The sequence below is a fragment of the Sphaerodactylus townsendi genome, linkage group LG04, assembly GCF_021028975.2.
Source record: "Sphaerodactylus townsendi isolate TG3544 linkage group LG04, MPM_Stown_v2.3, whole genome shotgun sequence".
NCBI classification, from domain to species: Eukaryota; Metazoa; Chordata; class Lepidosauria; order Squamata; family Sphaerodactylidae; genus Sphaerodactylus; species Sphaerodactylus townsendi.
In genome coordinates, this window is record NC_059428.1 from 71341528 (window position 1) to 71451998 (window position 110471).

The following is a 110471-nucleotide window of genomic DNA, read 5'->3' on the forward strand; positions in this document are numbered from 1 at the left end:
TTGTTTTGCTGCTGTTGAGGATGAAAAGATCAATAATATTTTAGAACAAATCCAACTGATCCAATACTAGAAGTTCAGCCATTGCATTTTGGCACTGTGTCTGAATTACGTTAATCAGCTGAATGAATGAATATTGGAGTTAAAAAGCCTAGGTGTATATCTGTTTTGAGTGATAAGCATACTTGTAATTTGTGCTTATGTATACAGGAAAACAATGTTCAAGTTAGAGGTGGATTCAATGCAGGCTTTAAAGATAATTTATCCATGATTCCAGGAGGCTGCATCTGCTTTCCCTGATCTTAGAATGGTATGAGGTGGGTTAACAAATGCTCTTGCAGTAAAGGAGTATTTTTCCTAGTAAGGAAAGCTCCCTATGTTAGAAAAGTACTTTTAGCTAAAAGGAACCCTTGAATCCAGTGCTATAGATAAATCACATTTTATTCCTGTCCCTTATTTTTACTGCTGTAGTCTCCGCTTATTGGCCATATGCCAAAGAGAAGTTTTGAAGTCATATTGGCCATTTTTCCTAATCACAGAAATGTCATAGAAGTGATTATATATTTTAACACTATAATCAGTCCAGTCCTATAGAGATTATTTATCCTTCCTGCAGGAAAAGAGATACAAAACACAGGTAATGGGGTTGAAGATTAAAACAGACAACATAAATTAATTTACCACATAACCCTGCAGCTCTAACTTACATGCAAATCTGTCCTGTATTGAACACAGCAGTGCTCTCAGGTTTCTAGTGCTCTATGTGCATATTCTGACAAGAATAAAATATGCAGAAATACAACCTGACAGGTAGATAACCCTGAGCAGTGGGGACTGAAAGAAGTGACTTGCAACTTATAATGCAAGCCACACACAGAAAGTTGACTGATGCAGTTTAGGACCAGGAGGGTTATCCGTCCTGTTTGCAAAAGTCTTGTTCTTTCTTTTGGCTCACTGGAACACATACTGTGTTCTCTTTTACCTCAACCTCAGTTTTACAGAGTAAATTATTTAGAAAGTTCATAAATATTTGTCCAAATAGTTACTGGAATTAACTGCTGAAATCCTGGTTTTCAAGCGTTCTTAGAATGAAGCCTTCTCTATTCAGAGGCCACGTGTAGCGGACTGCATTCCATTTCCTGCAACTGTAATTACACTTTCTATCGAGAGGACAAAGAAATGATTGCTACATGTTCTATCACTATCAGTTGGGTAATTGTAATTACCTTGTTACCTGAATGCTACAGGATAAGATCTTGAGTTGGATTCAACTACTTTTGTGCTAATGAAAAAAGAATGAGGGGGGTCTTCCTTTGATCACTAAAAAAGGTTAAGCTGATAATTATGTGACGTGTGTGTACAAAATGGATGTGGACAGGGCTATTATATGAAAAGCAATTGGTTGAGAGCCAAACTAAAAAAGTATTTGACACAAGTTGGGACAAGGTTTAGATGTCTCCACCTGCAGCCATACTTACTATTGGGGAGCTAAAATTCCTAAGCATGCCAGGGCCAAGTTCAAGTTGGGAGCATTTCCAGTAATCAGGAGGGGCTTGAGCTTTCCTCTGTGCCATTTTACCAAGCCCAAACATCGGAGGGAGTCTAGTTTACTCAGTTGCGGGGCTGAATGTGTATTCTCTGCAACACATGTGAAATGTTTCATCTGATTTCAGCCCTGAGCTTCTTTGACTTCTTAAGTTGAAAGGTTTGACAAATAGAATGATTTTCTGTTAACCACTTTGACCGATAACACAAAGTCTCTCACTAGGTTTGGCAGCTGATTACAACACCTTCAAATGAAACAAGCTATTGGCCCTCTGTTTCTCAGAGTAATTGTTGCCAAAATGAGGATTTCCTTCTCTTGGCTTATCCTATGCAGCAGCTGTTATCACCTCTTCTGTGAACACATTTCGCCACCCCCACCATTGTTTGCACACCTCCCCCACATTCCATCATGGTTTTGCCTGTTGCTGATACTATGCAACAGGCAACTGGTAATCTTCGTGGCTGACTAAAATATTTAAATTGGTATCTTCTAAGTTCAAACCTAGCATAACTATCCAGGGCATCAGTGGGTGTTTCATCTATCTACTGTATCTTCTTTTTTGGACTTGAGTTCTCATTATGTTGTGTTAAGAGCAGTACTGGGCTTCAACTCTGATTCCTGACAATCAGTTCCACATAGCAACTGCTGTGCCTACAAATGTCAAAAGAACTTTTGAACCCTTGGTGAATGAAAGAAGTTTGGAGCTGTGTCCCGCAACATTTGCATGAGTTAAGTCTCCTATTTTCAGTGCCAATATATTTTAAAAATTGTTCAGAACTTGTCACTGTTTTGAAAGAAGGCTGTAAATCCACAAACTACCATTTTAAATAAATTCCAGTTTGTCTTTCTTTTGGGCCTGGTATAATGGGATAGTTTGTAGTCAAGCTATTAAGAGATCTGTGACTCAAGACTTTGCAGCATGTGGCCTCGGAATCTATAATTATACGGCTATTTGCTTAGTTTATGTTTCATGGTTTCTTTTCTTCCGCATTTGAATGAATGAATCCATGAAGCCTTTTCAATGTGGTAATCATGACAATGGTAAGTCTACATTTCAGACAGATGATAAATCTCTAGACTGCTGTTTTTCTCAAGAAAGCTGGATGGCATTCCTTCTGTTTAAAATCTTTTTGAGAAATTGCATTGATTTCAGTCCTCTTTATATCACATTATTTGCAAGCAGAATAAAATTCCGTCAGGTCATGCAAATGGATTATAATAATTTCCACCAAAAGGTAATCTTGACGACAATATCAGTTTTCAATAACTTGCTTTCTGTTAGGAGTCAAAGACATTTTTCTCATTGACGGTTTCTTAGCAACATGGCCTAATTTAATACTGTTTGGAGAGGACATTTTGTTTGACAGTGAAGAACGGCTGTGTGACCTTCTCAACTAATATGTTGTTTGAATATTTTTACACTGTAAATGTTATTTTTTTATCAAATGGGTTAACTAACAATACAATCCTAAACAGCCACACCCTCTAAACCACATTTAGTGGACAGACGGAGAAGGATGTAACTTTGTTAAGGATTGCACTGTAAATTCTTCATTGAAATAACTCAAAACATTATTTAGTTGTTCTGAGAAACATGAACTTAACAAGAATGTCAACTTTAAATTTTACTGTTTAAATTTTGCACTCCTCCCTCCCGTATACAGATCATGGGAAGGTACTTCTACTGCTCCCTGTTTATCTTCTATTGCTCTCCCTAAATTTCACTTGGCCTTTTCTAGAGTCCATTTTGATGCCTCTCCCTTGACTATACTATCTTGAAGATTTCATAAAATACCATTTGAGTCACATCGCTGCCTCTGCAACATAGGGGGTATTGTGAACAATCACATATTTTTCATATTCTTCAGATTTCTTGAATTCTAATGCAATGACAGCTGTTTCATGCTGTCATGCATGAATTTTGCTAATTAAAAGTGCTAATACATAGTCAATGCAAATATATGTTTCAAAAACTATGTTTATTTGGATACCTGGTACAGAAAGCTCTCAATTTAGACTGAATTTTCATCAGTGTGTAATCAGATTGCAAATTTTCAGGTGATATAATCCAAATCTATTCTCATTTAGTTTTGTAATATTAAGCATGTTTGCCCAGACAACCTTTTGAGTTCAATGAGACATGATACCTAGCACATATATTTAGAATTTAGGCTGATCATAAGAAGAAATTCCTATTGATTTCAGGGTGACTTACTTCCAAGTAAATGGGCACAGAAATGTATCTTTAGTAATATTAGCCAAATTTCATTTCCCGCTTTTTCCATGTTCTCTGAACTGTGAACTATATTGTTTGTGTTTGTGTACATGCCATTAAGCCATTTCTGACTTACGGTGACCATATGGCGATCCACCACATGGTGAACACCTTGTATGTACTCAGTCATGGTAAAACAAAACTTGTCTAGAACTACTATTGTTACTTGAATTGATGGTCTGCCTTCCAATCATTAATTTGTGGAATGAGAAAAATAGAAGGTGGCTTAGCGAGAGGTGGACAAAAGCAGGATTCTCCACCAGTGTATACCTGAATCCTTCTTAGGAGATTAGACCCAGGGATTTTATTAAACTATAAAGAATGATTACAATCAACCAAAATGTTTCAACCATACAGAGCCTAAGAAAATAGAGTGGAGTGCTGAGAGGATTTGGTTCAGGTGGTATGTTGCCTATCTTAGAAGATCAATGAGAGGAGAGTAATGCAGTAATTCTGGCAGGAGACCCATTGTTCTACAGGTTACATTCCATTAAAGTTGTGGGGAGGAATTATGAGGTTAGTGTTGGAATCAGCCCTCTTAGCTGCCAGCTGTCTTCTGCTTGGACTCCAATTTGTCCCTGCTAGAGCTATTTTTTGAACCAAGCCTTTGCATTAAATATACATGGAGGGGCATTATAATCTTTGTAACTGCTTCTAAGGATCATGAGAATGTCTGACCACTAACACTACCGTCTAATATAATATATGGTGACAATGTGGCACACATGTTGAATGATATAGCAGCAGGTTTTCCTTTCATGCAAAAACTGGACCTTAGTTTGTTTTGGAGTACTGCCAAATAGTATTTCTTCTATTGTACATGGACAGTGATGAGTGTATTGAAGCAACCATTTTATATAGTGAGAAATACTTAGTTAGTTATTTCACTTAAAAATTGTTGATACTGTGAATTGTATAACTGCTACATAAGCAAGAAGTCTGTGTTGAAGAGCAACAGTTTTGAACATCCGCTGCAAGGTAGCTGCTTTTGCTGAGGTGTATACACACTAGTTATTGACATGTGTATCAGAGGAGAGCATATTATGAAGCAGCTTCTACTTGGAATCTATTCTTGTGGCTATTCTATGTGTATTGCATATGCTGTATTGGGGACTTTTTTAGACAGAGAGCTATTTGAGTATTTTTGTTAAAAAGCAGGTTATAAATTTAAAATAGAATGCATAATGTGTGCAAGATGCTTTTTAATAGAATAATGTGTGGACTATTTGTTAGAGCATATGAAACATCCAACTTGCCTAGTGCACTGTCTCCTCCTTGGAAGCTCATAAAAAGAGCAAGATGGAGAAAGTTACCCTCTTTGCCCCTATTTCCAGTAGAGAGAATGATTCTGCCTCTGAACATGGAAGTTCCCTTGCACACCACAGATAGTAGCCATTGATATTGTATGTCCATGCAACTGACATTCTAGTGAATGAATGCTGGTCTGTCACTAAAATCCAAAGAGTGGAAAGGAGCAAATGTAATCTAGTTGACTAAGGAAAACAGGATAATGGCCAAGACAGTCCTTTGTTCTTATCCAGAATGGCTTTCCCTGTTCCCATATCATTGTCTATCCAATGTGAGACTTCTTACTGCTCAACAGCCAATATGTATTGTTGGGTATGTGCTTTTGCAGAAGCCCCTTTGCACTGTACATATGTAGTGCCCAAATGTCTCATCGGTTTTGCATGTAGGAGTATTTCTGTTTCTTTGGACATGGAGCAGGGCAATCAGTGATGCTAGCCTCAAAGTGAGACCTAGGGATCCCATGAAATTACAACGCATCTCCAGACTACAGAGATCAGCTCCCCTGGAGAAAATGAACGCTTTGGAGGATAAAGTCTATACAGCATTGTATCCCAGTGAGATCTTGGTCCTCCCCAAACACAATCTCCAAATCTCCAGAAGTTTCCCATCCTGGATCTGGCAACCCTACCCTCCATTCCCCATGAGTGGGCGGGGGTTGGCAGGCAACCCTAAGGACAATGACTGTCTCAACAGAAAGATAATTTCCAGGTACCCTACATCTATGATCAACCCAGTGTTGGAAGCCCAAGCTTAGGAAGGAAAGAAGAGACATTAGCTTCGTTTTCTGGCCCTGGAAGTGCAGTTTTTAACTGCAAGGCCATGGCCATATGATCAATCCAAGACATAGCCTACCCGTGATAAGAGATTTGAGGTGGCATAATTCTGAAGTACAATGGACTGTACCACGTCAGGCTATAGTTGAAGAGGACAGCATTTCCATGCTTCCCTGCGAAAAAACTCCTGCAAATTAAAAACCTGACACATCAGGCAGGCAGATGATGGCTTCACCCCCTTCAAACGTTGGATTAGTGTCCCATTTACAGGACAATATAACAGTACTCCCTCCCCTCCAGGCTGAAGTGAAACCGTCCACTCAACCTTGTAACCACTCATTCCCATGTCGTGCAAGCTTTTTGCACTACAGAGCGAAAATGGCATTTTTCTTCCAAACTATTACACATCGATTGGGACGATAATACGCGCGGGGTGGTGGTGGTGGGGGACTGCATCTTGCAAGCGTGAGCCCGACCCCAGAAACGCTGCTTGGTCTGGTGTATTGTTACTCCTCACGGGTCGCTGGGCAGCGTGCGGCTCTGGCGGCGTTGTCGTGACTAAGCACTCTTGTACGTGCGGGGAGCCCCGCATTCTGGGTGTTCCAGCGTGAGACGCTTTTATTCCGTGGGCAACTGCGTGGGTGCCAATGCTGGGGGCGATTAGAGGAGATGCCATGAGGGCGGCTCGTTGGGCACGCCGGCAAGCAAGCACCGGGGGAGGAGCGGGGGGCTCACTTCGCCCTCCCTCCTCTGCTTCCTTCGCCGAGGGTAACTCGGGGACCGCCTGCCCGCCCCATGCGGGCGCCTCTCCCGCCTCCTGCTGGGCCTTGGGCGGCGTGTGCGGGTTCCTTTAAATGGCTTCAGCCAGAGCTGCCGCTGCCGCTGCTGCCTGCTCAGTCTCGGCTGTGATGTAAGAAGAGACTTTAGGTGTCTGCGCCGATCGCCTGACTTCCTCCAGCCCTTCTCCTCGGCTGCCGCTTTCCCTCGCCGTCCTTGGCTGCCCCGCTGCTGGGTGGAGGTGCTGAGCAGCCTCCGCAAGCCGGTCCCGACCTTCTTTCCCTGCCGAGCTCCGGCGGCTGCTGCAGGCGCCCTTGGCCAGGGCAAAGCGCGCGGCTCCTCTCTGCGCTCAGCCTTGGGGCGCGCAGGCATGGAGAAGAAGGAGGAGGAGTGCAGGGTGCTCTCGATCCAGAGCCATGTCGTGCGCGGCTACGTGGGCAACAGGGCGGCTGCCTTCCCCCTGCAGGTAGGTGGAGAGCAAGAGGACTGCTTAAGGGACGAACGAGGGCTCCGGGCGGCATTCTTGCCCACCTTCTTCCTCGCCACTTTGCAGCGCTTTCCCGCGCGCATCCTGGAGAGCGCCCGGGCAGGATGATAGTCGTAAGTGGCGGATTGCTCGCTGTGCCACTTCGCAAGCGGCCTGGCGACCCGCTTAACGGAAAGGCTGCTCTACCCCTGCCTAGAAGGAGCTGTGGGGTTTAGGCGCGCTGGCATTTTTTAACCCCCCCCCCCCTTTTAGGGCAAAGCTTTGCGAAGGTGAACTTGTACTTAGGAAGCGCTTACGTCGGACTGAGAGAGTTCAGGGCAAAGAAAGCTCTCGCCTCTTTACTGTGAATGGCATTTTTGTGCCTTCAGGCCGGTTCTGCTCCATAGCAGTGCCTGATGAGAAATGTACTTGGGGCCGAATGCAACAGCCCTTCTAAGTTCTGGAGGACATTGGAAGATGTCAGGGTCACGCTGACCGTAAGGACGATCTTTTTCAGCCTACTTTTAAACACAGCCTAAAAGCTTTCCAAGATTAACAGAACAGTTGCGTGAAGCTCAGTGGGTGATTCTTCAAAGAGCTGTAACATTAGAACAAATCTGGATAAAATATTTTAAAATTTGAAATCTGGTTATCTTCCTTCAGCAACTATTGTTTTATCTTGTTCTGTTCCTGTAGTTGTGCTGTTGATTAAGCAAAGAAACGGACTGGTGTGTTATTACGCTCAGGAAAAATTTATATATTTTTAAAATATATTATTAGAAAAATGTAAGAAACCACTTTTATGGCATGGGGAGGCAGTGAATGGATTTATGGGACATTATAGTCCCAGGTGGATCAGATTCTCCCCCAAGATACTGTCCAGCATGTTTCAGCATGTACCTTCAAAGCTTTTTGAAGGAACAAAATGAGTTACATATAACAAATGCTACATTGCACTTGGTATATTTTGTTCTTTATTCACAAAATATGGTGATAATAATAATCAAATCTAATAATCTAGCTCACAACCAATAATTTTCTAAACTAGAACTAAATTCACACTTGCCACAAACTTTTCAGCACCTTGTATAAACGGGAAAAACCCCAAAGCATTTTCTAGGGTATGTGTATAATGTTTCTACCATATGTGCTTTTTATTGATTGATGTTCAAGTAGCAAAGTTGGTTTACCTTCACATTCAAAATTTGGTTTCTCTTCAAAGCATATGTAATTTTGGTGTACTAGTTCAGCTGAGCACAAGTTCGTGGTGCCATTGCAGGTACTGAACACATGCCCAGTTGGGATATTTGGGTATCTTTCTACTGGTTACTTATGCTAATAGGGAGGGATAATATTTTCAGTGTGTCTGTTTTTCAAGATGCCTTGACCTGGATAGGCCAGGCTAGCCCAGTCTCATCAGATCTTGGAAGCTAAGCAAAGTTAGCCTTGGTTACTACTCGGATGGGAGACCATCAAGAAGTTTAAGGTTGCTATCAAAGAAAGGCAGTGGCAAACCACCTTTGATAGCTTCTGGCCTTGAAAATCTTATGGGGTTGCCATAAGTAGGCTGCAACATGATGGCACTTTTGATCACCCATTTTTCTTTAGATAAAAATAGCAATTTTAATAAATTTTAAAGTGTTTTTAGATCAGTAAGGTGAATGACCATGTAAAGCTTATCATGAAGCATTTATTTGATGTCGCAGGTCAGCACTGTTTATAGAAGTTGGAAATAGAATATATAGTTATCTTGAGTCAATTTTAGACAGGCACTGTTCAGTTGGAGCAGAGTGACAACAGAGGGTGGCAGCTTCTATTGCAAATAGCAGCAAAATATTCGTAATAGATTAATTTTTAAAAATCTATGGAAAGGTCTAACTCTGTCTAGGATTGCACTATTAGAGAGTTGCCACATCAGTATGCATTTTCTTGCCTTAACCTGTGTATATATCTCAGTTCTTTTGGTGAACTAGGATTTTTGACTGATAGGTTATGTGGGGGTCCCCAACTTTTTTGAGTCTATGGGAACATTTGGAACTCTGACATGGCGTAGTTGGTGGGGCAACAAGATGACTGCCACAAGATGGCTGCTGCAGGAGATGGAGCCGGCCACAGAATGATTTCCACAGTTTTACTTTGGTAACATAGCGTAGATCCTTGTGCTGTGGTGGCAGCTGCCTCCAAAGCAACATTTTTTTAAAAATCTGCACAGCCAAACAGAATCATTGCTAAACAGAGGCCCTTCCTGGATTCACCCACTTCCTAAAAAATTGATGGTGGGTGCCATGGCACCCATGGGCACCATATTGGGAACCTCTGGGTTAATCTTTGAGTTGAACATCATTGCACGTTATCTTCTTGCTGCTACTAGGGCTGATCTTCTGGAATTCATTCTAAGCTATCATTATGATGAAATGTCACCAGGAGAAAGTTGATATGGTGAAGATTAAGTATTTTACAGTAATTCTAGGGAGGGTTTTTAAAATATTTCTTGGTACTCTGGCAAGGCTGATAGGCATTTTGCATTTCTTGCCATAGATTATCCAATGAAATATGAGAGGTCTAAAAGTCCATTTGTACTAACAGAGTTTTAAAATGACTCAGGCATGAGATGAAAATAGTGTATTTCTGGTTATCAGTGACAGTGCTACCAAATAGTTGGCTGTGTCACTCTGACAAGCACTGCTCCCACGTTGATGATGGAACTGCAGGGGGAGCAGAGAGGGAATCACAAATTGAACAACAAATTGTAGCCTGTGACAATTGATTTATAGCTTATGTCCTCCTGATTTCACTTTGCCAACAGCCACTTGGCTTCAGCATTTTAACTGCAGAATAAGCCGTTGCTACTGATCAAAATGCACCCAATGTTCCTTTGTTTGCTTTTTCCATATGACCACTAAGGTCCCTGAGTATAAGAAAGACTAACCCAGATGTTCCCATGTAATCTGTAGTGTCTGTTACTTTAAACCAGGGGTCTTCAAACTACGGCCCTCCTGATGTTCATGGACTACAATTCCCATCAGCCCTGTCATTGGGCCATGCTGGCAGGGGCTGATGGGAATTGTAGTCCGTGAACATCTGGAGGGCTGTAGTTTGAAGACCCCTGCTTTAAACAAAGTAGTTTAAAAGATACAAAAATGTAGGCTATTGGAAAGCAAATTTCCCCTGATTTACGGTACTTTAAAATAGGAGACCATTCAAGGATTGCAAAGGCTACTAGACATGAGATTGAAAGTTGTACTTTAAATCCATTTTGGAGAGATCATAGCACAAAATAAGAATTACCATAGGAAATGATAATTATACGCATTGATATAACTGAATTTCAAGTTTATAGAGATGTTGCACAAGTTGTCTAGTTAATCCTTGTGACAAGAATATGGTAAAACAAGTCAATATTGTTATCTCTGTACTTCAGATATGGCTATGTAGCTGTTGTAGCTTGCCCAAGACCACTTACTTAGTTGCTGACTGAGATGATACTTTAGCCAGGAAACTCTCAGCCAACACTCCTTGTCATTATTGCATCAATTCCTTTTTCTAGAATCTTAATCTATCCCCTTTTCTACAATGTAAGTAGTTAACCCTATTCACAAATGTGTTACTGATTCAGATGTCTCTACTGATGGAATGAGTTCAACAATATTTCACTGAAGCCTTGACTATCAGTAATGTCCTCTCAAGCATCTTTCCAGATTCTTCTGGTTGCCATTTTGAACAATTGTGAATGAAATACAGGCAAAACTAGTTTCCCCTAAATAGTCTACACATTTCATTAAGATTTTGCTTTATTTATTTTCTCTGAATGACTTATAAGAATTTTGAGGGTTATTATTATTACTGATAGGAAGACACATGGGTTGAAAATTTGCTCTAGATGTTGCTGCTTTATAGGGGGAAGGAAGAAGAGTTTTTTTTTTCAACAGAGGGTAATCATCATGCAAGTCAGTGCTAAAGCAGACGTCAGAGCATGCCAGTATATGCTGTGATGCAATGTAGAAGCTGTGAAGCTAATCTGTGCTCTGTAGTGGCAGCTGTTTTTGATAGCTGAGGTAAGTAGTCTTTCTACACAGCGGAGGCTCTGCAGGCTAAATTGCCCTGAATCAGAAATGAGAGATGTTTCAGCGTTCTGACTCATGCTGACGTTTCACCTCTATTTATAGAAGGACATGAAAACTGTTTTGAAAATCAAAGTGAACTGTAGTAAAGAAGTTTTTAAAAAAATGTTAAGATATGAGAAGCTCATGTTTGTAGCCAACTGAAGGTGAAAAAGTATAAATTAAAACCAGTGTCTATGACTGAACAAACATATTGCTAAGATCAGAAATCAGTACTTTACGTAATCTAAGACTGTTTTCTTGCCCCCTATGTTGTATAGAATTTTGTATACACATACACACATTATCCCAAGCTTGGGTACTGGACAGTCTAGGAAGAATAAAAGGTGACATGAGGAAATAGCTTAAAGTTTAACATCTGACCTTGTTACAAAATGATATGTTTATTTACAATGCAGCAAAGAAGCTAAATATGATGGTGTTTGATCAGTAGCTTTGTAGTTTTCAAGACACAGAATCTTCACACAGTTTCTAAACTATGACAGTATTTGGTTATTATAAAACAGCATGCAGTTTACCATGATAATGCCTTATCATGCTTTATGGGTATTAGCAGTATGTGTCATAAATCTGCCAGCACAGGGAAGATCAAACTCTCTCTTTTTATTTTAGTTATTTTAGTTCACATCAGCACCTTAGGTTAAAAATGCAGTAACTGCCATCCCATGTTGAAAGTCAAATGGGAAAATACACCTTGGTTCTACTAATCAAGCAAAGGTGACCTAGGGAATTTGGCATCCAAAACTCTGAGCATGGCTACACAGCACTGATTCCTCATCTCATCTGCCTTTTTCCTCTTATCAGTGATGGAAATTGGGATTGCAAGTTATAATGCCCTCTGTTGCCCAATGAGAAAGTGTAGGAAAGTAAGCAAATGACAGGCATGTGCCTATTTGCTCACTTGTTGGCTCTCTGGGTGAACTACAGCAGTGGTGAGGAGCTGCCACTACCATGTGCTTATTTAGTCTCCTGCTTCCTCTCTGGGAAAGTGAGCAGATGGTAGGGAGGAGAAATTAGGGTTACCAACAGGCCAGGAGAAAAATGGCCTGGTCTTTAACAGATATGTTGTAATTTACAGGATTTGTTGTTTCCTTCCATGTAAGGAAAGCATTATTCACTCATTTCTACACAGTAGGCCTTACTAAAGGGATAGAATAGTCTTGTTCAGGCCTGTTAGTGACCCGAGGAGGAGGAGCCAAGGAAGGGTCTTCTCTTGAATGAGTCTTGCCAAAGATGCTGTAAAATTTATATCTTGCCTTATAGCAGGAGCCTGGTGGCTAACTAATTTGGAGGATAGTGGCTTTACTGAATTCAAAGGAAGGCACTTTCTTTACAAATCTTCAGTTTGAAAAAATGGCTTCATGGATGCTATCCTTTTGTAGCATCAAATGTTTATGCTTAATACAGTAATAGAGGTACTTCCATAAGGGTTCAGGCATTCAGAGAAAGAAACTTCAACCAATATTCCTAAGCAGTTTACAGATGTTATGCTTTTATTATCTGATATATATCTGAACAGTTGCTTTAAATATAGCTTCAGGTTTTCATTTTCTGTTTCGAATAAGGCGGTTGGCTCAGCTGATCTCCCAAGGTAACTTTGGCTGTGGGGTGAAACAAACAGGAAGTAGGGAAAAGCTCTTAGAAATTAAGACCAAACTAGGTAGGATATTGGCAGACCCTAATTGTGTCCCTCTTGTTCATATACAAGGTGGGTGGTAGAGCCCAATTTTAAAACCAGGTGCTGTTGCCCATATGCTTTTCTCATCTGCTGATTTCTGATATAACTGAGCTGAACCTGGAAGAAAAGCACCTGTCAGGAAAGGCTTTAGGGTAATAATGGCAGACACAAGGGGGGGGGGGCATGCTTTCTTCACCTGTGCACTCACTTTGTGGCTACAACTTAGACCACCTGCCCCACACCCTCTTGGGCCTCCAGGAAACCAGGTACTATCAAACAAAACACAACACTCTCCAATGGCCAATGTAGTAAATCAAATGCAGATAAATATAATCTGATAGGAAGTGCAACAGTGTAGTACAAACATACAAACTCCAGGAAACCAGTCCAGGACACCCCAGAACAGGAACCTCATCTGTGGTAGAAATCTAGAGGCAATTAGCACTATTCCTGTTCTAGTAGGATTGTGTAGCACAGTGATGGCGAACCTTTTCGAGACCGAGTGCCCAAATTGCAACCCAAACCCCACTTATTTATCGCAAAGTGCCAACACGGCAATTTAACCTGAATACTGAGGTTTTAGTTTAGAAAAAACGGTTGGCTCCGAGGCATGCGTTACTCAGGAGTAAGCTTGGTGGTAGTCGATGGGTTTGCTTTGAAGCAACCATGGAACTCTTCAAATCACAACCCTAGGAGCGTTTACTCAGAAGCAAGCCCCGTTGCCAGCAACCGAGCTTACTCCCAGGTAAAGGATCACGCTTTAGTTCTTCACATGAAAATCAGTGGGGTTTAACAGCGCTTAACAGGGTCACACTGCTTCCCCAAAACTAGGTCTTAGGTTTGATGCTAATAATCGAGCCCAGCGGCCCAGGCCAGCCTAAATGTGTGTGTGGGGGGGCAATTTCCCCCCCACATGATGAACTCTGCGCGTGCCCACAGAGAGGGCTCTGAGTGCCATCTCTGGCACCCGTGCCATAGGTTCGCCACCACTGGTGTAGCATAAGAACCAGTGCAGCAGATAAAATTGGAATTGGAATTGAGATACCACTCACAGCCTCTCAGAGGTCAAGTGAGAGGTCCAGGCCACTGTGCTAAGGTAGGTTAATAATAATATGCCCATGAGTCTGGTATTTCTATCTCATAAGTATGCTGGAATTAATTTCTTCTGGTCTTGCTAAATTCTGGTGGTTTCTTAATCATATGTAGACAAATCGTCTCTGTGTGTGGGAGCAGCCTAACATCAAAGTGATAATCCATGACAGAATTTGTGACACATTAATTTTTTTCTCAACATTTTTGATTGTCGTAGAAGGAACATCTGTTTAGTATTAACTGCATTCTTGGCCAAATGTGGATTAGAAATGTCCATAGTCCAGATATCCAAGTACACTGTAGCTTTGTTCTTAATATATGTCCCTAGACATAAGAACAGTACAATCTTTGGAATTTGTAATACAGACTATTATCCTTTAAATGCTGTGAGTTCTCCATGTATTAAAGATCACAAATATGTACCTTTGTGTTGCTTTTTCACTGTATGTCCCAATAAATACCGGTATCTTTTAAAACAAAAAGGGGGAGAGATAATTGTTTTATAAGCCCACACTCTGAGAACAGGATGAAGTGTGATGGATCAGGCTACACTGTCACCCAAAAGTCTTCCCGCAGGTCTCGTTGGCACAGCTACCACTTCCCTACACACATCCATCTGGATCAACTACTTAAGAGGGGCCATTGGTACTCATCAGAGGGTGACCCCCTCTCCTTGTTTCCGTCAGGCTTGGATTCTGGGGCAGAGGCTGCTTCCATAAGGGAGCTTAAAAAGTGTAAAAGCAACAGTAACGAGTGGATGAAGATGGCATCTTTACACCTTGTTGCTGTGCACTCACTCCTAATGCTGTTCCCCTGCTTCATCCTTCTCCCTGTTACTGTCTGTCCTCCTTGTACAGAAGTGGGGAGTTTAGCCTTTCCATCCTGGTGGCACAGCTAGCCTGCTCCCTGATCTAACGGTTGTGGGCAGAGCTTCCACACAGAAGTTTGGCCTCTGGCCACCCCTATTTTCCTTGTTTAAATCAGGTCGGAGGAGGTTTTTCTCAGGAAGCCTGACCCATGCTAAGAATGAAAGTGATGTTATACAGAAACTCCTAACAATGCATTGCATGCTACTCTCTGTCCAGGGGGGGAGGGGGGGATCTCTGTAGAAGCAAGTTTGAAGTTGACATTTACTATTAAGGAAAAGTTGTGGATGCACATACTTCTGCATAGTTTCATTTGTGTTTGCTAGAGTAACGTAGCAAGCAGTGTAGCTGAATCATTCTTAATATGAAGTTAAACTCCATTGCCAGGAAGCATAGGATTGGACCCTTGGATGTATTGGTTTTTCAAGAAGCAGATCAACATGCTGTTCACATATTGTTTTTGAAGCTGCACTGGATTTCAGAAGCAGTTTGCTGATGGGGTAGTGGGCTGCTGTTCCAGAAAAACAAGTGTAAAGTTCAGTTGAGTGGATGGAAGTGTTTGTATGTTTCTAACCAGTCCTAAAGCCAACAACTGTGTTTTCATGATGTTCACACTTTCAGATGTGATGTTTTCATTTGGGCCACATTTTACTTTCTGTTAACATATGCTGAGCAAGCCCCTGTTGAGACTCTTTGGACTATTATGATCCTCTGAAGGTCACAATGGAATATATGAATCAGCACTTGTTTCTACTACTAAGTTCTGAAATAACGAACACAATACCCGTTCCCACTGTGATGCATTATTGCTGCCTTGCTTGTATCTGTAAGACAATTGCCTATTCACTGTAATGCATTATTATCCAGGCAATATATCTCCAGAATCTTAATGAGTTTTCTGTGCATCACTGTATTCAATTCTCTCAAATAAGCCTGAACCATGTAGTTCCACTATATCAGTCTGATGCACTATGTTAAATAATGGAGAACAAAAGATATTAAATTACGTTGGACCAACTTGTGATTAGTTGACCTATGCTGCCCATTTATGTTCTGCTGTTCAGATTACTCTTATTTTAAAACAGTTTACCTGAGATGAAATTAGCATAGCATGGGTGAAAAGTTTGTCTGGCTCATTTTTCCTTCTCTTAGACCATTTGTGCACAGGGCTTCCCCTTGAGGCAAGCCCACCTTCACTTCGGGGAAGATTTTCAATTATGCAACAAGATTTGCGACATTTGCCCCCCCCCCCCCTTTAGCTCTTAACACCTGAGTCCTTCTACCTAATAGGACTCGCCACTCCCTCCCTCTTAGGGGAGGATTTAAAATTAGGGTATTTGGACGCCTCTTATTATTCTACTGCTGTTTTTTAAAGGTTTTAACCATATTTATTTGTACTGAGATTCATGTTGTACACCGCCCAGAGCCCCTTGGGATGGGGCGGTATAAAAGTTTAAATAATAAATAAATAAATAAATTATCTGAGTTTGATTTTCATTTACACAACTGTTACAACGTGACTGCACTTCTGATGAATGGAAGGATGGGTTTTCCCAATGTGGGCAAACTCCAACCTTTTCCTCTATTTCTCTGGGAATCTGAACTTGAATGAGTGCGCCATGCCTGCCTCGGGTTCCTTCCCCCACTTTCCCCTCCAACAGAGCAGTGTGTTCCTCCATTTCTCTGTCCACTCTCCACCTATTCTGCTGCCAGTTCCCTCATTTCCCTCCCAGCATTCCTCATTTGGTTGCTACTATTGTTGCATCCGTACAATGAGCAAATGCACAATCCCAAAATCTTCAATCTGTACCTTCTGTGGCCATTTGTATGTTCTTTTCTCTGTTTTCCCCATATCCATGGGCATCCCCTCCCATGTTTGCAAGACTGGATCCCCCCCCCTCATGCTTGATCTTGGTTTTGCAAAGGGGAGGGGAGAGAGAGCCAACAGGGTGCTTGTGAAGATGGATAGAGTTCTCTCCCCATTTGCAAGGCTGGATCCTGGCTTTGTAAATATTTGGAAGGCGGTGTTAGGGCTCAGCCTGGTCTGAATGGGAACCCCGGGAGGAAGACTCAGATAGAGAAGAGGGGACAGTGTTGGTTTCAGAATCTCAGGCACTACCTGTAGATGCAGAGACTGAGCAGCAAGAAGTTCCTGCAGGACCAGGTCCCCAGGCTCAGGCATCCCAGCCAGGTCCCAGCTCTGAGATTCCCCAGCAAGAGCTTAGCTCTGAGACTCTTCAGCCCCTTGATACAGAGCCAGAGGTGGCCCAGACCGCTCCTTCCCCTCCCCCCCTATCTCCAGAGTCCCAGAAGCTATGCAGGTGGAGACTACGTGCTAGCTTACAGCAAAGGAGATGCAGCAGCAGGTTAGCAGCTATGGGGCAAGCTAGAGTAGATGCAGTGTCTTTTCAGGAGCCAATTTGAGTAACCCAGCTGCAAGAGGTTATTGCACAAGGGAATGGTAGGCTGGCTATAAAAGAAGAAGAGTTTGGATTTATATCCCCCCTTTCTCTTCTGTAGGATACTCAAAGGGGTTTACAATCTCCTTGCCCTTCCCCCCTCACAACAAAAATCATGTGAGGTAGGTGGGGCTGAGAGAGCTCAGAAGAACTGTGACTAGCCCAAGATCACCCAGCTGGCGTGTGTGGGAGTGCACAGGCTAATCTGAATTCCCCAGATAAGCCTCCACAGCTCAGGCGGCAATCAAACTTGTCGAGTTTCCGCAGGGTCTGCAAAATGGACCTGTTCCGACAGGCATTTGACCAGCCAGGCTGAAATGTGCTTCCATCACCCCAGCTTCCGGTGGACGAGGGTGGGGGGTAGGGAGGGTTTTTATCGCCACCTGGGTTTTTTATAAATCTGGGACATGGTTTTATAATGAATTTTCTTGGTTTTAATGCTATATATATTGTTGTTATGCTTTTATTGTTGTGTGCCGCCCTGAGTCCTTTGGGGGAGCGTGGCTAATAAATCTAAAATATAAATAAATAAATATTAAAAAGGTGTCTTGTGCTACTTTAAAGGCTAGTCAATTTTATTATGACATACACTAGAGCCCACGTCATCAGATGCATCAGGTTAACCTGATCTGGTAAGATCTCAGAAACTAAGCAGGGTTGCCCTTCATTAAAGTTTTGACGATCAACCTCCAAGGAATGTCAGGTTTGTGACATGGAGGCAGGCAATGGCAAACCACATCTGAATATCTTTTGCCTTGAAAACCCTGCGGGGTCACCATAAGTCAGCTGTAACTTGATGGCAGCACATACACATAGCACAGAGAAAAAAATTATGAATATTTAGGTTGAAAACCAGTGAAATTCAAGAATTGCTGTTGGTTGAGTACAAAGTTCTGTTGTACACAAGATAAGCAAGTGACAATTCTTCAAAGTACTAGTAAGTGACAGCACCATCTTCAGACTTGTTTGCTAATTTAACAAAGCAAATTCATCAGAATTTCAGTTTCTTGAAACGTGTTTTGGGAATCAGGTGTTAAGTGACATTTTGAACTTGCTGATTTTTATTCTTAAATTCTCTTTTGCCCTTTTTTGTGTAAGGAGTCTTACTTTTAAAAAGTATTTTGAAAATGATAATTTTTCATTTTTTCCCTCTACCATCATTCCTAGACTTGTGACATAGACCAACTCTATTTGTATCCAAAATGAGTTGTTTTAGGATCAAAAGGATAAAAATATGGCATATTGATTTACAATTTGTATTCAAATATTTGCAGTAGCTGAACAAATTACTATCATGGCACACATTATTTATTTATGAAACCATGTCCTTGTGGGTCATATTGTTTCATTGACTTTAAGTAGTGGAGAGGTATAGTTTGAAATTATGCCCTACCTGTAGTGAAGCAGGCCTTGGATTATGTCACAATATATTTGTTCATTGTTGAAGGGCCTTAAGTTGCTGTGTTGGTGGTATTCTTTTCTTTTAAATTTGAATCTGAAAAGACAACTGGGATGAGATTTGATCCCAAGCAAGGTTTTCTAGATGGGTTTCTGCTTTTCCAACTATTAAAATTTTCTCTTCCCACTCATGTTGGACATACAAAGATACAACATATTAATAAATGTAGGTCCCTCTTGCTGCTTTTTATAGCCAGCAGTTTTCTATTTTTGGCATCCTTCAGAGTGATACCTAGTCATTTTTTAAAAGTGTCCCGATTTCATCATTTGAAAGTTTCTGTTCTGACTTCTGTGCTTAGAATGAAAATTTTTTAATGACCATGCATTTAAATGAAATAATGTTCAGGCGAGCAGTGACCATTTTCCCTACTCCAAATCTGGAGAGAGAGAGAGAGAAGAGAGAGAGAGACTGGCTGCAGATATGTCTTTAGATAAAGAATTTTACATTGCACTATTAATCTTGTTTGACAGTTTGACACTGAAAAAAAATACTTTGTCCCAAATACTAAGTTGTTGCTGTTTAATAAAAAAGAAGTGTGTGTCTCAGTAATTATTGTTGCTTCAAATTGCAGTAACTTACAAAAGGATCTGCATGCTTTACCCTAACATTGCTGGTTTCTCAGTAAACAAATATAGTGTTTTTTAGATGTATCCTCTTAAGCACATGGAGTAAAGTGCTGAGGTGGCTTTTAAAATTATGGAAATATCTAGCAGAAATGCTGTCAGGATCATGCAATGTATATCAAGCAGGAGAAAGCTGTAATGTATTACAGTTTTCTATATCCTGGAATCCAAGGTTAAAGTTTGTAATGAATTATAAAACAAGCCAGATGCTATTGATTTGATTTGGCAAACAAGGGGGAGCAAATGAAGAAGAAGAAGAGTTGGATTTGTATCCCCCCTTTCTCTCCTGCAGGAGACTCAAAGGGGCTGACAAACTCATTTCCCTCCCCTCCCCACAACAAACACCCTGTGAGGTAGGTGTGGCTAAGAAAGCTCAGAAGAACTGTGACTAGCCCAAGGTCACCCAGCTGGCATGTGCTGGAATGTACAGGCTAATCTGAATTCCCCAGACAAGCCTCCACAGCTCAGGTGGCAGAGCGGGGAATCAAACCTGGTTCCTCCAGATTAGAGTATACCTGTGCTTAACCACTACGCCACTGCCTTTTTGTTTTGAGCTGGCTTGCTATAGATATGCAAGTAGCAAGTATAGCCTAGCTAGACACCAAGGATTTGGACTTCCAACAATGATGCCCCTGAAAAAGCACAACTGTGCACAATTCGCCTCAGGCTTCTTTCGTTGCTCCCCAAGTATGAGCCAGAAATACTCCTATTTCTTTATGTGTCTGTTCATCAAGAAGACACGATAACACTGTATAACTGTGTGTGAAGGACAGCTACCTGGAAACTTATTCTGGCTGCTTCCAGCCCTGCTGACATCATCTATGAGTGATGTCACTGAACATTTATGAATGGGAAGCAAAGGCTTGAAAGACAGAAGTTGAGATAGATATGGTCTACCTGATTTCAATGGGATGTTAAATGTAAATGTTTGCTAGACTGTTAGCTAGGTGTGTTTATGCAGATATGGTACTTGCATGTACTCCCCACCCCAAACTGAAGATTGGAGACACTCATGAAACTAGCTCATGAAGGAGGGAGAAATATAACTATTCCCTTCTTCCTTATTTATGGTGCCATGTCACGTATGTTCTTTTGTGGAAAATCCACCTCCATGAGCCTTGTAGGATGCATTCCATCATCATTAGAAATCCTATACAATTTGGTGACTGTTACAGAGAAAGTTAATATCGTTTAAGTGTTAGAGTTTCTGGGAGTTAATGGTCAGTATTTAGCAGTAGTTTCTCTCCTGATAAGCCAGCATCTGTGGCTGGCATCTTCAGAGGATCCTCTGAAGATGCCAGCCACAGATGCAGGTGAAACGTCAGAAGAGAATGCTTCTAGAACACTGCCATACAGCCCGGAAACCACACAGCACCCAAGTGATTCCATGAAAGCCTTCGACAATACAAAGTTAATATCATTTAGATTCCACTGAAATTAAACAGTAAAGTCACTGGGGCTTGTGTGGCTTTTCATTAGAAGAAGTATTTAATAGGTACAATGGCCAGGATCCAAAGGTCTATGCAGAGAACCATCTGCATGCACCGAGGCTTTTCTGATTCCCTCTTCCCAGTGCAACTTTTCATGCCTCCCCAAAAGCTATTCCTTAAGGTTAGAGGACTCTCCTTAGCAGGATTTAGTGGGAGATGCGGCCTAGAGATGCGGCCTATCACCAACCTCACCAAGCTACCCGAATGGACTTTCTGCTTTCATATGAGACTGGAATGGACAGTAGGTCCTATCTAACAATATTTGAACTCACATATAGGCCCTCTTTCTACTTAAAAACTGTTTAGATTCACTCAGACACTGATAAATGAGGTAATTTAAACCTGCTGTTATACAGCCATTAAGTATTGTGGTTTACTTGTTTGCCTATCCGTATCTATTAGAAATTGCACTAATGAGTGCTTCTTGTTTCTAATGACTATTTAATCAAAGCAAACAATTCAGTGCAATGTACAGGTTTTTTTCTTCAATAGTTCCATTTTGTCTTTAAGAATACATGCTTCCATTTGGGGTTTGCTGATTTTAAACTGTTATATCTTCTATCAGTTCCTTCGTCATCCTTGCTGCTGTTGAAGATCTTGATACTTCTGCATTTTAAATGACTACTGCTTCTGCTTCTGCATTTTAAATGACTACTGAAGAAATACAACTTGCATGAAATTAAATAAAATGTATGCTTCTTTCAGTACTGCTCAGAGCACATTGACTTCAGAAGTGTATAAAGTCATGAGTGTGTGTGTGTGGCACACAGTATGTTCAGAATGTAGCTAAAGGGCATTCATCATATTTCAGAAACCTATGAAGCCCTCACTGGTGATATTCATGTGGCCTTTGCTGCCTTTATCAGGCAGTGACTATAGGAACTGTTTGCTTCAGTGAACCGTGACAAACGATTACCAGCTTGAATTCTTTCTTCTTCAATTAAACTGTGTGAAACGACCATATGGATCCAGTTTTATAATTATTTGGTAATTCCATTCAGGCTTTTAGCTGACGTACAGTATTTTAATTGCTCACAATTAGAGGTCACAAGCAAAGAAGTTATATCCAAAGTCACTAACACATGGAGCTTTTTGAAATATATTAATATCAACAAGTATTTCAAGAGTGCTTTTTTAAATAAAACAACTTTCAGGAAAACTTTAACCCTTTGGCAATGATTTATGTTGAAATATTATTGAAATCAATGGAGCTGGCATGATTTGAGACTGACTTGTCACATTGATTTCAATGGCACAATGGATTTCAATGGTTCATCTCTGCTGTCAATTTTTTTTAATAAGTTGGCAGGGAGGCCTTGCCCAATTTAGGTTAAAGTGCATTCTATTAGGGCTTAGGGCTCATCAGCACATTCCTGGGGAATGTTGATCCTCAAGACATCTCTAAGGTGGTTACTTGGTCAAATCCATTGATGTTCCTGAATAACTGCTCCATAGATATAAACTCCAGGAGTGATGCAACTGTGGGAAAAAGCAGTGTTACAATCATTGTTTCATTGACTGGCCCACACCCAACTCCAGAGTAAGTGAGTTTGCTAATCTCCCATGTGGGGCTGCACTGAAGACACAATGATGACAACAGTGTTGTAGTTACCTATAACTTGTTCATTGCGTGTCCTCTGTGCAGGCACACATCCCTCCCTCCTTTCCGTACTCTGGACATATTTGGCCTGAGATGTAAGCTCCATGCGGCAAAGGGAGAACTGAGGGAGAGGAGTGTTCCCTTCTCCATCACATGACTGTTTGGGCTGTAAAGCCTTATCTCAAAATGGAGAATGGGGGAGTGCTCCTCAAGAGTTAGAAACCTTCTAGATTGAAGCTTAATAGTCCATGGCTGGCCTGCACTTGCACAGTTCCCGTGTGTGTTTGCTCAGAAGATACTCAATGAACAACAGTTACAGGTAAGTGCATTACTGTTGTATGCTGCAGTTTGCTAATGTTTTATGAGTGAACCCATAGGCAGGAGTCTTACTTTGGCCCAGCCTGGTCACATGGCTTCAGTTTACATAAAAGAATTACCTTGTCATGCCAAAGGAAGAGACAATCTCCCCACCCCCTGCCCCAGTACAACACGACTAGCAAAAGCTTCAATTAACCTGCCAGAAAATTGCCTGAAAATGGATCATACACAATTATTTCTGCATCATTACTATTGTCTCCCTATGACTCACTGTGCTGTATATAGTAACTTTTCTTTTGAGGAGATCATTTTATTTCTACCAGGGGATATTTGAGAGCAAATATATTAAATGTCAGATTTTTCTGTCATATTCATGCAGACTTTCTTTAGCAATGGATGAAAATGTGGTATGAGTCAAACATCAAATATAATCCATTTACTGTTATCTCAGTTTATTAAAAGTCATGCTAAAATGCATAACCTCCTTTGCTACACACTGTTGTACTCTTTCCCGTCAGTTGTTTTCATGGACAGATCTTTTTGTGCTTTCAGCCTGTAGGATTTGGCAGTCGGATCATCCAGAGGAATGTTGTTTATTCCATTCTTTGCTTTTTATTTTTGCAAAATGTTAACATTGGAAACCAGACCTGGCTCTGATCTTTGTGATGCTCCAAAAGTGGATCTAGAAAATTGTGCAGTCACGTTGTTAGGGTTAAGTAACAGCCACAGTATTATTATAGGAAAATACATTATTTTTGCTGGAGTTCATACTGTTTTTTTTCATATAAAAAGCAAGTTTTCTATTTGCCACTTTATTATTTTCTCTGTCATCTTTTTTCTCTTCAGCAGAACTTTTTTTAAAGGTTTGATTTAATTATCCAACTTTTACTTTCAAAATATAGTATGGTACTAGTTGTACCACAGGTTATGTTCTTTCCTGAAGCATCAAGGAACATTTCTATTGATAGTTATTTCCCTTTTTATGTTTCAGGTTTTGGGGTTTGAAATTGATTCTGTGAACTCTGTCCAGTTTTCAAATCACACAGGTATGAATATATATTTGTAATATATTTAAATAAGTTTATGAATTATTTATGGATTATTTAACATGGCCAAACTGTATAGGATGCTGGAGATGTAGTATCAGATATTCAAACTGCAGAAAGTAGTAACAAGGGTATTATTGATCAAAGCCACAGGGAAGGGGCTATACCCCCAGATCAGGGGTCGGGAACCCGCGGCTCGCGAGCCGCATGAGGCTCTTTTGTGCTTGTACTGCGGCTCCCGGCGTGGCTGACCCTTCTTGGAGCCTCGCAAGCTCCTGTTGGCTCGCAACGCTTGACTCTGCGCCACGGCTTCTCTGATCCCTTCTCTGCCCTCCCGCCACGGCTAGGAGTACTGAAAATTCCCACTCTCCCGTTGTCCGCCTCCAGCCACCTCTTCCCTCCCCTTCTCTCCATTGCGGCCCCCTCCCTTCTGTTCTCCTCCTTACATGCTTTTCCTCCGGGCAGCTGCCATGCCCTCTCTTTCTGCCGTGCTCGCCCTGATTGTTTACATCAGGCCGTCCCCACAGTTGCGTGTTTCGCAGAGGGGCGGGGGTTGAAGAGCCGGGCGTCCTCGGCAGATCGGGAGAGTGCCCGCCCCCCTGCCTCACCGGCAGTCCTGTTGTGTGATTATGAGACCCCCTTCCCAGACTTGGGGAAGTCTGGAAAGGGGGTCTCATAATCACACAACAGGACTGCCGGTGAGGCAGGGGGGCGGGCACTCTCCCGATCTGCCGAGGAGCCCCGCAGACATGACCAGAGCCAGCCCCGCCCCCACCCGGCGCCAGGACAGACACCCGACAGGGAAGCGCCCTGTGGAGCTCACTGCCGGGATGGACAGCCGGCCGAGGAGTGCCCCATGGATGGGGGAGGATGCGGCGGGGGGACCGGGCTGGCACCGCTGCCCAGACGAACCACATGTCAGCCCGGCTGTAGAACAGCTGCAAAGCCTCGGCCGAGGGCAGGGCTGTGAGCAGCCGCTCGGGGCGAGAGGGATTACAGAAGGGATAAAAGGGGGTGGGCTGAGCAGGCAGAGAAGGTGGTGGTTGATGGTTGATAGTGGTTGATGGAAACGGGTGGGAGGAATGGTGGCGAAAGGTTGGGAGAAAGAGAGCGCGACGGACGGAGGAGGGAAGGAGGGTTTGGCAGGACAGGTGTTAAACCAGCCTACGGGAGGAGGAGAAGCAGGGAGGGTAGCCTTGAAGGACGGAGACAGAGGGAACAGTGGGGAGAGGGAGAGGGAGAGAACAAGGAGGCCGCCTGACAGGGTGCGGGGTGGGGTGGTCACCCAGACCCGGCGGTGCTCGGCTCTCTCTACCTGGTTCTTAGGCCAGCTGTGGCTGCAAAGACTGTCCCAGTTAGTCCACTCCCCAGAGAACGGGAGTGAGGCTGGGGTTTCCAACACCCAGGTAAGGGAATGTGGGTTGGCACCAGGGCATCCAGCAGGGACCCTGCAGGGGGACCAGCATAGAATGTGTGTGGTTATGAGAATGAATTCATACTTAATTTGTAGTATGTGTCTGTTGCAAAATATGTATCCCTTGCTAGACACGCACAAATCACTATTACAACTTACAGTCTTATGGAGAACTGAATCAGGGCCATAATGTATTTTAATGCTCCCAAAGATTTTAGAGAGTTTTAAGCACATCAAAGCAACACACTATAATTGTTTATACAAAGTGTAAAGGTAAAAAAAACAATATATACAGTGTTATCTTAATTTTAAATGTCAAAAAGTATTTGCGGCTCCAAGTGTTTTATTTTCCGTGGAAAATGGGTCCAAATGGCTCTTTGAGCGTTAAAGGTTCCCTACCCCTGCCCCAGATATTTTAAGCACTGGGAAGGAAAAGAGATGGGTACATTAAAGCATGGGCAACATTTAAAAATAAATAAAGATAATGGTATCCAGAGTAGAGGTAACCCCATCTTCTGGAGTCCAAGCATGTAGTTTAATTGCAAAAACCAATTGCACCCAGTCCTGATCTGTACTGGATCAGACCTTGCTCTGTATCAGGCCAAGATTTGTCATACAATGGAGCATCCTGTGTAGCGTTTTGTCTCTTGCAGTGGCCAGCCAAGATCCTTACAAGTTCACTAGCAGAGCATGGATAACTTTTTGATGTTTGTCCCCAGCATCAAACTGCAAAATATTGAAATAAGTTCTCAGTGTTGTATATTGCTAGGTGAAGAACAATTTCTCTTGGTGATTCTGTCTTAGAATAAATAGGCAGTGAGACATTTCAGTGCTTGGACATCCACAGGTGAAATCTGTGTTTGAAAATTTAAGGTGAAGTTAGTTTGCACCAAACTGTTAATGGAAGGCCTACCTGAGTTTGCCTGGAGACACTGTATGCAAGGTCAGGATTGCAGTAGTGCTTAAAAGTCTCAAGCTGGGTTATATAAGCAAAGCCTAAACAAAGTAATAATTGAACAGAGGCTGCAGTTCATTTGCTTAGGCTACTGTTAATTTGAGGGATCTGCCTTTGGAAGCTGAAAGCCTTAGGCTCATTCCACACATGCAGAATAATGCACTTTCAAACTGCTTTCAATGCTCTTTGAAGCTGTGCGGAATGGCAAAATCCACTTGCAAACAGTTGTGAAAGTGATTTGAAAACGCATTATTTTGCGTGTGTGGAAGGGGCCATAGATTAATTTTAATTACTCAAAGACTTCAGTTTTAATTTTGTTTATAAACTCTAGAAATGTGTTAGGAAATTTTTCTTTGAAATAGAATATTTCTGGTTAACACGATCAATGTACACAATAACAAATGTAAATCACTTTCCTAGGGCACTGAAAAAGGTTTGCAGCAGTTGTATTTCAACTACATACGTGAAACACTTTAATCTGAATGTAACCCTATGTCAGTGGGCAGCCCCTCTCCAAGATCAGGATGGCTAAAGAACAGTGGCGTATCCAGAGGCGTAGCTGGGCCAGAGTGCGCCTGGTGCACACTCTAGCTTTTTTGCCCCACCCCCACCCCCCTTTGCGGTGCCCCCCACACTTACTTTAGCAATCCGAGCAGACTGGAAAAGAGGCCTACCTGTTCTCTTTCAGGCTGCAAACAACCTGGTGGGAACTACATTTCCCAGGGTGTCCTCTCCAGCTTGCTCCGTTTGTTAAAGTAAGGGGGGGTGTCACGGGGGGCGGGGGTGAGCTGAGTGGCTGACCGACAAGGGGGAAGGGGGAGTGGTCAGGGAGAATTTTCTGCACCCCACATGACCCAAAGCTGTGCGCCCAGTGCGTGGCGCACCACACCCTGGTAGCCCCGCCGCTGGGCGTATCAGCCTGGGACAGGGGGTAACTTCTAATCCCGGGCGCAACTAATCTTGTCATGTGGGGGGTGGAAAATCGGCTCCCCACGTGACCAGATGCCATATGATGGCCAGGGGCAGGACTTGGGGAAGTGGCCCCGCCCCCATGCCCTGTCCCCTGCCTCTGTGACTATAAAAGCACATCTCCGGAGGCTGGCAGTTGCTTCTGCTCTCCCCAGGCTCTGGGAAGGGCAGAAGCTGGACTGCGGGGAGGGAGGGGGAGAAGGGAGGGAGTGGGGCTCCACCCCTGAGCCCCTGCCCCAGCCCCTCCCCCAGGCACGGGGGCCCCCAGAAAAGGTTTGTCTCCAGGTGCCATTTTCCCCCCAACACGCCTCTGCTAAAGAATATTGCTGTATGAACTACTGCACATGTTCAGCAGCGGCATTGCTCCAGGAACTGTCCTTTGTTTATAATATGCTGTATCAGGACCAGTTCTTTATTTTTAAGAGCTCTGCTATGGGCAGTGGCGTAACTAGGCAAACTGGAGCCCTGGGCAAAACCTGCATTTGATGCCCCCCAGGCGCGTGCCCAATGCAATGTGCACCCCCCCTTGTAGCTACGCCCAGTGGCGTATCCAGGCAAACTGGAGTTTGGCGCCCCCCATGGGCAGCCACCCTCCCCCACTGTGACCAAGCAATGATTTTTACACCAGGTTGTTTCAAAGTCACCATCACATTATAGAACATGCCCCAACTCACAAATCTGAGCACAGCAATAAGCCATGCCACACAGCAAAAATAATTTTTTGAAAACATTTTCAAAATGCTTTCAAAATGTTTTATTACTGCTATGAAAACATTTTATAGTGTTGTATCCAGTACCCCCAATTGGGGGAAACAGCATCACTTTCAATGTTTCAAAGGAGAATCTGGGCTCCCCAGTTTAAACAAGTGATGCTGGAATCCACCCCCAAACAGCATCATTTTCAATGGTGTTTAAACTAGGGAGCCAGATTCTCCTTTTAAATCTACCTTCAAGGGAGAATCTGGGGTTCCCAGTTTAAACAACATTGGAAGTAATGCTATTTTGGGGTTGATTCTCCCCCACCCTGAAACAGCATCACTTTCAATGTTTAAACTGGGGACCTCAGATTCTCCCTTTAAATCCATGTCAAAGGCGGGGGGATTTAAAAGGAAAATCTGGGGAAATTTGGGGTATGCCTGCTGGCAGGGGTGCAATTGTTAAGCGAGCAGCACCAAGCTTTCATGGTATCTTTAGGAGACTCCCCTAATGATACCACCAAGGTTTGGTGAAGTTTGGTTCAGGGGGTCCAAAGTTATGGACCCTCAAAGGTGTAGCCCCCATCTTCTGTTAGCTCCCATTGGAAACAATGGATGATGGGGCACCCCCTTTAGGAGTCCATAGCTTTGGACCCCCTGGACCAAACTTCACAAAACATGGGTGGTATCAGTAAAAGATTCTCCTGATGATACCTCCCAGGTTTGGTGAAGTTTGGTTCAGGGGGTCCAAAGTTATGGACCCTCAAAAGTGTAGCCCTCATCTCCTATTAGCTCCCATTGGAAACAATGGGGGCTGGGGCACCCTCTTTGGGAGTCCATAACTTTGGACTCCCTGAACCAAACCTCACCAAACCTGGGTAGTAGCATCAGGAGAGTCCCCCAAATAATCCCTGAAATTTTGGTGCTGCTAGCCTAAAAACTGCGCCCTCTGCAGGCCACAAATGGAAAAACACTGAAAATACAAAAAATCCCACAAACAAACCTGCGCCCCCCACAGGGCTGCGCCCAGGGCAACTGCCCACTTTGCCCAATGGGAGGAACACCTCTGGCTATGGGTCTTGAACATGTTTCCTGGGAATCTGTAGATGTCAAGCCGGAGTTCAGTCAGAGTGTCATAGCCATCCTTGAACTCTGGCTACAGAATGAATGTCAAGGATAGAATTTAATAGATTAGGTCAGGTTGCAAGGTATGGCTCCTATAAGAACTTCTCAGTCCAACTGACTTTGAGAAATGAAGCAGTTTACTGCCCAGCACAGATGTGAGCCACTCAGCCTCTTCACCTTTTACCTGCGCCGTCTCTTTTCAAACCCAGCATTTGGCAGAACCATGTCTTATCTGGCCCATCTTGGGCTTTCCAGAGTCCCTGGACCATGCTTCCCTTTTTGAATCAGCAAGAACAGATCTGATAGCTGTTAAGGATCTGGAATAGGACAAACATAGATTTAGCCACTGGGAACAAATGTTTTAAATTGAAAAATAAATAAATTTACATAATCAGAGATTAATTTAGAGCTGAATGTTAAGAAGTTAAATCAACTCCAATGAAACACACATAAATATGAAAATATATTGGTTTTAAATTGCTATTTTTTCATAGCCAAATAATACATGGAATAATGTATAGCAGTCCATAATCTTTCCAGCCAGTCAGGTTTATATCATGTGATGTCATGATTCTAAGGAGCCAATCAGATCTGGCTATGAATTAATGCTCTTGTGGATAAATACTGCTTGTGGTGGGTTGCCAAGGAAGGGATATGATGTTCTTATGTTTCCAATAAAATTAGACCTTTGCTCCCCAGGTTGCTGCATTGTGGCAAGTTCCTTGATTTCCCTGACTTCACAAAATGGTTGAACGTTTTTGCCACCACTCCCCAAAATGAAAGGTTATTTGGTAGTTACAAGTTTTTTCAAAAATTAGCCCTTCCTTTCTACCCCTTTTCAGCTGTACTCATGATGGATTTGGCATCTATGTTCCTATTTGTTTATTTATCACATTTATTTATCAAATAAACTTGTTTTATTCTTACAACAGTGTTGTGAAATAGGTTACCAGTGGTGGCGAACCTATGGCACTCCAGATGTTCATGGACTACAATTCCCATCAGCCCCATGCTGGTAGGGGCTGATGGGAATTGTAGTCCATGAACATCTGGAGTTCCATAGGTTCGCCACTGTGGGGTTAGACTGATAATGGTCTTTGCACAGAACACAAATAAACGCAAAAAAATTTCCTCCATGAGTTCCACATGGCTTTTAGTCCAAAATGTTTTATTTCCTGCCTGAAAATGTTTCATTGGCATGCTGTTCCCTAGCAATTCTTTTTTGAAAACATTTTGAAAATGTTTTCACTTGCTGTACAAGCTCTTTAAATCGTTTCCCGCGCCTCTCTGCAATCCCTGGACTTCCTCATTGGCACCATTTTCTGAGCTTGAGCCAGCTATCTTGCACTGTATTTTGGTCAATTTTTTTTAATTTGGGGGGTCATATCTACATAGCTACATGGACACAACCCCTAGAGAATCGCAGCATGAGGCTTTGAAGCTTTGTCGTTATGAATATAAGAAGTTTATTAAACTGAAATGACCTCAAAATGGTGACCAGGAAGCATGTTTGATGGGGTGAGTGCGGACAAATGGGGGATGTTGAAAATGTTTTGTGGATAGGACTAATAGCTTGCCTGAGGTGACTCAGTGAGTCTCATACCAGTGCAGGCCATTTTTTCTCTTTTTACTAAAACCAGCTGTCCATGTAAATGATGTAGGGCATATGCGAAGTTCAGACAACTTTCAAAGAAATTGGTTCATTCTGAATCCATTTATTTTCTTTTAATCTTCGCATGGCCCCCCCCCCCCCCCCGACCACCTACTAAATCACCTTCTGACTAACAAGGTGATTTTTTCCAGCAAGAATTTCTGTTCTTAAACTCATGAAAAGGAGAATTATTCTATACCATTTATAAGCTGAGAAACATGTTCTGTTTAATCATCCTGAAATACAGGGCCCATTCTAAGCTGAAGCCCCCAAGGAACCCTGTTGTTGCCTGGTAAAGAGTATTTACTTTGTGATTAGAGTGAGTGACTCACCTCTATACGACACTGTGCTTCATGCACAGAATAAAAGGAGCTGTCATACAGCCTACGTAGATGCTCTTTTTTTGAAAGGGGGGAAAGTGTTGCAATTTGTCACCCTCTCTAAAGTATAAGAAAGTACATGTTGCTGTTGGGGCTTCATCTGAGGGGAAGAGGGAAGTACCCTATAGCCTTTGTGCCTGATCTGAAGGATTTTTTGCATTTAACATGTACCGTATATACTCGCATATAAGCCGAGTTTTTCAGCCCTGTTTCAGCCTTGAGGAAGCCTAGCCAGCCGGAGGCAGAGGGAGCACCTTTTTTGGACAGTGACTCCCCCTGATGTCACTGCACAAATAAGGAGCTCCCTCTGCTTGCAGGCTGGCTGGGCTTCCTCAAGCCCCAGCTTCCCACCCTCGGCTTATACGCAAGTCAATAAGTTTTCCCAGGTTTTGGTGGTAAAATTAGGTGCCTCGGCTTACACACGGGTTGGCTTATACACGAGTATATACGGTATATAATATATTTGCTCCCTACACTTGAAATTGTTCAAAGCAAAGTCAGTTTGATGTTTTTAAGGCAAGTCATTTCTCAGTTTCACAGCAGAAGATAATATTGATCCAGATGTAGTGATTAAGAGCAGGAAGACGCTAATCTGGAGAACCAGGTTTGATTGCCACTCTTCCACGTGAGCTCAAACTCTTATCTGGTGAACTGGAATAGTTTCCCTGCTCCTACACATGAAGCCTGCCGGGTATCCTTGGCCTAGTCACAGTTCTTCAAAACTCTGTCAGCCCCACCTTCCTCACAAGGTGTCAGTTAATGGGGAGACAAAGGGAAAGAGTTTGTAAGCCACTTTGAGACTCCTTACAGTTGAGAAAAGTGGAGTATAAATCCAAACTCTCTTCTCCTTCCTCTTGAACTTCTCACTGCTGAATTTGTTGTCATCTGTGGCAGAATGGCCCTACTCTCCGTGACTCTCCAGGATGTCTAGGCAACAGCAGCCACCTGAATCTCTATCTGGCTGTGTCTTGGTTTCCTGGTTTGCTTGACCCTTGGAGCGGTTTTCTTTCCCTCTTTTGGTACCACCAATTGGTTATTTTAAGGAGATCTAAAATGAGAAGGCTAAACTTCTCCTTCCTGAAATAAGCGTCAGTATTTGAATCTTTGTTTCCCATCGTAAAAGGTTAGTGTGTTGACCCACTTACTGCTTGCCCAGAACCTCCTGCCATTCATTCTGGGATACTGTGTCCTTGAATGCTCTGTGGATGCTTTCCCCCCTTTTCTAAAGAACTCTGTGTTCCAGTGTTTATTCAGTAAGCATTCTTTGCACCAATTGCATGCATGTTCAAACTATTATACTATCAGATGTCAAAATGCAAATATAGTTATGGAATGTGTTGTCAAGGTAACAGCAGGAAGCTACACATTTGTGGCCTTTACACATTCCATTCCTGACTGGGAGGGCACCTTATGAGTACACAAATGCAGCATCCAGATTCAGGCAGGCATCTGGGGTGACAGGCAGCAAGCACAAGCCAAGGAGCAGTCCAGGGTCAGCAAACAAGTAGTCAAAAGTTTAAACACCAAAACAGAATGACAGATCCAGAAAACACAAGCCACGTCACAGTCCAAGGTCAGGGGTGAATCCAAGAAACAAAGCCCAAATCCAATCAAACACATAGTTCTAAGGGACAGAGCAACAGCAGGTATATAAAGGTCGTGACCAAGTTATTTACACTCTAGTTCACTGTTTCTGTCTGCTTTTTTCAGAGAAACCTTGATCAGGAGCTACTGCAACTCCTCAACCTGCTGAGTCATCCACTTACCTCTGGCAGGTGCCACTTATCACTGGCTGAGTAGCCTCTGTGGCTCTCAGCCCTGATCCTGTGGTGACTCAAGCTCTCAGGTAGAGGTTGATGGGTGCTGGGCTGCCAACCATGAGCTATGGCGCCATTCCTGCACCTCTCTACAAGGCTTTCTTTTCCAGTGTTCCAAAGCCTTGGAGGTGAGGCTGATGGCTGCAGTGCTTCTATTTTGGCCTTGGGAGTGGAACTGGGAGATTGAGCGTGTGTAGCACACACCCTGAGACTCCTCTTCTGCACCAGATGGGGCTTCTGTCTTGTGTGGAGGGTCTTCCTGCAGCTTCCAAGGCCTCGGGCGATTTCCTCTGTCTCTTCCCTATCTGAGGAAGCATTGGCAGGTAGACTTACGACATGCAGTCTTGCGGGGTGGGTGGGAGGGTGGGTAATGCTTCCAGAAGTGTGGGAGAGAGAAAGTCTACTTTGAATGAAACTAGCTTGGATCTTTACTGAAGACAGAAAAACAGAAAGGCAAGCAAGCAAGCAAAGAAAGGAGGACCCCACTTGCCATTACTAAATAAATAATGAATCTATTAATGTTGATTTATATTCTCTGGAAAATAAAAGTATTGAATAGAAGTATTTGTTTAATTTGCCTCTAGCTTGTTTAACTAGAGGACCTGCCACATCCAGCAGAAGCAGTTCTAATTGTGCTTGTGGCATTATGAGAGTTTATATGTTTTTGATACATCATCTGTCACAATCTACACTTTTTTAAACCTTTCATGTCATGAACACAGAACAAGAATTGAATGAAAATAATTTAACCCTTGAGTTTTTTTCAGTTTCACCAATGTGGTGTTGTGATGGAATGCATGGTGCGGGGAGAGGCGGGGGAGACCTGGGTTTAGATCCCTATTTTCCATGGAACTGGGTGGCCTTGTGCCAGTTGCTCTCTTTCAACCTAACTTACATCATAGGTTTGTTGCGATTGTAGAATATAGGATGAGACAGCCATATATCACCCTAACCTCACTGAAGGAGGTGGAGGATATTCAGTAAATATTGGGAAAATGTGGATGTGGTTGGTGCTTTCATAGCACTGGAAGAAAATATTTTAGATGAGTGACTGAAGATTTAGGGATGAGGCTTGGGGAGGGCTGGGACCTCATTAGAATATAATACCAAAGTCCAACATCCAAAGCAGCCATTTTCTCCAGAAGTCTGGATCAGTTGTAATTCTGCAAGAGCTCCAGGCCCCACCTGGAGCTTGGCAACCCTAGCAGAACTGGTAAAATTTTCCAGACTGCTTGGTTGGGTAGTGAAGATGGCCAAATGACCAAGTGCACTGAGGCAAATTACTGCTCAGTAGATGGTCTCTGTGTCAACTCCGATATTTGGGCTTCTTCTGAAAGATCCCGTAGTTTGTTGGTTGTAGACTTGTTGGTTGTAGAGGCAGTGCAAAGGCAGTTTTGAGTCTCAGGCACCTGCTAAAAGTTTGTAAATAATTTGTTCCTCAAATGTTCCATTTAGATCACTGCTTGCATCAGACTCAAATAATTTCTTACATTAGCATTATAGCAAGGGTTGGCTCAGCGTAAAGGAATAAACATACCAGTTGCAGAAGGTCACACCACCAGATTCAAATGTACTTAAGCTCATTCTGCCTCTCTGTAGATATCTTATAAAGAAGTACATGGGCACATATGTGAGAAAATGTGAGTGAGCTTGTATGTTATTTATTTGTTTATATTTATTTATTTAAATTTAAAACATTCGTATACCATCTTTCTTCCAGTTTAGGATTATCAAGGTATTCTAGTTAAGATGGTGGTGGCAATTTGTCTTTGGCTATCACCCCCTTTCATCACTCGACATTTGGCTTACTGGAACAGAAGAAGCAAGAATCTGTTTTTCTTCCCCCTCTTACGTACACATGGGTTCTCTTACATAGGATATGTTTCCAGCAAGCTGGATAGGAGATGTTCCTATAATGGAGACTTCTTTGCTGCTTTATTAGGTAGGGAAGGGGCTACAACAGAGTTTGTGGACCCCTGTTGATATTGGCTATTCAATGTCAGTCTTTGTCCCATGTCATTAGAGAAGGACAGTGATACTTAGCATGTACATAGTTCTTTTAGATTGTTCAAAATACTTTGCATGTATTATCTCAGTACTCATATATTATATTGTTTTCCCTGTAGTGCAGATGTGAGATGCTAAAGGATAACAGTTCGTCAAAAACCACCTAATAGCCTTGTGGCTAAGTCTGAACAGGGAATTTCTTAGATTTGTTAGCATATGTTCACATCACTCTGGGAAATCAGGCTTTCAGCAAAGTGATTGTCTGTGAATCTAGTGAGTCTGCTGGTGATACATGCAGAATTTTGGGTCTCAAAACTTGTGTGTGTTTCCTAGCTTTGCCATCATGGCCTGTGTGAGTATAGTAATTTCTAGCCGTTCATCATCCTTCCTAATGTCCATAGGAACATTTGCTTACTGATGATCCTTTCCCAATATTGTAATGTTTTTCTAGAAGTGAAACTACATATTATGCATAAGATCCTCAGCTGGGACTTTGACATTTTTAAGGAGCCATGATTGAAATTACCTCCTGAAGCAAAGAGGTATCTCCCCCCCACCCCCCCAGTGCTTGTGGTAGCTGCTTCAAGGAGTGACTGGTGTGAAGAGAAAGGGCTAACCTCCTCTTCCCCCAACATCATGGTCTCATTTCAGATGTGGACCCCCCACCCCCCGGTGGCTGTTTTGATGCCATAAAAATCCTGGAAGATCCAATCATGAATGATCTACATAATGTATAGTTTGATTCTAAATCAGTGGTTCCCAACCTTTTTTCACTTGCGTACCCCTTGGCAAACCATTTCCCTAAAATTATACCCCCATATTCATAGTTTGCTTGAGTTTAACAGCCCAAAGACCATATACCCATTAAAAAAATTACAACAAACTGCAGAATTTTGCCACATCTACTACACAGTTTTGATTTAGACCATTTAAAAACAACCTTCATTTCACAGCATCTGGGAAAGGGGCAAATTTAACTATCCATTTCGTTAGAAACTTTTGTCTTTCAAAAAACCGATGTACAGGTTACCGTAATCAAGTATGTTCATTTGACAGCCACAGAATATTTGATGGAAAGGAGTTTGTAAATTGTGGCCCTTCATCCGAGCTGTTGGAAGTGTATTGCAACATACAATCATACATGCTCGTCTCAATTTAGGGACTGTTAACCTACACAAATATACTCTAATATTAGCAAACCCATTATGTAATTTTTTTGCATGCCCCCAAATTCTCCGGTCTGTAGCCCTGGGGCTACATGCACCCCAGGTTGGGAACCATTGCTTTAAATGATAAGGCTGTTCACATTTTCTTCTTGTTGTTTCTACCCCCTTCAGGTTATGACCACTGGAAGGGACAGGTGCTAAATTCAGATGAGCTTCATGAACTATATGAGGGATTGAAGCTGAACAATGTCAATAAGTATGACTACGTACTTACAGGTAAGTGCTAAGTCTTTGTTTCTGTGAGAATGAGACTGTGAATGGTACTGGGCCTGAAATATTTAAGCTGAGGTAGAGTTAATTTCAGGTTAACACTTAATTGTGGAAGGACTGGGGAAATTAGCACTGGGACTGGTGAGGGAACATTATTTGCTTGATCAGCTACCTTCTGGTTTCTTAACCATGATAAAGTGATCACCCAATATTATGCTAACTCTTGCTGTGGAAGAAGCTCTTTTAAAAGGAAAATGTAGCATCAATTTTATGATGCACAGGTTTGTATCCAGCCAGTGCCCTATCTGACTTTTTAACAGATGATTAACAGGGTTCCACTTCATTGCATACAGTATATTTGATTTTAATTTCATTTTCTATGTTCCCTGCTGCAATGAATAAGCTGCTTCTAAAGCTTGCTGGATGAAATTGATTGCCATATTGATTTATATGACTTCCACAAGAAAGGGAGGGTTTTTAAAGCCAGAGATAGGGGGGCATGTAATGATACGGGCCCAGAATTATAACCCATAAAGGCAACTCTGGTATGAAGGGTATTGCACAGCTGAAAAATAATTTTTCCCCTTTGGTTTCCATGGAGTTCTTGGAGCTGAAGAAGCCATTTAATAACAAACGGAATGAGATTGCATTGGTGAAGCAATGAAATTTCAGCACAAACAGATTCTTGTTCTTCTTAAGATATTTCTAATTTTTTTCACCCTCAGGAAAATGTTTGCTTGCAAAAGGACAGAATAGCTTCACTAAAGCTTTCTTTTCACCCAGCATAGCCAGTTGAGAGGTTTTCTGTAATATGGTATCATTTTATTAATTCTTATGTTTTCAATTGTTGTCCTGCCTCTATACATTTGAGACTTCTCTTTTTGTTGTCCAACATTCCGTTTCTTTAGGAAATTTTGTATAATGATGGGCATAGACTCGGACTTTGGAGGGCAGACCTTCCCATTGAAAGCACTGGTCCTTTAAAGTTGAGGGGACTGATGTACTGTCAACTACATGATGAGCATTCCCTCCTACCCAACATACCAGCCACCCTAACAGGATTCCTGATTCCAGTATGATTGGGACTGGCATTATCAGGAATTGTGCTGGAGGTTAAAAAGGGGATTGAATATTGCTTTGGAGACGGGAGCTTTTATCAGGTTGGCAGTATGTGACTGCATACTCCCTCTAATTGTAACCACAGCACCATAGTCATTTAAAGCAGTGGTTCTCAACCTTCCTAATGCCACAACCCTTTAATACAGTTCCTCATGTTGTGGTGACCCTCAACCCTAACATTTATCCATTTTACAGATGGAGAACACTGATGCAGAGAGTCTTAGGCGACCCCTGTGAAAGGGTCGTTTGACCCCCAAAGGGGTCGCGACCCACAGGTTGAGAACCACTGATTTAAAGGATCTTGAATTATGTTAATTTCACAATGTTGTAATCAATATATTTGTGAGAAGAAACATGACAAGAATATTAATTTCATTTGTGACATGCACTGCCTTTTTTTGGGCACCTGGTTTTCAGTCATCTGTAAAAGCATGAAAAATCTGATCTGCCTCTACATAGAATATTTTGTGGCTTCCTTTTCTAAACATTTTTCTTTTAAAACTTTTGTAGTGACTTCCCAACACTAAATCAGCAAAGGCAACTATACATATAAAAACTATAATAACACACATATACATTCATACATAAGCTGGAGTGGCAATTTTAATTGAAAGCCAGAAGAATCTGAAAAGTCCTAAAAACTGTAAAATACTTATATGGAACACGATATAGAAACCACCAATCTAGATACTGTAAGACAGATGAAGCTGCTATTGCTCTGTATCCCCATGTTCTCCATCTCCACCCCAGTCTTAGCATGAGCTAAAGGCAGAGAGGCATGGAGGGCACTGCTGAGATATTACAGGTTGTTATTTGTTAGACTTTGCTAGGAAAAGGAACAGAGGAACAGATTGGCAGCCCCCCCCTCCCCCCCCCCCATATCTGTAATAACATTTAACTTGGGCCTCAGAGTAGTTTGGGAAATAATTCAATACAATTTTAGACTTTGAGAAATTGTTATCAGACCTGCCTGCCAGCCTGTGTATTTCTTATCCCTTCCTTAGTAGGGATCCAAAGCAACTTACAGAAAAAAGCGGATACAGTTTGAATAAGTGAAAGCTAGGTATAAAGAATGAGTGCAACAAACAAAAACAAAAGGTACATGAAAAGGCCTGGGCTGAGAACCACTAAGTTAGCCCATCAAGATCACAGGCTGTGAGGCCTGGGCCAAGAGTTCTTTGGCTTGCTCCCAAAGACTTGCATTCCTTCAGCCATTCCCAAGCTTTAAATGCTTGCAGCAGGAGAGAGAGGAACACTCAGGAGGATGTTACAAGCTGGCCACCATCTTTCCACATTCTCCCTCCTGTTGCATGTAAATGATTCACTAAAATAATCTAAAGTAATGAATAGTGTATAAAGGTCACTCTTCTATAGTAATATATGACAGGGCAAAGGTGTTTTTTTACTGATTAGAAGGCAGCACTGTTGCAGACCTTTGCTTCTTTTTTGCTAAGTTGAGGCAAAGCATCTGTTTTCCCACACCCAAATTTAAAGGGACATTCAGTGTATCTAATCAGTCTTTATGATTTACTGCTTAGTTGCCTGACAATAAGTCCCATAAAAGTGCTTATGTATCTTCAAGGGAGTATGCTGCTTCTTGCCAGCCTAGAGCTGTCCTGCATTGTACTCTTTGCAGGCAGCACCCCACATAAGACAGTGTGTGACTCAGTTCAGATGCAGAGGCGTAGCTAAGGAAAATGGAGCCCGGTGCGATATCTGAGGGGGCCCCCCCGGCAGCTGCTGTGATGCCGGAATTCACACCCAAACAGCATCACTTGCAATGGGGTTTAAGCTAGGGAGCTCAGATTCTCCTTTTAAATCCACCTTAAAGGGAAAATCTGGGGTCCCCAGTTAAAACAACATTGAAAGTGATGCTGTTTTGGGGTGTATTCTCCCCCACCCTGAAATAGCATCACTTTCAATGTTTAAACTGGAGACCTCAGATTCTCCCTTTAAATCCATGCCGAAGGGGAGGGATTTAAAAGGAGAATCTGGGGAAATTTGGAGGGTGCCTGCTGTCAGGGGTACAATTGTTAAGCTAGCAGCACCAAACTTTCAGGGTATCTTTAGGAAACTCTCCTGATGATACCACTCAGGTTTGGTGAATTTTGGTTCAGGGGGTCGAAAGTTATGGACCCTCAACCCATCTCCTATTAACTCCCATTGGAAACAGTGGGGGATGGGGGCATCCCCTTTGGGAGTCCATAACTTTGGACTCCCTGAACCAAACCTCACCTAACTTGGGTGGTATCATCAGAAGAGTCTCCCAAAATATCTCTGAAATGTTGATGCTGCTAGCCTAAAAACTGCGCCCCCTGCAGGCCAAAAACTGAAAAACCACTACAAACATTCCAAAAAACACACAAACGAACCTGCAATTTTTACACCCCCATAAGGGGGCGCCCGGTGCAATGCACGCCCCCTGTCCCCTGGTAGCTTCGCCTCTGTTCAGTTGTCTTGTGAAACCACAGATTAAATAAACAAGCTATAGTTAATGTGATAATCCAAATGCGGGCCACTCAACTAACTGTGGTTACCTAAGGAACATAAAACTAGGATCTGAAACCATATTTTGAAGTTGACTTATTAATTACAACTGAGCTTGGTTCAAATATTACATTAAACCATGTTTGTATATTTTTAAATATGATTAATTTCACAACCAACCATGCATTGGAATCTTGATTTGCCTTGACAGATGCTTGTTTCATCATCTTTGTTCTTCCCTCGTTTTGATAGGGCTGGGCACCTGGCCGGTTTTGTGGTAAGGGCAGTGCTGAGGAACAAAACGGGATTAAGGCAGCATGTCTATAGATTGCCTTCCATGGCATTTTGCTCTATTGCAAAAGTGTAGAGATAAGACATGGAATGTTGCCGGTGTTCATCTTATCTCGTTATGTTTACAATTTGATCTAATTAATGTATCTGGATTATCTAAATTTCAACAGGCAGGTGAATTTACCTACATCTCATCTTGGAGTAACAGCTCACCTGATCATATATTGGTTTCTCAGTCTCTTTTTAAATTTGTTACTAATTTCCCAATTGGTCACAAAGTATGGAGTGATCATTTACCTGCTTTTGGTTAACATCTCCACGGTCAGTTTATCACATGATACTCACGTGAAAAAACACAGTTTCAGCAAGAACTCCCCACACTTAAGTGACAAACACAGATTCATCCCGGTTCGGGCATTCTCCCCCCCCCCCAATTTATCCTGTGTTTTTTCACAACCTGCACTGAAGTGCATCTTTTTTCCCAATCACGCTCCAAAGCCGGATCAATGGGGAGAAACAGGGGAGAGATGTGGGCCTGCCCTTTGAACCTTCCAGCCAATCAGAGCACAGTGGGCTGTGCACAGAATGCGCACAGCCTTTTTTTTTTGTGCCACGCTGGGCATGCCTACGAAGGAACGTAAATAGGAAGCTACAGAACAACAATTTTGATACATTGTTTATGCATGAGTACATTCAAACGTAAAAACGAGAATAACATGAATTTTCAATCAGGGGTGGAATAGTGTTTCCGCTCCTGCACAATAGCCAGTCAGAAGGCAGGGGAAAAGTTTCCGCCACAACACAACAGCCAATCAGGACGAGGAAGAACAGACCCGTCGAGCAGATTGCCTGTTCGTGGGGAGTGTTACATTGCTTGAATCTGCGATAGACATCCATGTCTTCACTAGACACATGCTGCAGTGGGGAGGGAGAAACCGCAATGAAAAGATGCTGTTTCTTTTGAAACCTGGTTGTATCCGGCTTTAATTTCTCAGTGGGGAAATGGCTATTGTTAGCAATACATGTTTACAATCGGCATTGGCAAGTTTACGCTGGAACAAACTTAGTGCTTTTTTTTGCTACCCCAATTATGTCCAATCTTAAGCAGTTAGTTTTGACTACTCTGTTGAACTCCTGGGTAATTTTGAGACTTTGATGGGAATGATTGTGAATTTTGTGGCTGAGCAGAATACAGTATGTCTTTCTCATCAGAACACCTCTGGGAAGATAGTGTTTGATGGTGAATGTGGAAGAATCAAGGCCCAACTAAGGAGGATTTACTCTGAGTACGCTACCATTAGTGCACCCAATCTACTTTCTGATTACTTTAGCTTAAAAAATGCGTTGAGGCGTTGTATTAATCAAAACTGTATAAGGAATGTGCAATACGATTGGGAAGTTTTAATAAGGACTGTGAGGGGCAAGAATATTAGGAAATTCTGATGGATTGTCGCTAAAAGAACAAGCTCTCATATGCACCCATATAATATTATTGAGCCGCAACTGTGGTTTGAACAATTTAATCAACTTTTCCAGGACACATCTGCAAGTACTATCCTCCCTGAAACTTGTTGGTTGACTATTTCCTTACCTTGGCCTCCAGTCACAGAGGCTGAGATAAAAACTTTGATTGATCATTTGAAGCCCTATAAGTCTCCAGGCCCTAACCACGTTCCTCCAGAATTTTACAAAGAGTTTGCAGACTGGTGGTCTCCCCTACTTGCCAAACTTTTTACTGAGGCAAATAATACAGGCGTAATGCCGGGTTCATGGACCAATGCTACCATTATTCCAATTTTCAAAAAAGGTGAACCTAGTTTGCCCACCAATTATAGGTCAATTAGCCTGCTATCAGTTGCAGGGAAATTATATGCTAGATATTTGCTTAACTGGCTACTTAAATGGATCGAGCATAATAGGATTCTGGGGAGTGAACAAATTGGTTTCAGGAAAGGGTACTCTACACTAAATCACTGCGTGCTTCTGGATCTGATACTTTCCAAATATTTCAAAAAGTCTATATTTTTGTACTGAGTCCAGTAGCTTACTCTACAGGGCCTCACCAGATCTACAACACTCTGAATGGTGGAGGACAATCATTGGCAAACTTACCACTCTTGGTTTATCACTGGAGGCCCTTGTTATGCTCGAGCCTCAAGAAATATTAAGGGTAATTAAAACACGACTCCTTCAAGAACAACAACAACTCCTTCAAGAACAACATTTACTGAGTCAAGCAAGAACAACATGCTCCCCTTTATACCTTGGTATTACTTCAGAAGTTGGCAAGATGGCAGTGTACTTATTGCAGCTTTCTGATCCTAGGCATCGATAGTCCCTTACCAGAGCCAGATGTTTTTTCTCCAGCTCTTCTACAGGGCTGGTTTTGTAATTCCCCTTTATCGGATAGAGTGTGTCCACATTGTCCAACTCTTATTGAAACACTCAAATATATTTTGTTCAGCTGCCCAGAATATAAGCCTCTCAGGGGTGCTTTATTATTATCAGCTGCCCAGAATATAAGCCTCTCAGGGGTGCTTTATTATTACAGTTTATACGTAATCACTCTCCAAAAGCAAGCATTTTAAAACTACTGAATAGTAAAGATCCTTTGGTGTTGGGGAACACAGCTCAGTTTCTGTTGCAAGTTTTGATAGTAAGAGATACCTAACCTATTTTGTCTTGATCTGCTTGCTTTTTTTGCTGTGATTACACTGATTTGCTGTGATTAACCATGGGTGGGTTAATTAAAACCTGTTTTTGTCTGACCTCTGAACCAACTCTTAGTCTGACTGTTGAACTGCTGCTTCTCTGTTGTAGTCAACTTAACAGTTGTAGTCAACTTTCCCACCCACCATGTAGGACATTCCTGGGTATTGGTAGGAAATGTGTATTGCCTTCAGTCTGACATAGTTTGGAAGTTTGTAGGTAGCAGCTGGTTAGATTTTTTTTTCAGTTTGAACCAGCATTATTTTTCAGAAGAAACAGGGTATTTACTGCTCATAAATAACCTTTTTAAGAAACCCTGCCCAACCCCGATTCTCTCTCTCTTTTTTTGTCATCCATACATATACCAGTCAAGCTCAGAAACAGGAGAAAGATGAAATTGCCAACTGTTTAATTTGTGATATCTGATTCAGATATGGACATGAACGATTCTGTATTCAGCATGTGAACTGGCTGCAAGCTAGTCATGAAACTTGGAGGGCAGGAATTACTTGGCTTTTCACCAGAAAGAAATTTGATGAATAGGAGGTCAACTTGAAATCTTGCTTGGAGTACACTCTTAATTTGTTTTTTCAAAAGCTGTTGAAAACAACAGATTCACATGTCTGTGCAGATCAGCTCTAATGTTCCAGACTCCTCATAGCTTTCATACAGAACAACAAAGGGCCAGTGTGAAGAATCTCTGGTGCTGACCAGCCACTTATTTTCCATGGGTCATGGCAAGCTGGTCATCTGAAATGTTTAACACAGGCATGGAAAGAGATTTGGTATGTCATGGACATCTCTTTGTTGTGGGCTAAGTGGCAGCTTGTTGAAGAGTGCTTTGTGATCATGGCAAACCCTCAAATGTGCTAGTTTGGCATACGCAGAAACTGGGGCAAAAACACGTGAAGTTTACATGAGAATTTTTTTTCCAAATATAATTTTCTTTCTCATCTTTTCAAAGGCTACACAAGAGACAAATCATTTCTTGAAATGGTGGTTGATATTGTCAAAGAGCTAAAGCAACAGAACTCCAAACTGGTGTATGGTAAGTTTCTGAGGAATAATTGATTCAATTTATGTTATTTAATTGGTTGCCCTCCCAATCATTCTCTCAAGGTTGAGGGAGGGCAAAACTTTTTAAAATATGTATAGGAGTTGAAAGAAAATGGTTTGGATAAATCAGTGTGGTGTAGTGGTTAAGAGCAGGTGCACTCTAATCTGGAGAACCGGGTTTGATTCCCCACCCTGAGCTTTACCCTGAGCTCTTTCAGCCCTACTCACCTCACAGGGTGTTTGTTGTGGGGTGGGGTGGGGGCGAGAAAGGGAAAGGAGATTGTAAACCCCTTTGAGTCTCCTTACAGGAGAGAAAGGGGGGATATAAATCCAAACTCTTTTTCTTTTCTCTTCTAAAACCATTGTCATAATAGCAACCTGCCTTGAGTTCTTTTGGTGGGGAAAGACAAGTTAGAAAGATCTTAAGTAAATAAATAGCAAATACATGCATACACAGGTACTCCTGAAAAAATTGTATAAGGCAATAAAATGGTGCAAATAAGTTTCCAGCTCATGGATTACATTGTCTGACCACAAGAAGAGATTAATTTCTCTGATGTCTAAGTGGGACTTGGCAGTTATCCTCTCATTGCTTAGCTTCTCTGATGACAAGTTAGCAGTTAAGGGGAGGGGGTGATAAGGAGAATTTGTTTTCATTTAGTCCCTGTTGAACTATTGCCCAGTTGTCCAGGAGCTCCTGGATGAGATCTTGTTGATACAGCTAAGTTGAATATTAGTTTTTCAGGAAGTATCTGGTTTTCTCAAGTGATTTTTTAAAGAAAATCTTTTCAGGTTAGTGCTGATCATTAAGCATTTACCTGACATCATAGAGCAAATCCACATCAGTAATTTTGTTGCCTATTTACTATCGCTTTATAGAACTACTTCTTTCACAGATCAACATTAGGGCAAAAATTATTCACCGTAACCACTATAGAAGTTCCTGTTCATGGCCTTCTGTGCAGACCCACATGGAACTTCACATGTGCCGGGCCAGCCATGGTAGAAGATTTATAAACTTCAGTAAGATCCCTCTAGAAACTCTTCAAGTGTTCCCTCCTCCCTGTATTAGGTAGGAAGATCTCCTGCCCAATCAAAGGTGAAGCCTGGAGGGAGTACTTCCCTCAGTTCTCTTCTTGCTGCTGCTGGTTGAGTGTGGGATTGTGTTTTCTGTGGTAACTTTATTGGACTGTTCTGTTACTATGGAGCAGAAAGGTGCCTTGTTTAAGAAATGTTCTAAATGTGGAGGCAAGGTGGCAAAAACATGATGGTCTTACCGATTGCCTCCTGTGTTTTGGGGAAGGGCATATTCCTCCAGCATGTAAAGACTGTGCACAGTTAACACCTGAGGCTTTGACTGTGAGGACATCTCGTATCAAGACCGCTCTTTATTAATGTTCCCTTGGCCCAGATAAATCTGAAAAAAATTATCAAAGTTCATAAAAAATCGGCTTCACTGTCTTTGACGCTGACTGTTGCTTTGGGAGCTTCGACAGCTGCTTCGGTGCATACCTCCTTGCTCCCAGTGTTGAAGAAATCTGTCAAGAAAAGGTCTTTTCTTAGACGGTAGCCAAGATTAGGGAGGATTGGTTGTCCTGTATCTTATTGCACTTTACTGGAGCAGGCGGCTGGGGTTCCCTCTGCTACACAGAATGGCCAAGGGGAAGGTGTACTTCTTCCCAGAAGCAGACAATCTGCTTCTGAGCAGAAGGGCTCACCATCACAATATTCCTTCCCTCCACCTGGCAGCCTGGTTGATACATCACTGAGCAGTTCACCCGACAGGGTTGAGGAGGTTTTGGTCTCTGCTGGGAAAACTCCGCTTGTAGATTATATGAAGTGGAGGCGTTTTTGTGATTAGGCAGAGGCCAGGAATATTGATCCTGTGACTTGTTCCTTTCAATTGATATTTGAATATTTATTGTCATTAAAAGACTGTAATTTGACCAATTCAACTGTCAAGGTACATTTGGCCGCTATTTTAGCTTTTCACTTTAACTCTAATTCATTATTTTCTCACGCCTTCAGCGCTAAGCTTTTGAAGGGCCTTGGTAATCTTCTACCACAAGTTAAAGTACCTGTGCGACAATGGAGTCTATCACTGGTGCTATCCCACTGCCTGCTTGTTTAGCTTGCTACTCTCCCAAGTGGGTCTGCACAGAAGGCCACAAATAGGAAGAACAATGTTACACCTATCTGCAACTGTTGTTCATAGAGTGGTTTTCTGTGCAGGCACACATACCCTCCCACTGGCCCCATATTGCTGTGTTACACCAATGGTGGGATTGACTTTTGTTGGATGTATATATTTTGATGTGGCGGGTGGCAGAGAACTGAGGGGAGTTCTCCCTCCTCCCTCCTGGCCTTGCCTAAGATTGGGCAGAAGATTTTCCCTCCTAATGCAAGGGGGAGGGGAAGGGAGCACTTGGAGAGTTTTTTAGAAGGATCTTACTGAAGCTGACAGATCTACTGTGGCTGACCCTGCGCATGCGCAGTCCCATATATGCCTGCACAGAAGACCACTCTACGAACAACAATTACAGGTGAGTGCAACATTATTTGAAATGAGACTAGCGAAGTTTGTTGGCTGTTTGTTCCTTTTAAATGTTTTCTTGTAGCAATATTATTTTTCCACATTAATTTTCTCCTGCAGTGTGTGATCCTGTGATGGGTGACACGAAGGATGGAGAAGGCTATATGGTTAGTATTTCTGTTTTTATAACAATGTTGTTATGCCCAAGGAACCATATCAAATCATATTGGGCTCTGGATTTGGTGTCTATCTTAGGAAGAAGCAGGATATTTCTTAAGCTCTCCTTTCATGTTCAGCTCTCATTAAATTATTGCCAGTTTTCAATACAACCGACATTGGCTTTCCTTAATTATATGGAGGATGCTGAAGACTATCCTCAGCAACAATTGTGGCCTAAATAATTCTTCATGCTAAGAGATCCTGGCAATTTTGTCCACGCCTTTGCAAGGTCTTTTTCCTCCTCCTCTGGAATTTTGCAGGACGAATTTTCAGAAATTGGCCCTTTCAGCACAAATCTCCCCAAACGTTTGGAAAACATTTTCAGTCTCCCCCTTTACCACATTGTATGTCTGCACTCACCCCTTTGAAACAATGAAAGACTGTCATTACATGTTTTTTCCCCTTTTTTGAGTTCGTTGATGAATGGATGCTTCAAGGCGTCACAGCTTTGTTCTTTTGATTTTCCATACCTTTGTATAATTGATGCTCAAAGATTAACCTCTTCCCCAATGAAAAAATCTCAAATAAATAATTGGAAAAACAGACAGGGGGGAACGGGAGGTGAGCTCAGAAAATGGCACCGAGGAGGAAGTCCAGGGAAAGCAGAGAGGTATGGAAAACATTTTAAAGTGAACATACAGCAGTGAAGCTGTTTTGAAAATGTTTTAGCCTAAAGATCGTTTTTAAAGGGGATTCACTGAAAATGTTTTGAGGCTGGGAATAAAATGTTTTCAGAACCAAAGGGTGAGAAAATGCAGAACTTCATAGAGGAAATGTTTTATTTCCTGCCTCAAAGCTTTTTAAAAGGTTTGTGTGGAAAGAGCCATTGTAAGGGAGACCTAAATCATCTACTACCCTGTGAGTGAGCAGTGAGTTTCCATTCTTGTTCAAGTGGAGGGGTACTATTTCCTTCTGACAGCACTCCCTTGTGCTTTATGGAACATCTCCCAAGAAGGACTCGTTCTAGACCTTGGGGAAGGTTGCAATTTAAAAATCCTCATGTACAAGCAGAACAGTTACTTTTGCTTCTTTAGGTCTTATATGTTAACAGAAGCTCAAAACTATTACTAAATAGTTATATGAAATTTAACAATCCCAGATAAAACTGGTGAAGGTTCATAAAATCAGATACACTGGTAAATGGATGCTCAAAACTTGGAAATTTAGATTTGTTTGTGGGTAGCCATCTAGAGGTTGTCAGCATTCAATATTGGCATTCACTAAATTTGGATATTCCCTGATTCAGAGATCATTACGTATTTGGGAATCTCTCCCGGTCTTGTATGCTTATGTCTAGGCTGAGCTGAGAGGGAGAACTGCTCATGAAACACAGAATAAACATATTTAACTTTTTGAAATGATCCAGTCAATCACCTAAACTTTCTAAAGCCAATATCCATTTTCCTTATTTTATAGTATGTTCCAACAGATCTCCTTCCAGTTTACAGAGACAAGGTTGTGCCTGTAGCAGATATAATAACACCTAATCAAGTTGAGGCTGAGTAAGTACTGCTTTCTCATATATTTTGAAGATTTAAAGGATAAAGTCAACCTGTGTTTCATTCCTACTCAGTGAGATAAATTGTCTTTTGGTAAATAAAAAAGGAGTTGGAGATCTCTTGAATTCTAGAAACTGTACTAGGGTTTCATTTTAAAAAAACTACATTAAAATGTACGTTGTTTTAAAATAATATTGACTATGTACTTAAAGAGCATGGAAGATGTACAGTCTTTCTGTGGTTTTCACAGGTTCACGTTTAATCAGAAATTATCTCCAAGTGTCACAGATCGGTTCACCTGGAGAAATGGCTGCTTTGGAAGGTGGACGTTATAGCATTATGTACCCATTGAAGTCCCTTCCCTCCCCAAATCCCGTCATCCTCAGGCTCTATCCCTAAAATCTCCAGGTATTTTCCAATGCAAAGTTGGCAACACTACACATAATGCCAAACTAAGAGTGAAAATGTGATGTTCAGAGCCTGCTGAACGACCCAGCCATTTTTTAAAGTAGCACACTTGTAAAATGTTCTTTCCTCCTCTGTAGGTTACTCACTGGTAGAAAGATACGGACTGAAAAAGATGCTATAGAGGTAGGTGACGTGGAGCCCAGACGTTTGTATATCAGTAAATGTTTAGTGTTCTTAAACCCCATTTAAATGCTTTCATGGTCAAATGGGAACCTGTTTGATGAACTTGGGGCCCAGGAACTGCACAGAGCCAAATTTGCTATTGATGCAACCCCTACCATTTGCATTATTATGCTTAATTTTAAAAAGTGTTGTGCCTAATTAAAACAATCCAGTTTTAATTGCAAGATTGGCATGGGCACGTAGGCAAGATCCTACACAGTGCGGATAATTGAGTCTGCTGACTTGGCACAGTTTTTGCAGGTCATGAGCCAATCTGCAGTCTTGAAAACTGTGGTGAGTGATGGCTTTCAAACTGGGGCTGAAGCTTATGTAAATATTTATATTATCCATTAAAGATGGGGGAGAAGCATCCTACATTAGAAATGTTTACATTGTCTGTCAGGAAGGCACATACCTGCTGAAGAAAATAACTCAAAAGTGACTTCTACAGTGTAATACTACACAGTACTGCCCCCTCATGTCTGCATAGCAGCATTGTAATATTTCTCTTTTAGCATCTACCACAATGAACTTCCACTTTTCCATACGGTTACGTATATGGACCAGCCATTCTAATGCATTTCAGTAAGGAAATCTGGTAGTGCATTTATGTTTGTGTGAGGTTTCTGTTGGTTCTCACAGTGGACCTTTAGGTTCTTTTACTATTTCATATCCAAGATGAAATTCCTGACTCTCCTCTCAGGACATTTGTGCATTACCTGTAAGAACAGTTCACTCCTTGTGCCTTTGCCAGCTTCCACTATTTTTCACAGCACTGAAAAAATGGCATGCTCTGAGTCCACAGTTTCCAGTTCTTGTTTTAATATTCTCCCTTTCAGAGTAGATAATTTTGTCAGTGAATGAGTTGGAAAATTATGCCTTGAGGCTTCAATCCATGATGGAAAAAACATAATCCAAGACTGGGCGAATTGAGCTAGTGGCACACAGGTCGATGCTGCTACAATGATGTGGCAGTTGCAAAGTACTTCTTTACATTAAACGTGTTATATATTTTATCATAATAATTAAGTGCAGTTATTCCAGTTGCATAATAGCACACCGTTGTTATTTGAATGGTGTGACAGAAAACTACATTCATAGTTGTGTAGTATTAACATGGCACCATGTTGTGTTGAGTGGCCCGTGGTTGGAAGTCTCACTGGCCTCAGTTTTCTGCCATGGAGTTTTTAATGTGCACAAAGTCTAAAGATACAATTACTGGATACAGGGGTGTAGATACTCCAGCAATCCATTTAATCTACTGCAGTTGGTTTCTGGAGTACTTTTGCTGATATGTGACCTTACCTAATTGGTCTAATAAACATCCTCATGCCATGAATAACAGGAGCCCTGACCTCTGCTGCTCTATTTCTTGCAAAGCCAAGGTTTGTGCTTCTCCCCAACAGCAGGAAGAACTGACAATTTGTTACAGCTATCTTTCTTCCCCCCCCCCCCCTACTTTTTAAAATGCTCTGAGAGTCACTAGGGAATATCCCTGTTGTATTACATTGTTAATTATAGTGCCTTTGCCATTTTTAGTCACTAATGGAAAGAAGTCTAGGTTAAGTAGTCGTTTTATTTATTGATTTATTTACATACTTATTGATTGATTGATTGATTGATTGGATTTATATCCCACCCTATCCTCGTGGGCCTTGCTATCTGATGGCTTAATAAGCTGCTAAACTGCACTGACACTCATTCATAATAACTAGTTCTGTTTATTTCTTTTAATCCGTGGAAAGGTAATGGATATACTCCATAATATGGGACCAGAGACTGTAGTAATCACCAGCTCAGACCTTCAGTCACCTTCAGGAAATGATTACCTGATAGCATTAGGAAGCCACAGGAGAAGTAAGTCATGATTGTTTTTTTAAGGGAAAAGGCTTAACTTTAAACTTTAAGTCCACTAAAAATTACTGCATTCTTTCCAGTTTATCCGGTCTTAGTTTACATGCAAATTCTTTTTGATTGGACATCATGCAGCATCTGTGCTTGATGGTTTATGAGTAGATAATTTTTCTTTTCACCTGCAGCACACTCCCTTTTTCCTGTTGTTTCTTTTAAGATATTACTTAATACTCTTCCATTTTGCTATAAGTTATCACAGTTTAAAGGGTGCAGTTAAGGCAAAAGGGAAACAAATTAGAACATCTTTCATTATGCACTACCAATAAATCTCGAGGTGTCATGGCAGTTGAATTTTTTTATGGGACAAGATGTGACAGCTCACTCTGGCTTTTGTAGAATCCACTATCCAGCATCCAATCTCTTAATCACTGAATTCATGTCTCATTGTCACAGTTCTATGCACTTTCACTACTAAAAATTTAAGATTATTCTCTCAGGAAGTTCCAAATTTTGCACTGAATTCTGCAATATATTCTGCAATGTTAGTAACTTTGCATAATTTATTCTGGTTTTGCTTATTACAAGGAGGGGCAAGATACCCTTCAGGAAACTGGATTGGACATCTTATTGACTAAAGCTCTGGTTTTTGAGATCTTGTTAGATATGGCACAGAAACATGTTTTTGTAAAAAGAAAGAAAAAATTAAAATTTTAAGGAAGCTGAACTCTGTGCCTAATAGAGAGCTTTTTCTCTGCACTCACAGTATTCCAGTGTGCATGCTGCTGCCAATAATTCTCCAAGGGTGCTTCAGATTTTGGCCTGAAATCAATTTGGAGTGATGTATAAAATCATAGCACTGGGATGAGTTGGTAGTATCTGTCATGTGGGTGCTGTCTTATCTACCTGAGTCGACTGGGAAGGTAAAATTGTTCACACAGAAGGAAGCCCAGATGAATGGCTACAGTGGAGGTTTAAGCCAGCATTGCAGCAGCTGCATGGCTCAGACTGGCCATTGGTGCCATTGTTAAGTTTTGGCTCATGGTTATTTCCTCTTGCTCAGTGTCAGAGCAGAAGAGGCAGTGGGTGAGCCAATAAGACATCACTCACACTGCTGGCCAGATATGAACTGAGTGGCACCTGCAGGGCTAGTAGAGCTATTAGGCTTAACTGCTCCTGGCTGCCAATAATGTGCCATGGCAGTGACCCCCTCCAAGTTTTCCCTATAAGCTAAATGCCCAGTTTGTCCTTGAGTTAAAAGTTCCTGTTTTATGGCATGAGAAGAATAAATGTGTATCTCCCCGAACAGCTACAGCAAACGGCACTACAGTGACGCAGAGAATCCGAATGGAGTCTCCTAAGGTAGATGCTACCTTTGTTGGAACAGGGGACCTGTTTGCTGCCATGCTCCTGGCCTGGACACACAAACATCCAGACAACCTTAAGGTACAGATTCAATCCTCCTGGCATGTCAATGATGGCAGAAAAATATTCTTCCCTTTCTGTACTGAAAATTTTTACATCCCAGGTAGCTGGGAAATGAAAAGGAAAGGAGAAAATAGTACATGTGTCTGCAACCACTGCAAAAATAGGGCACTATTCTATCAGTTTTCATAGCCTGTTATTCTTTGACTCACTGTTAGTGGTTTACATATCAAAAGCAGAACCAGTTTTGCTACTACAGGACTGGTCACAAGAAAACTGTTACTTTCTCTCAAGACCCTTCCTGCCTCCCCGGAGGTTTTATCATGGGCACCCAGGGGAGTCCAGGAGACTGTTGCACCAAACAATTCCTGCTTATGCTTGCTTTGTTTAGAGATGGCTAATAACGCTTTATTTCCTTATCCAAACAGCACCTGACCCTTATCAGGGTTCCAACAGTAAAGAAACCGCACAGCCTGAGAACATTTTCGCTTTTGAAAAAGCTGTTAGAGGGAGGGGGTGCATCACGGGGGGATATAGACTGATGCTTAGTGTAAAAATGTTTGATTCAGCAAAAGCCCCATGGAATGTCCCTGTTTGTTTACTCTGATGCAATAAAGTGAACCTGATTATTGGCAGGAGGTCAAAGGGCATGACGCTTTCTTAGCGTCAGAGTCATTATCATTTGCAGAGTTGTCTCACTGCATGGCAATTTCAGCACTGCAATACTGCCTCAAACTTAAGGAAGCAAAAAACACTATAGAAGCAATTCAGTGTGGTTTTGTTTGTCACTTCATTTGTACCCCGCCTTCTTCTCTATTAGAGTGGTTTACATCACTCTCCATTCCTCCATTTTGTTCTTACAGTGACCTTATGGAGTAGGGTAGGGTGAGAGTGTGAGGTAGGCCTAAGGGTGCCCGGTGAGTTTCCGTGACAGCTTGTGATTTGAACCTGGATCTCCCAGGTCCTAGTCCAGCACTCTAACTGCTACACTACACTGGTAGAGATCTGATGTTCTAATCCAAAATGATGATCTTTCCCCTTACTATTCTGCTCCCTTTCTCTTTAGGCATAACTGAAAAACATATCCTAAATCAAAGGAAATTTACTTTTAATATCTGTTATCCAGAACTCGCTCCACAGCGTTCCTAGTGAAATGTCATTTAAATATGTCTGTCTGTCATAGGAATGTAATTTGTAGAGATCAGCTCTTTAACTTGCATTTTTCATCAGTGTCTTAAAGGTAAATAAAGTGATATTGTTAGTGGGCCAAGCAATAAAATGCAATGTAGAACTGAAAGCCTTTTCTGCCGATTACAGGTGGCTTGTGAAAAGACAGTATCAGCCATGCAGCATGTTTTGCAGAGGACCATCAAGAGTGCAAAAGGTAACCCATTTACATAATGTTTTGAAATTGCTGATTCCCTGTAACTGAGGTGTACGGTCGTTCATAGCTGCTGTGCTTACCATTAATAAGCCCAACTAAACTGCCTCTTCTCTTATCATGGTGGGGATATTTTATTTCCAGCAGCCTTGGAAAAGGCATTACACCTGACAAAATTGCTTTTATTTGACTACTAGCTCTTAAATTGTAGCCACTTGAACATTTTCCTGGCCTGTTTTCTTCTCTTTTAATTAAAGTTTTTTTCTAATTTTTTCTCCAAACTGCTGCTTTGGCAACCAGGACAGTCACAGCAATCACAGAATCTTCCAGCAGGGATTCTCAAGTCACGGTCCAACATCAAAGTCAGGGAACCAATAACACAATCCAAATGCAAGGCCAGAAGGGAGGCCAAGGTCTCAGTCCAGGGCCAAAGCACATGATCCCAAGGCAGGGTCCAAAAGCAGTCCCAAGGTCAGATAACAAGGTACCACAAGCAATCTCAAGCAGATCACACAATTAATGGGGCTGTCAGCAAGGCTGCAGGCACACTGATTGCACACTCCCTCTAGCCTCACTGAAGCCGTATATAGGATGTTTCCCTGCAAGTGAGTCTGATCCCATGTCAAGTTCCTTTCAACAAACTGAGTCAGCTCCTTTACTCATGAGAAGAAGTGGGCCAGATCCTGCAATGACCTGTTGGTATCTCTTGGCATTCTCTCAGCAGAGGGGAAATGTTAGGCTGTCGAGGGCATACTCCACCTGATCCAAGCCTCAGCCTTGTCCTTCACCTCATTACTCCTGCGGTCCTTTGGTGGGTCTGATGGTAGGTGGATCCATCTTGGAACCTTCTGGCATGAGGCCTTGCTGGCTCAGAGGGTGGAATTGGTACTGTTGAGGCTATGAGACACTAGGCCCACCAAGTTGGTCTGACAAGGCAGGGCCTCGGGTCTAATTGCCCTCCTCCTCCTCTGATGAGATTATATGAGACAGTAAAATGATGCAGCTAATCTTTACCCCAAAATAACCTGGAAATTCTTCATCTGAGAAAACTTATTGCTATTTTATTTTTAATTTTGAAGCATAATCATAACACTTGGCATTCTGTTTCATCTCTTTTTTTTTTTTGGATTTTGGCACAGCTGCCCTTTTTCCCCACATGGATTTTGCCAAAGGGTTGAAGTTACTGGGGTGGCTCCTCCCTTTCTCTCCCACTTTGCTGAAGAAAGGGGCTCTTCCTCCAGCCTAAGGAATCTTTTGTTGAAGGATGACCCACTTAAGCTGAAGGAAGGCTCCTTTGAAGACAATTTGATCCACACTTATTGTAACTGGAATGTTTTGAAGAATAAAAAGAACTCTTCACAATGTGTTTTGTTTTAATAATATCAGAACGTAGCCATGCTGTTCTACAGTAGAACATAGATTCAAGTCCAGTAGCACCATACAGAGACCAACGACCATTTCAGGGTATAAACTTTTGAGAGTCAAAACTCCTGTCTCTGACAAAGGGAGCTTTGACTCTTGAAAATTTATACTGTTGACCTCTTAAGGTGCTACCAGACTCAAATCTGGCTCATTTATTAGTGGAAACTCTTATCTGACCATGAGGTCCTTAAGTTTAATCATCTTACTTTTGTTCTTGAGCCTATAATAATTAGATCTGCTACATTTTATGACAAATACACAGGAAGATGTCTTGCCGATTTTTTACTGTATAAGACTGCTAAATTGAATCAGTATAATATTTTGTTATAGAATTCAGAATTAAAGAAATCATGTTGGCGGAGTTTTTTTTATTTTATGTATTATCAAAAATACCAATACAAGCTAAGGCTTTGGATCCAGCAGCCACACTGCAGATTAAGGAGTTCCTGGGAGCTGATGTTCTTGCAGAATCATTACATGTTTGAAATTGGAGTTTTGAAGTATTACTTTTCCTTCAGACCTTCTGATATTGCCCGTTTACAACCCTTTTTCTCAGCTGTGCATTTTTAAAAAATGTTCCACAGTTCTCTACCTGTAAAGACACCATACAAAAGGCATCTCACAATGCAAGGAAAAACTACATCAATTAATGAGCTGTTGGCTGTTGTGTTACTGTTTTCAAATTGTTGTGCATTGGTCTGTAATAATCCTGCGCCAGCACATTCCAAGGTCACTCTAGCCTGTCACACCTTTTTCCACATATTGTTCCTTTTTATTTCGATGTTTTCCGTTGCCAGCCTCTGAAATAGCCAACAGCATGCATGAAATGAATGTGTCTGCTTTCAGTAGAATGGGTCATGATAACCTAGTATAGATACAGAATTTCTGCCTGGACCTGCCAGAGCTGTGCAGCTGTTACCAGGCTGATGCAGGATGGAAGTCAATCTCCATGAAGTTCTCACCATTTGTATATTGAAAAGATGCCCATCCTGTGCAAACTCTGCATGGACATGACTAAGTTCTGATGGGGACTGAAGGTCTTTGATTGGTCTTTCAAAGGTCTTTTATATTGTTTAACCTTTAAACTGTTGAGGATTTACAGAGCTACCATTCTAGAGCTGAAATGCAGCTTGAACTCCTTACTGCAATCTATGAATAACAACAGATGGTGCAAAACATGAGAGTGGCACCAAAGTGAGAGGGTTACGCTTTTCTTCTACACTGTTCATGTTAAAAGTAAATGTCCATAGAATTTCAGTGTCTTTCTCCCCTCCCCCCCCCCTTTTTTATTTCAAAGAACAAGCTGGAGAAGGAAACAGGCCTAATTCAGCCCAGCTGGAACTGAGGATGGTCCAAAGCAAAAAGGACATAGAAAATCCAGAGATAATAATAACTGCTACTGTGTTATAAAGGTTGTGTATCTCCTAACAACGCACAATGTTATTGATGTCCTCATTTTCTTTCCTGTAAATTGTAATGTTTGCCTTAGATCTGTGACAGAAACCTGACTTCCATGAAATATTGCCCAGCATAGATGAGATCCACTACCAAGCACATGTGCTGGCCTTGCTTGGATTAAGAAGGAAAAAAATAAGTTAGGTGTATTATAACTCTCTCCCAGGTCTCAAAATGGCTGTCAGATTACTTCAGTCATGTTATGAACCCTGGACATGGGAGAACAAGGTTTCCTGCCTTGCCAAAGACTTTCAGACTGCATTTGTCAGTGGAATGACTGGCTGGAGTATATATACTGTGGTAAAGTATCAGGTGCCAACTCGGTTATCTTTTCCCTTACGCGAAGAGGTTTGGTAGCACACTGCAATGTTCAGTACCTCAACCACTCTGGAATACAATGTAGAGGAGATTCAGGGGAAGGACAGGGCAGGGTCTGAAGACAATTTGCTTTTAGCTACTTTGCATAGGCCTTATTTTTACACCACCATATTTCCAAGATCTGCTTCCATTTCTGTTCTGTGAATAAATGCAAGACTCCACTGCCCAGAGGTGCTAATCCTTTAATCTCAAACAACCAAAAGTATCCCATGTCACTTTTTTGTCGCACCCCCCCCCTTTTGATTTCTCCAGAAAGAAATGCAGCTGAGAAAAGGAAATGATTCTACCTCTGACAGAATGTTGCTTGTTTCCATTTTATCAAAAGACCTGTAAACTGTAAATTTCCTTAACTAGTACTTACTATAACACATAAATATTCCAGTATATCTGTTAAGATTATGAGATGAGTGAAAGTCGATTGTTAAGACCAATTTACTGTTTATGATCATAGATGAAGACGAACCCCTTGTGTTCTCTTGCATCATTCAGACAGTATAATAAAAAAAGAACCATATAATCAGTCGGTCCCACCAAAGGCACAATACATTAAACATTACTGTTGCACAATCTACATGCATTTTCAAGAACAGTTGAGCAGGAATCCCATGCAAATTACTAGAAATTAATGTTGGATATGCCACAGTTTTGAGGAATTGCATCCAAAGTTATCAGCCATCCCTGAGTAGATCAATTATCGAGATATAACATATCTCTCTCTGTGGATTTTAAACACTTACTTATAAAATGTCACTCTTTAAAAAGTTAATCAATGCACTTCTGTAAAGATTAAACATGCTCCGAATAAAAAGCCTTGGACTTTATAATGTGCAATAATCCCTTTAAAGTTATCAAAATAGCATCCATGCCTTTTAGTTGCCAATAGTTTCTCTCAGGACTCTGCATGTTCTATTTAGAAATTCAATCCTGATATTCCTAGCTTCCCATTCTGACTGTATTTTTCATGAACTGTTATGGACAAATTGATTTTTATGTTATTCCTCTTGACTTGTTTCTTGGGGTGTAACAGGGTATCAAAGGAATCCATGCTTGGAGTGCATAGCACTCTAAAACATGTGTAAACAATGTTCTTCCTTGACACGGAAGCCAGACTTCCTTATCATTCTTTTTCTGTTAGAATGTTTTAAAATAAGATTCCTGCCAATGTGTAATTCTGCCATTAAATGTTTATTACTTGTTTATTTAGAAAATGTATGTGCCATATCTCCAGAGACCTGCTCGAGTCAGATGGAGGCTATTTGTAGGCCTTGAAGCACCTTTGTATGTCTCCTGTACATCCTCTTAAAATGTTGACACTTCCAGTTTTCCCTTATTAAAATCCTCAAGTTTCCTATCCTCACAATTTAAGAACTAAGTTTGATAGTTAACCCTCTCAGTATAACCCTCACCATCAAACAATTCCTCCAGCTGTATCAGAGCAATGTAATGCCTGCTGAGATTTTTTAATACAGAAAAAAACATTTCTCACAGAATGTTTAGCCACAGGTTAACATAAAAGCAGCTTATAGTTATGTGTGCAGGACTGTTAGTCTAGAATTGCCTGATAGATATTTTGAATGACTGCATCCCTTGTGTGCCTTCCTGCTATCTTATTCCTGGCCACCTCTACCCAGTTTTGAAGCTGATTTGACTTCTACAATTTTTTTAGCATAATTTATTCATCCAGTTAAAGGAGGTGGCTTCATCATAGCACAGATCTAAGAGGAGAGGAGACATAGTTGGTTCTCTTCCCTTTGGGGAGTCCTGGTTTCTGATTGTGTTAGAGCTCATGAAACGGTAAAGTACAGGAGACTTGTATGGTATCTCCCCATTCTTCCATGTAGCATTTGAATAAACCAGCTACCCTAGGTAATAACACCTGGGCTTCTTATAATAGGACCAGGAAGGTAAATATATATTTTACACATATTCCCATATTACTTTGAACTAACTCTACCTTTGCAATATGCCATTAGAATTGGCATTTACAGCTGATTTCCTCTGTCTTCCTGTCAGCAGATGTGAGGTAAACTATAGACAGATTTTTAGCAAATCAGAGAGAAATATCTTTAAAATATATCTTTAAAAAGCTGCTTTCCTCTGTCTTCCCATCAGCTGGTCTGAGGTAAGCTACAGACAGATTTTTAGCAAATCAGAGAAAATATCTTTAAAATATATCTTTAAATATATATGATAAAAACACTCTCTACCTTTTCCCACTGAGTGATTAATGTCTGTAATTTCTGGCATACTCTGACGATTAAAATCATCCTTTTCATTAACATACATTTAAGTACCAAACTTTACTGCTACTACCTAACTGTCACTACTGCCATGAAGTAATTTTTTAGCAATAAGAACATGGGTGGCATAGTACCCACCTGTTCTGTGAGATTCCAGCCCTTTTCATGCTGAGAGAGCCAAGCAAAGTTTTCTCATGGAGATGTGACATACACTGCCATAACCGCATATCCAACTAATTCTTGTAGCTTAGAGGTATGTCACTATTAAGCAAAAAAAAAAAAAATCATCATGAGATCCATTACATCACTGAAAGATTTCTGCTTGCAAAATGGGGCTTTCCCACATCATTCCTGCTGCACCCTCCGAAAATTCTGCATGGTCAGAGGGATTTCCAGGAATGTCTTGGAGAGGTGCCATTGGAAAATGAAATCTGTTAGAATTGCGGGCCCCACCCCACATAAAAGAAAGTGCCTTCTGCTTGCACAAGCAGGGGTTTAAATACAACCCTCAGTTAAGAAACAGATTTAATTTTTCAGTCAACCGATCAGCATAACCACTCTTGCTGATTATTGAATGTCAGTGCTGAATATTCCAGTGATAAAGAACTTTATTTCACTTATGGCATGCCAAACTGACATTTCCAGTGATCTGTGAAGACTTGGAAACTAAAATGATTCAACCTTGTGGTTGGCTGGATCTAGACCGCATGTCAACCTAGCTCCTTGGTACACCATGGAGCTGCAGATAATGAAGTAGGAGCTCAGATGACTAGAGAGAGTTTGGCAAAGTACTCATGGCAAAGCTGCAAGAGCATCTTACAGGACATCTATAAAATCCTATGAGGTAGCAGTGAAGGGCTCTAAAAAATTTTTTTGGATAGCTTCCATTGCATCAACAAGTTCATGCCCAGGACAATTATTTAGGGTAATTAGGTCCCTTATATCCCTCTCAGAGGGGTCTCAAAATATTAATGATTCAGCAGCCAGCTGTGAGGCATTTGCAAGCTATTCCACAAAGTCCTATTGCTCTGTCAAGACCTTCTCGCCAATGAACGAACTGGATGCCCCTTGGCCATCTTCAGGTCCTATCTGGGACAATTTCAGCTGGCTCCTGGGCTGATATTGACAGAGTTTTGGCTGCTGTGAGGCCCACCACTTGCTTCTTAGCTCCATGCCCATTATGGCTGGTTGAGGCCAGTAGTGATGGAGTACAGGATCCCTTGGTAGACATTTCCCAGAAAAGCCCTTAAGCTAACTAGTTGCCCAAAGCAAACAAGTTTCAGATCTTTAAAAAAAACACAAGGAAAATTCTGTTTCTAAAAATGGAAGAGACCATTGTCATTACAAGTCCAGTACTGAGGACTGATATCCATCACTACTGTAGAATCTGAATCAACGGCCTCTTCTGCACATGCAGAATAATGCACTTTCAATCCACTTTCACAATTGTTTGAAAGTGGATTTTGCTGTTCCACACAGTAAAATCCAGCTGCAAAGTGCATTGAGAGTGGATTGAAAGTGCATTATCCTGCATGTGCAGAAGGGGCCCACGTTTTAAGACAGAACTATGCTTTTGACTTCAAAGAGTACAACTCTGTTTAGAATGGCACCATAAAGGGAGAATCATTAAGGAATACCTTCTTTATTGTAGATTTTGTTACTGCTTTGGTTTTGAAGGCATTTTCTCTGATACACTTTGTGCTGCACTTAAATCTGAATATTTTAGGAACATATATAAGCAATACTCTGCATGAATTTAGCACAATCCTGTCAGACTAATACACACAAGGTTTCAAATGATTCTGGGAAGTAGAAACAAGCATTTAACGTTTATTAAGCGTTTATTTCCCTGCCAACTTCACATTTCAACATGTTAGTTTAAAGGAACAAGCATCTCGTAGGGGCCGTGTCCCATTTACAGACCTATCTATAGGGTAGCCTTAGGCTCAAAGATTTGCAGTCCATCAAGTTTACCAGAAAGACTTATACTTCAGAGTACCAACCCCCTCCAAGGTGCCACTACAGTCCTCATGATCGCCAATTCAAGTCTGTGTCTTCTGCCCCAGTGTGTGAATATCTGTGCTTTTGCAGAGGATAGATGCAGTGGTGGAGAAAAAAGAAAATATGGCCATGTCAGAGTCTGCAGATATTTGTACTTCAAAAAACAGTGAGATGGATGTCTTTAGAGAGATTCCACCTAAACATTTGGAAGAACTTTCTGACTGTCAGGGCTGTTCGACAGTGGAATTTCCTGCCTTGGAGAATGGTGGAGTCTCCTTCTTTGGAGGTTTTTAAATAGATGATCATATGTCAGGAGTGCTTTGATTGTGTGTTCCTCCATGGCAGGGGGTTGGACTTGATGGCCCTTGTTCTCTCTTCCAACTCTGATTCTAAGGTTCTGAGTGAAAGATAAGATTTTATTGTAGTGAATCTTTGTTTACCACAAGCCTCTTGAATTGTTTTCTGGAGAACCAAACAAATCTTAGGATATAGCCTACTTCTTTCCACTGACCCCACAAGAACAAGAGAGACCCAGCCTGGCTAGGATTGGGCTCAAAATAATGCTGATTCATTAAACAAATTAGTACAGGCATAAACAACTTGGCCAATAGGACTAAGCAAATACTGCAATAGTTTGTCTGAACAAAATGGAAAGCTGGCATTGTCATATAGTGTAGCTCATTTATGTTTAATACATTTTGTAAAGATTCTCACAATGTTCCCTTTGCAGCTGTATTGATTATTTTATTTCCTCATGGAGCATAAGGGGCGAATGTCACATGCAAATGCATGCAACAGGGTCTGAATCCTATTCTTAAAAAAAAAGCTTCCGAAAGGGGTGTTTTGAGCAGGGCAGGAAAATGATTAAACACCATCAGCTACTTTACCACTCAAAATTTCCCCCCTGCCGAAAGCTGTTTTTCTTTAAAAATAAATAAATGAGCATCAGGCAATCGTTACATGCATTTACACAGGACATTTAGTTAGCCCATCAGCAGGACCAAAACTCATGTAAAATGAAATATCTTCTGAGCTTGAATCCAGCTTTATTGTCCCCATAATTCTTTCTACTATTCTTGAGCATAAAGACATATGATACAAGCAAATAGAAACTGTCATGTGTGGAAACTTAATCACTCCTGCTTTTAACATGCTTTTACCAATTCTATATTAAATATTGATTTATGTTTTAGTTATTTGCCAGATTGCATTAAAATACCAGAAATCTGTAATCAGCGCAATATAACAAAATGAAGAGGACCAAGATTTCTAGCTAAAGATACTGCCTTGTTAAGAGTAAACTTATATGTATCCTGATTGGATAGTGTTAATTCATTGTTTGTCTGGTCTGTTGCAGTGATTGTAAAAGTCTCCTAATTTGCAATATGTGGCGAGAAAGATTGTAATAAAATATCTATGTTTAATAATACTGTGCATAACTATTGTTAAATCCTATTTTGAATATGTTTGGCCAGTTCAGAACTAAACTAAACAAGATCAGTTTGATAGTGTTGATAAATCGGGTACTTTTATTTAAGTTTTATTGCTATTGGAAACGAACACTTATTGTTGGAGGGACACACATGCAAATATCTAAACGAAACTATGGTATTACCAAGGGAAGCATTGACAGAGCCCATGCAGACGAACCAAACTATCCCAGGGGCACACTGAGCCCTGTGCACACATTTTCTTGTGCATATTTTTGCTGTGTAACGAAGAACAGGATCCTGTGCCAGAAAGAAGTGGCTCTGATGCCAGTCTTGGAGTCTATGCATGAACGTTTGTATGTACATATGGCTTCATGCAAATATTCTATCAAATGTGCAGTAGAGTAATTCCCATTGCCTCCTTTGCATTACTAAACGTTTGCCCAGGGCTTTGGTCTTCTGTGTTCGCATAAGTGAACATTTTAGCACACATCAAGTATATGATAAAATGTGTGGAAAAGCGTGACAAAATATTAGTGTCAAGATTCATAGGTTTCTAAAGAAATGTTAAGAAGTTATACTGCAGTTAATGACAATGGTAGCTGACAAATAAGAGATTCTACCCAGACTAATTTGTGACAGGTTTAATTCCTCCATTTGTGGGAGATCTTTATTTCATGATTGAATAATTTAAAAATTCCATCTCAGAAGAAGTCAGAGGGCCATAGACTGTTGTGATTAGACAGAAATACTTCGCATTCAAATATTTAGTATCAGAATGGTTGGGGAGAATGTATAGTGATGTCATTCCTGCAAGAGGGATTTGACTGTATAAATGGATTCCTTGTTCCCCTGTGAGGATTTCTTGAAGAAGGATCTCTGGCTCAGGAGAGCTAAAAACCTCTAGTGGAGAGAGATGGAATTAGGTTCTGCAGCAGGAATTGGTAAACCTCCCCCCCACACACACACACCCCTCCTATTTCACAGAGCCAAATTACATGTGACATTGGAGTTGTGTGATTTGGTCCCAAAAGTAGCTGCGGAATACTAGAGAAGGAAAGGTTAACTTCTCTCCACCATCTGTACACCATTTGCTCATCTGAAAATAGCCTCACAGAGCTGCTTTTAGTCCAGATAGGTACCCATTGTGCCTTCCCTTAACAGAGCTTAAAGCAGCTGAGGAGGGTCAATTCTACATGTAGGAATAGTCCAGGATAAAGAACTAACCCCAGTTTCCTCAGTACCACAACCAAAGGGGGCCTCTTAATCCCCCTCATACTGGTAGTTGCGTTTTAGGGCCAAATTACAACTCTGGAATGCCAGTCACATGTTTGTCACTCCTTGCCTTAAGGCACCTGGAAAAGAGATACTGTAGGTGGTGTTTAGTCTACTGATGGTCTAAATTTTGGCCTGAATATTTCTTACTCTCCAGTGTGATCCTAGTCATAGATCATTCTCCTACCTAGGTCCAACTTCTTCTTGTCCTCCCCAGTTCTTCACAAGGGAGAATGAATGTTGATGGCGCAAAGGCTGAATCCAGGAGCTTTTTTCTACTGCATTCTGAAAGAAGCACATTGCCTAATTGGATGCTGCACTGCCTATGCACTGACTGTAACTGAAATGTCATAGATTGTGGGAATAAGCCACAGAATTTTAGCTTAGTTAAAATCCTAACGTTCTTTGGTTAAAATATTCAGTGTAGGCAAGTGCATTTAAAATATGAAGATATGTCCTTGGAAATGGCATTTACAGGAGAACTAGCAAAATTAATAAGAGAAATGAAAAGAAAGTATGGCATATGCTCTTATGATTATCCCAGTTCTTTCACAGAGCTCTGCAAAACTCTAATCCTAGTCCTAAATGATGCGACCCATGATACTTTCCATGCAACTGATTTCTAACATTCCAAGCCTTCCGGCCTATGTGCTTTTGTGGCAAAAAAAGATGTATTCCCAAACTGGAGGTAATTAAAGGCCATAGTTTGGAAGGGAAATACTGTATTTTCAGAACTAACTACAACAAGGCTGTGCCATATGTTAGTAAGTGGAAATTACATGTATTATTTGCATATTGCCTTTTCATTCCATTGCTGATTAGAATAATAATGTGTCTAGGAGAATGTGGCATGTATACTGTGTGTGTGTATGTTTGAGGTTTTAGTTGTAGTGGGGTAGAATTTGAGGGCTGGCTGTGCAGGCCTTCAGAAGGGAAATAAAATATATTTTTATAGACAGCCGTATGATTTTAGGTTTCAGTAGTGCTGTATCAGCCGCTTACAGGAATGTCAAACTGCAAGAGAGAATAAAAGAGTGTGGCTGTACAATATGAGAAAGATAGTTCAATCAATCCTAACAGCCCTGGATGGATTTAATAAATAAACAAATAAATAAAGATGCCTTTGAAATATATTTTTAGCTCTAAAATATTAGATGGAGAAATATTTACAAGCAAACTTTCTATGTATTTGACATTTGTGTAGTGCTTTGTATTGAAATAATTGATCTGTTGTATGTTTCTATCTCTTCTTAATTGTTCTTGGGTTGTAGGGACAAGAAGTAGATGATGAATAATTTTTATCCCAGAAAAAAAATCTCTGTGGTGTGCAACTATGTATAATGTTGGTGGCCTAATGAAAAATGTTGTGTTTGTATACTTTCTGGTTGGCACATGTGACTTTTATCCATTTTTGTAGTAAAGTTTACATGCTAAACTGTGTAGGAAGATGATAATAAAGTAAATGAATTAAGTAAAGGCCAAGTGCTAATTACTATTGAACTAAGAACTACAATGTGTGAATTGGTTTAAAATAAATGCTGTTGTGTTCCACCTCTTGTGATGCAATAGAGAAAGGGGAGGGGGGCTTCTGCACTTTCAGGTGTGCCCTGTATATTTTTCAGATTTCTTAAGGCTGAGATGGTGCATTTCATGAATGGAAGGGTATAACTTCTTGTAGCTGGTGGCCAGAGTAGCCCATGGCTTTTGCAGGGCTTCCCTGTCTCTTACTGATATAGTGGTGGGAAAATGCAAATGGTTAGGAACTGTTTTTTACATTCTTATGTTTGCCCTGGCCAAGTGCCATGAAAGTAAAAAATAAGCAGAGAGCAAGAACATACCCCAAACAGTTTTTAAATCAGGGGAGGAGACGCTAGCATGAAATAAATGAAATAACTGATACAGTGTTCAGCAGATGGGTAGAATCATCAGCACTGTATAACAGCTGGGGTGGATAATTATCTTTGGTATGATAATTGCAGTGTCACAGGCATATACCACATCATGGAAAATATACAAAAAAAATACTGGTTCTGGTGGGTTTTCCGGGCTGTGTGGCCATGGTCTGGTGGATCTTGTTCCTAACGTTTCGCTGCATCTGTGGCTGGCATCTTCAGAGGTGTATCACAGAGGGAAGTCTGTTACACATTGTTACACAGACTTCCCTCTGTCATACACCTCTGAAGATGCCAGCCACAGATGCAGGCGAAATGTTAGGAACAAGATCCACCAGACCACGGCCACACGGCCTGGAAAATCCACAACAACCAATTGAATCCGGCCGTGAAAGCCTTCGACAATACAAAAAAATAAATAGTTTATTAATTTTTGCTTTCCTTGTATAAAAAGAGCATAGCTTAGTGGTAGAATATCTGTTTTTCATGCAGATGTTCCACACTTCACTCCCCATCATCTCCAGTTAAAAATCCAATGAGCTATCCACTGTCTGGAGTAAAAACAGGATATAAATATTTTAAATAAATAATTTTAAATATAAATATGCCAAATTTAGTACTTTTTCAGTCTATTTTGTAAATCTAATGCTATTTATAATTAGGAATGTTAAAAAAATAGAATCACAGTATACACTTTCATTTTTAAACAGATGTTAATGAAAGAAAATCCCACTATTATTGTCCTAAAGCCTTTGACCACTGAGATATTTTAACATTTGTTGCTAAGGTAGAAAAGAATGCTACCTGGTGAGGCTCCAAACAGTATTTTGTTGTTTTTTGTTTGCCCACTAAGCTGTTAATCTGGTTTGTGAACCAAGAAGACATCTGATCATTCTGATGAAGCCTGACTTTGATTTGTTAAGGCCCTGCTATGAAGGACAATTTGAAAGTGGAAGCAGCCATGTGATCTGAGGAGCTCAGCAGTGAGGTGAAGGGCATTTGAAAACAACTATTTGTGTAATGTGAAAAAAAGAACAGCATATATTTGCTATGTTACTTATACCACACAGTTAACAAAACTGAAGAGCAGTAAAGGTGCTTGTATGATGAGCCAAATAGCCTTGCACATATCTGTGCACAGCGATAAAGATGGGATGGATAATTAACAGGATTCCTTTGATAAGAATGATGTACATGGATGGAAAATTTCTTGGAAGTAACCAATCATGTTGATTCTCCAGAAAGGAATTTCATTATGTCAAGTGTGGTTATATTTTTCCTTTTCTCCTGTTTAGCTTTCTGCTGTACCTTATTGCTACTGTCCCACTGTGCCCAGATGTTCACTAGGTCTCACTGGCGTAAAGGTTCATGGGTACTTTTTTTACTCCAGTGACAGCAAGACCAACCATGCACAAAACTGGTTAGATTTACAAAAGAAACTAGCCGATTACTTCCTCACCTATGGGAATTAAGGATGCAAACTGAAGTCAACCAGTCAGGAAAAGAAATAATTTGGTCTCCTCAGGAACAGCAAGGTGGAAGCAGACACCCACAGTCATGCCAAGATTTGCTCCTGATGCTGTTAGAAAGTGTACAATCTGCACATGATCTGACCACAATTGTCAAAAACAGGTTTACTTTTACATATACAAGATATACCAATTCCTCATCATTCCTGCTCCATCTTTTGCATGATGCTTCAAGCAGTGGTTTCTGCTCTAATTCTAACATTGTGTGAGCTATTTCCCAATTTCAGATGTTCACGAGCAAAAGATACGCGTGGACACCTTGGCCAGTCTGACCACATTTTAAAAAATATATCTCTTGCCTTCAGATACTTACCAGAAGGTCTAATAGTAATTAATTCTGACCAAATCAACCACAGCAAATCTTCTCAGCCTGTAGGCCTCCATTGGAAATCTTCCTTTTTCTCAGCTATTTTATGCTTTTTTTTAATACCATGTATTTTGCTTGAAGGGCTTATTACATTTTGCATTACTTAATTCTCTGGTGTTTGTATTATGCTTGATAATCCACTCCCCCAGTTGTCTTTTTAAACAGCATGGGAAAGCACCTTGTATTGATTCCCAAACTCTTGTGAAAGTCCTTGCTCTGGTGAGAATTTAGCCACAATTTTGATTGTCATAGTAAACCTGATGATTATTATGGTTGCTTAGGTAACTAAAAGGTGGCTGGATTCTTATGAGAAGAAGGAATCTCACATGAGCTTGGAAAGGCCTGTAGTGCATGCATACCTGCCATGCTATTTTCAAAGAAACTAAGGAAGGGTTGAAGGAGAATTAGCTGCAAACATATTGAAGATTGAGTGGGTGGTAGTGTATGGACTCAAAGGTTGGATGGAAGATTGCCACATGCAAAACACCACCAGTGCATACTCTCTTAGGTTGCCTAATGATGAAGTTCAAGGGCATCTATAGAAATGATGGGGGTGGTTTGCAAAGTCTATTGTAATTGCAGATCACATGATGATCAGCAAAGTCAGGATCTGAGGGAACAAGTACCCATCCTTGTCTCCTACTAACTCCCATGATAGAACTGGCTTTGCAGAAGGTTGTTAAAATGAAGACTGATTATGGACAAAGTATCTTCTGTGCAAATGAGGGCAAATGTCCATCACAACAAAATTTCTTGTATCGATGTATTTCCTGGAGCTCCGCTTTCACTTACCATTCTTTCTGTGGTAAGCAAGACCACTTCTACTGCAACTTATAATTTGCTTTGCTGCTAGAGCGGGCAGATTTGCCAGTGAGCACAGCTTTGCCCCGGATATCTTCCCTCTGCCCACAGCCAGCCTACCTAGCTTCACCCTTCTGTCCATGCCTTCCCCCTCACCATCACCCCCCTTCCATGTTGCCGGCTCCTTTCTGCTTCTCTATCTGCTCATATCTAGATATCAATATCTCAATATAATAATAACAGAGAAGTTTTTTCCAAAACACAGTACAAGCAACGTCTCTTTTGGCTCCACATCCACTCTACTTCCTTCCTCCCCGATGATTAGGAGGGCTTTTAAAAACGTTATTTCATACAAGCCTTTATTTTAAACCAAGCCTCTCTCTTCTCCTGCAGAAGAGGGCGGGGTAGAAAAGGGAGGGGAGGGCAGGGGGAAAGAACATCTGCTATATTGATATAATTTAAATATAATATAAATATAATATAAAGCAATTTAATGGGCTTTCACAAAGACAGCAATCTTGAGATCTGTGCCTTTAAGGCTAACTTGGTAGGTGGAATTAAGAGAACCAGGGAAAGGAGAGGCCTGGCAGTATGCAGCTGTAGGACAGGCACTGGGCTGTCTCCTTGCCTTTAAACAAAGAAACACAAGGAGACCAAACTACAGCCCCACTGCACAGCTAATAGCCCCAAGGTAAGCATTCAATGTATAATGAGCCAAAGATTTTTTTTTGCTAGCCTTGTAACAGGTAAACTATTTATTTCTCATTCACACTCTGTCACTTAAAAAAAAATACCTGTCAAACCCGCCATGTTCCTTGGGTCGGCTCTATTGTCAGTGTCATTCTTACACATTCCATTTGCTCTCAGTTTGAAGTGTTTTGAAAGAAGGGAACAGAATCAATGACAAACAATCCAGAGGTCTTTTTGAAACATTTTAGAACTGAGCAACAGCAGGAAATTACATCCAAAAAGATAGATGCACTTGTGTTAACAGTATGAATGTAACCATATAGGATGCTACTCAACAATTAAAGGACCTTTTGCTTACATACTGACCTGCTCGCCAGCTTCTTAATCAAAGGTCTCCTTTGTGTGTATCCATCTTTTGAGGGGTGGTAGGTGGTGGTCGCTAGAGATAGGGCCTTCTCAGGGGTAGGGACCTCCTATCTGGAATTGTTTCCTACAGCTCTTCCTCTGGCATCTAGCCTTTCTACTTTGAAGTATTATGTGAAAAACTTCCTTTTTAAAGGGTGTTGATTTTGGTCGATTGAGCCCCCACTCAAGTTTTTGTTTGTTAAGGAGACTGATTTTGTGGTAACTGTATTCTAATATAGTTGCTTTATCTGTATAAACTTCAGAAATTTTTCCTGAAAGATGGTAAGACACACATACAATAAATATATGACATCTTGCTAAGTTTAAAAAAGCCGGTGCTATTTCACTTATTCCATTCCTGCTTTCAAACTGTAAGCAAAAGACACGATAATACAGATTGAAATGTCTCTTAGTTCCCATTTAGTCAGCTTCTTATAGATGTGCTACATGAAGTAGGTAAAATACCCAGCAGACAAATCGAGATATAACAATACACTAGTGATATCTACAGCAGTAGAGCCCTCTGTTGTACGGCATTGACATCTGTGATGGTTTTTCAATCAAAACACCTTTGGTCTCTATCTAACCACTCTTAAGCAAGATTTCAAAGCTTCCTCCAGCCTAAGGAGGTGTCCTCTAATTTAAGAAGCTCTTCTGCCACAGGAAGTATCACTAGAGTGAAAATAGAAAAGCTAAAAACTTTGAGGAATACAGTGGTATGATACAGATCATTATTAATATTATAATTATTTAAGAACCATTTCACACATGCATTCCTGTATCTGCATAGCACAGTGGTTCTCAACCTTCCTAATGCCGCAACCCTTTAATACAGTTCCTCATGTTGTGGTGACCCCCAACCCTAACATTTGTCCATTTTACAGATGGAGAACACTGATGCAGAGAGTCTTAGGCAATACCTATGAAAGGGTTGTTCGACCCCCAAAGGGGCGCGACCCACAGGTTGAGAATCGCTGGAATAGCAGGTAAATTGCTGGCTCAGAGCACATTGGCCTACATCTTGTTTGGTTCCTAGGGTGAAAGTGACAGAAGAACTGCCCACCTTGAATTTGTACCTAATGACTCAGTTATGTCTAAATGCTTCACATGTGTTCTGCAAATATGAAATCCACACCACTAGATGGTCCCTAGTTTTATTATACAACCTAGTTGATTACAAAAAGGACAGTATATTGCTAATTATGCTCCTGTCCCCTTAGCTGCTGCCTGAAGAACAACAGTACTTTTCAAAACAGGGTTTTTAGAAATACTAAATTCTAAAACATAATTAACAATGAATCTGTACAAATACAATTTTACAATGTAGATGTCCTCCACTGATAGAGGAAGTGTAATAATAAACTACTTGTTGGCATAAGAGAGATATGGAGGTGCTTTTTTCTAGTTCTTCCATCTCACTACAGTCTTTGTGACTAGTATCCTTTTTGTCCACGGGAGTTCTACAGCCCATGGCAGAATCTTTTTTTGGGGTGGGGAGGGTTTATATACAATTGCTGTGGGAAAGGGAAAACAGAGAAAGATCTGCTACTGTGGGTGCCTTCTGTTTGTGCAACCATATAATTTAACTCCAAACTTTCAGTGAAGTCTTCAATTCTATAACACTCCTAAGTAAGCAGAACCTTCCGTTTGGACACACAGTGGCAGTATTGCCACTTCTACCTATCAAGGATCAAGTCTCTGCTGAGAGGCACACAAGAAAGTGCAGCTTTTCCCTTATCTAGTTTCTGGTTTTAATGTTAGGCTGCAAAAACTGTATCCAGACATTGAAGGTCATCCACCTAGGCTAAATGTTTCCCACTTATCTTCCAATTATGAGCTCTTTTCTTCATCTCCCTCTTTCCATTTGTTATGTGTCCTTTCATTATCTCTGCCTCATCCTTCTCCTGCACATCAGCCCAAAAGCAACTTTTTCCTCTTCCTTTCCTTGGGCAAGTTCCCATGACTTTACAAGGAGGGTCACACGCAAAAGCAGTATGCAGGACAAAGTAACAAATCTTATTCCAGCACAAACAATTATTTTGGCTACTATGAGAAAATGGTGTGATTTTTGTTCCTGTCCCAGTATTGTTCAGAAACTCACTGTGAAAAGAGGTAATATATTATTCTTGCATATCCAAGCACGGAATTGAAGAAAATTATATTTTAACATGTTCAAGTTGGTACGCATGCATGTCTGTTCACAGTGAGCAACACATATTGCAAGAGTGTTTTATCTGGTGATTTCTGGCTGTGGAGGACACCAGTATCCCCACAAGGGACAAGCTTTATCTTAATGAGAGAATGCAGCTCGGTGCAATTCAGGTTCAATATCCTCTCCATAATCTTTAGAGATTCAGCTTGTTAGCCCTCATTAACTCCATTAGTGACTCCCAGCACCACTTCAGAATATTTGCTCTCCTACATGGATTTGATGAAAAGGAGAAATATAATTGGGTATCAGTGACACCTTGGTCCAAAACACAATAGTTTCATGTAAATATTAAAAAGCATGCAAAATTAGCAAAAAAAAATTTTTTGAGGTACATTCTTCAAGAAATAAACTAAAAGATAGGATCATGGCCATTTGGAGCACTATAGCTCCAGTTCCTTGCAGAACGGCTATTGAAGTTCCAAGAAAGGAAAAAGGACTGTATTCCCCCCTCTATTTCCGACCAACTTCAGGGCAACCAAGCCAGTTTCCATTCCAAAACTAGCCCTAAAAACTGGAAATAAATCTAAATACAGATGTGGCCCAATGATTCACTAAACAGTCAGTAAGAAACATGACTCTTGTTCCTAACTGATCATTTTGAAAGGACAGGATCTTAAGCAGGAACTCCACAGCCGACATAGGTAGACAGGGAAGATTATATGCAATGATGGTCCTCCAGGTGTTAGGTTAATGTAAAATAGAAGAACTTAGCATTTTCTTTACTGGATTGTCAAAACTCTTTTACTTTATAATTTTTGGGATTCTACAGGTAAAAGCTCAGTGTAGGTAATTCAGCAACCATTATCCATGTCTTCGAATTGTGGGTTGGAGCAGTATAAAATGCTTTATCAGAGACACCTCCAGGCCAAACCAGGAAGAATTTTACTTTAAAAATCAAGATCTATGCCAAAATATGCTGGTGCTATCTTCTTATGTCAGTTTGTCTTCTAGGGAAGCAGGGGTTATTATTGGAAACCTGGGTATTTATAAACAAACTACAGTATTCCAAAGTTACAACAGCTACAGCATTTTGCTATAAAGCACAGTGCTGAAAAAGGCAGCAAGACATAACATATTGTGTATGCTCTGGGACTGTCTTTGAGTGTTTGGAAGCTGCAGCTAGACAAACAGTTCTTAGTTCCATAGGACAATCAAACAACATACAGAAACGATTGCTTTTCCCCCTGTGTGGAAATTAGTTAAGAATGCTACTTCTTTTCATACAAGATCATGGGAGGAAACCAGAGTTCATGTAAGCCCTTCTTCCAAAGGAGGCTGGATACTTTTTAAAATTCACCTGTCACTTCAGTGTTTAAAATGTAAATGTTTCAGTACATAAATCTAATTCTATATCCTCTGAGGGAATACAAAATTAACTTATCTATTCCCAACTGGCATATTTTCAACTCTGTTCCTATCGGAATTAATGCTTATTGGTCTCCTCAGAGCCATTTCATTCATGATTTCTTTCTGATATGGAACTATTATTTCTGTAGAAAAAGCATGCATATTATCGTGGCAGAAATACATCATAGGTGCTTTAAAAACTTTGCGTGGGGGGAGGGTGTCCACTTGTACCAGAGTGCCTTTTTCTATACAAAGGATTAAATCCAGTGCAACATTTTCACTTGTTCTAGAGGTCATGTCATGTACAAGAAGAAACACTGCACTCTCAAACTTATTGCATCCCCAGCAGTGGCGTAGTGGCTAAGCAGCAGTGGCGTAGTGGCTAAGAGCAGGTGCACTCTGATCTGGAGGAACCGGGTTTGATTCCCAGCTCTGCCGCTTGAGTTGTGGAGGCTTATCTGGGGAATTCAGATTAGCCTGTACACTCCCACATACGCCAGCTGGGTGACCTTGGGCTAGTCACAGCTTCTCAGAGCTCTCTCAGCCCCACCTACCTCACAGGGTGTTTGTTGTGAGGGGGGAAGGGCAAGGAGATTGTAAGCCCCTTTGAGCCTCCTACAGGAGAGAAAGGGGGGATATAAATCCAAACTCTTCTTCTTCTTCTTATATTTCTGCTTACACAAGATGTGGTGCCACCAGTCCTGGAGTTTCAGCAGTTTCTTCGCTCTCTAAATAGTTTCCCAAGAAACAATATGGGATAGGGAGGAGATAGTTGTATAAGATGTGCACAGAATGGAGCAGTTATAGAGGGGTGTGATGGGGATGATTAGGGCCTGGAAACAGCCCTATGAGGAAAGGCTGGTGGACTTGGGAATGTTCAGTCTGGAGGAGGTGGGGGGGGGGGAATGAATTTGAAGGGCTGTCATTTAAAGAAAGGCATGGGGCTGTTTCTGTTGGCAGCAAAGGATAGGACTAACAACAATGAGTTTGAATTAAAGACAGAAAAGTACTAGTTGGATATTAAGGGGAAAAATTACAGTAAGAGTTGTTCAGCTGTGGAACTGACTGCCTGGAGTGGTGGTTAGCTCCCCCTCACTGGCAGACTTTAAGCAGCTGTTGGATGAACACTTCTAAAAGATGCTTTAATGTGATCTTGTATTGACCAGGGGGTTGGACTTGTTGGAAGAAAGGGACTTTACGCTGTTTCCTGCCTCATCCTACAGAGGGGTTTTTTACTAGCGAGCTAGTGGCTAGATAGGGACTTAGGAATTTGTCACCTTTACTCTATCATGCTATCCCTTTGATGTAGACTGATACTCTTAGGGACTTCCTCCCTTGCTTCCGCCTTCTTCTCGGACACTCTCCATTACTCTTACCTCCACCATGCCTAGGGAGAGGATGTGTCTCCTACGCATCCGCCTCCATCCAGCTAGATTAGACTAGATAGTGAACCTATCTCTACACCTTTCTATCCAGAATGGAGTTCACTAATAAATACTCTTTTTATTAGATAAGAACTACAAATGACTCTGACTTTCTTTTGTGTCTGAAGTTCTCTCTAGCAAGCTCAACCACGTGTTTGTACCCAGGTAAGCTTCCCTGTGTTTTAGCCTCTGTGCCACTCTGCTACTTTTCAAGGGATACACAGCAGCACCAGGTGTGCTTCTCCCCAACATGCCCCTAATGCCATAGCGGCCACCTTCCAGCGGCCATTTCTCCTGGTGAACTGAACTCAGTTACCATCATTCTCTAGCCACCAGCTGAGAGGTGGGCTGTAGCTGCTGCTGCCTATACAGGGACAGAGAATTCTGGCATGAATCGGCTGACACCTAATGAGTCATTGCATGGCTTACTTGGTCCCGCTTGTTTAGGAGTCACCCAAATTACTCCTCAGCTCAAATTCCTTATGGCTTCTGGTAGGAGTGTAGAGGCACAGGTGTCAAACTCACAGCCCTCCAGATGTCATGGACTACATTTCATCATCCCCTGCCAGCATCGTGCTGGCAAGGGATGGGAACTATGATCCATAACATCTGGAGGAGCCGTGGATATTTACCCTAATAACAAAGGCAACAATGCCCCAAGCCTACCCTGCAGAAGGCTACAATTCAGAGCAGCCATTTTGCTTCCTAAAGCTTGTGATTCTGTTTTCTCTGTAGGAAGGAAGCCTGATTGGTTACAGTGCAGGGTTATGTCGGCCACTGACTAGCAACCACCAATAGCAGGGGGGAGGGAAGGGGCAGGGAGAATCAGAAGCAACCAAAGTGGGAGCCACTGTTTTGTGTGGCAGCTCCTACAGCATTCTGCTAAACACTTGCTATGGAAGTAAAGAGCTGGCATGAAGAGCTCTGATTGTTAGTGTTGCCAACTCTGGGTTTAGGAAATTCCTGGAGATTTGGGGGGGGTGGAGCTTGGGAGGTTTGGGAGGGAGAGAGGGGCATCAGCAGGCTGATGCCCTAACAGTCCAGCTCTTCTAGGAAGCCATTTTGAGAACTCAGCAGTCAGTTGTAATTCCAGGAGGTTAGCAGCTCTACCAATTCCCACACTTATTTGGTTACCCAAGCCAACCACATCGGGCTGGAGACCAGGCCTTCTCCAACACTTGTGTGTTCAAGGTGTTTCCTCTGTCTTTGGAGGAGGTTCTGTTATCATGGCAGCATGAGTCATTGTGGAATTTTCCTCCTCCTAGGATCCCACTCTGGCCACTGCTTCATGGGCCAATAAGCGTGGATGGAGGGCAAATAAAACCCATGTTGGGTGGGAACTTTGCAATAGTCCCATACTCTAACATGGGTCTAACCCACCCCTCCACCCACACTAGTGGTGCATGAGGGCAGGTTTTTTTTGAGAATCTTGTTTCAGGGATTCTTTTTATTTTAGCTCACCCTCCACAGTCATGTCGAGTGAACAGCTGAGGCTGTGGGGTGTGTTTGGGGGCCTGCTGATCAAACTAGAGGTACAGCCCCGGCTCCCACCTTTCAAGCCATGCAGGGGAATGGACCATAACCTTGGCCCTGGAGTGGGGACCCAAAGAGCCAACACACGCCTCCAGCCTACAAATGCCTCAGGACCAGGATGGAGTTCATGTAACCTGCCTGTCACCTGGGTTTATTAGCCCGTCTTGGAAAGAGACCTCTAAGAAAAGGTTACAAAGGGGAAGGGCATTTAGAAGCATTAGGGAAGTGGTGGCAGACCTTTGCTCCAGATGTTATGGACTACAATTCCCACATCAGCCCCTGCCAGCATGGCCAATTGGCTGGGGCTGATGGGAATGCTCAGTCCAGCATCTAAGGTCACTGCACTCCAGAACCTTAAGATAGCAAGCAGCTCTTTGGATTGAGCCCAGAAACAGTCAAGGAGCCCGCCCTGTTATTTCTTTGATTCCCAGACTGAGCCCCAGATAATAACTGTACAAACCAACGCCCTGGAACAGAAGGGGCCAGTGAAGAGGCTGGAATTACAGCTTTTGTTCTTACCTAAATGAATCCCCACTGCCAGCTCTACACGGGCTTAGTGGGGTCCATATCCTCTTCCCAATATACGAGCTTTAATGGTAATGAGGTTAACTTTCGATTGGGTGTTAGTTGGCCTGTAAAGCAAACCTCCCCAATGCATTTCATGAAAGAGTGTGTGTGTGTGAGAGAGTGTGTGTGTGTGGGATGCTGCTGATCAATAGAACCCTGCCACAGAATAGAAGGGTGGGACAGAACAGAAATGAGTCAAACAGGAATTTCAGCTGATGAGATCAAAGATAAAAGTTCCCCTTGTCTGTAGGAAACGAGAAAAGCTTTTCATTTGGCTGAGCCTGACGGCTAGCCAACCTGGTTTGCCAGGAACTGTAATTACCCTGGAAGGGACGATGTGGGTTGATCAAGCCCTGAATTATAACTTGACCATCCCAGCCAGGAGATCGTGGGCGATATGGTCAGCTGTGTAGGCATGAGGCGGTTCAGAGCCAAGGGAGATTTTCAGCACGGAAAGCATGAAGAAGGAAGAGGTGACAGCAACTCGGACACAGATCCCCGGTGGAATCGGCTGGCAAGGCTTGACAGAGAACGGAGGCCTCTCTGCACAACAAGGATTCGAGCCTTGCTTGTACAGGATGCAGTGACAGCCACTTAGATGGCTTTGAAAAGGGTTGCCAGCGCCAGGCTGGGAATATATGGAGATCTGGGGGTGGAATACCAAAGGAGGGTGGGGTTTGTGGAGGGAGGGGGCTTCAACAGGGCATAATACCACAAGTCCACCTTCAAAGATGTGCATCAGTAGAGTCACTGCATTGGTAGAGTCCCTTCGGTAAATCATGACCCAAAATCTTGGAAACACCATATCAAAGAGGTTCTCTTGCTCTGTTTTAACCATTGGCACATGCTCATTTGTCACGTGGAAAGAAGGAATAGAGTGAATCAAAAAAGCGAGGGATACTGCCGCGGGGACATGGGGGGGGTGGGATGACCCCTGAGAGACCCAACCATTTTGACATGTGGGGGGGCACCGTCACGCGCCCTTCCTCCTTCCCCCCTCCCCGTCCATACACCCTCCCAACCATCCTCACCTCAAGCCAGGCCACAGAGGGCCCAGAAACAGCCACCCCAGCCCAGCCCTGCCCTCTCCCACCCCCAAGCTCTCCAGGCCACGCCTTTTCCGATGGAGGTGAGGGGGCAGGCCTGCCAGCAGCGGGCACAGCCGCTGATAGAGGTGGGGTGCAGCCAGCACAACGGGCGGGAGCAAGGCCTTGTTTTTGCACCCCACCTCTATAGGAGGCCTAGCCCCTCCCACCCATAAAAAACAGGCCTTGTCCCCAGGTGCCGTTTTATGCCAGTACACCTTTGATCAAAAGCTGCAGTAAACTGTGCATGCAGAATATTATGTGCAAAAGCCTGATTTAAAAAAAAATGGAATGATGGAAGATTCTGCATGTGTAACCCCCATGCTCAGAATGGGTTGACCCAGTAAGGGGTGGAAACTCAAAGCAGCAAGAGGCTGCAGCAGACCTCATGTAGTTGGAGGAGACAAGGCTACCAGACTTGGACCTTGTGGTGCATGAGCCACTTAACTCCTTATTAGGGTTTCTTTTAATGGTTGTAATGGGTGAGAGTTCTCCTGGAAACCTTCATCATGTTGAATCCTGTTCACCAAGCCCTTGGAGTCTTCAGGAGCCAACCCACTTGCAAAGAAGAATTGGACTTGGCAGTATCAGTAGACTGTAAATATAAGGACTTGAAAATGCAACCTGAACAGGACCTTGAAATGTTGATGTTATATGTTAAGAAAGTAAACCATTTTGTTTTTAAAAATTTGTTGTTGCAAACTCATTCCACATTCTGCCCCACAGAACCCACAAGCTGAGGTTACACATGCAGGTGATTTTTCTTCACGCAAGAAATCCAGATAAGGAAAACCATAGTTTTTTGTTCAACCAGAGTTTTATGGTACCAGACCCTCCCTTCAGCAGCAGAGACATTGGCGAATCTTGCAGAGAAATGGTCGGAGAATGTGCTGAAAGTCATGCCAAGGGGCCCTCCACTCCAGAAAGACCGAACCATTTGTCCTAAACGTTCAAAGCGGCAGCCATCATAATTCAGCCCTATCTTCAGTGACTGGCAGTGATTTATCTGAGCAGAACGTTCCTTTGCAGACGGTAAATTTGAGCTGAACGTCCCCACCTCGGTGTGTTTATCCACTCCTAAATGCTCCCGTGTCAAGTTTTATCACTGGGCAATTACTTTGGACAGGATCAGCCAAGAGCCGGAACATCAGAGGTGCTGCTGTCTAGTTCTACCCCTTTGAAGCTGAATAATCCACAGGTAAGAAGATGGAAGGGAATGCAAGGAAGAGAGAGGAGGGTGAGCAGGCAGCACAGGGAGCAGAAAATCAACCGAGTCACAGTTTTGCACAAGAAAACAAAGTCACAAAGAGCAGGCTGACACAATGAGTGAGTGACCTGCCAAACTAAAATAGTTGCTGGTGCTTGGCGTGGGGCCTAGAAGAACACTGCTACATTTGGTTGATTGCATGGTAATATCCTTCAATTAGCCCCCAGAAGGCAGCATCCTTAGCAAACTCACCTGCTGCTTCAACAAGTCAGAAGGAGACTCGGCTAAGATCACAGCACTGGGTACATTCCATCCCTTGGAAATGTTTGAAGAAAAGGGACTTTACGCTGTTTCCTCCTTGCTTCCATAGCCTAGCTTCTCGACCCTCTCCATCTACCTTCCACCATGCCTGGGAGAGGGATGTGTCTCCCCTACTGCATCCCGCCTCTATCCAACTAGATTAAGATTAGTAGTGAACCTATCTCTCCACCTTTCTATCCAGATGGAGTTCATGTAATACTCTTTTCATTAGATTAGAAACTACACATGACTCTGACTTTCTTTTGTGTCTGAAGTTCTCTCTAGCAAGCTCAACCACACGTTTGTGCTCAGGTAAGCTTCCCTGTGTTCAGCCTCTGTGCCGCTCTGCTACTTTTTTTCAAGGGCTTACAGCACCAGGTGTGGATCTCCCAACAGGAAACCTGAAGCTTCTGAATGGATGGAGCCTTCCAGGTGGAGAGCCCACAGACCCCACCACCCCAAATTGTCCACATTGTCCAATTGTTCTCATTGCTGCCAAGTTTCTCATTATGTTAATTGGAAATCGACCCTTCTTCAACTTCTTCTAAGAAGAAAAAGAAGATAAACTTGGATTTATACCTTGCCTTTCCCACCTGTAAGGAGACTCAAGGTGGCTTACAAACTCCTTTCCCTTCCTCTTCCCAAGGCAGACTGCAGCAGGGCGGGTGGAATGAGGAGTTCCTGAGAAAGAACTGTGGAGTAGCCCAAAGTCATTCCAGCAGAATGTAGAGGTGAAACAAATCCAGTTAACCAAATAAGAGTCCACTGCTCATGTGGAAGGTGGGAATCAAAACCAGTTATCCAGTTTAGGAGTCCACCTGCTCTTAACCTAAGGTGACAGATGGTCACCTTTGTGAACTCAGGACGGGTGGGTGGTGACTGCGCTACACATCTTGGCGCTTACACGCTACAGCCACAGGGCCTGCCTCTACAGGGCCTCCGTTTCCTGTGAGCCAGAGGCGGAAATGGAAGCATGAAGCCGTGTGTCCCCTCTTGACCCCAGCAAATCATGAGGAGAACTACCCTTTTTTCTGCTTAGCCACCCCAAGAAGGCAGTCACAGCAGCCTTAAACTTAGGACACTTAGAAAAAAACCAGCGGGGCCTTGAGACAAATTATTTTAAGGTGGGACTGTCCATGTGGCGGGATGTCTGAGTCAGCTAGCCACAACCACGACCACCACACTGGCTCTCTTGACCAAGGAAGGAATACACACACAGCCCCAATGAACCAGCTCACGTTGTCAAATGCTCTCATTTCTAGCAAGGTTCTCTTGATGTTCATCTGAAATCTATCCACCTGCAACTTAGACCAGGGAGAGAAGACATCAATGCCATAGTCTTGACCTTTCAAAGTGGCCATTTTCTCCAGGTGAACTGATCACCTGGAGATTAGTGGTTGGCAGCCTTAGTCATAGGCCACAGACCCTCCCAGCAGCCCAATTGGCTCCATGCAACAAACAACAAAACACAGATTCCCAAGGTTTCTGGATTGGGCTTCATGCCTCCCTGAAGAATGAGCAGTAATTACTGCAAATGCTAGATGGAGCTAGCCATTTCTAGTGTATTATGTAATTTGGCTCATGAAAAGAAATAAGAAGGGTTTTTTAAAAGTATTTTTTTTAAAAGGATAGCAATAAAGAAATACAATGGGTTTGATGCCATAAAACATCACTGCAACATCAAAGCTCTAAAGTTGGTAAATTACAGTAATGGCCCTTATCAGCTCCGTGAAGTGGCAATCCCTTCTCCAACCTTGACTAATGGCACAATAATTAACTGCCTGTCACTAGGCAACCACACAGCTTCTACTGTTTTCCTAAACACTCAGTTCCCCCCCCCCCATATATCTGGGTTTTTTTTTTTCTTTTTTGGGCTAAATAATAACATTAGTCAATATTTTCTAATAAATGGTTTTTTGGGAGCGATCTCAAACCTTGGAAGATTACAGACCCCCTTCTACCAGAACAGCAATCTAGGAACAGAAGACACCTCGGGCATTGTTTCCCTGAGGGGAAGAGGCATTGGTTATCTTCTCAAATGAGTCTAAAGGTCAAAGAAGCGGGCTGTTGATAATGAAATGCGTTCATTTCTGCCTGATTAGAGAGTTATCCTCGTGCGGGGCTCAAAGAACAGGTATTTGACTTCACAAGAGGGGTTTATCACCTCTCCGACGTTTCTGAATCCGTTAAAAAGAGCAACACGTTCTCTTTCTCCCATTGTCATTTCAGTGCTTCTCAGGGAAATTGTTTATTCGTTTATTATGCTCTGCCCATCCCCGAAGGGCTCAGGAGATGGCTTGAATGGATCTCCAACAGTTTAATTTACATATAGAGAGGAGGATGTGGTTAATCTCTTGCTAGACTGTCCCACGTCAAATTGACAGAGGAAGTAAAAAAAATGTCCTTTGAACAGAAATGTAGCAGTCAAGGGAATGGCTCTAGTCTAGCTTTCTACTTGAGATGCTAGCTTTTGATAAGCAGAGATTGCTCTCTGCCCCCGGAATATAGAAACACTCAACCACATAGCCTCCCATTTGGAAAGAGGTTTTTCTCTTATCTGCTGAATCAGTGGATTCCTACCAAAGAAAAGACTGGTCAGCGGCTGCGGAGCACTTCCTTGTCTGAGGATGCAGCAATAATCATGTCAGTTTTGAAGACCATCAGTGAGTGTCTCCTAATGTGTAAAGCAAAATCTGAGGAGAACCACTACAAGCCCACTGTACTACAAGCCCCTTGCAGGGATAACTCTCTCTAATCAGGCAGAAATGAAGGGAGCCCTGTAGGTAGCATCCCGTATAATTGCCCCATGTGACAAGACCAGATCTTTTTTCCCCTTCCTTGCTTCTGCTTCTTTCCTTTCTGATTAGCTTCTGGAGGGATGTGAGAAAAAGCTGAGTGTTGCTCACTTTCCCCAAAGAAACAGGTTTCTCAAAGTTAGCCTTAATGAAAGCTCTCCTTTACAGTCACAAACCGCATAGCTGTATGGTGGCGCTCACTGTTCCATATTTAGTGAGTTTGATTTTTTAAACATTCATACCTAAACCCCATTTTCAATGAAAGAAAGTCAATAGACAGGTTCAGTAAAACACACAGGAAAATCACACTTTTGAAGCTGAATTTCTCCAAACATCCTTGAGGTTGAAATGGGTATCATCCTTCACCTTGGGCTCTTAGTAGGTTTCTGGGCTTTGTGGTCTGGTAGTTTTTTGCTTCCCTGACATGGCATGGATAAAACACATCTTACCGGGCGGTGCTAAAGATGCCAGGTCAGGGGCCGGTAGGTATAGATTTTTATGGGGGGGGGTTCGGAGGGGCACCCCACCGCCAGGGCATGGCCCGCCTCCCCAGGCCGCCCGGCGTGGCTTATAAAAGCAGCTCTCGAGGGTCGGGGATGGCGGGCCTCCCTGCCCTGCCTGCCCTGCCCTGCCTGCCTGCCTGCCCTGCCCTGCCCTGCCTGCCCTGCTGCCACCTGCACCCTGCCCTGCCTGCCTGCCCTCCCCTCTGGGCTGGGGGCATGGAGGCCGGACCCTGGTGCAAGGTGAGATCCCCGCCAGGGCAGCCGCTGTGATGCAGGAATCCACCCCCCCAAACAGAATCACTTTCCAATGGTGTTTTAAAGCTAGATCCACCTTAAAGGGAGAATCTGGGCTCCCTAGTTAAGTAACGTGAAAGTGATGCTGTTGAGGTGAATTATCCCACCCTGAAACAGCATCACTTTCAAGTAGTAGTGGTTAAGAGCAGGTGCATTCTAATCTGGAGGAACCAGGTTTGATTCCTGCTCACCCACTTGAGCTGTGGAGGCTTATCTGGGAATTCAGATTAGCCTGTGCACTCCCACACATGCCAGCTGGGTGGGCTGTCCACAGCTTCTCAGACTCTCTCAGCCCCACCCACCTCACAGGGTGTTGTTGTGAGGAGCAAGGGGCAAGGAGATTGTAAGGGTCTGCAACCTGTGGCTCTCCAGATGTTCATGGACTACAATTCCCATCAGCCCCTGCCAGCATGGCCAATTGGAGGGATTGTAGTCCATGAACATCTGGAGAGCCACAGGTTGCAGACCCCTGCTCCAGATCATCCCCAGAGAAGAAGAACAGTTTGGATTGATACCCTGTCTTTGCCCCTCCTTACAGGAGTCTCAAAGCAGCCAATGGCGTATCTGGGGGGGACAACCCAGGCACCACTTTCATGTGTCCCATGGGGGGGGTGCATTCAATTGCCCCCCCACTCTCCCTCCCAGGAGCAAGCAGCCCAGCCCTCCTCCCCTGGAACAACCTGGGTCTGGCAGGGGCGGGACTGTGGTGGCACCACTCCGCCCAGTAGATGTCCAGTACTCCCCTCCAGGAGCAAGTAGGACCCAGTGGGGGTGGGGCACCGGCAGCAGCAAGGTGCCCTCCTGCTTGGCGCAGCCACCGCCCGTGTGCCCAGCACCAGAGTCCCGCACCGCACTCTCCCGTTTACAATGACTCACACAACCTGCGAGTCAATAATTAATGGGAACCTCTCGTCTTACCGCACCACCCTCTGCGGACAGGCACAGCTGCGTCGAGCTCATTCAAACCCCCCCCCCCAGTCTGGAAAAGTATCTCGAGAGAGGTGGGGGGGGCTGTGAGAAGCGGTGCAGCGGATGGCAAAGCCCTGGAGAGAGTGGCGAGAGGTGATTTCGGAGGAGCTTAAAGGGGTACTCGGGTGACTTCCCAGAGGTGGCCTCTCCAGCAAGCCTGTGGGAGCTCTCATGCAATGCCTGGTAGTGCTCTGCTCTTGGGGCAGGGGGCAGGGCGTATCTGGGGGGCATAATGCCCAGGGTGAGCCCCAGGCTGGGGGCACGCGGTGCCCAGGCTGAACCCTCAGTGTTGTTTTAGCCAGACACGACCCTGAACGCAGCTTCCAAACTCCTTTCCCTTCCTCTCCTCATAACGGACACCTTGTGAGGCAGGTGGGGCAGAGAGAGTTCGGAGAGAACTGGGACTGGCCCAAGGGTACCCAGCAGGCTTCATGTGCAGGAGCGGGGAATGCAAACTCAGTTCTCCCGATTAGAATCCGCCACTCGTAACCACCAGACCACACAGGCTCTCCACGGCTGGGTGCTGCTGGGCCTCCCGGTCTTGCCGCCACCCCCGCTTTCCAGGGGCAGACTCTCCTTCCTGGCCAGGCCCCTGGTGGCAGATCGGCCACTCGGCAAAACCATCATATTCACTGGCGCAGTTTTTCACAATAGAAAAAGCGGGGGGGGGGGGCATCTTCAGGAAAACCACTGGCCCCGTTCTGGAAGCTGTGGAGTCCGTGCGGGCGGAGGGGAGCACGGCAGGCGGCTCTCGGAGGGGGCCTGCCAACGGCCGTGGGCTCCTGAGCTCCCCACCTCGCAGGCGCCTTGTGGCACAGCGCTCTTTGGCAGTGGCAGGTCTCTTCTGTTTACCCATGGAGGGTGGGGTGGAGGAGGAAGAGGTGACCTCTCGCTCACCCCGTCGCATCTGCATGGAACCGCCACCTTCCCGTGAACTTGCAAACAACCGTGGAAGGGCTTCACCTTGCCTTGAACTTGCTCCCAGTGCACCGTCACGTAGCCCCGCGCGGAGCAGCCATCAGCTCTGCAAACAGGAGCGGGGGCCGGGGGGGGGGAACGCACTTGCTCATCTCAGAAATGTGCGCAAAGCACCATCGGATGACGTGTGCCGGGGAAGCCCGGGAGAGCAGCGCTCGCTCGTTCAGCCTTGAGGGGTGGCCACGCAGCTCCATTGTGGGAAACGGCAGAAGGGATTGGCAGCCTGGGGGAAAGTGCCCAGACGCGCCCCCCACCCCCACCCCGGCCATGACGGCCACTTCCTGGTCAACGCTGCCTCTCGGTTCAAGCCAGGTGCAATAGCAACAGACCCCTTGGCTTCAACCCAGGTTAAGACCAATGGTCTATGAAACAGTGTGCGCGGCCCCCAAAAACATTTATCTCCAGGCAAGATCATGTGGGAGATAAGAAGACCAGCACCTAGGGCAGGGGACAGCAGGAGATGGGGAGAGAAAGACCACCTTGAGAGAAGCCACAGGACTTGAAAGAACTGAAGTACGCTCATACCTCAGTTTTGTCGATAATCCGCCCGGATTTCCTCGGCGAAAACCGAAACAGACAAAAACCGAGGCTATGCTGAGGCTATGCCGTTTGCACAGGCTGACGAAATCTAAGGCGACCATCAAAAACCGAAGGCAACAAATGACTGATCCCATCGGCGAAAACCGAAACCAACGATTTCCAAAGGCGACCAAAACTGAGGTATGACGGTACCGTGTTTCAGAGGGCAGCCATTTGGGCCTCCAGCAGAAGAACGAGATTCGAACCTGGTAGTGCCTTAGAGACCAACACTCTTTTGGGTGGTATACATTTTTGAGTCCAAGCTCCCTTTATCAGATGTATTATGTGCTTCGTAGACGAACTAAGACAGGTGGGGGTGGGGAGAGAGCCTGGGGTGAAAGTAAGCAAGGGGTCAATAGTCCAGTTTTTCTGGGCAGCGGGAAAAACTGGATTGGTCAGGTTAGAAGCCCGGAACCCAGTCAGTTGAATGGGAGATCTCTAAGGAACCCCAAGGGGTGTGATGCGGAGGCAGACAACGGCAAACCATGTCTAAACATCTCTTGCCTTGAAAACCCTGTGGGATTGCCATACTCTAGCTATGACTTGATGGGACTTCCCACCACCACCACGTGTGAAGGGTTATGACCTTGATCTGGAGCAGCATTGTAGTTTGTGCTGAAAAGGCAACTCTGCTGCGATGGGCAGTCTGCTGCTTGGAGAGGCTCACCTGGTGAGTCCAGAACCATCGCAAGGGAGTGGGCCCCAATTAGGACAGTCTGCCGCAAAAGAGTGATGGATCCAAATAACGGAGTCAAATGGTTTCCTGATGGCCCTGGTATATTTTTCTCCTGACATGGTGGCAGTTCTGATAAATGGGTGCTGTGTGGTTTCCGGGCTGTCTGGCCGTGTGATCCTCTGAAGATGCCAGCCACAGATGCAGGCGAAACGTCAGGAGAGAATGCTGCTAGAACACGGCCATATAGCCCGGAAACCACACAGCACCCAAGTGATTCCGGCCGTGAAAGCCTTCGACAATACAGTTCTGATAAATGTTTGACTGACCCCAGGAATGAGAAAGCATCCCAGGCAGCTGACAGAATTGCTTGTAAGCCCCCTTTCCCATATGCGAATGCCTATCCGGCTGCTTAGATTTCTGTGTGGGTTAGGACTGGGACGGTGGCCCAGAGGCAACCGAGGATTACTTGTGTGGAAGGCAGCAGAGGACAGGCTGCAGGTCACTTGAGAGAACAGCTCTCCCAGATCAAGCCAGTGATCCATCGAGACTAGTAGCCCCCCATGGACTCTCCCTAGCCCCATTTTAAGGCCACCCACACTCCCAGTCAACCCCTAATTACTTTTTGAGCAAAGAAGTATTTCCTTTTGCCTCTCCAGAATCTACTGCCCATCAACTTCTTGGATGTCCACAAATTTTAAGATTATGAATGAAAAACTTCCCCCATCTACATTCTCAAACACACGCATAACTTTATAAACAGATCTCGTGTCCTCTCTTAGCCATCTTAGATCCTACTGTGAGCAGAGACGTGAGCAAAGAAAATGAACTTTTCTGCCATCAGTGCATCCTCCCAAGACAAATGGTCTTTGTTGTTAGGGTCCTCCCAAAAAGGAACACAACAGTCTTGGCTACTCACTATACTTTGCAAAGGACTCTGCCCATCAAATCAATCACATCCACTCCAACTGAGGCACCATTTCAATTGCAGAAGTGATGGATGTTTGCACATCAGCCAGTCATTATCACACGGCCAACCATCCACCTGCACAGAACTCTCTGACACCTGGCTCATGTGACCCCCGCCTACTGTGGCGAATTAGATCTGAAGGGGATTGGTCCATCTGAACACCCACGCAATCACTGCTTCCCTTGGGTACGAGCCCGTGCCTCTGGTAGACAACTGTTACACCAGGAAACACCTTGGGTCCTACAGCCAGCCTAAAATCCGGAAGTGTCTGAAAATGTTGGAAGAGAAGGACTTTGCACTGTTTCCTGCCTCAACCCACAGAGGGGGTTTTACTAGTTAGCCAGAGTTAGATAGGGACCCAGGGATTGACACCTTTGCTCTATCATGCCGGCTTTATCCCTTTGATGTTAGACTGATACTCTCAGGGACTTCCTTCCTTCCGCCTGCCTTCTTCTCGACCACTTCTCCATCTTTCTTTTACCATGCCTAGAGGAAGGATGGGTGCTGTGTGCATCCATCACCATCCAGCTAGAATAGGATAGATTAGTGAACCTTTCTATCCAGAATGGAGTTCACTAATAAATACTCTTTTTATTAGATTAGAAACTACAACGGACTCCGACGTTCCTTTGTGCTGAAAGCTTACACGCATGTTGGGATACGCACACGTGCATCTGTAGGGTAAGGCTTTGCTGCGCTCTGGCCTCCAGTTGCACTCTGCTCGGTGCGAACTGGCACAATCTCACAGGGGAGATGATCCACCGGGCACCAGGCAGAGGCCCCTCCAAGCTCCTTGGTCAGGGTTGCTAACTCTGGGTTGGGAAACGTCTGGGGATTTGGCGGTGGAGGCTGGGAAGGGAAGGTTGAGAGAGGGCAGGAACATCAGCAGCGTATCGTGTCCTGGGGCCGACCCGCCAAAGCAGTCCTGTTCTCCAAGGGAACCCATCTCTGACATCTAGAGGTCAGTTCTAGTTCTGGGAGATGTCCAGACATCACCTAGAGCAGGGGTGTCCAACTCTGGCACCCCAGATGTTCATGGACTACGATTCCCATCAGACCCAAACTGGCCATGCTGGGAATTGTAGTCCATGAGCATCTGGGGCGCCAGTTGGATATGCCTGGCCTAGAGATTGGCAAAGTGACTCAGTTCCAGCTGAGGACCCAAGGGAAGCCGCTGAGCATGTTCAGCGTGAGTGGGGCCTCCTCAGGCCTCGAACCCTGCAAAACTCCAGGTGAGTTTCAGCTGCAGCCTCTGTAAAGTATCTAATCCAGATACTGCATCCGCCAGGGCTTGTTTCTGCAACAACAGCCGGCACGGAGCGTCGCCTTTGGCACCGAGAGCAATAACAGGATTTATGGCTGTTTGCTGCAGATTAAGAGTGCAGCTGAAGCGAGACGCTCGGCCGGCTGAGATGCCACCCTGACCCCTGGATGGCCCTGCTCCACAACCATTTCCCAGGACACGGATCAGGACAAGCTGACCAAGAATTCAAGCGCTGCCCCAAGTCATTGCTCCGGATTAAACAGCTTACGAGCGATGGCAGGTGACCAACAGTTGGATCTCCTTTGTGCACCTCAGATAATCTATCCGGAATAAACACATCAAGCGCAAGGAAGGAGGCGAGCAGGGGGCACTTCAAGGAATCTGGGCAGTGACTCAAGCCTGATGCCTTATCCCCATGTTGGGCTGGAGTGCTGTGAGGGCAGCCATGGTGTAGCGGTTAGAGCATCAGATTAGGTAATGGAGCTGTTGGAAGAAAGGGACTGTACGCTGTTTCCTGCCTCATCCGGCAGAGGGGTTTTTTTTACTAGCGAGCTAGTGGCTAGATAGGGACTTAGGAATTTGTCACCTTTACTCTATCATGCTGAGTCTATCCCTTTGATGTAGACTGATACTCTTAGGGACTTCCTCCCTTGCTTCCGCCTTCTTCTCGGACACTCTCCATTACTCTTACCTCCACCATGCCTAGGGAGAGGATGTGTCTCCTACGCATCCGCCTCCATCCAGCTAGATTAGACTAGATAGTGAACCTATCTCTACACCTTTCTATCCAGAATGGAGTTCACTAATAAATACTCTTTTTATTAGATAAGAACTACAAATGACTCTGACTTTCTTTTGTGTCTGAAGTTCTCTCTAGCAAGCTCAACCACGTGTTTGTACCCAGGTAAGCTTCCCTGTGTTTAGCCTCTGTGCCACTCTGCTACTTTTCAAGGGATACACACGCACCAGGTGTGGATCTCCCAACAGGACTTGATGGCCTGTATGACTCATTTCAACTCTATAATTCTGTAAGATCTTGCATGTGTGTTTCATTGCCTAAATAAGCAATGTAGCACAAAAGAACAATCCCTTTTGCAAGCAGAGGTTCATTAGGAGTTCTTTTTCTGATTACACATCTCTGGATCCAATGATGACATGATTTTGGCTAGATTTGTTTTCATGATGGAAAATATTAATATATGTACAGCTACTTGTAGCTGTCCTAAAGGACAGAATTAAATTTAATAGGGCCTGAAAATGGAACCCCTCTTGCCCCAGATGTCCGTCCTCCATATGTGGGGAAGCAAATTATAAGACACAGTTGGTCTTCATAGACTATATGGCAGAAACCTAAGTGATCAAGGGAAATTTTAAAAAATCTAACCTATTTTACCTTGTTATTCAACTACTCTTCCCTAAAACATTCATTGAAAAACTTCACAAAATATGATACTTCTATCATTTGCCATAACCCTAAGTGATCCAGGCTGTTAAGGATGCCTTGGTTCTCCTTCTCAACTACTCCCAAATATTTTGGGGAGAAGAACAAATATGGATTTGATTAAAGACTAAATTAAAAATTCAGAACGGCTATTTAGTAAAAAGGATGTCAAAGCTGCAACAGGGGAGTTGGTTCTCAGTGCAAGAATAGGAGTTAAGAACTTCACCCAAATCTCAGCAAAGAATGAGCAGAAGAATAAAATATGTTGTACTGTTTCAATAGTGCCTGAATCGCAAGGGCAGAATCTTTCTGCATATGGTACTCTCTGGAATCTTCCAGAGAATAGGGCCAATGGCATAGCATTAAAGCAAGTGAGACCATAAGCTCTGTGCTGCCTTGGATTTTGTAAGAGGGAAAGATATTCAGCTATATGGCCTGCTATGCTTGGGATTCCCAGACTCAACGGGGAGCGTCTTAGAGGCAGCACGAATGAGGTCTTGAGCCTCAATTTCCAAGAGTCTGTGTAATATGCTTTTGTAAGCATCAAAAGCAGGACACGAATGAAAGGACATTTAGATAGATGTGATTTAGTAAGCATCTGATAAACTAGACTTGAAGAATCAGTTATAGTGTACTTAAATGCTCTAAGCCACGCTAAGGTCTCCATCTTGTACTGGCCAGTTTCAGTACATAGCGCTACATAAGAAACGCACCTCGGCATTCCCATGATTTTATATAAAACATTGACTGTAGAAGGAGAAAAATTTACATTAAATGCTATAGCAAAGCTTTCCAGTGTGAAAGTTTTAACCCATTCACTTGCTACTGTTTCTTTCCAGAGAATACACACATGTTACTTAATTTATAGGAAGCTCCGCCAAAGATCTTAACTATAACAAATTTGAGGCCTTTGCCCTGTGATCTTTCAAAACTATCTGTTTTGTTTCCTTACAAGAGCTTCTGTTTTCCTCAGAGTTAAACCCCATGTACTTCAGTAATGTTAAAGAGTCCTGTGTCACTTTAAAGACTCAACACATTTATTGTGACATGGGTTTGCTTTAATAATAGATTTTATTTATTGGGTGTAAACTTTGTGTTGGTTAATCTTTAAAAATGCCTTGCAGTATCTTGGACAGATTTCCATGAAATTTACGTCCAAATTAGGAAATTTGGAATTTCATCTCTAAAAATTTTCCTTATAGCCTCACAAGCAGAGCCATGAACTCTGACACCCGATGCAACAGTATGTCTGTGCACATGTCATACATTCCAACTGTCCCTATTTACTAAGGACAATCCCTGGTTTCTCGTCCCCGTCCCTGGTAAATCGCTGTTCTTATTCCCACCCTTTATTTTTGCATTTTGGAGATATCGTATTTAAAATCTCAGGAATTGCTTCTTTCATGAATGTGTCCTTTCCATTTCCAAGGTCTCTGCAAGTCAAAATTCTGCCTGGGAGTCTGGGATGGATGCATCTCTTCTTCAATGCATATGTATGAAATGGCACCTGAAGAACTTCAGGGGTGTCGTGCATTGCACTCCCTGGCATTTTATGTTACATGACCTGTAATAACAGAATGTAGGCCAATGTATGTTTCCCTATCTTTTTTTGCCATCAAGTCAAAGCCTATTATGAGGACCCATAAGGTTTTCAAGGCAAGAGATGTTCAGAGGTGGTTTGCCATTGCCTGCCTCTGCATCATGACCCTGGTATTCCTCGAAGGTCTCCCATCCAAATGCTTGCCAGAACTGACCCTACTTAGTTTCTGAGATCAGATGAGATCAGGCTAATCTGGGCTATCCAGGTGTCCGGGCTCGGCTGCAGTGCTCGGACTTACCCCACTTAGTCCCGCACCAGCTGGCACTGCGGGAGATGGGAAGGCTGCAGAGGAGCCTCTTGCAGGGAGGGTGAAGGCCTTAGAGGCATCAGAAGCCTTGTTCAAAGGGGAAGGCAGGGAAGAGAGGAGCCCACAGCAAGCCCACAGCAAGCCCACAGCTGAGGCAGCTGTAGAAGGTGGGTTGAAGAAGCCGCTCAGACCAGGCCGGGCCCGCCCGCCCACAGCTGAGGAGGCTGTAGAAGATGGGCTGGAGAAGCCTCTCCCTGTGAAGCAACAAGGGAGAGAGAGGGGGGGGGGGGAGTGTGTACTCTCAAGCCAGACAGGGGAAGGGAGGCAAGGAGACCTACTAGGAGGAGGGTGACGTGGGCGAGGGCTGCCCGTACACCCAGTGTTTTGTGAGCGCGGTGGTTTCCTGGTCCTTGGGCCAATTGGGAAGGACATTGTCTGGGGAGACCAACTCCCAGGTTAGGGAAGAGGGAAGGATACACCACCCAAAGGGCCCAGGCGAGGGGGGGGGGGGAGATGCCACACCAGGTCAGGGCTATGCTATCTTAAACCTAAGGAAAAAAAACAACATATTGGCTTTTACAGCAGAGCAGGAAAAGCCATGGCAGAACTATTTATTACAAAGCTATGGTAAATGACTGCAGTGACTGAAGATAACCTTCAGCAATGTCAAATGTGGGACCTGATCAATATACTTTGCTGTGAGAATACAGATGTTACAACTATGTCCACCTTGAGTCTCAGAGAGAAAGTTGGATTATAAAGTAAGTAAATAGAAAAGTAAATTATATGTTCCTATTTTAATCTGTGTGACCTGGATGGCTCAGGCAAGGCCAATCTTATCAGATCACAGAAGCCAAGCAGGGTTGGCCCTGGTTAGTACTTTGCTAGTAGATGACTAAGGATGCCCAGGCTTGTTACACAGGAGTAGACAATTACAAACCACACCTGTATGTCTCTTGTCTTGAAAACCCTATGGGGTTGCCACTAGACTGCTGTAATTTGACAGATCTTCACATGCCCACATGTTTTAATCTGTGAAATGTTGTGTACCAGGCCTAAATGGTGCCTGGGGGCATGACTGGCTCCCCACACTGCCCCCCCCCCAGTCTGGATCCCCATTCCTCCCCATGCCCCACTTACAGGAGCCAGCAGTGAGGCCAGGGAGGGCGGAACTCAGGGGCAGCTTGGACAGCTGCCATGGCGCCTGCCTGGGCTGCCTACCACCAAGCCCTGCCCCCAGCCTCTCTGCAGGCTGGCTCCTGCCCTCCTCAGGGCCTGGGGAAGGCAGAAGCCACCTTGCAGGGAGGCCAGGAAGCAGGGCTCTGAGTCATCTGTCTGGGCCACCTGCCGCAGACCCCTGCCCTCTGTCCTCCCTACAGGGAGGCAAGGGGCAGGGCTCCGTGGCCCAGGCAGGCACCTTGGCAACAGGCCAGCTCCTGCCCTCCCCACCCCCGCGGGGGGAGTGGGAGCTGGCCTGCCGCTGTGGTGAACAACTCGGCTGACAAGTGGCACCCCAGAATGGAAGGAACAACTGGGCCCCGGCCGGGTCAACAAACCATGGGAGAGGCTGGGCGCGGGTCCTGGCCGGTGACCAGCACCCCCTCCCCAAGATGAAACAGCATGCACCTGGCAACATGGGCTACCCCATGTCCCCATTAGCTGTACGCCACTGGTTGTAGAGTATGATGTGGTCAGAATATGTATATGTTTCACTTGTGACTTTTCACTTGTGGCTTACAGGCCACATTTGCACTACATAAGGAAAATGATTTGCAGACTGATTTTGAACTGATGTTACAATTCCATTAAGGAACCTTGGGCACTGTAGTACCTCAGGAGGGGTACAATGCCATATAGTCCGCTCTCCAAATAATCTGTTTTCTCTATGGGAACTGACTTCTGTAGTCTGGAGATAAGGTGTAATTCTGGGGGGATCCCCAGGTTCTACCTGGAGGCTGGTATCTCTAGAAGCCATAGTTGAACTATAGCATTACCAATTGCAAGCAGGGAAATATCTGAAAATTTGGGGCTGGAGCTTGAGAAGGGTGGTGTTTAAGGAGGGGAGAGAACACAGCAGGGTATAATGCCCTAAACTCCACCTTCCAAAGCAGCCATTTTTACAGGGGAAACCTATTTCCATTGTTTGGAGATTAGTTGTAATTCTGGGACATCACCAAGTCTTACCTGGAGGTTGACAAACCTAAGGCATCAGGCATGGAGCAGTTTGTGTTCTTCAGAGTAGAATTCTTTAAAAACTGCAGTTTCCAAAACACAAAAAATGTTAGGGAACACTACTGGTTGAGACTTAATAGCTGAAGTTCAGCTGACTTATAGGAATCAATCTCATCACACCACATCTTATTCTTGTCTGCTCCCTCCTGGCTCACTGGCTGAGTAATTCATTCAGGATATGCACCATATCTAGCTATCCAGAGGTGGGATCCAGCAGGTTCTCACAGGTTCCCAAGAGTAGGTTACTAATTATCTGTGTGTGCCGAGAGGGGGTTACTAATTGGTGATTTTGCCACGTGATTTTTGCCTTAGTTACGCCCCTCCTCTCAGCAGTAGCGCACAGAACTTGAAGCAGTCTAGCAGGAGGTGCACCGACGTGCATGGCAGCCTGCTCCTGCGTGCATTCGTTTCCTGCCCAAGGACCGGCGTAGCGGCTGCGTCCTTGCAACTGCCCCGCCCAGGAGTACCCCGCCCCTGGAATGCCCGGCCACACCCCCATCATGCCCCGCCCAGCCGCATTGGTGCTATGCCACAGTTTGAATCCCACCACCATGGGAACCTGTTACTAAAATTTTTGGATCTCACTGCTGTAGCTATCCTGTTCTTGGCTTCCCTGCTTCTGTTTTCTCTGAAAAGACTGCTTACTTGTAATCTCAGGTCGATTCCCCACTGAGGATTAGATGTGTGCTCGTCACACAAAATATCCAGGTTTCCAGCAGAACTCCCCTCTGCACCAGCGCCGAACACGTTTTCATCCCGTTTCTGGCGCTCCCCCCACTCCCACTCAGCACATGTTATTTTAGAACCTGCAAGAAAGTAGACGTTTTCAAAAAAAATGCGTGGATAATCTGGAGCGGTGGGGAAGTTGTGGGGGTGAATCTGGATTCGTTTTTTCTGCCGCTGGTAGTGACGTGGAGCCTCCCACCCGCTGGTAGTGACGTGGAGCCTCCCATCCAATGAGAACACAGTGCACGATGCGTGCACAGTCTTTTATTTTATTTCACGGACCGGAGATCCACATGGATATGAAGCAACATGGGGCCGGTTTTGACTGATTGACTGAGTAGAAGGCAATACAAAGCAGTGCTACACATCGTATCCACGTGGCTCCGACTACACGAAGGTGCGCGGAAACAGGGCTTTGCTTTAATCGCCTGTTTCTTTGTCTCCGCATAGAGTCATTTTGCGCATGCTTGCGCAAACGTGGATCTGCAAGGTTAAAAATAAAAAAATTCCCACCCCAACACAACGCAGCAGCCAATCAGGGTAGCCCCTAAACTGATTGCATGTTCAATCTGCCTCAGCGGGTAATCCTTCGTTGCTGCTGCGTTTCTGGGAACAAGGATTGTTTGTGGGGCAGAAGCTGCCGTGGGGACACTGAAACTGCTCAAAAGGTCCCGTTTCCCCCCAAACCGGTTAGTATCTCAGATTTTGTTCTCCTTGTTGTCTTGATTAAACTGCCTCTCAGGTTTTCCATGATTACATTTTTATCTGTTCCTGCAGGCAGAATAGACAGCTAAAAGTCTGCTTCACAATAAAGTGCCTGTGAAGAAGCAAATAGGAAAAAGTCTGGTAGTGATAAACCATAAAGCCTGTCTTCAAACCCTTTCTCCCACCCTCTCCAAGTTTATAAATCTGCTCCCCGCTGCCCCCCCCCCTGCAAAAGGAATGAGAGCACAGCAAGGTTTACATATAGACAAAGGAAGCTACAAAGTAAGACGTCAGATTATGATCAGCTTCGAAATTTTAATAAATTAATACATAATTATATTTGCAGTAACCATATGTAGCTTCCTAAACTTGATTTTGTTTAGGGCTCTGGTATGTCTCAATCTGTCCCATGGGAAGGAGGCAACTTGGGACCAAAGGAAGGCTTTTAGTCAGCTGAAGATAGAATAAGAAGGGAAGTCAAAACAAGAAAAAGAAGGGAGTGAGATTCACAGTCTCGAAGGCTGTAACAGTGGCAGAAACAGTATGGAGAGGAGAAGGGATCTGGAGCCCTATGAGCACTGGGCTTGAGAGTACAGACACCCAAGGAAACAAGGGATTTGGTGGAGACATCAAGCGGGTTGTTTTTCTATACTTTTTTTGTCCCATGCAACCATGGGAACGAGAGCAACACAGAACTGAAATGCTGAAAATCCAAGAAAGCAGAATTTTGGCTGGGGTCCTGAAATCAAGACTAATGTCATTCTTACCAGAAGACTATTTAAGAATTGAATGGTTTGTGGTTTTGAAGCATCTCTCTCCTCCTTCAGGATGAAACAAGCTCTTGTGGAAAGAAAACCTTTTGTTCTTTATGCCAGAGCTCTTTGGGGTCAGCAAAACTGTCAGAGGGAAATTACAATGTATTGTCGAAGGCTTTCACGGCCGGAACAGCGGGTGTTGTGGAGCTTGCTGTCAAGGAAGCCAGAGTCTAGCAGCATTCTCTCCTGATGTTTCGCCTGCATCTGTGGCTGGCATCTTCAGAGGATCACTGATCCTCTGAAGATGCCAGCCACAGATGCAGGCGAAACGTCAGGAGAGAATGCTGCTAGAACACGGCCATACAGCCAGGAAATCACACAGCACCCAAGGAAATTACAATGTTTCCTACAGTGCAGCACACAAAATGCTTTTCATCTTGGAAAGGGTGAAGCAGGGCACAGTAAGCACTTGTTGCTGTAAAAGGAACTGTGGAAGCCAAAATCTGAGCATTCCTGCCTTTAAAGATGTTTACAGGCAGGATAGCTTAGATTAGCCGGAGCTTCAGTTTTGACAAGAGAGCTGACAAGGACTGGAGATGTCATTTTTTTTAAAGACATGATTCCTGCAACCTGAATTACATCTACTGTTTGGCCAGTGGACCTCAAAGGGCTTTCTTCCTAGAGTAGGTCCTGCCCCACCTGATATAATTACAGATTGACAGACCTACAATTTGTTTTAAACCCAAGGAGAAACAAAATATTACTTCCTCTTAGCTTTAGCCCTGCAGTGGTTGGCTCAGACCATAACTGCAGTTACGCTTCACAAGTAATATCTAGCTGATGGTTCTTTGTGGGAATTCAGCATGAATTCTGTTTAAACTAAAACCTTTACTCTGTTTCCTTCCTCATACAATAGCAGATTTTTATACAAGTGTTCACAGTGTGATCAAAACAAAGCATTCTAGAGCTTTCTCCTGTGAATGACTGGTCAGTATCAGGATTCCTTTTAGAACCTGCTCAATTTTTGGACTTGTCTTACACTGTCCAGAGATGAACCTGTTGTGTTGGGAACATTTTGTTCCCTCTGAGAACATTTCTAAGATGACAACAAAGAAAGAAGGATTTTCCTTTACTAGGTTTCACTGATAATAAACTCCAAAGAATTGTGATACAAGTTGCTGTGGTGTTTCCACAGCAGTAGAAGCACACAGAGACAAGTGGAGTCACATAGGGGCATTTCAAAAGAACCTCCAATTTGACGGTTTTTGAAAACTGCAGGGAAAATGGCGGTGCAACACAGGGGCAGAGCCAGTGCAGTTCGAGGACTGTGAAGAATTCCAGGCTGCACTGGGATATTCCCCATGTTAACATTGGTACAATTTCGCTGTGAAAAAAAACAGTCTATGATGGTGATCATCCACTCAATAAAGCATTCCAAACACTGAAACTTGTAGGTGGGAGGACTCACAAAGATGCTGTTTCTAGGGGCATCCTAAGGCAAAGTTAATGTACACTATAATTTGGAGCTCTGAAGCTTGCAGAGTAAGAGTCTGAGACTGCAAGAGAGCAAATAAACCTTGACATTTATAGTCCCACTTGTCTTTGTTCTGGTCAGCGTCATATGCAGTGATATTGTCTATTAAATGAAATAGCTCAAGAACAAGCCAAACTCACAAGGTCAAAATAAAACACTGCAAGAAACAGGTTAATCCGCAAGCTTTCTACTATGCCTGTGCTAATTACATTTTATTCTAAATTAGTGTTTCTAGAAATACCAGGCTTTGCAAGCAAACCTTTCAAGGTTCTACATCTAAGCAATGCATCTCAGATTTAGTAACGTTTCCTACCTATCTCCTGATCACCCGCTTTGAAATCAAGGGCCACAAGAACTGCTCAGATTAGAATGTACGAACAGTAGAACAGTGTTCCAAAAATAACTCAATCTTTAAAGTATACAATATAAAACATTCATATGACTTAACTGTTATAAAATATTTAACAGTATACATTGAATAAATGCAAGTATTAAAATAGCCACCCGGCTTTTCCCCATTTTTCTTACTATGAGTGAAATAGTCTGGGCTGTGGAACAAATGTAGTAGAGAATATAGTACAAGGAAGGATCACAGGCAAAATGGACAAGCACTATGTCCTTCTCCCCACCATCCTCTGTTTGGGATATTCATAAACATTGGGTGGGGGGAGTCTGGGATCTTGGGTGTCTAGAGATTCTATTAGACTGGGCTATTCACTTCCACTCCATGTTGGACATTCCACATTAAGTCCTGGCAGACTTAATCCCTTTTGGACAAAGGATGATACAGTTCTAACTAGTGAGCTTTAACAACAATGAAACTACTCATCACTCACACAACAGAGAAAAAATGCGGAGCATTTATTGCTGCATATACAAGACAACTGCAATTAAAAAAACCTTGTTTCTGAAATATTACTGATTATACTCAGAATATATCCCTTAAAAGATCAGTTTGATCTTTTTTAAAAAAAGAAAAATTGGGTACAGAAAGTAGGGGAATTAATAAACAATAATAATGCATGACTTGGATTAACCTATTATGCTTCCAAGGTAAAAAAAATAAATTTCCTTGACAGTAGTAATTTTAAGATCCTTGGGGATAAGGCATCTCTGGTAGGGATGATTTATAAATATCCAGCAACGATGCTGTTTCATCACAGATGGGAAAATGATCCTCACCTTCCCATTCATCTGGCAATAGAATTTTAATAAGATATCCCCATGGGGTCTTTTTGAATGGATCACTGGATGTTTTGTGCTCCACATTGCCAACACCATCCCTGGTTGTTCAGAGGTTGGTCATAACAGAGGCAGGAAATCTATCTATTCCTTGCCAGATGGAAGCCACAACCTTAGCACTTCCATCTAACCTGCCTTTCATGTAATAACTGTAGAAGATGACAAAGATACAAATAAAGTCTTACACACACAAACACACACACCCTTTATTAGGCATAGTACAATTGCAGTTACGATTATCAAATTGAGATCTATTCAATAGCTACAAAACTATTCAATATAAAATGTAATCATATAGTTAAATCTCATAAAATATCTAAATAAATAAAATTTGATCTAGTGTTAACAACTTCAACTAAAAAAGAGGCAACTGAGGTAATTATTGCAGGAGAAAGATCATTTGAAAGGAATCATATAACGTTTCCAGTAAGCAATAAGTTCCTTAATTTAAGAAGGGAAGAGAGGTGTTCTCTAGGAGCATTAGTATGAAAATGGTATTCCAGCAAGATATGTTGGATTGTGTCATGTGACTCGTTAGAACAATGGGCAATACCGCACTGCAGCTGGAATTCCTTGGTATCATTCTACTAGATCTTTAGAAGGAAGGGCACTAAATCTGGCAAGCTCTATGGTGCAAAGGGTTGTCTAAGTTATGGACATATTGTGCCATTGTGCCACATTGAGTGATCAGTTTCAGTGATTCAGGAGAACATATGGAGGGTTGTAAGGGAAAGGTTCTTGGAAGTTCCAGATCTAACATTCTTTGTTTTAGTAGTTTGAAAATGAGATCCTCATTAAATGGTTTTTTAAAAATCAATAGAATAACCAATAGATTGTATCTTCCGCATTTGAAAACGAAGAAATACTAAGTGGATCATTTTTAAAATAAAATAGAAGAGAATTGGAGTTTGTCCTGAAATGAATTTTTAACCAGTACCTAAGAGAGGTTAACCAAGCCTGAGTTTCCACAAAGTGTTGTCCTAGCTGTGCATAAATAACTATATCAGGGATACACTTTGGCACAATTGTTTTTAGAAAGGTGGTCTGAATTTTTGCTTTGAAGATCTTTACAGCAGCAGGGACCATTTGGTTACCTTTTGCATAAAAATAATTTTTCTTAATTGGAGTAGTGGAACATCTCGCAGATTCTAGTTTTATGTTTGGTTCAATGTAGATTATATTGAAATTTGATACCAAGATAATTAAATTATTTTACTTGGACCAAAAAATTACTGTCTAATAGCCATTTTGAGGATTCCATCTTTTGGAGAATACAACAATTTTTGATTTGGCATAATTGATGGTAAGATGGTTTTCCTTACAGTAATTTTGGAAGGCATGTAGGTATCTTTGTAGGCCAATTGTGAGTCACAGCTCTCTTCTTCAGATTCCTGAAAAAATGAGCTGTGTGACTCACAAAAGCTCATATTCTGCAAGAACTTTTGTTAGTCTTCAAGGTGCCACTGTAGTCTTCATGCTCTTTTCTACAGATAATCTAGTTGTGCTACAGCCAACGATATATCAAACATCCTAACAGTACCTTTACACATCTATTACATTGTTATCCTCCCCTTTCCTCCAAGGTTCAAAGCAGCATATGTGGCTCCCTTCCCTTTCTCACAACAACCCCTGAGGAAGAGAGAGCAGGGCAGACTAGTCATTTCACTTTTACAGGGAAGTTCTCAGTGGGATGCCACTTGAAGGGTGGTTGGTAGCCAGCAGCAAGCAGAGCCAGGGCCCAATAATTTTGCCAGTACCACTTGGCTTGAAATGTTCAAAGGTACCACTGATTCCCCAGTTGCTTCTTCCTGCACCATTACTGGTTGGCAGCAGTGCAAGAGGAGGCATTGGGTGAGGTTATGCCCACTGTTAGCACTACCAAATAGCTGTGAGCTTAGTGCCTCCATGGTGCTGGCTTAGCACACTGCTGAGGCCTCTCTGCTAGGTTTGCCCTTTGGCAATTTTAGCTCCCCAGTCAGTCCTGTAAGAATGATTAGCTGAAGATGAAGTACATGCCTGAGTAGAGATTTGAACCTGGATCTACCCATCTCTTACCAACCATTCAAACCACTACACCATACTGCGTAATTCTTGGACAGCAGAAACTGTGACTGGCCATAGTTCAGTGGTGGCGAACCTATGGCACGGGTGCCAGAGGTGGCACTCAGAGTCGGGCCCCTCCCCCACACATCTAGGCTGGCCTGGGTCACTGGGCTCAAATATTAGCATTAAACCTAAGACCTAGTTTTGGGGAAGCAGTGTAGGTAACCCTGTTAAGCGCTGTTAAACCCCACTGATTTTCATGCAAAGAAGTAAAGTGCAATCCTTTACCTAGGAGTAAGCTTCGTTGCTGGCAATGGGGCTTGCTTCTGAGTAAACCCTCCTAGGATCGTGATTCACCCATTGGAAGAGTTGATGGTTGCTTCAAAGCAAAGCCACTGACTACCACCAAGCTTACTCCCAAGTAACGCATGCTTCAGAGCCAACCATTTTTTCTAAACTAAAACCTCAGTATTCAGGTTACATTGCCATGTTGGCACTTTGCGATAAATAAGTGGGTTTTGAGTTGCAATTTGGGCACTCAGTCTCGAAAAGGTTCGCCATCACTGCCATAGTTGATTACAGTTGTAACCATGCATTGTTTACATAGTCATTTTATGTTGCAGCGTTCACTGAGTACAAAATTGGGAATGTTACATCTGTAAATTATAACCACAATGTCATTGAGCTAAGCTTGGGATACTGCAAGTCACAGTTTAATGAGCTTGGGATACTGCAAGTCACAGTTTAATGAAGAACTTCCTCAAACATTACAATATATCAGTAAGTACACAATACAAACTTATCTTGTGAGTTTAAGTCTGCACATACACATCTTTTTAAAAATCGCTCTGAACTCTGAGGAAGCAAGCAATGGAGAGGCAGGTGAAAGAAAGCAGATCCCGTGTGATGTTTAGAAAATTACTACCATATTCTTACCCAACTGTTTCTCCATAAGGGTATGGGCAGAGACCCTTACTCCACAGTGGTGAGGGACAGAATATGCTTTTCCCTACAGTCAAGGAGTAGTCTGTTTTTATATGCTCCTCACCACTTTGGCTTCAGTGCTGAACCAGCGTGAGCTCTTTTCTCTTCAGGAGTTGTTTATCTGCACAATGAAGAATGAGGCTACAAAAAAGTGATTGGAAAGGCTGCACCTATTAAGTTACTGCCCAGTCAGATACTTGCTAACATGACCAGACCACTTTCTTCCGCATTGACCATCGCTATGCTGGCATACTCTGTTGCCTTGTCCGCAATTACATGTGCTAATAAAAACACTTCCATTCTGCCTTTCCCACCATCCATAGTGGCTGCTGAGACTGGAGGGAAGAACTGGGCTCAGGAGATGCATGCATCAGAACAACAAAACAATAAACCCCTTCAATGACCTCTTCAAATTTTGAAATAAGTTCAACTATCAACTTTAAAGTACAATATTAATCAGCAAAAATTATTGAAAACAATGAAAATCCCTCCTCTGGACAAAAATTGCAAGCTGCTGTAACTCAGCCATTTCCCATCGAATTTCTCAAAAATGGAACGAGCATGTGTACCTTACCATGGAAAGTCTTCACCACACTTTACAGAGATGGGATAAATCACATACATTTTATAAGGAACACAGCTGTTTATAGTGGCAAGATGCTATAATGTGGCTGTATAATATGGAAAAGGAAATCTAAATTCCCCCCTCCCACAAGTCAGAAATCTGCTATCCCAGTCTACTGGGTCTAATAGCAGAGGTTATTTATAGGAAGCTGATGCCACAGTGACAGCATCACTCATTTCTACCCAGGCACAAAGACTATAGTTCATTCATTTTTGTCCTGCCTATCTGCATTTGAATTTGCACAGTGCACAAGGCACATAGAACATGTACTGGTTGCTGCTGAGGAAATACAGTTAACCCACAGCCTTTTGCCTTAAATGTGCGTCTTTTATTGTAAGAAACTCAATTATAGGCAGAATAGAATCAGGATTCTAATCTAACTGGACTAAGATAGATGCAGGATGGAGAGATGATGTTAGCTAGAAGGAAGATTCTTTGAGAGGATCAGAGGATCATGTTGATCTGCAGTGGAACAGTTGGATTCAAGTCTACTAGCACCTTAGAAATGAAGATTTTCAGGGTACAAGCCTTCGAGAGCCAAATCTTGTTGTTCCCTGATAGTAGCAATCTATACATCAAAGACACAGTGTCAGAACAGTTTGAAGGGAACTTATCTATCATTTTGACTCTCTATAGTCCCTCTCTGGAGTCTGAGGCTATGAAACAGCACAAAGTCTTTCACTTTGTAAACACATGACATTGACTTACGCTAAATCAGACCGTTGGTCACATAGCAAACAATACAAACTCTTGCTATCCTCCAACTGGAAATGCCAAAACTGAGCCAGGGATATTCTGAATGCAAAGCATATGCTCTGACACGGAGCCATACACCCCTGCTGCTGTAACTGTTATTATTTTGCAATATATTTGTAAAAAGGGGAAAAACTATAGCATATTATAAAGAGAGCTAGGGAAGAGGAGGGAAAGATTAAATGCCCCATCCAATGGAGTCCTCTCAGTGGGGAGAATGTATTATTTTTCATCCAGGTTCAAAAATAAAATATGAATTGATTCTGAGCCAGAATTTAAACTGGGGTTTTCACACAGCCAAACACACTAGCAGCAGCACTCTGCTACCTATCAGTTATGCACTATAATTCGGGATAAGCAATGGTGCCAAGGTGGAAAAGCTAGAAGGGCAGACTTTTGGAGCATATCTTGGAGGGTCGGAGGGCAGTGTGGGCGGGTCCCTGATGGCCTCCAGAGCAACACTGGAGGACAAGGTGAGGGGGGGGGGGGGACGCAGAAGAGGCGGCTCCGTGCGAAGCCAACTCTTCTGTGCCGGCTTCTGCGGGGCTGCTCACACGCTCCTCTGCGAACGGCCCCCACCCCTCAACCAGCATAATTTCTGCAGGTGGGAGAGGTTCTCCACTCGCTGTAAAAGCGAAAAGTGCCTCTCAGAAAGTGTGAGTTGGAGCCAGGAGAACTATTGCAGCATTATGACTTCATATTCTGTGCCAAACAATCATTCCGTTCTCTTACCTGAGATGCAGCCAACACATTGCCTAATATTCAAGAATCATTTGCCTGCTCATAAGGACTTGGGACACCATTACTAGTGCAATCCTGAAGACAATTGCACCAGACTAAGCCCAATGAAATGAATGGGCTTAGAGTGAGGTAACACTCTTTCAGATCACTCTGTAATCTCAGCAACACCTTGGGGACCAAATGAGATCAAGACTTTGTTTTGCAACATTGTGTAATATTATGGCTTAATAAAATAATTTCTCGTGATATATGGGATTTAATCTGATAAAACATTCTCCTGATATGTGAGATTTAATTTAAGTAGACTGAGTGACATATGCATGTATTTCTCCTCCCCCAGAAGTAGCAACTACTATAGTTGTTTTAAAGGAACGTTACATTATGAAAGTAAAATTGCCGGCCTTGATCTCAAACATAATTTAGAGAAAAACAGCAAAAATATTATGAATCTGTAATACTATGGGTCCACTACTGTCATAATACTTTTAACTGTTTTCCGCTCCCTGCACTGTGGTGGGATATTCATTGGTATAACTTTTCAATCTGGCAAAATAAAAGTGAAGACAAGCACTTGTTCTATGGCATAACTTCCAAGAATGGTGGAAAAAACCTGATCACACGTTCTCAAATAAAGTGAGCTGAAGTATTGGATGAGGATCAAGGACAGTGATGGTGAACCTTTTCGAGACCAAGTGCCCAAACTGCAACCCCAAACCCATTTATTTATGACAAAGTGCCAACACAGCAATTGAACCTGAATACTGAGGTTTTAGTTGAGAAAAAATGGTTGGCTCCAAGGTGAGCATTACTTGGGAGTAAGCTTGATGGTAGTCGGTGGCTTTGCTTTGAAGCAACCGTGCAACACTTCGAATGGGTGAATCATGACCCTAGGAGGGTTTAGAAGCAAGCCCCATTGCCAGCAACCGAGCTTACTCCCAGGTAAAGGATTGTGCTTTAGTTCTTCCCATGAAAATCAGTGGGTTTTAGCAGGACTTAACAGGGTTACCTACATGTCGTGCCCAGCAGCCCAGGCCAGCCTAGATGTGTGTGTGTGTGTGTGTGTGTGTGTGTGTGTGTGTGTATTTTCCACGACCCCCCATGACAAACTCTGTGCACGCGTGCCCACAGAGAGGGCTCTGAGTGCCACCTCTGGCACCTGTGCCATAGGTTCGCCACAACTGAACTAGGAGACCCATGTTCCAGTTCCTCTCTGTCAGGTTGGGATGTCCTTGGGCCAGACATATAATCTCAGCCTAACCTGCCTGCCTCTCAGAGTTGATATTGTAGTAAAGTTGTAAACTAGTTTATATGCGCATTGGGGAGAAAAACAGGGTATAAATATATAAACAGATGTCTTGGAATGCAACCGATAATGTTTCATCACACTTGAGAATAGAATCTCCGTATTAATCTTCAGTTGTAGGAGCTGTAGTAGGGGTTTTCCTGGTGCTTTATGTCATGATTCCATTCTCTTAATCTAATTCCCACTACACAAGTATTTCCTCCCAAGGTTAAAATTTTGAAGCATGCCTATCACTGTTATATATTTATGAACAGTTACTGAGAATATTGAAACAGGAACCACTAGTTTTCTTCCTGTAAAAAGCTGTTTCTAGCTTTGACCGAGAGCATTTTTCATGCATGTAAAAAGATGTTTTATTGTTTAATGAGCAGTCTGGTTCTATTACACATACTTTACTGCTTCAATAACACATATAGCTGCACAGGCACATCTCTTTCAGAGCTTCTTCTACGAATCTATGAAGTGCAATTCCAGTTCCCTGAGAGTTCCTGCCTTTCACTGCTTCCCAAACATCTTATTCTCTAACAGAACCAAAGCAATTTACACAATAATTCTACCCAGATACTAATCAAACTCAGATATGCTAAATTTCAGCAATATATAGTATTTACTCAAATGTACAACTAGGTTTTTTCCCCAATCAAAAAAGAGAGGGTTGCCTATGTTTACATAAAGTTAATATTCAGGTTTTTTCCCCCATAAACTATCTTAAAGGGATCATCTTACAGTCAGTGTTGTCTTTCAAGTAAATACAATGGCTATCATGTACCTTCCAGTGGTAATTACTCAGAGATAATGAATGTACTCTTTTCTTAGCACATATGTCTTTGATCACAAGAAGGACATTCTCCACAAATTTGTTATAACCCTAATGGCCCAACCCAGCTCCTGGATGCGGAGTGGGCTCCCCTGGCGGATTTACGCTCTCTGGGACACTTATCATGGTGGAGGGGGGGAAAGGCCAGCAGGCGGACCCTCTATGACTCTCTGGAAAGTTTGAATATGGGGCTGGGCACCACGCCACAGTTCCTGAACTACAACGAGCCCCATTAGCATAGCATAGCAGGGGCATGCCAATGGCATTCCTGGATGGTGGAGCTGACTGTACTTGACTTTTTCCTGACCTTTAGAGCCAGGAACACCGTGGTCTGGGCCTCAGAGTTATGCCAAACAAAAGAATAGCATAACTCCATTCCACCCTATGGAGCGTGTTCAGGCGGCCAGGATGCTTTTTCCTTTTGGCTGCATTCACACACCACCTAAAAGCACTCTGGAGGTGGCATGGCAATGGAGCCATCCTTGGCTGTAAATTCACCCAGATGTGCTGTAGAACAGTGGTATAATGAGGGAGGGGCATGAGGAGGCTGGAGCCCTGGGCACCTCTTGGACTGGTCACATGGGGATGTGTTGCTGGGCTGCCCCCTCCCTTGCAACTGCACCCCACATCTGAACTCCATGTGGAGTTTTGGAGTGGGAGCGCAGTTGAGCGCTGAACCAGCCAGCATTTATTTGAACTTAAGTCCATTATTGGCGCCACTCTCCAAGCTTCACCTGACTGGAGATGGAGCTTGTTTGGCCAAGCCAACAGTGAAAAACTGGAGCTAGCCAGTCCAACTGCTGGCCTCACTGTTTTAGGCAGCTATGCTCATGCTGGGCAGCCCTGAACATGAAATTCCTGGCACTTACCCAGTTAGACCCTCACCAGACTGAAGTTTGTCTTTGATTCTTTATGACAGTAATGGACTGTAACCCTTATCATGCAAATGTATATGCGTCAATATTATAGAACTTACAATGGTGCAACCTTATTATATTATCAAATATTAAATACTAGAATTTTGTGATTATAGTAATAATTGTAATAATAATGACAGTAATCAAACTCTTTCTAGCTCTTACAGGTGAACACTCGACCAAAGGTTCAAGCCTCTAATAGCAAATTGTGAAATTGGATCTCCCAGGGCACACATAACATGATGCAGGAAATAGACCAATAAATCAGGGGTGAGATGGCTTCTTTCCTTGGATATGAGGATAAGCAAGGCCAGGCTTGCCCAGAGTTCTACAACATGGTACTCTTGGGTGCCATGAAACCTCTCAGTACTTTCTCTGGTGCCTCTAAGCTTCTCAGAAAGCAGGCGGGGGCATTGTAAGACATAGCTTGTAATTGGCTGCCTCCATTCAAATGAAAGGGCTTTCCAAGGCTGTGATAGCAGCTGCAGGCATTAAAGGATCAGGACTGGTAAGCATAAATATAACATCTTTAGGGGATCATTAAAATATATGTTTTGGGATTTTGTGTTCCCACAGCATGGGAGAACACAAGTATTGTCAGCCAAAATTGATCTTTTACCCCACCTGCTGCATAGATCTCTTGTCAATTTCACAGTGCTCCTGCCGTTTTGTGTGCTGCAGGAGAGTCCTTTGCTTGCAGCTCTTCCATTCACTATTTCACTGTACAAAGTAGACACATAAACTTAGCCCATCCATCCCATACTTGTGTCATTCTTCCTTTTTTTTGTTTTGAAGGGGCCTTCTACGAAGCTACGGAGACACAAATCTGAGCATATTGCAGCTTCTCTAGTCATGTTGCCGTAGCTTCGCAGACAGCCCCCTCAAAAAAAAGAAAAATGACATATGCATAGGATGGATGGGCTGAACAAACTTTATTCATCTACTTTGTACAGTGAAACATAGCAAACAGATTGGCTGCAAGCAGAAGAGACCCCCATGGGGAATCCCCACAGAGAACTTCCTGTAGCAGACATAATAATGGGTCAGAGCAGCAGGAACAAAAGTGAGAGAGTTGGGCGGGAGAAATAAAGTGTTTCCTGCCTGCTGGAGTTTGCTCAGCAGGCAGGAATTGTCCTCAAACCTGGCTGGGGAAAAAAGACCACCAGTTTAGCAATCTTTGAAAGACCCAGGTTGAGAGAAATAGAACGAGCCTAAGTCATTTTGGGGAAGACATCTGTGCAAAGTTCTTCCCCAAAACGCAATATATAAAGTCCCAGAGACATTATAATTGTGCTGTGCAGAATCCACCAATGTATGGTTCAATGTCCCCTTCACACTTTCCTTCTTTTTATTCTGAAATATTTCTCTTTCACCACCCACCCACTTAGACTTTCCTTTATTTTGCTTTATTCCTGTTCTCTTTTTTGAGAAGCTTTTAACCATTTTTTAAAACAGGAAAATCATTTTAAATACACACCCTGCCCCCAATAAAAAGGTGATTAATATGGGAAGACAGAGAGAAATTTAAACGACGTGAACATCTCCAAGAATGTTTGCAAGTCAGGACAGAGACAATTCTGGTCCTGGCAGACCAATGGTCTAACTCAGTTACAAGGCTGCTTCAAATGTTCATTGTGGAATAAGATGAGGCAGAGGAGGTAGGTGTGGTTGTCTGGTGTTTGTGACCTGACTGGCAGTTACCATTGACTTTTTTTTTTGCAAAGGGGAGTGGGCTTTGTTGTAGTCTTAAAGTCCAGGGAGGATAGACAAGCATTGTTCAAGAGTAGAAGCACCCTTTCCTCTTTCTCTGGCCTTGCTGTCTTTCCCATGCATCCAACCAAGCTACAAACAATGACTAACCTTAACAGATTAATGAGGTATTAATTGCACAATTCCGAATAAGGCAGCTTCATATATTCAGTGTGGTTACCATTCAATTCTTCTTCAAACAAGGAGGGAGGTATTACATTTGACTTCCCTTCCTGTAGTGGTCATTTTGGAATGGGACCACACCCTTTCAAAACTTCCAAACTGCCAATAGGCTGAAAAAGACTGGGGAACTGTGATCTAGATATTACACATTTGGGTGCTTTTGATACTGCATGGGATTACCATAAACCAAGGCCATGAATAGATATATGTAAGCCAACCCATTGCATACCTTTATTTACTTACGTAAATTTTCATTCTGCATCTGTCCTCTCAGAGCAATCCTTGCGGGAGGAGGCGAAACTTCTCAGGAGGCGTTTTGACCCTGGCACCAGAGCAAATGCTACTTGTGCTAGGGTAAGGGACATTCATGCCCACAGAGCGGTACTTATCCTGGTGCTGGGGCAACACAGGGAGAGTCTTACAAAGTATGTGCAACTCAGTTTAACAACAACTTCTAGTAAAGAGTGCCATGATGCTGAGCAGCAGGGCATAAAAATGAATCCATCAACAGACTAGGTCTAGGAGAACCCACAGGCAGGCAGGAGAAACATTAGTTTGTTTATACACCTTGTCTGAGAGACTTTCTCTCCAGAAGGAACAAAATGTTGAGGAAAAGCAGGAGAAAGAGGGGGAAAGCCAGGGGAGAAGTGTTGCTGGTACAGGAGTTGGAAATGCGCTAATTGTACTCCAAAGGCTTGCAGTAATATGCTACTGCATAACCTCAAAATTGAAACAGTTTAATATTATTTAGCACATGCCATTAGTGCATTTCTGATTCACACTGCACATCCCCAAGTATAATTAATATGCTGGAACAGGAGTGACGTGTAGGTAAGGCTGTGACCCCTTGCAGTAGTGTATCAACAGAAAATGGAGCCCAGGGCAAGAATGGAGTTTTCCATCTCCCCCCATGAGTGGCCAAGGGGTCCCCCATCTTCTCACATTCCCCCCTTTTATATTTCCCACCCTCCCTCTGTGTGCATGCCACCCGCTCCAACCAATTAGTGCCTCGCCCCCTTCTTATTCTGCAGGCCTGGCCCACCCACATGTCAAGCGTGGGGGCCATCCTCTGGCATGCAGGCTTGCCTGAGGCTGCTGGGCTGCCTGCCCTCCCCGGTCTCGCTCGCTCACCCCCTCCACTCCTGGCTTGCCCCCTGACTCGGGGTAGGTTCCGGGTAGCTGGGGTGGGACAGCTGGGTGAGTCCGAGGTGAGGGTTGCCCCCAGACTCTGACACGGGGAGGGAGGTGTGTGGGGGCAATTTCCCCCCACATGACTAAATGGCTGCCGCCTAGGGACATTTGACCCCATATGTCCCCCTGGATTGTATGCCCCTGAGTCGTCTTGTAATCTTATAAATTCTGGTACCCAGATGTGGACTTTGGTTCAGGCAGTGGAACTCAGAGTTGGTCCAGGAGAGGAGGCAACTACAGGTTTTGGCAGAGTCAAGCCTACTAATTTTGGAGGTCTTTGCATAGGAGTTCAATGCAAAAGCGATCTATTTACACTTTACTTACTAGGAAAATATACATACATTCCCTCTCTAGACTCCTGCTTGATAAGCAGCTTTTTTTTAAAAAAGGTGGGGAGCCGACATGAAAACAACCCCCTCCACATTAGCATAGTTTTGTTATAATATAGGCTGAAAGCAACCCTACTGCAACTACAGAGTGGAGACACACCTCAAAATTTGCCCACACTATGCGGCTGCTGCCTCCAAAAGAATCAGGGCTGCAATGTATAGGTCA

At 43.0% G+C, this 110471-nt stretch overlaps 1 protein-coding gene across 1 annotated transcript; it reads left to right on the forward strand.

Moving 5' to 3' along the window:
- The first annotated feature begins 6562 nt into the window (after positions 1 to 6562).
- PDXK (pyridoxal kinase) lies at positions 6563 to 65215 on the forward strand. The gene is made up of 11 exons (XM_048492804.1): positions 6563 to 7142; positions 23840 to 23894; positions 36245 to 36349; positions 43914 to 43997; positions 46659 to 46705; positions 48174 to 48259; positions 48802 to 48847; positions 50632 to 50743; positions 52047 to 52183; positions 53480 to 53546; positions 56263 to 65215. Exons 1-11 carry the CDS (start codon positions 7047 to 7049, stop codon positions 56373 to 56375), a joined length of 948 nt encoding a protein of 315 aa, XP_048348761.1. The 5' UTR covers positions 6563 to 7046; the 3' UTR covers positions 56376 to 65215.
- The last annotated feature ends 45256 nt before the right edge of the window (positions 65216 to 110471 follow it).

Excerpts from the sequence above, each read along its gene's own strand:
- PDXK (XM_048492804.1), top strand. The coding sequence starts at position 7,047 with ATGGAGAAGAAGGAGGAGGAGTGCAGGGTGCTCTCGATCCAGAGCCAT. Across the intron at positions 36,350-43,913 it reads GTATGACTACGTACTTACAG|GCTACACAAGAGACAAATCA; the intron begins GTAAGTGCTAAG and ends ATCTTTTCAAAG. Across the intron at positions 50,744-52,046 it reads ATTAGGAAGCCACAGGAGAA|CTACAGCAAACGGCACTACA; the intron begins GTAAGTCATGAT and ends CTCCCCGAACAG.